This window comes from Mercenaria mercenaria, unplaced genomic scaffold, assembly GCF_021730395.1.
Source record: "Mercenaria mercenaria strain notata unplaced genomic scaffold, MADL_Memer_1 contig_5100, whole genome shotgun sequence".
In the NCBI taxonomy this organism is placed as follows: Eukaryota; Metazoa; Mollusca; class Bivalvia; order Venerida; family Veneridae; genus Mercenaria; species Mercenaria mercenaria.
The window spans coordinates 1-144179 of NW_026463387.1; the positions used below are offsets into that span (position 1 = coordinate 1).

Below are 144179 nucleotides of genomic sequence, written 5' to 3' on the forward strand. Positions count from 1 at the left end.
ATTCTTTGTGCCGCATCTTTATCTACCAGGGACTTTCAGAAGGAAGGCATTCGTTTCCTGATAGATATTTCATGAACGGGAAGGGCTAGATACTTGGGGTTGGTCTCATTTTGTAGCTAAATGTATACTGGAAACAGTGATAGGTAGTTTGTCTAGAGATTTTTTTTTTCACAACGGCCTGGGAAGTGAACCCATTGCTCGCAGGCTCGATTCTCGAGATTCTGGCCTTCAGTAGACATATGTATCTTTTGAAGGGCTCATATTTCACTACATATTTTTCATTTTGAACTCGTTAAGGATGAAAATAATGCCATGTTTTTGTCCCGGGTCCGATACTGGTGCCTGTGCCTGGTCACTAAATTATATATTTTAACACGACCAGTAAATAATTAATCTACATACATGTAGAGCAAAATCTGTTTCTATATAAAGTAACATACGATGAACGAGTTATACGATGAACGATATAATCGAAAATCCGTGTAGAAAGGTCAGAAATCTGCCATATGTTTTATATGAAAAAATATAGACGTACCTGAATTAAGTCCATGAAACAAAACTGCAGAACAGCCTTATCAAGGAAGCTTCCGTTGAAATCACCAGTACTTTTCAGCATTGTGAAAAAATCTATCCAGTACTGAACATTTTCATTTCTAAGTATACCCCACCAACGCTCAATTCTTTGATTATGGTTACTTGATCCTTGTAAAAAACAGCTGTTTGTTAAATGTTCGTCTCTCTGACCCCTAAGAAAAATGACCATCTGTCTGATGTAAACATTCTGGGTGCCATAATCTGACCTAGCACGCGTTGGACAGCCTTGCAAATGTTTCACAGCATTCATAAAATGACCAGCAATTATCTTAGGATAGCTGTTTGTTTTGTGCACCTCAAGCCATATTATGAAACGAGAAAATCCATCGATAGCTCCGTTGATACACAGCCCGTACAGTTTCAATTTATCATACCCGTCGATATGCCATAAATAATTAGGTCCAAGATTCAGGTACATCCGACGTTGAAGACGAGTTCTCCTTCTCTGTTCAATACCTTCTTTGTCACAAATATGCATCATCAGGCAAACTGTTTCCTGTGTAAAACATATTCCTCTCGAAGGAGTTTCTGATGCATCATCTTGTATCCAAGTTGTTTGCTGGATGTCATTACATTTTCCATGACATAGAGAACAACACTAAGTTCATCACTTTTATTTATGCGTCTAAATAACTTCATACGTGACAATATCCGTTTAAGGCTTCGTAAAGAAACTTTAAACCCATTTATTTTTTCAAGACAAAGTAATATTTCACGGTATTTCATACCAGATGCAAAATATGTTTTTATAAAGTCATCCATGCCGTGTAGTTTTAAATTACACACGTTTCCTTACTAAATAATAGTACACACGAGTATATTGTTCCACTGCGCATGCTGGAGAGTCTTTTAGTCAGTGACATACGTACGAGTTACTAAGTCCTACGTAGGAGATACTAACTCCTACGTAGGAGATACTAAGTCCTACGTAGGAGATACTAACTCCTACGTAGTACTTAATATGTCCTACGTAGGAGATACTATGTCCTACGTAGGAGATATTAAGTACTACGTAGGAGATACTAAGTCCTACGTAGGAGATACTATGTCCTACGTAGGAGATACTATGTCCTACGTAGGAGATACTAAGTCCTACGTAGGAGATACTATGTCCTACGTAGGAGATACTATGTCCTACGTAGGAGATAGTAAGTCCTACGTAGGAGATACTAACTCCTACATAGGAGATACTATGTCCTACGTAGGAGATACTAAGTCCTATGTAGGAGATACTAGGTACTACGTAGGAGATACTAACTCCTACGTAGGAGATAGTAAGTCGTACGTAAGACAAATTTAAATCTCTCTGCTGGCACCAGGACGCTTCCATAGAAAAGTATTTTATTTCGTTGGAGTGTGAAATCTGTGGTACATGTAGTTATCAAAAGAATCGATAGCTGAAATTCGTATATTATTGTGATTCTACCGGACGGAATTGCCTTCGACAATCCGTCTAAAAAGTGTTTACATGTCTGGAGCGGAATCTGAAAAGGAATTGTTTTTTTAAACTTTGAATATAGATAGGTGACTACAAAAGTGCAGGAACGATAACTACAGCACTAATGACTCTTGGTTATTTCCTGTTTCATTTTTGTCTTAGTTATTTCCTGTTTTATTTTTGTCTTGTGCCCGCACAGTTCACTATTTCGAATGGCAACGTTAATTAATTGATATCAACAATTATTTTTCATTCACTTTTTAACACTTGATCTAAGTGTTCAGTATACACTTCTAGTTGAAATGTCAATATCATATTTTCTTTTGATAAAATTTGTCATTGCGTGAATATTTACATGAAATCTAAGGGTTACGCCAATGACGTCAGATTATAACTGGGCCATCATTAATATTTTTGGCAGGCACATAGACAATTCCAATTCGTTTGGAATAAAAATAAGGAAAGAGAGAGAGAGAGAGATAGAGAGAGAGAGAGAGAGAGAGAGAGAGAGAGAGAGAGAGAGAGAGAGAAATGCTGAGCTGCGTAATGGTTAGGATAAAAAACATTTTATCAGTGGAACGAGCGTCATCAAGTTCAGGAGAGTACCGCTGACGACTCGTGGCTCAGACGTCAGAAGACAGTAACGCTGAGACACACTAGTTTTGAAAATTACGGAGCTCTTTGATACGGATCGGTTCATCATACTTCAGTGTCCTACTTCGTCAGAATATTATACGAACGTTTTACGCAAGTTAAAAAATGCACTCTAATGCGGGAAACTTCGGATATCAAGAGTTGTGTTGTTAATGTAATGTGATATGACAGCGTCATAATGACTTTTTGGCGTTTTAGTTGTAGTTAGTGGCGTTGCCTAGGAAACGGTGAATAAGGTTAACAAATCTGTAATTTGTATTCGAATTAAATAGGTTCTTATCTATCATATGTTCAAATGTCAGCAAAGTTGGAGAAGAAATAAAGATAGAGCACTTTGTAAACACCTCTTCTCTGCAATCTCTTTTTATTTTGCATTCTGTTAAGCATTTTTATAAATCGGTACTATCACATTTGTATAATTAGTTATGTATGTATAACGATTTTGTTCTTAACCTAAATCTCTGTGATGTTTCCTCCATTTTTACGTTTGGAAAATCTTGAACTTCTAGTTTCTGTTATTAAGCAACAGCAGATAATGAAATTATATCTGTTTATTACGTAACAAAGTGCCTTTAATATTATTGATGACATCCAAACTTACTACTGGCATTTTTTTATGTAGTGTTGCAATTAATTAAATGTATTTTTTTCAGACTGTCCGGATAGGACATTTGGCCCAAATTGTTCTAATATTTGTCATTGTTTTGACAAATCGGCATGTAACCAAATAAGTGGAACCTGTCAAAATGAATATTGTGAAGCCGGCTGGCAAGGTTCTTCCTGTAGTGAAGGTAACATTTGATTGATATTGAGCGTACTTAGAGATTTTAAGGAAGCAATTTAAACGCCATCAAAGTAATAGTACCTTTTGATTGCACAAACATATTCATAACCATTTATAATAAGACTTGTACATTATTATCACCAGAAAATGTGTACTGAACATTAGCATGTCAAACTTATTTCATTTCACTAATACTGTTGATACTTTTTGATAATTACGCAAAATGTTCATATATTGGTACACAAGTAAACTACACAGTGCACATTTACATGATACATTTTCTCGATGTTGTAACATTCACTTATTGTTTAGCAATTGACCCAATGGTATTATATTAATGTATTAAGAGATTGTTTTGTGTTAACGTTTAAATATATTATACTTACCAGTTCATTTTTCCTGTACTTCCGCTGATTGGCTGATTAGCACTTGCATTTATCATTTAATGCATTTTCTGTATCTAATTAAGTCGTTTTATAAATCGGTATACTCAGATTTATAAAAGTTTGCTCCTTGACATTCTAGCATAAACTGATGTTTTTGTCACTTTTCGAGGATGTTTTAACAGGAGAGAAGACATGTGTCAACAGAGATTTTCGCTCTCACGTGTTATTTTAGCACCTTTTAATATATGTGCGTTCCGTGGCTAGGCGTAAACGTATTACGGCACCAACACGGATAATTCAAAAAGAAAGGTCAATTTGAAAACACAACCTTGACATTCCATGGCAATTCATGAAATTTTAATGACGTTGAGGGACAATATATTCATTTGTTTGGTTTTACGCGTTTTATGCTAGAATAGCGTAAGCGCATATTCATTTCGAGTTGTAACATTTTCAAAATCCCTCGGAATTCTGCAGAATGATTTTATTGCATAAAAAAATAAAAATAAAAAGCATGCGTTATCCATTCCTGCAATGTCGCGCATGCTAATATTATGAGACGTTGTTTGCTCTGTTCTGCAAGTGTTGATCGGTGAACTTCTTCTATAAAGCTACAGGGAGAAGATCGAATGATAACCTCCTTATTACATATATAGTTGTCCTTTACGTCATGAAATGATTTTCAAATTTGTCACGTTCGAATTTCATATCTTGACTAAAATTGAACAATTGGAGTTACTGATTAGCATGTATGTAAACAGTATTGTGTAAGGTTAAAATAGTACACATTTTACAAATGTACGATTAACCACAGTATGAACTTGTTCAACAACTGAAATAGAGTTTTTAATTTTTCATTTCTTTTTTTATATATTAAGTGTCGTACTAAACCAACATAATTATAGATCCTATAGTGACTTTCATCCTTGATGCAAGACCTCTATTGCATACCCCTTTGTACCTTATTTCATAGAGGGTTCTCATTTGGGTAGTATCGCCGATCCTCCTTAAGCAAGCTGTGTGGTTTCCTTAACCATTTAAAGCCCTGAGTGGAGCCCGAACAAACAGCGCTGAGGGGCGAGTAATTTGAAGTCAACAACCTTAACAACTTGGCCACGGAGGCTCCAGGAGCTTTTAATAACTTGCTGTTACTGCATAATATTTAATTGTGCATGCGGATCTACATACGTAGGCCAGTTTGAGATAAATAATTATTGTAGATCAGTTTTACATATAGCCAGTCTAAACATTTGATTAGGATTTTCTAACTTTAATGTTAATATCTAAAGATAAGCTACTTAATATAAGATACGCATTGTATATTGTTAGTCTCAAATAATGAATTTTTTCAGAGTGCCAGTACAGGACATTTGGTCCAAATTGTTCTCAAGAATGTCACTGTTTCGACAATTCGACATGCCATCCTATAAGTGGAGTCTGCTATATTGGATATTGTGAAGCCGGCTGGCAAGATCCTGCTTGTAATAAAGGTAACATGATACAGTGATCTTGAACATGATACGAAATACACAATTATGCATATTGTTATAACTATGTAGGGGACAGGACAATGCGTTCGAGTTTGGTAACTGATACAGCAAAACATACCATGGAAAAATTTGCATCTTTTATGCTATAAAAAGATGTTATTATAGAAGAAACAAGATTCCAGATGTCAATCATCGCCTTAATACAAATACATCTCTAGAAAAGAATTTAAAAATAAAACCCATGTATTAACAGCACGTGAATTGCTTTGTTTTTACACGATTCTCTGCAAGACTCCTTCATTATAAAGTTTTGTTTGACTAAACTAATTTAAACACTTGTAAGGAGAACATTTTAATAACTGCTGTTGATGTTAAAACAACAACTGTGTCTTCTTTAAAAAATAGGAGAGGTTCTTCAATTACAATTGGTCTAGAGAAGATTTTGGCCATTTTAAATCTCTCTCACATTAGTCTTTGAAACAATATCAAAAGTGTTCGCAGTTTATGCATTTAAAAGGGTTTTTATGCTCTCTCTCTCATGTTTGCTTTAACCGCAGTTAGGGTAACGATCTGTGCAAGTGTTAATGTTGAACCTTTGTTCCTTAGATAACGCAGTTATTGAAATTTGATTTTATACTCACGTCTCTAAAAGCTGGTATGTTTTTATTTACCTTCCTTTACGGGATACCTCTGTTATATGATTTTGTTACTTGTTCACTAGACACATTCTCTAACTTGATGCTGTGTGGATGTTCTTATGTATAGATATTTCTTTGCTTTTCTGTTAGGATTTCCTTCAATAGATGCATTACTTGGAGACCCGCCGTTTTAAACAAGTGACATTACCATTTGTACATTCTGGAGTGCTCTTGAGTAAATTTGGTCTTTGTGATGTAATATTTGCCGTTCCTTAATGATCATGAAGTATTAGTGTATCGTTAGCGGACAAATCAACTTATGTTGGTGCCAGGGACGTGAGGGGTGTTCAACATTTCATTACCTCTTAGGAACAAGCTCAATCAAACTAAGTCTGCTATTGCTATGCTTGCTTCCAAAACAATTACATTTTATTATTGTCCTATTTGATGCAGAGTGAGAACATCATTTGCCAGTGACATAAACATTTTTGCAGATCAGATACTTGGTGATTTGTGTGTGTTTCTTTTAGACTCGGTTCCGTTTTTCAAGGCCAGCAGTTCCAAAGGAAACCATGTTTGGGAACGTGTTGCTTTCCTTTCACTTGTTCATCATTCCCTGTATTACTAAGATAATTTAGACTTTTTACTAACGGTACGACATACCCCGTTGTTCTGTTTATCTCAATTTATTACAGCAGATTTTGTTTCGGAGACATTTTAAATACAAGGTCAATGCAATTTTCTTCAGTGTATGTCAAGAGGTTGCATTTGGTGACGTGATTCAGCATTTTTCATACGTATGTTAAAATATGTTCATTTTGTCAGATTCTTCTCTAGACAATATTTCATAGGAATGTTTGACCAGGCTCTTTCTGTTCTATTTCATCGTGATGTTTACCCTACTTACGTCCAAAAGTAGAACATATGCCTGCGCTTCTAAAAAATAATCATTTTAGGTAGAGCACAATGCCATGAATAGAGATATCCGGCCGCGGAGAATGATTTCCCTGACAGTTTTAACAGGAGCATCAGCTCGTTGATTAATAAACGAATAAATGGTCATACGTTAGCATGCAATAAAATGTTTGAACAGGAATAGGAAAAATTTTATTTGTTACCGGCCATTTGAGCTAACCGGATATTTCCTGACTTTGTAAACAAATGCGCATAAACAAACAAGTATCGAACAACCAAAACTGTTGTTCGCTCAATCAAACGAAGTTCTAAAGTAAATTGAACACTGCATTATGAATAGTAAATCGCAAAAGATTACCTAATTGATGCTTAAAAGCAACTGTATATTTATTTCCAGTCGGAAATATATTGCTGCAACTGAAAGGTCAAGTTAATACACAGATGTCTTCTGTGGCTCATAACTGGACGGCAAATCGTGCCATTGACGGACGTGTTGGTCCAGATCCTGGTACATGTCACTGCTGCAGTGGAACGGAAAATTCTCAGCTTTCATGGTGGAGGCTTGATTTAAGCCAAAAAATTTCGATCAAGTCGATTATCATTTACAGCAGGGACGAAGGTCTGTATTTAAATTATAATATGACTTTCGAATAAACACCAATGATTGATCGTCATTTATTCTTTTCACACTGACAAATTTATTATCTTCATAACCTCCACCCATTAGCAGTCATCATCATCATCTATCATTTTCAACATTATCATTATAACATATTTATCATCGTTATCATCAGTATAAGTTATCATCAAATATCACCACTCATCATCATTTTTATCTTTTAAGGAACAACATAATTAATTAACATTAAGATAATTCATTATCGTCATCGCCATAACGCATCATCACCACTTCGTTTACATTGTATAGACTTACTGGGGAAAAGGAAACTTATCAGAAAAGATACTTGACAAGAAGATACTAATTGCATTCCAACTTGTAGCATTTTTTTTCCATGTCAATTTCTTAACCACAGAACCTAAACCAGTGACCGCGTGATATAGATTTACTACAATTGACCTTATCGCTTATAGTAACGATCGCACGTCATGTTTTCAAAGTCATTGTACAATTATATTGAATTGAAAACAAATCCAGCAATCAATTAAATTCCTTCAATCATAACACGCGTGTACCCTTTGTTATTGTCAACATGTTTGTCAAAATTGATGTAAAAACTCGGGTATGCAGACTAAAACACAGATTAACCGGTAGAGAAAAAAACCCAGTGAACTCTAGTATTTGAGGCTCAAATACATATCGGTGAACAGCGACGAAAGACAGATATAAGGGTCAATGCAGCACTTCCTGACTCCAGGGATATTTTTCTTACATTTCAAAGACTTATGACAATTACACCGGGCATTCAAAATTTGAAACATCCATTGCTTTCCGCATTACCTTCTTTAGAGGTACAAAAGAAGTAAATTTCCTTGCGTCATTATAATTATGTAGACTTGACGAATTTCTAATATACGATTTAAAAGTTTGCAATCTTAGAGTTTAAAATGTTAAATTTGCATGCATTATACATGTACACAAGAAATCATCTCCATTTAAATAATAAATGAATAAATGCTTTTAACTAACCATTTTAAGAAATGTTGTGATACCATTACTTATACAGTATGTGAAGTAAATTGATATAACATGTATCTACCTGGCTGTTTTGACCTATGTATCACGGATAGGTTCAAACAGTGTTTATTGTTTTTTTTTCATCAGTATGTATTGCCTTCACAAAGCATAGGTATTTTTATAAAGAAACATATACTAAATAATTAATTGTTGACTTATAAAACGCAGAACAACTAGTAACAATAAAATTATTGATAAAATTTAATTTGAATACAAAGATAACAGTGCCGTGCCGTAAAATAAAACACTTCTTGACTAATGAACCATACACTGCGATATGATAATTACAAGAAGAAAGTGATATTGACCTTGGCTTCACCTTGGTCAATTTGACTTTCTGCCTGTAAATTATTCGGTAACCTGACTCTGTCCGTAGCCAATTTTAAAGTAGTTCTGCACGTTTGATAAACCGAAAGTGATGGCGTAACGTCATTTATCCGGATCCGGAAAACGTAGAATAAAGCCTGGATTCGGTCTTCAGAAATGATAATTATTTTATAAAACAATAGCAACCTGTAAATAAAATTGTTACAATGGTACTGTTACTGTTTCTCTAAAGTTAAAATAAGATATTAAAACATCGGACACATTAAAATATTCAAAAATTGTCTTAAAATTAGCGTGAAAAGTGCGGTTCATTTAATCATGGTCAAATATCTCAAAAATAAGCACACGGACATATACATTTTATTTCACCACTTTATAGACCATATGTTTATTAACAGTTTTGGGAAATTTCACTAAATTCTACATTGTAGAAAACTTTCTGTTCGTGAAAATGTAATGAAAGTTATGATTTTCCCATAGAATGTTCTTCATGGTCTAAAAGGACCGGAATGTAACATTATTCAACGCGGAATGTATTTTATCATGTACAGAAATGTACTGGGTGGTCATGTGGTACAAATGCTTATCGTTGAAACGGAGAGAAAACTAGGTGCAATATAACTGTTTCCTGCCTGGTTAATAATAATATAAGAAAAGATCTTCCCTGCATTAATTCCTGCTGGCTAAAGTTCATTATAGATGCATTACAAAACCGTGGTATCAAGACATCACGGACAACAATACGTAAAATAATAATAATAATAATAATAAATCATATTCAAATTAAACAGTCATAATGGTACACATGCATATAAATACCTACAAAACCATAAAGATATATGCTTCACTGTATTTAGATATTTTTATATTTTGTTGGGCTTCTAAACTATTTAGGTCATATTGTGACTTTTCCAGCTCTAGTATGCGCACCTGACAGAATGTTGGTTTACTTTAAACGCAATGATTTAGCGTTTAGACACACAGGTTATTAAAGAAAAACAATTCTAGGAGGCATACAAGTCGCATAGAAATTATATAACTCGTCACTATAGAAAACATATACTTTTAAGTAACAGGGTTGTCGATATTTTGATTAGGTGTTTGTTATACAAACGCAGTGCGTTTATAATATAATGGTAGTGCTTTATGTATGACAACTTACAGCTCAATACTCTTCAAGTAGTTCTACGACTTTTATAAGGAACGGACCTACACAGTCATATGTTATACATTTTCAAAAGTAACAGACTCTCGTAACTAAGAGTTAACATTGTTTTTTGAAATGTTTCTTGCTGACAGTTGATAGTATCATATATCCCAGTAAATATTTGTGATAAGTGTCTGTTGTGTAATGGATCAGAAATACATGAAAAAGGTAATAGGTAAGGGTAGATTTCTCGGAAGCACAGAGCACCAAAACACAGTACCAGATCCATGCATTTACATAGTAGGCCCACAGCAAAAGGAACCTGTAATAGAAAAATATTTCAGACGGGTTGATTCAAATATCCAACAAGTACATATTAATATAAGCTAAATATTGATAAAAGGGGAAGGAACTGGTAAGGGGCGAAATGGGGTCGGGGGTGGGGGAGGAGGAGCTTAGATGAATAGTTTTGTTTTTATTACCTTTTTAAGTCTTACAGGAAATGTAAAAGATAATAGGTAAAGGTAGATTTCTCGGAAGCATAGCGCACCAAACACAGCCTCAGAGCCACGCATTTGCAAAGTAGGTCCACAACAAAAAGAAGCTGTAATGGAAATAATATTACAAACGGGTTGCTTCAAAAAATCTAACAAGTACATATAAATTTATGCCAAATATAGATAGAAGGGGTGGAAGTTGTTAGGGGTATAAAAGGGAGATAAGGGTGGGGGAGGTAGTTGAAGGGGAAAGTAGAACAGGGATGAATATACAAAGGGAATGCTACGTTCTTTAATCACAGTTACACTACAACGTAAACCACAGTAGAGCAGACATTCATGTACCAAAGGTAAACGCACAGCCACATCCAACTAACAAACACAGACAAAACAAAGACAAATATCAAACAGGTAACAATACAGAGACTACCTTTCAATCCAAAGCCAATTCTAAGACGTGCGTGTATAGCACATATACTCAATTTATTCAGCTATAAACAGAATTTTTTGTCTTAATCTAAATGTAGGTATTGACTGTAATACATATGACAAAACCAAAACCATCTTTGATCATGGAATGTAAATTATATCTGTATATACTGTGGAAACGTTTTAAAGTCGCTTCGTTTAGTTTTCTCGTATTTCGAAATATTTGTATGTACATTTTGATATATTTTGACATTGAAAACAATTATATATATATACACCGAAAGCAGTACAACTTTTGGAGGATATATCAACCAACAAAGTATTGTGAAGTTTCTACTTTTCTCTATTTTACTTAATGAAATAAAATGTAGGTAAACAATTATTTAAAACAATGTATTCGGACAATATTTTCTATATCGTTGGCGAAACCTAAAAATCCCAGAGAGTTTCTGTGATAAGATATATTAAGAAGAAAAAACTGACTAATGTACTATTGAAGATAAAGAGAGTGAGACATTTGGATTTTACGGCGAATCGACGAAAGCATATTGCCGTAGAAGATAAGGTATCCATACATTCTTCAATACGCATAGTACTTTTAGGTCGAACTGTAAAATGTGTGATTGAAATGGGATAGTATATTTACGTTATAACCAGGTTTATTATACTTTTATACATATGGGTAGGATACAACATATCAAATTTCACCTTCGGTCTGGTGCCTGTGTGCAGTTAACCTAACCGCTGTTGTGGGATTCTGTTCCAGTACGTACCTGTTCAAGCTAGTAACTTTCAACTTCTCTACACGAATCAGTGAGGTGGGGAACTAATGATATCAGACACAGTATCTTTTATAAAATAAAGTATACGCCATTCCATCGGGGAATTGAAAACACGACCTCACGATCCGTAGATCTGTGCTCTCCCTATTGCGCTGACCTGACGGAATGAACTTCTATGCTGATGGTATTTACACTTTTTGGAAGACTCGAGGTATCGGCAAATTATCGCTTGCATTCCGTGAAATAACTAAACGTTTATTAAAACAGTTTATGAGCCAGCTGTTTTATATAGACCGCATGTTTGCAATGCAGTGCTATTTCAGTTGTTTTTTTAAAAGATTGTATCTGATGGAATGAGCGAAAGCCCCAACGATAGCTAGTTCTTAACAACAAGGAAACATATACAACAGGGAAAGCAACGTTTCAAAAAAAATACAGCCTCCCCAAAGGCACAGACGAACAACACTCGCACCACACACACACACACACACACACACACACACACACACGCACTCATGGACAAAACAATAAAACACAGGAACACAGTGGGGCGCCTAGGAACGGTCAGTGGCAAAACCAACACTTGGGGAGTTTAAACCAGTTTATGGTGCACCTAACCTCACTGTTATCCCCACCATGTTCCAAAGGCACAAGACAGTGTAAATAAAAGTTATCCCCGCCAGGTGAAACTCTAACGTAAAAGCATCAGAAGAAAACTTGCGTTGGCACTAGTCTTCCAACATATTTCTTCGAAGCCTTAGCACTGTTTCTCTTAGAACTCTTTTGTTTACATGCGTATGAGATTCTGTAGGTTTCATTTTGATATATTTAACATACATGTGGTAATTTCTTTACCATTTTGAAACTTTGCAACATGGACCTGTGTTGGTCGGGGATTGGGGTAGGGGACGTGTAAGAGGTTGTGCACAATTGTCCTATTAATAAGTATTAACTCCGCGTTTGTTTGCGTGTCACTTACCTTTCCAAAGCTGTATTTTTCTGCTCTAGTTTTCAATGTGTTACATACCGTTATGCTATTGCGCCAGGTGTAGGCTGCATATTTCTTAGCTCCTGAGTTTTGATTGTTTTCAGGTGTTTCTGCTTTATGTAGAGTATTGACATTTGGAAGTTGTAAGCAGAAAATAACTGGGATTGTGATTTTGTGTTTACTTCTTAGATTCATTGTGTGCTTTTTGAGAAATTTGAATTTTAAAAGCAAAAGTTTATATATTGTGACATTTTGTACATGTTTTTTACCTAAAGCAATGATGAGTGAATACGTATCAAAACGGACTAAATATGAAAAATCAACTTTATACAATATTGGACAATCAGTAACAAAAGGTCAGAAAACACTAAAAGTATGTTCTATAAACCCAAGATCTGTTGAAAACGAAACAATACCTCTTTGTGATTTTATCCTTTCGAACGATTTCGACGTTGTTGCCATTACTGAGACATGGCTTGACAATACCGTGGAAAAACATGCAGTAGTGAGCTTGTTCCTGACGGGTATCACATGAAGCAAGTCCCTCGTCCTCGGAAAATCCTTCGAGGTGGAGTCGCTATTATTTATAAGTCCAATATAGAATTTAAAATGCTGACATCTTCTGGTGATGGACACTTCTCCACATTTGAGCACATTGATTGTAACATTTAATAAAAACTCCTTGCGACAGTCGTATACAGACCATCACCATCACAAAAGAACGGTTTCAGTACTAATGAATTCCTTCAGGATGAATGGCCTCTGTTTCTTTCAAAATATGCAACCATTGACAAGCCAATAGTTATTGTTGGCGACTTAAACTTTCATCTAGGCATACCTATGATTCGTGACACTTCCAAGTTCAGCAGTTGTCTAGAAACATTTGGTATGAAGAGGCAACATGTTCGAGAGCCAACACATGTTGCTGGTGATACTTTGGATGTTCTTATCACAAGAGACACTGAAAATATTATAGCAAATATAGAAGTTACTGACCCAGGTCTATCTGATTCTGATGGGAAAATATCACGTGACCATTTCGCTGTGATATTTCATATTAAAGCAGAAAAACCTGCTCCAATAAGGAAATCTGTGACCTTCCGAAAGTTGAGATCCATCGGCATTAAATCATTTAAAAACGAAATTAAATCTTTGGAGATCCTTGATATCAACACGTTAATTTCTGATGTTGACGAGCACGCAGAATCATTAAACAACAGTTTGATATTACTCTTTGACCAGCATGCCCCTTGGCTTACTAAAACAATAGTGCTAAGACCAACTTGTCCATGGTATAATGAAGAACTACACGAAGCCAAACATTTGAAACAAAATCTTGAACGTAAACGGAGAAAAACAAATATGACAGTAGATCACAAGATATACAGAAATCACTGTGCTTCAGTGAATAAACTGCTGAAACAAACACGTGTTAACTTCTATTCTGAAAAGATAGAGTCATGCGGACGCGATCAGACAACTTTATTCAAAGTGACAAAGAATCTTCTTGGTAGGGACGAGGTGACCATGCTGCCAACATCTTCTTCTTCCAAAGAACTAGCGCAAAATTTCAGCGATTTTTTCATCGATAAAATTGATGGAATAAGAAATAAAATTAGGTCAGAAACAGAATTACAAACTGGTGCGGTTACCATCGAGGAAAGTTCGAACACGCAAATAAATAAACTTGTTAAATTTACTCCAGTCTCACAGGATGAAGTGAAAAAAAGTTATTTCAAAATCTGCAAGTAAGTCGTGTGAGCTAGATCCACTTCCGACATGGCTTTTGAAAGAATGCTTAGAAGAACTGCTGTCATCTCTCACTAAAATAATCAGTTATTCTTTGGAGAAAGCATATGTACCGAAATCCTTCAAAAGTTCGTTGATCAGACCACTCATCAAAAAGTCAGATCTAGATGCAAATGTTCTGAAGAACTATAGACCTGTCTCTAATTTACCGTACGTGTCTAAAATACTTGAAAAGGTAGTCGATGCTCGTTTGGAAAGCCACTTGTCTTTGAACAGTCTCCACGAAGAGCACCAGTCTGCATACAGAAAATTTCATTCCACTGAGACTGCATTACTGAACGTTCAAAATGACATCCTCAACTCCCTTGACTAAAATGATGAAACAATGTTAGTGATGCTTGACTTATCAGCTGCTTTCGATACCATCGACCACAAGACACTATTGCATCGCCTTCATGACCACTTTGGTATCGCTGGGAAACCACTCGACGAATGGATAAATTTATATCTGAGCGACCGCTACCAAACTGTGACCATAGATAGCCAATTGTCAAAACCAGTGCAAATGACATACAGTGTCCCACATGGATCCGTTCTCGGACCAAACTTTTTTACAATGTATACTAAACAAGCTGTATATGACTTGGCAATAGAAACTATTTACTGTTGTATATTATTTTTTATAATGTCTAGTACAATTTAAATGTAGAATAAAATCTGATTCAGGCTAAATACCTTTTATTGTTGATGTATTTTTGTGTTGTATTGTGTGTAGCAGTTTTATGATAACAAGTTCTAACATATCTCTACATGCATTAGAAGCACTGCTTTCCATATATTTTAATTTTCATGTGATTAAAAGCATAATAAAACTCATAATGGTGAAACACCATAAGTTATATGAAACACATTTACGATGCTTGCTTCTTTTGTAGAAAGTTATTACCAAGACTTGAAAGGCTTTCAGTTATATCTTACAAACAACACTGCGCAAGACTCATCCGCCATAAATACCAATACCAATACAAACATTACTGGCAACACCTATGAAATTAATGTACCAAACACTTTGGCAAGATATGTAACTATAAAGAGACTAGGGGTGCTAACAATATGTGAGGTTATGATCTTTGAAGGAGGTAAATTGTTTATGCTGTGTTTCTGTTTTTCTAATGGTCACTTGCTTTTACGTTAGAAAGTAGGAATCAATATACCGTATACGTTGTGTCTCTATTGATTGTAGTACAATGAACCGTAATGGCTTTTATTTACAAAATAAATTGTAACCGTACGCTACTTTCTTTTGTTGCTCCAGAAACTGATTTACATGTAATAAACTTTAAACAGTATTACGTTTTAAGAAATATGAAGTAACAAGCTTGCGAAACATTTTGTTTTCTGGAAAAGATTAATTACTAAACGCTTTAGCATCATTATTACCTGATAGCGGTTCTAATAGTTAAAAGCCTATATTTGTAGAGTGCGGGCTTGGAACATATGGTGAAGAATGTATCAAGGAGTGTCACTGTGCAGACAACAAACCGTGCAATAAAGAAAGCGGACAGTGCCAAACATTAATTTGTAAAACAGGCTGGAATGGAACAGCTTGCAACCAAGGTACTTTCGATAATGTATTACTGTGGAAGATGTTAGTTGCCTTTTACAAATGAATAGTTGTCTATTAGTGTGCAGTTTAAGGGTTTATCTTTATGGACATCTCCATATATGTGCTATTATATACAAAGGAAAAGCGTCATTATCATGTTTTAACAAATCAGAAGATTCTCAATAATGTCTACTCATATTGCTTTTAATTATGGAGCAGGTTACGAATTGAATGTTTCTTGATTTTTCTAACGGGTTGATACCTAACAGTGCATAGGCAAGAAGTCTTTGTGCTTTTGGTGTAAAAAATACATGTTTATGTATACAATACATATTATGCAAAAAATGATAAAGACAAAATATATTTGCAAGAAATTACAAAATAACATGATTTTTATATATTATATTAGGCAAAGTTCTAATACCTTATTAAACTGTATCACTGTCTCAAAATATTACTTCCTCATACTTTAACGGAAATATTATACATTTCTCTAAAGTTAGAACGTTATATCTCTTAAACATGTTCATTCAGAATAAATACCCCATTGTTACTATTTTAAGCTATGCCACTGATTTCTGATTGGTTAAATATGTATGGCAGAGGTTCCGTGTTTTCAATTATATGTCACAGGATGCCCACAAGATAGATTTGGTGACGGATGCAAAGAACGCTGTTTTTGTGCAGAAGATACCTGTACAACTAGCTACGGTGCATGTCCTGGCAACTGCAGGCAAGGGTATCACGGTCCTCATTGCAACATAGGTATAACTATTTTAAAGTCTGTTATAGATGATAAATGTTTTATGATTCAGCTTAAAGCATTCCTTCTTGCACACGATAATGTGGGAAGAAAATACAGTATAAATGGAATCAATATTTAGTAATCATTTGAAATTTGACAGACTCATTACAGAATCACAAAACGTGGAAATAGGGCGTATTGTTAAAATATTGTGTAGCTTGGAATTTTTTAATCTTTTAACAGTATTAGAGGGGAATGGTGTTACTAAACAAAGTGAGAATAATTCAAACAAAGTTGCAACCATAGGAGGATCGGTTGGAGGATCTGTCGCATTTCTTATAATTGTGATTGCTGTTGTATACCTATTCATAAGATATCGAACAAAATTAAGGTAAGCTGAATAGATGTAGAAACAGTAAAATACGTAGCACAGCGTAGCGGAGCTGCTTTACATTTGATGTAATATGTAATAAAGATATTTAAGTCAACTCATACACAATACAGATTTTGAACAAATTGAAAGCAGATTTGTACAAACATACTGTTTAGGTGATTACGGGATAATATAATATGGGATTTAGTTTGGTCCAGGTATGCCGGTCGCGTCGGTCGTCGGGTTGATCCGTCGGACGGTAGAGTGAACTTGTTTACAACACATAGACCAGACCATTCAAACCTGATATCATAATTGGGCTTATAAAGTAGATGATCCCAAATGATTTGTGGGTCAGTTGGTCAGGGTCATGGTGATTATTTGAGTGAAAACTGGACATGGGGAGCATACGTATTTTACAAACAGCTCTTGTTAATGAACGTTTCTTAGTTTTCAGAAAGAACACTAAGAACCCTTTTCGCTTTATATCAATTCGACTAGGATTTAAACCGAAATTTATTCAATGTTGGAGATTGCCTAATAAAGTAAGATAATTGTTTAGCGTTTTGTAACGTTATATTCAAGTAAAATACTTTGGTCAAAATCTATTATATGCAACAGATAGATAATGCACGATAAACGTTTTGTATTTTGAATGACGAGAACATCTTGCCATTTGAATTTAAGATATAAAGATGAACACAAAAATGACTACACAACTCCGTCAGCTTTTACTCAACAGTCAGAGAACTCAGATTACGACACGCTAGAAACTGTACAAGGTAAGTAATTCCCAATTAATGCTATGTTCTTATTGCTAGTGTTATTAATATGCCAGAATATAATGTTGTCTATTGGTTTTGATTAAAAGGCAATCTTTCACCGAATGTCATGCATGTTTCTTGTTTTGTGCTGTAATAGCCAATAATGTGACATGAAGTATCTCTGCTAATGTGAATGGGTCATTCTATTTATATCTCAGAAAGATAGCATAGCTTTTTCCTTAAAAATAATAAAAAACAAACTTTACACAATTTACTTTCTGTAAAAATCAATAACTTGATCCTCTGTATTTTTATACTTGTAGATACACCACGAGCTGACAACATCAGTCCATATGTAAATGAACAAGTGACTGGCTAATGAAGTTTCAACAACAATTGATCGAAAATAGAAATCTCTCTTTTTATGTCTAAGCATTATTAAAGAAAACGACATTCTGCATGATGGACTACGTTGTGTTGCAGGGTTCTGCTTCTTAACATATAAATCATATATATAGTAATAATATAGAATTTACCAAGAGGAACACGTATTTCATCATCAGTTACATACACTAGGTTCTCTAACCGGAAACGTTATGCAACGTCATGAGAGAGATGTTTGGTATTTTTGTGTTTTAAAGGATTATTTGGATGTTATTATAATTCTAGATGCAAAAGATGTCTGTAAAGAGTATATGTTTAAATGCGTATCTGTTAATCAATTTTGGGACTGTATATGTTTAGATAAATTTTGAAACCTTGTGATTATTTTCAGTTTGACTATTAGACTTTTGTTTGGTTCTATAATCAGTGTTAATATACAAAGTTATGGTAAAATATTTTAACAGTGTACATGTATAGATTTAGAACAAAAGACCTCCGCAACATTGTATTCAGTGAAAACAATTACAAATTAAGAGTAGTTATATAAATGGTATGCGTTTGATGACATCGTTCCTCCCTCTTAGATTGTATCACACATCAAGATATTTGTTTGTAATTATGATTCTTTTATTAAATGTTCGTTAAATTCATGGTTGTGCTAAACTGAAAATAATCTTTTTAATCAATCGCTATTATTTTTATGTTTCTACGTTTCTTGTGAGACAAAATTTTCTGCCTTCGCCCCGTTCGTCCTTCTGTCATCCGTGTAGCTTGTCCGTACCCTTATCGGTTTGGTTTCAATAAAATGTCACAGAGTTATAGCCCCTTAATGTCATATATAATAATATATATCCGGACTTCTCTTGTACTATTGTGGGACTTCAGTGAAGCTCTAATGGAAATATCAGTTTGAACCCTAGCTTTGCGAATAATATGGCTCTTTTACGATTGGATATTTTCCATTGTGTTATTGTCCTTTGATTGTATATAGAGAGACGACATGGCCCAATGGAATCTGAAAAGTTAAGGAAAGTTATATCTGTAAAAGTTAGTAATTTAATTTCCACAGTCTATTTCCTAAAAGAACTGTCTTATCAAGATTAAATGCACGGACAGAATATTTCCATCTAGATAATCGTACCTTATACACATTTCTAAAAGCGTTAAATTAGTTTTAATTTCAAACAAAGTAAGTTGTACGATATAATTTGTAAGGCTTCTTCTTGAAAGTTGAATTACATAACGATGCTTTCCTGTAGGTTTGAAAACCAGGTATGATTTAAATATATAAAATATTTTAAAAATCTGCTTTCCGAAAATATAACTTAAAACCTATGTCATAAAATATACGGATGAGTACGAACGTTGTGAAAAGCTTTTAAATGTTTATCGAAATTCTTGCCAAAATAGGTAAAAACATTTCGACTGATACATACAAAAACATTAAAATGATCCATAAAAGCAAGCAATTGCACAAGTTACATGGTATTGTTATTCATTCTCGGTTATCAACAAAAAATAAAACGACACCGACTTCTAAAAGGGTTGTAAATAACGGGTGGATCAAGAACGTACATTTTTGAAGGTACTGTGTTTGGGTTTGGTTATTGATACAGCAAAACATACTATTGATTAGATTGCATCTTTTATGATACAAGGAGAGATTATTATGGAAGAATCAAGACGCAGATACCAGATGTCAACCTGCGCAGAAATACATATTAATTCCTGATAAAGCATTTCAAAAATAAAAATCGTGTATTAACAGCACGTGAATTGCCTTGTTTGCACACGATTTTTCTCCCATTAATACATGGGCAGATCCAGTGAAAAAAAAAGTTTTTATGCAAGAATGGAGATAATTATACCCGAACAAATTTACCAGCATTTTAACGCAACTGTTTAAAACTTAAGGAAATGCCAGTTGCATAACTGTCCTTAACAATCTTCGTGAAACTTACAACAACTGTATGTAGCTACAGGATATCTCCTTAGGTGGTAGGCAAGGTTTCCCTAGGGATACTGTTATTCTGTGAGATTTTTATGTAGAGTCGTGTTACCTTGAATCCGGGCGAGGATTAAGTTATGTACACTCTTACCAATGACAGAAATAAAATATGTATAACATTCAGTGCCAAAAGGTTAAAAGTTCAGGAAATGTTTTACATAGACTGTGCATATACAAGTTCGTACAATTTTGTTTAGCTAATCCAACTTCAGCAATTGCTTTGTCTACTGTTATTTAAAATGTATGTATAAGTAAGTCATTGACTGTCAAATTGACAATATTAATGACCTAAATGTTGCATGCACTCTAAAATCTTCCAAAAACTTGACTACCAAACAACATTGTCCAAAGCCAGTCCGATTACGAACTGGTTTACTGTTATACTATCATATTAATAATTTGACAGTAGTTTTTGATGAAATCATAATAGGCAGTCATACCTTACCGTTTCATTTGTGCTATTGTATTTATTGATAACGAAGACTGGTATGTGCATGATCTTTACTCCAACAGTCAGTTTTTCTAAAATTACTATTACTTAAATTGTAACGTCCACGATCATCACGTATCGCAATGGTTGTTTTTAACGACTTGCCGGCGAACTTTTGAAATTTTACTACTCGTAAGATGTGATCAACAAAACAATTATTTATTTAAACATGATTAAACATGTATCTCGTTTCAACATGTATTAGTTAGTTTGCAGTCCTGTGGTGGACTTTCAGAATTTTGTTCTATTCGACACTAAAATATGTTGTTTAAGAATATAATGAGCCGCGTCATGGGAAAACCAACAGGGTGGGTTTACGACCAGCATGGATCCAGACCAGCCTGTGCATCTGCGCAGACTGGTCAGGATCCATGTTGGTCGCTTTCAAGGCCTATAGCAATTAGAGAAACCGTTAGCGAACATCATGGATCCTGACCAGACTGCGCGGATGCACAGGCTGGTCTGGATCCATGCTGGTCGCAAAGCCACTATGTTGGTTTTCCCATGGCACGACTCAATTATTTGTTTTCTTGTACTTCTTAGAGTAGATCAAAATGATAAAATCAAAGCTGGTACTTGTATGTTTGTTTCTCAGTACTTTACTCTCTATTCCTCTGTCTTCGTCTCTGTCTCTGTTAAACAAAATACGAATAATAATACAGATAAATATCAGATGTTGCATTTTGAAGATATGATGAGTGTATGTACTATGCAATACTGAAATATCATACAAATATTTTCGACTTTTGCAGATGCGTTCAATGCATAACTAATATAAAATATATTGTATCCAACACATGCTCCTGGGATCAAACAGTGGAATCGTAACCGACCATTTAGATTAAACATAGCCTTTAAGGTATCCCATCCACAAATAAGCAAGTTCTATATAACAGTGCTATTAAAATCAGATATTGATGCCTGGTGAGCTTATTTATTTTTGGACATGAAACATTTGAATTAAACGCTGCGATCTATATACCAATAAATAATTTATGAGTGTATATATATATATATATATATATATATATATATATATATATCAGCTTCACGTAAATAGTATTTAAATTCATATTCTAGCATAAAACTGCTGGCTGTTCTTGTCTCTTTTCGGGGGTGTTTTAACTGGAGAGAAAACGTGTGTTAACAGAGAGATTCTCGCGCTCACGTGCTGTTATAACACCTTTTTATATATGCGCGTTCCGTGGCAAAGTGTAAACGTCATTCGGCCCCATAACGGATAATACAAAACAGACATTCCCGCGCATCTCGTGGAAATTTAATGACGTTGCGTGACATTGTATTCATTTATCAGTTTTTATGCGTTTTATGCTAGAATAGCGTTAGCGCATGTTCATTTCGTGTTATAACATCTGCAGAATCCCTCGGGATACGTTGGTACCCTCGCCCTGACGGGCTTGGGTGCCAACCAATCCCTCGGGATTCTGCAGATGTTATCACACGAAAAAACATGCATTATCCTTACACTGACACATATTTTACCTTCGTTATACGATTTGTAATGTTCCCTTTTTAACTCCACTTACTGTTTTATATTATAGAGTTTTCTCAGTGAGATTAAAGTTATAATCCACAGTTCTGAAACAGTAGATTATCATTTTTATTTTTCACTGTTTTTGCTAGTTCCGGTCCTCCCAAATTGTATACCGAACGTTATGAATAATGGGGACCATAATGACGATGACGTCGTTAAAATGACGTCATTTGTGTTATGCTTTCTGTTGACCTTTCCCGCGGTTTTCAACATATTATAAATTGCGCAACAAACGTTTTACACATTAAATAAAAGGAAAATTGGTTTGTGTCAGTGAAATATCAATTCTATTTCACTCATGAGCACCAAAAAAGTCATTTTCCCTCGTGGCTAGCCACCCGTGAAAATATCAGTTTTTGATGCAAACTCGTGAAATAAAATTGATATTTCACTGAAACAAACAAATATCCTCTATATCTTTATGCATTATCATTCTGTTTGTTTTTCTAGTCTTCGGTAATTTTATATGCCCATATATCACGGCTACTAAACGCTAGCGCCAACACCAAATTGTGGTGATAAAGAAAAGAGCTATCGACATTTCCGTGGTGGAGCTATCGCCCGTTTCTACTTGTAAACACGTGAGTAAAATTTATATTTTATCTTATATTTTTATTGATAGAACATTTTTCGAAAATCGGAGAATGTAGTTCCGTGTAACAACACTTTTACTACAGGTTGGCTGTAATTTCATTAAAATATTATGCAAATTGTGGTGTCAGGAGCTTTTCTCCCGAATTTGACAGTGGCACATTTTCATATCGGCCAGTATTCCGATAAATAGACACACTGTAAGAACATACTTCGCCAGCAAATGGTGTAGAAATGATAAATAACTATATACGCACACACCATGAATAATAGAATCTCGGGTTAGAAGAAATATACCAGGATTTTTAAAAGTGGTGGCGCTATAACTCTAGTAATGGCGCTATGCAGTAGTGGTGGAGCTGTTACAGCATTCAGTAATACGAACTGCTGACGCATCCGGAACAAAACAAACACCAACATTCTCTAACTGATAATTTTCCTGTAAGGAATTATGTTATTTAAGAAAGAAAAACACGATCATAGTTTATTTACGTTTATGAAACATTCTCTATCTAAGAAAAAAGGACAAAATACTCACAGACACTTGGGGCTCTTGTAGTCAAAGTAAATATTTTCCTTTGTTTAAAATGTTAATTTAGAATTATCTCTAACCTTTAAATATTCTACTTAAATACAAACGTAAGTGTACTTTAAATTCAGGTCAAGAAAAATAGTAGCAATACTCTTATTTCAAACAAAGATTTGTGTCCAGGAAATAATTTGAAGATAGTGTAGAAATGATAAATAATTATATACGTACACACCATGAATAATAGAATTAGAGTTAGAAGAAATATTCCAGGATTTTTAAAAGTGGTGGCGCTATAACTCTAGTGGTGGCGCTATACAATAGTGGTGGCGCTGTTACGGCATTCAATAATATGAACTGCTGACGCATCCGGACCAAAACAAACACCAATATTCTCTAATTGATAATTTCTTGCAAGTATTTATGTTATTTATGAAAGAAAATCACGATGATAGTTTATTTACCTTTATGAAACATTCTCTATCCAAGAAAAAAAAACAGAACAAAATACCCACAGACTCTTGGGACTCTTGTAGTCAAAGTAAATATTTTTCTTTGTTTAAAGTGTTATGTAGAATTATTTCTAACCTTTAAATATTGTACTTAAATACAAACGTGAGTGTATATTAAATTCAGGTCAAGAAAAATAGTAGCAATACCTTTATTTCAAACAAAGATTTGTGTCCAGAAAATAATTTGAAGATAGTGTAGAATTTATTTGTTATATTAAGATTCTAAATGTTACTTCCCTTTGTTTTTATACGTCGATTGCATGTCATTAGAGAGTTTGAGATTTCAAACTTCGCCTTCCCCTTCAACGTCTCTCATATATATTTTGGGTAAAACGTCACCGACATGCGTGTATTTTATTTAAATCGCACGTTGCAACTAAAGTTTTCCATATAATAATATTACGTAAGCCTAAGACTTCGCTTTATTACTATGCGAAATAAAAAGCTTAGTTTCAGGATTTCTGCTTATTAAGTTATTTGATTATCCATATATATAATTAGACTAAATTTGATGCGAAACACTATCAATAGGTATAAGAATAATGAAGTTTTGCATGGCTAATGATTTTAACTAAATACATTGAATTGAACCTGGAAGTATAAAGTTATCAACTGATTTTGAGAAACTTTGAGATTTTGTTCAAACTTTAACTTCTACGGCATATTTGTGTCCCCAGGCGGTATCGAATATACCAGATGGGCCTTTTTGTTGTATGAAGTGAAGTTTTGAACGTCCGAAGATGTGATTTCACGAAAGTCGAAACTTCATTCTTTTTACATCTACTCTGTCCACATACTCGGCATCAAAGACTGAAATCTGGATGGAGGCACATGGCATGACAGTCATTTTACTTGAAACATAAATAATTACGCGCGATTATCATTTGGTGGAACATTTTATTTTCACATCCAAATAAAATCAATTTGTTTCTGTCGGACACTTAATACGACAATTGCGTTTTAATTATAAACATAAAATGGTACTAGTAAGACAGAAAATTCTTTTGAAGTATCAGACAATTTCAGATTTAAGATATCATGATGAGAGACTTTTCCTGTTAGCCGTATGGGATAACTCCATTTTTTAAATGCACGGAACCAGAGCCTGGCAGAGAGACATTGTGGGTTAATTCCCCCTTTGATTCTTACATTTTTCAAAGAAATTCAGTCTTGAAACTCGGTGTGACCCTACCCTAACCCAACCCTCCTCCCCCCCCCCCCTGAATTGGGTGACCCCCTCTTTAATGTTGGTGTCCCTCTAACAAAAAATTCTGGATCCACAGATGCTTTACTTATAAAATAGTATATTAAAATCATATTGTGCTGTCTGAGAGTTTGGCATTATATAGAGTGTCATTATCACTTTGATATTATCATAATAGGCTATTAACTTTGTATGTGGATATATGCATGAGTTCTGCAGCGGTAATATTGCGCGACTTTAGGAGCGCAATATTGTCCGCGAAAGAACGAGTGCATATATCCACATACAAAATTGATAACATTTTTATTACGTATCTACTATCAAATGATTAATTTATATCCAAATTATCGTTCTGTCACGAAAGACAGGAAAAAATACGGGAAAAAATTCTCCGAAAATGCAATAAACAAATCAAACTGACGCGCATTAATATTTTCCGCGAAAATGACGTCAACTTGTTGTTGCAACGTGCGCGTGGACGCCATGGACGTCACGCGATTCTTTCCATTACAACGTTAAGAAAACATTCCACGTCCTATATTAGTCCAACTCATGACGTAATTATAACTTTCATTTCATTTCAGTCTGATAAATTACTACGTGCCGGTATCTAATAGGTCAGATTAATCAAAGTGTAAACGTAAACAAAATGTTGCATAAATTACAAATTAAACAAATACACAATAGCAAAAAAAATCTAAAGAAACGAGATTCGCAATGGACGGACCGTCAGGGGAGGTAACTAGAGTCACGAATTGGGACTAGTCCGATATGAAAGCGTTCAACGTCATGATATGGAAAAATATTGCACGATCGCGGTCCATTGAAACCCAGTGGAAAATAATTTTAGGTATGTATGTTCCTCTCGTGTATGGTTTACAATCGTGCATTGTATACTGACTATACTGACATAATTTTATATAAAACCTAAATGTTTGGAGCAACACTTACGAGTTTTTACATTGTTCACATTGTTTTATCGTGTTTTATTTTTTTTTTATTTTTTTTTTTTTTTGTTTTGTTGTTGTTGTTTTTTTAGGTAATCGCTCTAATATCCATACGATGATTATATTGAAATGTTTTTTTTTTTCATTTAATTTTCATTTTTTTTTTTTTTTAAAAAAAAACCTCTTGTAAAATTCCTGCCCTTTCGGACAATTGGTATCAAAATGCACGAAATAAACGATCATAATTACGGATAAATTGAATGGGCAGATTAAAAGAAGTAAGGTTCATTCTAATGTTTGAAATCTCAAGGAATTTTAATCGAACTTCAACTTCATACGATAACTTCGCAAGAGACGTTGAAGGGGAAGGCGAAGGTTGAAATCTCAAACTCTCTATTGTAAACAAAATACCTTACTTTCACAATTCTTTCTGAAAAGTGAGTACAGTGCATTTTCAATTCAATCGATTAAATATGATTAATCAATAGAGCTTAGATGTACAATCTGAATCTATATACATGTAGATTATTTTGAGATCATGTAGAGGTTACTGCATGTATTTTGTTGAGTAACGTAATTTGGGTGTATTGTGGGATAGGTCGATTATTGAAGAAATTTCCGTGGCTTGCAGACAGACATTTTCATAAAATTGAATATATCAGCTACTAATCATATACAACAGCGCCACCAATACTGTATAGCGCCACCACTTTAGTGATAACGCCACCACTTTCAAAAATAGTCGTGTTTTAACTTTTTACTGTGTTCTTGTAATTCTTTGGTGTATTGGAATATGTGTAATTCATTTCTACACCATTTGCATGCGCAGGTATGTTCTTACAGTGTGTCTAATGATCGGAATGGTGTTCGAATACTGGCCGATATGAAAATATGCCACTGTCAAATTCGGGAGAAAAGCTCCTGGCACCACAGTTTGGATAATATTTTAATGAAATTACAGCCAACCAGTAGTAAAAGTGTTGTTACACGGAACTACATTCTTCGATTTTCGAAAAAAGTTTTATCAATGAAAATATAAGATAAAATATAAATTTTACTCACGTGTTTACAAGTAGAAATGGGCGATAGCTGCACCACGGAAATGGCGATAACCTTTTTCCTTATCACCACAATTTGGTGTTGGCGCTAGCGTTTAGTAGCCGTGTATATCGAGTTCATCCAAAAATAACTTTTGAACTCCAACGCGAAATCAGCAATCGTTTGACCGGCTTCGCATCTTCACATTATCGTGCTTGAAGTTCAAATGAACAGACAAATTATGTACATATTATTGTACGACATTTATATAATGATTACCTAAGAACATAAACAAAGATACGTATGGTCTTACCTTTTTAGACTGTATATGAACGCAGAAAGTAAATAACACGCAAAATGTGATTAGATATACATTTGTACACCTAGATAACACTTGGATAACAAACTATTTCGAGTACATTTACGAGTATCAAAGCGTATTTGCACAGTGTCACACGTTTATCTTCATTATCAGGGAAGAAACGTACCTACGTTGATAAATCTGTAATATGAATATTTTGATTACAGACTGAATTAGATCCATATGTTGTATTTTTGTATAGCTCTATTAAGTGGCGCCGACGACTGGTATTCTAAAAGTAGCTGACAATTTTCCCACATGAGTCTCAGTTCTAATCTAATGGTTATCTTTTCTAAATAGTCCAATATCATCCTCCGGGATTGTTACACTTTGTAAAACTTAGATATATTTCTAGGTTTCAATGAAACGTTTCAAAGCCATTTCCTACGGTGTTCCGTTAAGGCCAGCGCCTGCCTCCCCCATTCCCTGTGAACACGAAGCGCGAAGGTACGACGGCTCAATGGCGCGACAGTACAATGGTGACAACACGACAGTACGATGGCGAAGTATGACAGTACGATAGAGAAGCGGGACATTTCGATGGTGACATTCCGCGTACTGTCGCGCTTCGCCATCTTACTGTCGTTCTTAGCCACCGTATTGTCGCGCTTCGTCATCGCACTATCGCGTTCACCATCGTTGTGTCACCATCGTAATGTCACGCTTCGCCATCGCACTGTCGCACTTCACCATCGTAGGGACACCATCGTACTGGTGTGTTTCAACATCATAATGTAGCGCATCGCCATCGCACTGTCCTGCTTCGACATCATAGTGTCACCATCGTACTGTCGCACTTCGCCATCGTACTGTCGCACTTCACCATCGTACTGTCGTCCTTCACAAACTTTTCTCTGTTCACTTAAGGGCCGACTTTAATGTATAGAATTGTACGGTCAGACAGAGGGACGTGCTTTGGATTTTCGGACTAATAATCTTGTTTAACATAAAATTACACTTTTATTCAATATGTAATTACATGTAAATGCATTATCATTTATTTTTCCACATAGAGGTTAACTTTGAATACAATGTTATTTTGTTCATAAATATCATTCGGTTGGCGACATTCGTTTCTATCATCCCTCAAGTAAACAATGTAAAATGGCCATAGACCTACGGAGTCTATTTTGGAATAATACATTTCAAACAATATTAAGGTGTGATATTTCTAATACCATCCTGCCAGATGATATTCATTTGAGTAACACTCTAATAGGGTATTTTTGGTGATATTATTTTCAATAATACCCGTGCCGACAAGCGTTCAAATTATTTGATCATTGTAGAGAGTTGACAATACTATATAATACAGGGTTTAATTTAAGTCGGCCCTTATTATGTAAACAGAGAAAAGAGAGTAAAACGCGACAGTACGATAGTGAAGCGCGACAGTGCGATGGTGAAGCGCGACAGTACGATGGTGACACTACGATGGTGAAGCGCGACAGTGCGATGGCGAAGCGCGACAGTACGAAGGTGAAGCGCGACAATACGATGGTGACACTACGATGGTGAAATGCGACAGTGCGATGGCGAAGCAGGACAGTAGGATGGTGAAACGCGACAGTATGATGGTGACACTAATTAGGATGGTAAGGCGCGACAGTGCGATGGCGAAGCACGACAGTAGGATAACAAAGCGCGACAGTTCGATGGCGAATCACCATTGTTGCGTGACCTCCTATATGTTTGCGCCTAATGTTATTAAAATGAGTTTTCGTTGAACAGTTGATACCTTGACGTTTGCGTGGATCAGTCTATGTATATCATGGTATGCATGTAAGGTATATCAGTTGATTATTGGCTGTTGTCCCTTTTTATCAATATCATGGACACAATATACCTAACAACATTATAATAAACAACACAATGAATAGAGCATGGGCGAACTAAATATATCTGTCATCTTAAAAATGTATTCAGCTACGTGTAACCAATGTCAGTGAACCTAGTTGGTCTGCCCATTTTATGTATCTGCACCAACTTCTTATCAACCTTCTCGCAGCACAGGTCAGATGTGTGAAGGATGAATGACCCACAGTGAGCATTTGCTTCTGCTACTGAGCTAATCACCATGATTAATTTCATAAAAAAAGTTATCAAACTAATATTTGCTGTTTTCGCTCTGACGGACTCTTAATAATCATCGTGAGGAAACATTAAGTGTTCACTCAAATTGAAGACGGCAACAGAATTTCAAGAAGTCATAAAAAATCTATCAATTTTCAAGAAGTCATAAAAATATATCAAGCTATCTACTTACCTGTCTACTTACAGGATGCTTAAAAACGTATTGTTGTAGCATAAAATTATAATGATAACAAATTTCGGATACATTGCCATTGGTAATTAGAAACAACCCAATCAATCTTATAATAATACTACTAATAATATAACAGTCGAAACATCATTTGTGGCATGTATAGAAAAGGCAAACAGATCTTTAACTAGCTGCAGACCATTAATTCGTCGATAATTAGCGTTCAGATTGCCAGGCAGATTTGATAAGTCCATAATATAAATATTTATATTCATCAATAAGGAATAAGTATAAGAATCGTATGAAAGAACAAAATGTTAATGCCATCACTTGAAAAAAGCCGGACAAGTAAGAATCTCCCTATACTACATACATTTTAAACTGAAAGAGAGTAAAACACCATTAAAATACAAATATGTATATTCTCCCTATTTGTTCAATTGAAAATCATGGCGTTCCTTTTACTTTAACCGCAAACGGAAATGCGCCAAAGTTATAACGCCGCTATGTTATAACGTGCCGCAGTTTTAACGATGTCTGTATGCAGCAGGGGAGAAGTCGTTCTGTTTGGTGATCTGAATGACCGTGAAGCTGATTTAGATATTAAAAACAACAAAACATGATTAATAAATTAAAGAAAAACACCTCATAAAAGAATCGAAGAAAACATGGAAAATAAATAAATAAAATAAAAGAAATCATGCGTGTGGAGTTCATGCGAAAAGCAAGACAGTATCTGATTGGCAAATTGACCGTGAATCGTATACGCATTTCAAGATTATGTGCTGAAACACACACCCACTTCCCCCTGCTTAAAAGGTAAATTCATTTATGGACTTGATAGTAACATACATAAAAACTTAAAACTGTATTGTTGTATTGCATCATGCATGTTCACGTCAGTTTTAGTATGGATTATTTTTATTTAAACGCAATATTGTTTAAATGGTGAAATTGTACTTTCTAACATTACTAAACGCCATAAATTAGAAAGCTCCAAAGAACATAGGTTCCTATCAGTTTGATGACAGATTTATATTTTAAATATTTTTGTTTGAGATATAATTCCTGTATGGATATAATGGTGTGATTTAGGCAGATTAAATTTTCCCTTTCAAATAAAAGTTTCATTTATGTAATTCTGTCCTCGCAAGTACATTTGGTGTTTGACTGAACTCGAATTCTAGACTTAACGTTTTAATTTATGGTAAATTACTTCACGCGAACTAGATTGCTACTTCACCTTTTAGAGCAACTCGATTATAAAGTTTTTGTTACTTTACCTAAAGTATCACCTTCTTTGTATCTTTTATGCAATAAAAAGGTAATATACGTCTCAGGTTCTGGTTCATTTTTACGATATAAATGGATATGTAATACATTTCACCAATGCCCTTCATAACAGAAAGTTTGACAACCATTTAGTACAATACAGTCCATACAGTGTATTGTAAACGGTGTATGTTACCATAATATGAATTGTGATAACGAGTTCTGAATTTGCAATTTGAGAATGTTAACTGCTTCCTTAACCAAAATTTGCATTCCACAACGGAAAGCCGCACTATGACGTTAAGATACTATTCTTTTTGCCGTTAGAGGAAAACGTGGTCGGTAAACTGAAATATGAAACTGAAACTTCATTATACTGATTAATTAGTTTCCATTTCTACGTTTTCAACATATCTATTTAATTTTTAGAATGATGCTTTTAATTAGGGTTATTTTTTTCCATTTTTACAAGAATCCATGATTCTAATAAGCACTATAATAATATTTGGAAAAGTTCAACACTATTACTGATGGATGGTATCAATGTAAAGCAAAAGAAAATAGTCACTCAAATAGCTACACTCAGGTAACCGGTTTATAAGCAATGTTCGAAGTGATCCGTTGTAATCACCCTGTGTCCACCGTCCGTTGTCTTGAGCCGTCAACAATTGTAAGGTTAAACTCAGGAGGTCACATTATTTGTACAGATTCAAAATTATTTCAGTGGGAATGCCAAACAGAAGGCTTACATATTTTTGTATGTAGTATTTCTAATACTTTTTGGCAATGCTTCCGTTCATGAAACTGTCTTGATTTCCAAATTGGTAAAGATTAATGTTACAAAACAGGTCAAAGAAGATGATAATATATTAAAGTACAATACATTATGCATTTGCATGGAACCGTGTTAACAGAATAAGTCAACAACGTCTTTTTAAATAATAGTCCAAGAGAGCTTATTATTAACAAAAATACCTTAAAGTATAGTTATACTTGTTACACATACAAGTTAAAGTTTCCAACTTTTCACTTTAATAAAAAGTCGGCCAAAGTGAAAAGTGACAAAAGTATTTACATTAGTTGTAAATTAATATAATCTATTAAAGATGTTGATCAAAATCATGTTTTGTTATAGAAAAGATAACATTACGTTTTACGTCAATACGAAGAATGAAAAGCTAGTAAAAGGGAATAATTATAGTGAAAGGGCTGATAGTAACCCTACTTAAATGATAACAAATTATGCGCCACTTTTCACTCGAATGCATAAATTTACTAATTTACTAATACTAATGTTTAGAATTTTTAGGAATCATTGTTACGAAGACTGCTACGGTAGTGAATAAAGCCTGTAAGAAGATCCTATAAAAGTGGCAAATACAATAAAGTAAAATAATAGCACGATCCATTAGACTGAGTCTAAGCATGCCTGCTAATAAGATCTGCAAAAATCTTTCTAACACCATAACCTCCCTAACGATCATTAGGTACAGTAAACTGAATGATTACTTGCAGTTGTGGTATAATATTCGAAGCTCATAGCAAATTTAGTCAGCGTTTCACACTGATGGTTGATCTATTAAACTTTAAATCAGCCGGCCGCGACCAAATTCTGAAAAGCTCATAAGGATAAAATATTTGCATGAAAATCTTTCGTCTTCCTGAACATTATGACTTGCGAATACGCATTTATATGTAACAAAATTAAAAACAAAATACATAAAAAGATAAACACTTTGATCTCATCGTTGTTTAACTCTTTCGTTGCAAAATCAAGATCCATCTTGAATGAATTAGATACTTTTGATGGTCAGAACCATTCCTCTCTAATAGATGGTATAAGAAAAATGACAGAAACCACTGGAATTGCTCTCGTTAGGTTTTATATTTGTTCTGGTTGTTGAGTCCCTAGCGGTGTTCACTGGAGCGGATAAATTGTCACGATGGAGTTTAAAAAATACATTCTGCTAATCTCTCATTTCAATTATTTCTATTGAAAACAGCATTATTACTTTACATTTATTGCATTCATCCTTTAAATTTCTTTCAATCCTCTGCTGTTATATTTGGACAATCAAATCGGGCCTAGTATGTTCGTATCATCTGTAAAATATATTCCTGGTAAACCATGTAACAAAATAAACTCGAACGTCGTCTGATAGATACGCTCACCGTTTTTGCAGCAAAAATGCTTTCGCTGCATGGTATTTGTTACTGCGCATCTGTGTTCACTTTGAACAGAAGGGATAATCATCAAAGAAAGTATTAATCAGATGATTTTAAACACATATTTGTATTTAGAATGATTATTGTTCCCATTCACACACTCACAAAATTCATTAAGAGAGCTGTAAACTCTCCTGTTCTCAGACTGTAACATAAAATATTGATCCTACAATACGGGATGCTGGCTCCTTCGATCAAGTGAACTCAGCTGGAGACTTAATGGTCAATATTACCAGCACTTGCGTTGCGTTTTATGCAAGAATATCGGTAACACAATTGATTTTGTACTGACTCTTGCACCATCTAATCTCTCGAGACTCTGCAGTTGTTGTTATCCGGAAAACGTTCGTTAACACTACAGTCATATATTTTGATGGTTTAATTTACTATTTCCACAAAAAAATGATGCTTTTTTTCTACGTAACGTAAATAAAAGAGTCAAGTAAAGTAAACTTCATTAACAAAGTCGGTGCAAATGTAACAAATAACATAAGCTCTAATGAGCTTTTAAAACCGACATAACATAGCACATAATAAATAGCTGGAATTTTAAAGTATTATGCAGGACATACATTATATACATAAACCAATACGAACAAACTAAACTACAAGAGATCATCGAGTATTATAGGTCCATATCAGTAAAATAAGTGAAATACTGGTTCTTAAAAACTTAGATTAAGAAAGACCTAATTATCATAGTGTTATCTATTCTATATTCAATATCACAAAGAGTACCATCACATTACACATAATGAGTATCAGTTACATATCACATAATTATCACAGTAACATTATTTCCTAGTTGTGATAATCTAGACTCAATTGTTACAGTAGTAATAATATTTATAAAACCGAGAAATCCATGTCCATACGATTTACTGTTAAATATCAAAATAAAACGAAAAGCATTCAAAGATTGGCACAGTATGCAAGTAAGCTTAATTAAATATATATAATATGAACACCTGTACATAAATAAGACAACATGACTGCTCATCTACCACAAGAACTGCACGAACAGTCAGGCCTACCCCAGCTAGTGATTAGGGAGCTGAACCTTGACGTATTTCTAGTAAATTCCATAACTTACTAGCACAAATTCTGAATGATTTTCTACCATGTTATAGGTTTTGGAAGTGGCGTTTTATTCTCTATTTACCCGGGGGTAGGAAAAACTCGAAAGACACAGGCATGCGTTTAAAAGAACCAAGTTTCGTAATGAAGGTTGGTCCACATAACGTACTGAAAGTTTGTAAGCATTAAGGACAGCCGAGGTTCAACATTTTGTTTCTTAATTCTTCATTTCTCCTATAGGCATATTTACAGATACCTTCGTTTGTACCCAATTGTATATCAGTTGTCCTTTTTATCTGGATTTATTATCCGCATTTAGTGTAAGATCACGTTATCAACTTCAATCCGCTATATCTCATTTTCAAAACATCTTGAATGAAAACTGATGATAATTTAGCCGTTCGAGACATTAAATTGACGGTAAACATGCTGAGCAAAAATGAAATATATTCAATAGTTTTTCTTAGTGCGACTTCCTCTTGAGAGTAAGCAGTCATGGATAAATTTGTGAAAATCTGTTCGTACCTTATTGTTACCTGTGGAGTAGTGGCTAACTCGGAAGAGCTTGGTAAGTCTTGTTTCGTATGCATTGTCTTTGACTATGCTTCATTCAAGTAGTTTAATACAATTCATAGCACTAAAACTCTCTTGAAAAAAAATGACAACTGTTCAGATAGAAATTAATCTCACATATGATTACATACACTGACGCTCTTGCTACATGTGTTTAGACCTACTATGACCTATGCAGTTCGGAAAATACCTGAACCCAAAATCATGAATTTGTGAAATTTTTTGTTGAACCAAATATTCCATGTCTTAATAAATAAAGGTCGTATCTGCTACTTACGTCTCAGTAAATCTCATAAATAGTTAGTAATGAAGATGGCCTGCCATTTACGAACATATCAAAGTCCATATTAGATACACACATTACATAGTGAAATTGTCTTTAGTGGCAAATTATACGACATTTCAATATAATGATTGTAAAACACTGGACATGCATAGAATAACTTCAGCTTAATAAAAATGAAATCGGTACTGTAGTAGATGTGATGTTGCCAATGGTTAGAAACATTTGTTAAACGAAATAAACATTGTTTTTCACTTTTCTCAAAAGAAGTTTTTCGTTTTTGATCTTTTCTTTCTGAGACGTTGATATCACCACATCAGATTGATAAAACAGACACATTTGTTACTTAGTATCTCAGGAATAAATAGTTTAGAATCTATTTATTTATTTTGTTGGGTTTAACGTCGCACCGACACTATTATAGGTCATATGGCGACTTTCCAGCTTTGATGGTGGAGGAAGGCCCCAGGTGCCCCTTCGTATTATTTCATCACGAGTGGGCACCTGGGTAGAACCACCGGCCCTTAGTAAGCCAGCTGGATGGCTTCCTAATATGAAGAATGCAACGCCCTGGGTGAAACTCTAACCCACATAGATTAGGGGCAAGTGATTTGAAGTCAGCAATATTAACCACTTGGGCACGGAGACCTCGATTTAGTAAAAGGTTCAATGATAAGGGATTTACAAAGTATAGCTCTAGATATTCTCAGTTTATGCCTCCGGAATTCTATTTCTTTGGAAATGGGATGGATATCCCCTAACTTCAAATGAGAGAGCGGACTATTTGTCTCGAATCCTGAGCTTTTAAATATTTCAGTATCTGATATTATTTCTGACAAGGAGTACATGGGTATTTTCATAGAAACCAGTAAAACTGATAAATACAGAGACGGAGCTTGGATTGTGATATCCCGAACCGGTGCGGCACTGTGCCCTGTTGCAAATGTAGAAAAATTGATAAAATGGGCATGTTTAAAAGAAACGGATTATTTGTTTTGTAATCTATCTAAAGTAAAAGGCGGATATATCAGTAGAGAGTGTAATAAAAAGATGACTGTCCTATTCAAATCTGCGGGATCAGTTTAAACTGGCACTGACCCTCATGTTTCATATACCAAGAAATATTGTCTACACTCATTGAGATCAGGGGGTGGGGGCTACTGCTGTGGCAAAAAATGGCATTAAAGAAAAAATATTTAAATGGCACGGTTGTTGATTGAACGACAGTGCCAATGACGGATATATTAAGGACTCTTTGAAGGAAAGACTGTCAGTGTCTAGAACACTAGTGGGAATGTAAATATATAGTAGGTGTATCAGTTAATATTGCAAGACAGTTCAAATATTTGCATTCTATTTTGTTTACTGTATAATAGAATATTAACGGTTTGCGCATGTGTTAGAATATAATCGATCTTTATTTTATAATCCCGTTCTTTAATCTTCATGTTGCGCGTCGCAAGTGCTTCGTATAGGACGATTATCAAATAATAATCTGAAATGTTGTTTGTAGTTAGAGTTATTATTTTTTGGTAAGGTTCAGGATGTACGCGACGTTATGGTCACGTTAGGGAATTAACTTTGTCTACTGACTATTAATTTTAGCATAGTCAATGTAAGTTTATTTTATATAATTCATTTGGGATAGATATTTGTCTATTCCTTAATTCATTCGCTAGTTGTAAATATATAGTAAATACAAAAAAAATAAACATTCACTTGTAGCATTTGAAGCATGTACACTACTATTTTATTAAATATTTTTATTTCTCTATAGTCATAATACAAGATGTCCACAAAGAAATACTATAATTAATTAACACATACTAACACTCACTTGTATTTAACCATACACACACACAACACACATATTCATATGCATATACATATGGTTATAAAAATAGATTAAATGCATATGTAGATATCAGCAGGTATAATTTTCAAAATGAAAAAAAAACAAAAAAAACAACAACAACAAAAAACAACAACAACAAGCAGCTAACGTCCGACGGCGAGTTTTCCTAATTAGGCGATAACGAATTAAAGTTCTGATAAAGGCATATAATAAATAACCCCCAAATTATTAAGCACTATTGAAGGAAAAGGGAAAACAGAAATGGACAGGTCGAAAATGAAATTAAAGAAGCAAATTGGTGTAAAAAACTAAAGTAAGAAAAACACCATTCTTAATGTCTATATCCCTGTGACTTGACCTTTGACCCCAAAATCAATAGCGGTCGTGTACACATCAAGAGCAACATACGTATGAAATTTCAAGGTCCTAGGTGAAATATTTGTCCAGATATTAAACAGAAACAATTTTCAATGTTCAGGTCCCTGTGACCTTGACCTTTGATCCAGTGACCTCAAAAGCAATAGGGGTCTTGTACACATTAAGACAAACATACCTATGAATTTTCAAATTCTTAGGTGAAATACTTGTCCAGATATTGATCGGAAACGATTTTCAATGTTCAGGTCCCTGTAACCTCGACGTTTGACCCAGTGACCCCGAAATCAATCAATCATCAGGGGTCATGTAAATATAAAATCCAACACACCTGTGAAGTTTCAAGGTCCTGGGTGAAGTAGTTGTTGAGAAAAATGAATGAAGAATAAGGTTAATATGAGACTCATTATCCCATACATCCACCCAGACAACCCTAATCTACAAGCCGGAATTTTCTCTTAAAACCCGGCCAAAAATAACATACGATATTTTATTAGGAACAAGAGCTGTCTCCATAGGATGACACATGCCCCCGATGGCACTTTGGATGAATAGTTATGGCCGATGTTAGAGTTTAGGACCTTTGACCTACGGAGCTGGGTCTTGCGAGTGACACGTCATCTTACTGTGTTACACATTCATGCGTAGTTATTTTAAAATCCATGCATGAATGACACTGATATGGACCGGACACGCCCATCAATGCACTATCATGAAAAATGACCTTTAATGTCTAAGTGTGACCTTGACCTTTGAGCTACGACATGGGTCTTGCGCGCAACACGTCGTCTTACTGTGGTACACATTCATGCCAAGTTATTTGAAAATCCATCCATCGATGACAAAGATATGGACCGGACACGCCCATCAATGAACAATCCTTTAACGTCTAAGTGTGACCTTGACCTTTGAGCTACGAGTAGTTTAGAAACTACCGATTTTAAGCCAGTTTGACCTCACTTGACCCCTTACCCAATTCTATAAATGCACTTTGGTCTTACCCTAAACTTAAAATACTAACTTGGTACCCTTAGTACCCTGAAAATCTTTGGTTAAACCAAACGAAAACCTCCGGTTTAACCAAATGAAAACATTTGATTTGATGGACGTCAATCTGACCTTATTGACCCTTGGTCAGGACTGGTCAATGCCGGACAATTTAAAAATCACAGATTTTACTAAACTTTGTAAAAACCTCTGATTTAACTTCCACAGGTATTAACAAACCAAAAAAAACCATATATTTTATATAAAATATATTTCATTAAAACATCATAAGAAACTTTAAAACCCATACTGAAAAAACATGTAGCCTATTTCATAACCTAATAATACAATATAAACACATCAGTTACTACGCTTAAATCAGGTAGTAAAGACACATGTTAATCCAATCGAGAGAGCTTCCGCATTGCTAGATTGTTCTTTTCAATATGGCCGTTGTGTTATTACGTCGAATATTTATCAACTTAGGAATGCTATTTTAAACAGTTATAACAAAGGATATGTCTTATAAAGTTAAATAATTAAAGAAAGGACTTATAAAACACTACAAAGATATGTTATTCGAGATTTCTACAAAAGATAACTTTAGTTTTAAAACTGTATATTTAGAGAGGACGGATACAACCGTATGATGCAAGAATGGAATTCGTAATACTGTGACAAATATTACGAACTTTCTAAACAACATGGTTGGAATTTGGATGCTAACTGTCTACAAATATGCCAAACTTGAAAAACAGTCGATCAATTAATAAAATCGAATAAAAAGGATATGATTTTAGACTCTAATAACAAGGGATATGTGAAAATATTATTGAGAAATGAAAAGAAAGGGTTTAGTACCGTACACACCCAGGACATCCACCGGCGTTGTAATATTGTATCAGACGACACACTAGGACTTTCTTTGCTAGTATAAAAACCATACAACGACAGATTTGAAGGAATGAAACTTTAAAAACGTTAAACAAATCATTAGGTAGCTACAAACGCAGAACTTTATTTTACAGCTGCAAATTGATAATGTATTTTCAAGCACAACGATGAAAACACACAGATATCAGGAAATAAAAAACAAATGTTGAAAAATCGTACTCAGAAGATAAAAATTTATTGAAGTGTGCTTTAAGTATTGGAACTTAAATCAAAAACAGGAAACTAATCGAAGAAATATGTACAGACTTGAACTGGTAACAAAATCAGCTTTTAACAGTAGAAATTTGTGTATGGATTCCATGTATAATGTTCACGGTTACTTATAGTAACGTTTACATTGTAAACGCACGTCACTTCCGTTCAATTTTATTTCTATATATTTATACTTTTATTTATAGTAACGTTTACACTGTAAACGCACGTCACTTCCGTTCAAGTTTATTTTTAACATTAGTGGAATTTCTATATATCAATACTTTTATTTATAGTAAGTTTACATTGTAAACGCACGTCACTTCCGTTCAAGTTTATTTTTAACATTAGTGGAATTTCTATATATTTATACTTTTATTTATAGTAACGTTTACACTGTAAACGCACGTCACTTCCGTATACGCTTTTGGGAGTAGTATGGAATATAACGTTTATGATACATTTTTGTTAGTAGTAAAGAATATTATGTTCTTGGTACATTTTAACTCATTTTATTAAAATAATTTATAATTGTTTGTTCATTTACTCTTTGATTGTTAACTTTTAGTATTCTATACAATAAATCATAAATGTTTATACCATCTTGTAACATTTTAATGAAAAATAAACAATAGTAACCACAGAGTGTACTTGTTTTGTCTTGATATTGTATGTTGTTATACTTGACTTCAGGTATATAATTAATTACTTCTTTCGGAAGTCCAAATAAATCATAGTACAAAGTACTTTTCCGAAAACCTCTGGTTTGATCGAAGTACAAAGTATTCAAGTAACAAACCCAATGTCTTCCAGGACCAACAGAGTCGTCCAAATTTATAATTCCATATTCTTTATTTAATTTTGTTTTTGGTAAATTATTTCTACTAAATACACCCCTAAAGTTTGTTATACCGAGTTGTTTAACCCATTGTTCAATTTCAAAGTTAGAAATAGGTTTGTTTATAAATTTTGTTTTCTTTTTACTATAGGAATTCGTCTGTAAGGTCTCCTCTGAGAATCAATCTGTAGTCCTTTTCCACTTAACAAAGATGTAATCAAAGGTATCCCTAGACTAGCGGCCGGCATGCCTAAAAACCCACCGTCTTGTTTTTGTGTTAATTTAATCACTCCAGATCCCACTAGTTGCTTTCTTTGATTAGGTGTAAGATATGGCGATATAATATTTTTCTTATCATTAGCTACCGAAATCATACCATTTCCAAGTATTTTACTGACACCAGTACTGGCCAGCCCAGACAAAGCACCGATGCCTAGAGGAGCTAATATTTTTCGAGCTATTTTTGCTACCATTGGAAGAATTGTTTTTCCTAACAAACCAGCCAAAGCTCTAAAAATCCACCATTTGACCTTGACTGGACATTTGTTTTTTTTTGAAATTGTAATTTCTAATCCCTTATTATTTCTAATAGACTTTTCAATTTGATTAATTTGTGTTTTTGTTAAAATAAAGGGAAGTTTCCACGTAATTGTTCATGTTTTAATCTAAACGTATGTGGAATTTTATTATTATAAGCCTGTGCTAAATGTTCTTTTGTCATTGTTAGGTTAACTTTTATTCAATATAATTTGATGTCATTATATATTTAAAATTTATTTTAATTTTTACTTTATTTTAATTTAATTTTATTTAAACAATAACAAGTTCATTTCCAATAGTATTTATTTCAACTGTTTCTTCATACAATACAATTGCGTAAACACGACTATTAGCTGTCGATGGAATATTTAATTTAGCTGTTAATGTAATATGCTTAGGATCTTCTGTTATTACTTCCTTTTTATACTCCAAGTTAAAATGAACAAATCCAAATAAATCATAAAAGTTTGATCTATTTAGCAGACTTCCAGTAGTCTTATTGTTTTGTTCATAATAATAATTAATTACATTATCATATATTCTTGATATACTTGTGTATTCTGTTTCTGGATGAAAAACACCATTACCAACTTCAAGACGACAGGAGCTCAAAGTGCAATTATTATTTGCTGCATTAATTTTAAATGTATCTAATAAATGTGGATTATGTTCTTGTGAATTACTTTTATCAGGTCTTTGTAAATAAACAAATACATGTTGTGGTTTTGTTACACCAGCCGTTATTCTAAAAGTTATGCTAGTCTGATCAGTATCAGTTGATTGTGTTACCATTTCCCGAAGGTATGACCATCTTGCTTTTGTAAATCTTTCAGAAATTAGATTAAGTCCAAATTCATTAAAAATCAAACGTGGAACCCATAGAATTAATTTTGTTACAATTACTCTACCAGCATCAGCAGCATTAGCTCTAAAAATTAATTCATCATCATCCTTCAGTTGCAGTGTTATTTGAATTTGACTTGGAGGTAAAATATTAGTTTCTAAACCCTGAAAAAAATGAATAATTATTTAACGGAATCTTAGCATTTATCTCATTACCACCTTGGATTAATTTTTTTCTAATTTCAAACCCCGAATTATAATTGGCATTATCTTTTCTATTTTCAGCAACAGCAGTAGTATCTAAATAAATAAATTCATTTGTTCCAGTTGAGTCTGCATAATCTTTAGACAATTCAACCAGATTCTTTACATTTACTACCTTATATAAATTATTACAATCATATACAATTTTTCCATTTTGTTTTACCACTAACTGATCAATTAATGAAGCTGCATTATTAATTAAAGCAATTTGATCTTCACCAGCATAATTAGCACCATCAGCAAGCTTATTTACTTTAAAACTTACTTCAAAATAACCATTAAACCAATCAAAATATGAGCTTCTATCATTAATTGTAAAGTGATATCCGTTTTTTTGTTGCTTAACATTATTTCCCAAGACAGATATTAAAGCTGTATCTAATTGAATAGGAGTTAGTTCGTATCTTTGACAATATTGTCATGTATATATTATATATTATTTTATTTTTTATAAATTAATCTGTTAATACGTTTACGCGCCCCCGATCCTGACAATATTCTATTTATTCTCATATTAATATCCTCCTCCTCATTATTTTTACTGTTTTTCTTTTCTTGTAATTCCTTAGCAATTAAATTACCAACTGCCGGAGCAGGTTTCTTTTTAAATTTTTCAACAATTTTATTAGCAGCTAAATTTCCAACTTCCGTTCCAACCTTTTTTGTTCCACTTTCAAGTGATGCTTTTCCTGCTGTTTCCAGAGCTTTTCTTTTTCCAGCTGTACTAATTGAAGATGCAACTCCACTTGAAAACAATTTCGTTAAAGTGTCAAAGATACCTGTACCGTGTATATTTTCTTCTCCCGTGTGATCATCAACATAAATAAATATTCCTTTATTTTTATCATAAACTTTCTTGTACATTATATAAAACTAAAATTTATTAATTATTTAATTAAAGTTTTAAAACTTTAGTTTTAATTAATTTCTTTTAATATTAGTGTAAAACTTGTTTCAACCCCGTTAAAATTAATTATTCTACCAAATATGTCTGTAATATATATTCTTATTGAATTTATAATATTTTTATTAATTCCAGAATATCCAACTCTTCGTGGTTCTTTTGTAAATGGATAAGCTCTTGTTAAATCTGCAATACTTAAAGCATAGATAATATCACTTAAATTACCATCAACAAGTGAATTATCAATAAGATCACAATGAATATAAATTGTATCCACAGAGTTAGTTATATCTGGTGTTGTAGTTCCCCATTCAGTATTTCTCAATGTTTTTTTTTTTCTCAAATTCAAGCAATGTATGAAAATTTGACATTCTTAAATCCAACATTAAATTATCATGAATTGAAATTAAAATCTTAAAACTACTTAAATCAAATTCCAAACTTATAGGAGCAATGTCTGATTTATCATAATCACCATAGGTCATTAAGGTTTCTTTGATATAATTATTAATATCTGTGTAACTGTAAGAACCATTTGTAAATATAATATCTTTCCAATCCTTACCATTATTAGAACGAATTCTTTTATTATCATATTCGTCACTAATATTATGCCAAGTGTAAGTCATAGTGTTAATACTATCCAAACCAACAGCATAAGTTTTATTTTTATCTAAAATTAAAGAGCGACTAAATCTGATTGTAAAATCACTCGGAGTATTTTTATTATCGTTTTTAACTGTTTCAGAACTTAAGACTATTTTTTGTTCCATTTATATTCAAGAAAAATATTTTTTATATAACATTTCATGTTCTTTTGGTAACAATTCATTCATTTTTAATAATTTATCAATTATACTAATACCTTCATTTTTTAGTTCTTCATTATTATTTCCAGAATTAATTGAACCACAAATTAACTCCAAGTCATTAACCAATTCTTCTGGATTACATGGACAAACGTCATAGCCCTGCCCCCTAATTACTTTTGTAAATCTCATAGATCTTTTATTGATAGGTAATCCTGACTTTTCTGTTAATTCTTTGAATAATTTTCTAGAATGAATTGAATGCTTTTTATTATTGTTATATCTTTTATTAATTAGATCAATCAAATCATTATCTACTTTAGTGTTAATTACTTCTTTTCCAGTTCTTTGATCCTTAACAACCAATTTGTTTTGACCATAAAGTTTATTTAAGTTAATAATTAAATTACCATATTGTCCATTTGGTAAAACTTTATATGGGTTATGATATCTTATTCCTTTTCCCATATAATTCCTTGTTTTATAATATCTCTCATGGTTTCTCTATATTTTTTTTAATTATTTGACTTAGCCATAATTGCTTCCTGTTGCTTTAAATCGAGATTTGTGCGATTTTTCTTTTTAGTTATTGCATAACCCAATTTTTTTATATCCTTTGATACTCTTTCTATGACCTTCTGTACTTCTTTTCTACTCATTATTTCATCAGGATTTTCAGATTTGCTGTGAAAAAAAATCATATATTTTTTGGTATCTAAAAGTTCTAAATCAATGTCTTTATTAAGATCAACTGTAAATTCTTTTGGTCTTGCTCCCAATTCTTCTGATTTTTCAGTTGTATCATCAGTTGTTTCAGTTATTCCCATCTTTTCTCTTCCATAATCTTCTAATCTCTTAAGTTCATCTTCAGAAAACTCAACAGGTTCATCTGGTTTATTTCCCCAATCTATTGGTGTATAGGAAGTTGGTTTTATAGCTTGTTTTTTTTCTTATTTCTCTTCCATAATCTTTTAGTACTTCTTTAATTTCTTCTTCGGTAGGTTCTTTGCTTATTTCCCTGTATTTTTATATTCCCTCGCCAGTTCTTCAGGAGACCATGTAATTGGTGGTGGTTCTTGGAATAGCTGTGGTAAACCCTGGTATGTTTGTATGTCTTTCATTTCATCACCTAGTAACGCTAATTGCTCCTTAATTCCAGGTAATGCTTTTAACTGACTTGATAATTTTTCTTTTTGACTTTCTATTCCTTCAGTAATTGGTTTATAAATTTCATTATACATATCCCGATTTGTAGCTTTTTTAATTTTTTCTCTCATTATTTCTTCTCTTAGAGCTCTCATCTTCCGCCCGACTAAGTTGTTTCTTATTCTCATTTCATTAAGTTCTGATTGTATTTATATAATAATGTAAGATAATGTAAGATAATGTAAAATAATGTAAGATAATGTAAGATAATGTAATATTATTATATAATGGAAATTCCAAATTATGATACAAAAACTGATAAATTTAATAACTTTAAACAAATTAAGCAATATCCTTTTATGCCAGATTCATGTTTTAGAATGTTAATATGTGGATCTTCTGGATCTGGCAAAACAAATACATTAATGCATATGATACGAAAACCTCTTATATATTATGATAAATTATACCTATATGCTAAAAACCTAGAACAATCTAAATATCAGGATTTAATAAATGACTTAAGTCAAATTGCAAAAAGAAAATTAAAGTAGATCCAAATGAAATACTCGAATATTCGGCTGATCCAAACCAAATTGAACCCTGTGAGAATCTTGAATCAGAAAAACAAAAAGTTGTAATTTTTGATGATTTTGTATGTGAAGACAAAAACGTTCAAAATGAAATAACAAACACTTCATTCAAGGGACGTCACAAAAACTGTTGTGTTATTTATTAAGTCAGTCTTACTAAAAAAGCACCAAAACTATTCGGATTAACTGTTCACATTATATTTTATTTGAAAGTCCAAGTAAACGGGAAAATGATATGATTTGTAATGAACAAATATTAACCCTAACTCTTTTGCTAATGCAACAAAACAAAATATGATTTCTTATATATTGACAAACCAAGGAAGTTTTTAAGAAAAACTTTACAGGAATTATATAGATGGGAGTTTTTAATGATGTAAAACAAATAAGTGAACTCGACAGCATAAGTAAAGTTAAATTTGATATTGATTTAAGTGATTATGCTACTAAAAAACAATTTAAAAAACTTAAAAAGGAAACGGAATCATATCTTCACAGAAATAAGGAACTTGATAACACAATGAACAGAGCATTAGATATGGGAGGTAATGAAATAATCAACCTAGGAGATCCAGATAAACCCTAAGATGCAGTTTCAAGACGGTTTATGTTTAAAAAAGTTCAAAGTGTAATAGATGACTATAATCTTGAAGATATTAAAAGTATAAAACAAACACTAGAAGAACAAGTAAAGAATATTGAAGATTTAACAAAAGACTTAAAAAACAATGCATTATTAATAGTTCAATTACAAGGTAAACTCGAAGAAGAAATGAAAGCTATTGCTGATTCTATTAAAGAACTTGAAGAGAAATCTGATTTGACAGATGACAACATAAAAGAAGTATTTAGAGTCAATTTAAACATTTTACACAGGCAAGATATGGAATTAAAAGATAGTATGATTAAACATGAAGAACTAAAAGACAAGATTAATGAAGCTGAGAAAAAGTTACAAAATATGTATCAGTTAGAAATCAGAACACAAGTAAATAAACTAAATACTGACTTTACAAAAAAACACCAAGATTTACTCGATACATTTTCAAATAAATTTGCAGAAGATAAATCTGAACTGGAAAAGGCAGCTTCACAAAGAGGTGATGACCATGACACAGCATTAGATAACCTTAAAAAAGAGCTTAATTCTAAAATAGAAAACTTTAAGAAACAACTTCGAATTTGGATTAGTACTGTTGACACACGTCACAATTTAAAGTATGCAGACTTAAGTAAACTTACAAAAATATTACAAGAAGATATGACGCAGCTTAATGCTAAAGTTGAAGAACATAAAAATGAACTGAACTTTGTAGTTGAAAAATCAGTTAAACAAGGAGAATCAATTACCGCTAATGCTAAAGCAATTAACACAATTAATGATCAGCTAGAAAATTTTAAGAAACAACTTCGGATCTTGATTAGTACTGTTGACACACGTCATGATTTAAAGTACGCGGAATTAAGTAAACTTACAGAAATATTACAAAAAGATAACAACGAATTTAATGATAAAATAGAATAAATAATAAATGATCTGGACTCTGTAGTTGAAATATCAGCAAAACAAGGAGAATCAATTACTGCTAATACCCAAGTAATTACCACCAATGCTGAAGAAATTACAAAAGTAAAAAAAAATTTCTTAAAACAAAAAACACAATTAGCCAGAACAAAGGGTGTTGTTGACAATTTGTCTGCTTCTGAAGTTGCTACAACAAAACGAGTTGATGATTTAGCTGAAGTAATTCTCGAACATGAAAATAAATTTGCAGAATATAAATCTGAACTGGAAAAAGTAAGACGCGAAGTGTTTCTTTTTGAATACAAAAGTAAAGATGATTATAAAATATCACGCGACGGTCTTAAAAGATATTCTCGCATATCAATATTAATGAGAAAGTATTATGATAGCCATGGTGTCTGGATATTATCGTTATATACTTTGTTGGATTTGGATTATATTGAAGGGAAAGGCCTGGTTAATGTTAAGATTTTATAAACATAAACCAAGAACATAAACTAGCTGTACCGGATGTACCTTTAAAAAATGTGTTTTCAGTCAAAAAAGCCGGAATTTATATAATATATATCAGGTTTTATTTAAAGTCAACTCAAAGGAGGGAAGTATGTCCAATATCACATTTAGTTTTTAGGTGGTGGCGAGAGGGTTTTATCGGTGAATTTCCCTCCGGGAGTGTAAATATAACACCCGTGGTTAGTGACATCTGTAACATCAGTAACGATTATGAATTAGATATGTTCAATGACAATCCGTCAGTATCTGTGTATGAAAAAAAATTAAAATTTATCTAACAGAAAAGAGAATGTTTGACATTAATCCTTATAACGACGATCCAGCATCCTTCGATACAGGACTTTATCTTTTGCCAGGTAGTTATGTCAAATTCTACATATTGGAGGAATATATAAATTATAAAGAAAGTAAACTTTTGAATTAAAACATTATTTAAAGTTTTAATTAATTATTGTGTTTTAATTTAACTGGAATAATTAATATAATGGGAATATTCAATAATAAAAATGAAAAAGTAAATAAAATAGAAAGACAATTAATAAGGAAACCTCCATTGTTTTTAACATCTGCAACAGAAGATGTTGCTGGATTATTTCAATGGAAAGTTGATAATGCTAGTCCTGGTTTAGTTCAAAATGGTAATAATGTAACAATTAATTTTAATTGTATTTTAATTTTTCTTGTTGATGCAATTAAATTAGATAAAGAAGAAGCTAAATTACAACTAAAAAACAAAGAAAATATAATTCTTCCAAGTTACGATGTAAAAAATAACAGAAAAAATGAATCTATTTCTATTAATTATGCTAATGAATTTAAAATGAATGACGTAATTTATATTAATTCTTTAAACGTGAAGAATGTTCAGTTAACAATTTATGGTTCTATAATTTAAGAATAGGCTAATATATCAATACCATTATCAAGAATATATCTTTTATCATCATAACATGATAAAGATGATTTATTTATAACATAACTGGTAAGATTATGCTTATCAGAACGAATAACTTTAAAGGTGTGATTACTTTGGGTTGAATTAAACAAAGTATCTTTGTAATTTTTATGAAATATTGGTTTCTTTACAACATGTTTTTTAATTCCTTTACATATTTTAACATTAACTTCATTTTCTAATAAATATGAATACATTTTACTACGTAATCCAACAAATTCAACGACTGGAATGCCAGCAGCTTCATCTTTGAATTTTCCCTTTAATTTTTTATTATTGTCGAAATAAAATTTTGAATTACTATCGTAATCACTATTATCAAATAAATCTTTGTCCTTATAAAAATCCTCATATGCATCTTTGGTTTTTATTTCATAACATAATGAATCAGTGTCAGTGAATAAAAGCTTTGCTGAGCTTCCATACTTTTCCTTAATATAATTATAATGAAAATCATACATTAAATATTTTGATAAATCTAGAGTGCACATTCCAACATAACAAGGTCTGTTTAATAACAAGCTTTCTTTTATTCTATGAATACCAAACAAATTCTTGTTAAACATCGTTGAACTAACAAATGAAGGTTTGGCAATATATTTTAATAAAAGGTTTTCATCATGAGTTAATTTAATATTAACCCTCTTGCGTAAATTCTCTATCGTCTTACCGAATACAGAGTTGTTCATTAACTTAAAAAAGTCTTTTTCAAATGAATTGTTTGCTTTAGATCTTTTTTGAGTATTAAAATCAATATATATTTTTAACCAAGGACTTTCGTCAAAAGTTAATATTCTATGTATTTGTGTTAATTTTAACCCTAATTGTGTATATAGTTCAAGATTTTTATAATGAACTACATAATTTTGTTTTTTTATTAAAGTTGGAACTAATTTTTTTACATCACTTTTTCCTATTTCAAATTCTTTTTTAATATTTTTACTATAATTTGAAAGCCATTCGTCTGGTATTTTGATTTTTCAGGAGCTAAAGAATAATCATTGTGTACAGTATGTAACTCTTTTGGATATTCAAGATCACATTCAACAATAAAGTTAGTTTTACCTTTGGCAATTAATTTCTTGAATTGTTTTTTGGATATAAATTTAAAGTTTCCAGAGGGCAAAGGTCGACACATGGCCCAACCATAAAGATTATTGGCGTCGAGGTACATAATTATTTAGATTCTAATTCAGGATCATAATCTTTCATATATTTATTGTTTGCTTCACTGTATCTGTTTGAAATATAACTTTTTCCTCCTCTCAATCCCTTTTCAATAAAAAGATACATATCAATATCAGTTATTAAATCTAATTTAATTTTAGTTATTTTTAACATTGCATCCCAAGCTAAACCAGGACTACTAAAATAATGACAAGGATCTAATGTGTAGTACTCTAAACATAGTTTTCTAAAATTTTCGAATGTATCTGTTAAAAGTAATACGTCAGTTTTTAAATAGAGATCAAAGATTATTCTCCATTGTTTTAATTTGAATTTTATTCCAACATTTTTAGCATGTTTCATATTCTTCATTAGATATGTGTGTTTCATTTTTAAAATTGAATAAAATCTTTTTAGAAGGTAATTTTGTTTCTTTGATTTTTTTTAATGAATCCATGTAATCATATGGATAAACACCTTTTGTTTTTAATAAATTAAGTTTACTTTTGTCAATTTCTTTAGATAAATATTTAAATTCTGGAATATTTTTTACTAAGTTATCCAATGACTGAGACATAAATTGGAATGAATCAATAAAGACCAAGTCGGAAATCATAAATGCCATATATCTTTCAATATTGTTAGGAATAACATTAATTTCTTTTTTGAATTTCCCTATTTGTTGCATAATAAAATGGCCGTCATAACCTTTTGAATTATGAAAAATAACAGGAATTTTGTGTGTTAGTCTAAAATTAATATTACATTCTGAGTGAGCACTTCCTCTGAATTTTCCTGTTATATGACAATGATCACGTACTTTGATTGACTCTTCTATATATTCTTTTTCACAGATATGACACAAATTTTGTTTTTTAAATTCAATTTCGTCTATTTTAGACATTCTTAATTCTTTGTTAAAATGCTCTTTAAATATTTCTTTACAATATTCCTCTTCCTCAAGCATTTTTTCAATAAATTTATAAACTGCATTAGGGCCTCTATAAATCTGGGTTGGTTTAGTATAACTGTTATCCTAAGAACAAACAACTTTATAGCCGTAACCACAATCTATATGATTTTGATATGGTTCCGTAAATGAAGATCCAGGTGACGGTAAAGCAGTTAAAACTTTCTTAGTTATTGATTCAAAATCAGCATAAATTACAAAAGGTACTGCTAAACCTTTAAGATAACTTTTAAATTGCACTTTACTTCCCTCTTTTGGCATTTTTACAGCTTGAACACCATTAATAGCTAAACAATTTAGTATGTGTTCATTTAATATTCTTTCTTGAGTAAAATGTTGCAGGCAACATTTACAAAAATGTTTTTTATATTGATCTTTGGTTTTGTTACACATTAATCTGTTAAAGTCTTTAATCCAAACACAATGTTGTCGCTGTGTTATTTCGTTATTATTAATTAGCAACATGTCACAGTGTTCTTCGTATTGATATTTTGATATGTACAATGGATAAACGTCCATAGGTTCTTCGTAACCGAATATATTAAATGAAATATCATTTAAAACTTCTATTTTAGGTATCTGATTTAATGTAACAGGAAACTTTATTCCTTTATAATTAAGTTTATCTATATGTTTTTTATTATTTGAAACTCTTTCAGAATGTTTCGTTACAGGAAATTTGTAAGCTAAATGACACCATCTAAAACATTCATTATCATCATTCTTTATATTTATTAATCCTTTCATTGGATGTTGTAACGGTTTTGGTAACTCTAAATAACTTGAAGCAGCCAGTGGTGTATATTTATATCTATTTATATAATGAGCATCAACTGCCTCTATTCTCCAACCACTTCCTTCTGAAATCCAATTACCAATTCTATTTATTATTTCATCAAAAGCTTGACGTAAAGTGTTTTTTATTTCGTTTGTGTTAATAATTTCTAAAGCCTTTGATTGAAAATAAGCTGATTTATATATTGTATCTGTTGCACTCATTTTAACAAAAGTTATTTTTAGTACAATATTTATTTTTTATACCTTTTAAAGCTTTAAGTTCAGATTTAAGTATATCAAATGCGTCGTTTATAGTTAAATATAATTGATTTTTTGGATCTTGTCTATATGTAATTTTGATTTTAAATTTCTTATAATATTGCTTTGTAGATCTCTCAATTTCCATATATATATTATATTTAGAAAAAAAAATCACTAAGGAAAAAAGGATTAAAAAAAATAATAAAATAAATAAAGTTTAAGAAGAAATAAAATATTTAAATTTATATCTTTTTCCGCTGGTTTTTGATATTCCACTTTTAACTTGGTTTTTTCCTTTGCAGCACATTGTTATTAACCCAGAATTAATATCGAGGTCTTTGGATGCTGCATAAGTGCTTTTATATGTTTTTTCTTCATTAGTATCACAATCGGTTGCAATAACTTTTTTAAGATTGTTTCGAATATTATTTGGTTTGGGACAGTCACATAATCTTTCGACATTTTCTTCTTCAGTTAATAGACAACCACAGTCCCATTCAAATAAATTCTTTTCTAATAAATAAGGATCTATAACATTTTGTAATTTATCAATCACATGATTTTTATATTCATTGCTAACTATTTGATCAAGTTTTGATTTAATAACGTTTCTTCTTTTGAGTACTTTCTTATATGAATTATTGTCTGGATTCATTATTTCTCCTAAAATGCTAGATAATATTGGCATAATCATTCTATCTACTTTTCTATTAACCATCTATATATAATATACTTATAGAAAAAAATCTCTAAAAACGCACGTAAAATTTAATACTACTCTTCTTCTTTTTTACTTTTACATCCGTTAAGTTTAAATTCCTTCATATACGTTTCAAAAGGCATTGAATAGTTTTTTCTTTCTGCATTTCTAACAGTATTGTAAATATATCTTGAATAACTTTATCTGGATCTTCTTTGCTTATTTTTCCGATCCGTGCTTTTGTTATTAGTTGTTTTATTTTGTGGTGGTGCAATTTTAAAATAGATTTTTTGTTTTCAACTTTTAGTCTATTAATAAATATAGTAATTATTGATGGAACAGCGCCAGCAACTGCTACAAATATAGGAATAGCTGGAACAAGTGCTAATGCAGCTGAGCAACCAAAGATACCTGCTGTAATCTGTAATCCTGTATTTACTCTTCCACAAAACTTTTAACTTTTTCTGTAAGCAGCAGCTAGTTTAGTTAAGTGAATAATTAATTGATCTATTGTTTCTATTCCATTATTAGAAATTAGATTTTTATTACTCATTTATATAATATATTTTCAATTTAAATTTCTTCCAATCCACTAAATGGTACCCAACTATTAAATTTTTCATTGTAACCTTTCCATTTTACTAAAGCTTGTTGTTTCTTATAGTCTCGTCTGATAACTTTTTCTATTCTAAAAACTTCTTGTATAGTAGGTAAAAGTTCTTGTTCATAAAATGAACCTTGAATTATTTCATCATTTAAATCTTTTATAGTGTATGCTCTGGGATTTGTATTATTAATTTTATAAATTATAAATATTTCCTCTGTCCAGTTTGGTGTATATCCTTTTTCAAAATGTCTTTTCAGTTTGCTTAAGCGAACTCGAACACCAATTTTAAATTTGGTTTACTCTTTGGTATCTTTAAATTACCGTATAAATTAAAGTAAACAGTACCTTTATTTAAGTTTTAATGGCTTCGGTTGGTGTCATTTTATACTAGAATGTTTTGTTTTGTTATATTTATCAACCATTTCCTGCAAATTATCTAAATAAGTATAAGTATTATTTGCTGTAAAATATTTCCAGATTATTCTTTTTAAACTTCTATTAAATCTTTCAATAACTACAGCTTTTCCTTCGTTAATGTATGGTACATGTTAATCTTATATTTATTCAAAAATGATTCAAACTTTTTATTATAAAATTCTTTTCCTTCATCTACCCATAAATTTGTTGGTGTTTACCTCTGAAACTATTTTATTAATGCTTCAGTAACAGATTCTCCAGTTTTATTCTTTAATGGAATAACCCAAGCATATTTACTGCATATATCAATAACGGTTAACAAGTACTTTACACCTTTATTATATTTTGAAAAAGCTTGCATGTCAACTAAATCAGCAGATCAAGTATCATCAATATCATTAACAATCACCCGTCGTTTCCTAAATTTTCTTTTAATTGGTTTGTGTAATTCTTCTGCTAATTCATCGCTCCAGCGGGAGCTTGGTGCAGTTATTTCGGGGGTATACTCTACCCCCTTTTCCCGTTTTTTGATTTCGTTTTTGTCCGAGACCAAGTTTGTATTTCGTTTTAATTGCTGGTTTTACAACTAAATGTTTTGCAATCTTTTCTCAAATGTTTTTGATTTAGTGTTATTTAAGTTGGAAAGCATTTGTTTGTCACATGTACTTTTTTTACACCGTTTTTCGTAGCAAAAGTCATGGTCCATACATACTGCGTCTAGTTCGTTAACAGGGGTTCCGTTATCTAAAGGATTTCCTGGCCCACAATAGTTATATCCTGGGAGTGTTAAACCTTTCTTAGGTAAAAAAGGTAACATTGCTTTATGAATATCTAAATTACCTGCTGTGATAGTACTTTTAACAAACTTTGATTTCATTTTTCCGCAAGATGAACAGGAAGCTATTATCATTCTTTTCCCGTTTTTTGCTGTAACATAGTGAGGATTTATATTATCAGTAAATTTTTCTTTCTTTCAAACAATATATTTATTCTGTAAACTCATCTATATCAAATGTATTTAAAACTTTTTATTGGGTTTAAAACCTGTGGGTTTTAAATTGTCCGGCATTGACCAGTCCTGACCAAGGGTCATAGGTTAAATACGGTCAGATTGACGTCCATCAAATCAAATGTTTTCATTTGGTTAAACTGGAGGTTTTCGTTTGGTTTAACCAAAGATTTTCAGGGTACTAAGGGTACCAAGTTAGTATTTTAAGTTTAGGGTAAGACCAAAGTGCATTTATAGAATTGGGTAAGGTGTCAAGTGAGGTCAAACTGGCTTAAAATCGGTAGTTTCTAAACTACGGCTACGGTCCTGGGTCTTGCGCGCGACACGTCATCTTACTGTGGTACACATTCATGCCAAGTTATTTGAAAATCCATCCATACCGGACACGCCCATCAATGCACTATCCTTTAATGTCTAAGTGTGACCTTGACCTTTGAGCTACGGACCTGGGTCTTGCGCGCGACACGTCGTCTTACTGTGGTACATATTCATGCCAAGTTATTTGAAAATCCATCCATCGATGACAAAGATATGGACCGGACACGAAATTTGCGGACAAACCGACAGACTGACAGACTTACAGACCAACAGACGGATAGACGGTTCAAAAACTATATGCCTTCCTTCGGGGGCATAAAAACTTTCCGAAAGTGTTAGTAATGCAGGACAGAAAATATACTACTGTACTTTATATTTAATTTTTAATTATATCCTTATAATTAAGCTGACTCGGACTTCGGCAAACATGTGAAAAAATAATGAACCTTAATACAGTTTGGTCTAAATGTGTACTGACCCACTGAATGTACCTACATTTCTCACAGAAAAGTCAGTTTTCCACAAAATTCAAGTGAATATGGTTTTTTTTGCATGTATGAATATTATTACATAATAAGTTGCGAAATATTCCATAGCCTATCTTTGAGAGGCGGAATATGACATAAATACTTGAGTGTAAATGTAATGAATCGATAGAACGTACACAGGAAGGCTCATTTGTTCTAATAAACAAAACGTAACTTTGTCACAGATACCGCCAGACTTATAATAAAGTAGAAAAAGTGGAAATTTCATAGGTCGTTCAACACGACAAAAATGAAAATGTTGCAGGCTCGGTTTGATTAAGCCTGTTTATGGACGTTCGAGGAAATGTATGCAACCCTCCGCGCCATCTAGACCAAGTTGAGCAGAACTCAACATTACACATGCTACAAGTATAAAATCGATTTTGAGACATTCACAGATGTGTTCATACGGCGGTGCACATGAAACTTTCAATGATACATTTGGGTGTTTCTCGGAAGCAGAGAATCAAAACAGTTGCGGTCATTTTTTTTTTCAAATAAATTGTTGGAGTAGACCTATATAGATGCTATGTTTCTTAAGACTACTTTGAAACTTGATTACTAGTAATGACAGGCTATATGTTACGGAAACACATGAGAATTAGTTGTTTTGATGAAAAGTGAAAAGCGTTTGTAACGCTTTACTCGAGGTAAACTGTCTCTATTATAAATATTTATATTCAACGCGCATTGAACACTTAATCTTCCATAGCGTTATTGGTAACGATAGCAGAAAACTTTTTATTGCTGCGGCGGTCCGGGTTCGATTCCCGACTAGGTAATTTGTTTTCTTGATTTAAGCTTTTTTAAAACTAATTTAGAAACAGAAAAAATATTCTAATGTTCATAATATTTGAAAGAGAGATCAATTTTAGCCAAAATCTGGAGGTCAGTGCCTATAAGGTATTGGACCCGTAATAGATTACCTCCTTTTTGAAGAGTATTCAATTCATACCATAAACCTACTTTGACTGCAATTTTCACGGGGACGTAGGTTCAAGCCCAACTGGGACCAAAAGTTTTTTTTCCATATTTTACTTTTCTTCTTGTAAGTTTTTACTTCTTTCAAGACTTATTATGGATGTATTATACAAAAGTGGAAAATTCTCATTTTATCAGCGAGTTCTTGCTGTTCAAAGTGAATTTACCCCTAAATCAGGAGGGGTAGAGTTAGACATCTTTATAAATACTAAGTTATATGCGGTAAAAGTTCTCTATTTTGCCTTTATTCTGTAGATTACATATTGTAGAAGAAATGCAGGTAGGTTTTACTTCTGCCCCAAAATTATTTTTGAAAGAAGTGAGCAAAATTCAAAACAGACCCACAGGATTCGACTTTAATTTTTCAATGTTGCAGTTAGAATTCTGTCTCATTAATTTAAAATCTGTTTACTTGAGGCACCTTAGAAATAAATGATATTTACAGTTTTATTTTGTGTTTTATAATTGTTTAACAATAGTTTGAAGTTTCTTTTATCAAATTTAATGCTGTAATGAATTCTCTGCAAACGTTTTAGATAGTGGCCATCACATTGAAATTTGTCTCTACTTCAGCTTGAGGAAATACCATAAATTATACAAAATTTACAAAAAAACAGCACGGTAAAAGTTGTTTAGAATTTACAACACAGTGCGAAACATGGTCAACTTTAAGAATATACCAAGCAAATGCCATTATATTATCAAAGACACATGTGCGAACACCATGAAATAGACTAGATTTCAACGACTGAATGTCAGAACACTAGCATAAAATCTTAATAACAAGGCTATCAATATACGGTTCTATTTTTATAACAGACACGTAATTCTATCGTAATGAATGGACTATTTCCTATGTTATTTGTTAGCGTTAAACGGACTTTATTTAATATTTGTCATAACATTTAGAATTCTTATTATTTTTCAGTAAATATAGCGCTTAACAAACCCACATATCAAGATGGTACACTGACCTACCCTGAAGATAACCGCAACGCAATTTGGTCATCAGAACATGCTGTTGAGGGGAAGAAAAATTGTGTAAGACAAGCAACATACATTGACTACAGCGCAACAGCTCTTAAGGCAGAGCCTTGGTGGCAGGTTGATCTAGGCGGTCTTTACAATATAAAGAAAGTCATGGTATACGGACAACCTGAAAAAAACCCAAGTATGTATCAATCTAGTGTCATTAATTGTATTTACTTTTTACAGGTAGTATGGAAATGGCTATTCGTTACATAAGGCAAACCAGTTCTCGCAATGTTTCATAAAGAATCGGTTTCTTTTACTATTTCAAGGGTAGGTTAAAGAGATCAATTTAATTGCAAACGGAGTGATATCGCATTTATTTGTCGTTTAAACGAAGATTATGGTCCGAAAAGTACAGTAATATTATTAGTAGGTAAGTAAGTAAGTAAGTAAGTAAGTAAGCAAAACTAATCTTCCACGGGGGCCCTCTTACGACTACATGTAGAATGACAGTATTATGATCATAGTAACAAATATTTAACAGAAATCAAAGAAGAAATTATATATTCATAAAACAAAATACAAGAAATGTAGTTAGCATTAAAATACAATCATCCATCGATCAATTTATACAGTTAAATTTAAAACATGATAATAATTTCTATTTGCAAACAATTCCATACAGTTGATCCTGAGTATATAAGACTACCTTTAATTATTTCACCATGTGTTTTTGGTAAATAAAAATTTAAGTTTGTGTTAGAAATCAATGTTAAGGATGTGTTATTTGTATATGGCTTTTGCAAAAACATTTCATTTATATAAAAAGGATGTAAGCCAATAGACACTTTATATATAAAACATGCCTTCTGGAAAAAAGAGGCTTATCAAATTTTTGAATATTAAGTTATTTCAAAGCTTGATTAAAATCTTGAAATTCGTTACCTAAAATAGTGCGACAGGCTTACACATTTGTTTTTGTAATATTTTGGTTTTCATGTCTGCTAACCAAACTGAAGATCATTTCTCGAATTTATTTCATTTGCATTTGTCATTTAATATATCTATTCGTATTTTCTTGCCAATAAAATAGAGAAAAGTAGAAACTTCACAGGTCGCTCAACACGACAAAAAAGAAAATGTTGCAGGCTCGGTTTGATTGAGCCTGTTCATGGACGGTAGTGGAAATGCATGCTACCGTCCACACCCTCTAGCCCCGGGTTGAGCAGAACACAACATTTACACATGCTAAAAGTACAAAAAACAATTTAGAGACATCCGCATATGTATTCAAACGGCTATGAACACGGAACCATCAATGATACACGTGTTGAGGCGTGTAACTCCATGAAGAACGGCGTTTGGTCCCTAGATAAAGTAAAGGGTTTGCCCCAAACGAGAAAACAATGGGCAGAACTAAACAAACTGGAATTTAGGAAGGAGATCTGAGGTTATGGAGCCTGCGTATCACAGGAACTGTCAAAAGACAAAATTAAAAAGCAGGCACCATATCCAATGGGTGATTAAACAATACCCAAGGCTATGAAAGCGGGGGTATTGGAACCACCCAGGCCGAAATGGTCGAGTTGAGAAACTAAACAGTATCATTTACACGACATTAAAGTCGTGCTGAACGATTTGAGAAGATCGAAATATAACAGCCCTGATTAAAAACTTAATTGCGAGCACAATCGTACGATGTTTGACAAGAATATACAACAAGTTATAGTTGTATTTGAATAACTATCTTTAAGAAAGGGATTGGGTTTGATATTTATGTACAAGCGAATGCCGTAAAATTATTGTACGGATACTGTTCATTTATCTAGAGGATGATACATAGCATACAATTGCGTTAGATATGATATAGGCCGTAAGATATATATTCGTTATCCAGTCAATAACCATGTTAAATAATGCTTGTAATTTTCTATATTACCAACGAAATATTCTCAATAAAAAGTTGGTTTCCAAAATAGGCTTTCAATTCTCTTACTGTAGCTAGAAAGAATTGAAAGTAGTCTATCAGAAAATAACCGCGCCACGGTATTTTGTATTTTCTATTGTTGATATCAAATGCAATTTTGCCACATATGATATAATATGACTATCACATGCGACCTGTCATATGCTTAACATAAATATGAGTCGGATATGATTAAAAGATGAAATGAATAAATACAAAATGAACAGCTTATGAATTTCTTATGCAAATTGAATGTCCTCGCATATGATGTGGATATGGTACCGAAACGAAAGTCATCTGTTAGATCCAGGCATATGTTACTCATAATTATGTCCTTTTTATAACTTAGCTCTTTTCTTATAATCTACTCATATGATACTCGTTTTGTTTTCTGATCTTATGTAGGCCCCTTTGGTCTGATATCCACACTTTTCAAATATTTTTCATGTGTATGCTCCTTTCACAGCTTATATCATTGAAACATTTTATGGTTCGTCTCTGTTTTTAGCTCGACTATTCATAGAATAGTAGAGCTATTGGACTCGCCCATGCGTCGGCGTCCGCGTCCGCGTCCCGATTTGGTTAAGTTTTTGTATGTAAGCTGGTATCTCAGCAACCACTTGTGGGAATGGTTTGAAACTTCACACACTTATTCACTGTGATAAACTGACCTACATTGCACAGGTTCCATAACTCTATTTTGCTTTTTTACAAAATTATGCCCCTTTTTCTACTTAGAAATTTTTGGTTAAGGTTTTGTATGTAAGCTGGTATCTCAGTAACCACTTGTGGGAATGGATTGAAACTTCACACACTTATTTACTGTGATAAACTGACTTACACTGCACAGGTTCCATAACTCTGTTTTACTTTTTTACAAAATTATGCCCCTTTTTCGACTTAGAATTTTTTGGTTAAGGTTTTGTATGTAAGCTGGTATCTCAGTACTCACTAATTGGAATGAATTGAAACTTCACACACTTGTTCACTGTCATGATATGACTCAACTTCGCATTTTACAAAATTATGCCCCTTTTTCAACTTAGGTGTTTTTGGTTAAATTCCTATATGTAAGCTGGTATCTCAGTACCCACTAATGGGAATGGATTGAAACTTCACACACTTGTCCACTGTCATGAGCTGATAAGCACTATGCAGGTTCCATAACCCTATTTTGCTTTTTTACTAAATTATGTCCCTTTTTCGACTTCCGTATTCATTCAATCGACAAGGCTGATGAATAGTCGAGCGTTGCTGTCCTCCGACAGCTCTTGTTTGTTGATTATGTTATCTTGAAAAGTGGCGAACCTCTTTTATGAAAAACTGTTGGAGCCCTGGAAAATCGTTTTCATAAAATAAAACACAGATTCAAAGATTCAATTTTTACAAAAAAATCGTAGGAATTTGTTAATAACTTTATCTAATCATAAGTAAGTAAAATAATTACATCTTGGTATAGTAAGGACAATTAGAAGCAAACTTTTATCATAGACAATTACCCATTTTAAAATGAATCAAAATAATGATATATTTAAATACAAAAGCTGTTATTTGGACAGCACACTAAACTTTACGAAGAAATTTGTCAAAATGTTATTATTCAAGTGTGTGTGTGCGTGTGCGTGTGCGTGTTTGTGTGCGTGTGTCATAGGGTTAGCGGTATGACGGATGTTAAGAATGCATATAAGATATGATTGTGAAAGGTAAAAGTTAAAAAGATATTGTGGTGACATTGAGAAGTTTGCCGTAAAACTTTAACTTGAATGCACTAAGTTTGGCAACGGCGGGTCGGAGCTGGTAAAACAACCCTCCTTTTTCTTTAAATTGTCAAGCTAAAAATCGGAAAGAGAATTTTATCTACTTTGTCAAATGGGATAGGGGATATTTTGAATGCGGAAAAATTCTCCGGCTTGGATAAAACGATACAGAGCAAACTTGATTTTTAGACAGACAGGCGGATGGACGACCGGAACAAAGCACAACATATCTCCCAACGTTACCCTGTCTAGATCTTTTGATATTGGCACTCTACTAGCAAGTAGAAAAAAAAAACGAAAGGAAGTAACCCATAACTTCTGCATAAAATAGCATACAAAGTGGAGCAAATGAAATATAAACCATAAAAGTTTTATTAACACTTCTTTTTGTAACACGTTAAAAAAAGCCGTAGGACATGGTAAGACTAGAAGTAATCTGTGACTGACATTGTTAACGTTGGCAACGTTACTATCTCTCTTAAGACAAATTACGACATTTTAAAACGTTTGGCACATTAAACAGCACAAAATGATATCTTAATATCGGCGTGTATTGTGTGCATCTCTTTCACTTCATATATCTAAACAAACATGCATATAGAGCCTATACATTTCATTTCACGAAGTTATATACGATACATTTATTTACGACTGTGAGAAGTTTTCTAAAAATCTGAAAAAGAAAATAGACATAATTTTCGCTGATTAACTTGACAATGGCGGACAAAATTCCCCTTTTGACTTTTTTCAATCATATATTTAAAGTATCATTTCATTTCATTGAAACTGTGCAGAGGGGAGGTGGTTATCGCACATTTTTCTTCTTTACTGATATAAAAATGACAGGAAAAGACTGGTTCATTAACCACTGGCCTGAAACCACAGTTATTATTAGTATATGTTCTATAAAGACTCCCGGTCACTATTGCAATTTTGCATGTATTCCATTTACCCACCTAAAATCCCTTAACTTAACAGAAATATTCAAGAGTAAAAATTCCAGCCACAATTGACATAGGGTTGACTGGCTCGTTTTTCCACCATTCTGAATCAAATCACATGCGTATGAAGAACACTCTCTAGACGGCCAGAAACAGGCAAAACTGGCTCTATCAAAATATCATATTATGTATATTCTGACATTCCCATTCTGTCAGATTGTACATGTGCCTACTATTTCATATCTCCTCTATTCAAATATACCAGTTATTGCAGGTCTTTCTCTAAAAAATCACCTATATTCGCCATCAAACAGAGAAATTTTCCGCGTAACCACTTCTTTATTGTCAACCGAGGGCAAATAACTGTGATCTTGTGCCTATTTAGGCATATTTTCTCTTCAAACTAAATATATTTTAACACTTCAGTCTAAGATGTATTACAAATTTTAACTGCAAGTTGAACTATGCATTAAAACTGACAGCTTTCAATGTTACTCATGTAATCGGTCAAATCTGAGCGAAAACAATACCATCGCGTACTTTTCAGATGATAAAAACCCACAAAATTCTATAACCTTTTTGTTTGACGTGATTTTCACCCCAAATAAGAAGCGGCATGTTTCCTTATTATTCCTTCTCTTGAGAAGGAATATTATAGTTCAATAAAATCGGAAAAGTAGATCCCTCGGAAGCACCGAAAACAAGGCAAACAGTGAAAATTGCAAACTCGGTTTGATTGTGTTCATGAGCAGTAATGGAAAATGAACACTGCCCACGCCCCCTAGCACCGGCTTAAGCAGTATTCAATCTTCAAATCTAAATGAGTTGAAATCAATGATCCCGAAGGACCAGAAAATATAACAACACTGAGATGAAGTCGGGGAGACGTTTTACGGCCGCCACACAGCACTTAACACACTTGACTGAGCTACTGATACCGAAAGCTGTTGTCATTACAAGCTGGCCAGTAAAACTCCGTGACCTTAGAAATAACCTCTGACGTTAGACTATTCTTTCCTAATTGAGGCGACTCTCTGACTGAACGCGTTCCGTGGATTACATATTACTAAACCCGAGGATGTTATTTCCTCCATTCTTGAGGAACATAACATACATTCAGTCGACCAGATAGACATATATCAGCAAATTTAAATGTAAACAACTAAATATTATCGTTACCTTGAAATGCATAGTTAATATATGAAAACAAACAATATTGCGACCCTCTAATTATGCGCAACAAATTCACGCATCGAATCGTAAATGATTAACCAGGTCAATGTCTTATTGTCGTGTTTACTCTACTCAAAGTGATAACAGATTTAATTTGTTGTTGGATTTAACAATTTATGTTACATAACTAGCGTAAATATTTGAAATTTTTTGGCAGTATAAAACAGACATTGCAATCAAAATTTTACAAGATGATCATTTTATATTTATATAGATATGCCCTAGAAGGAACTTTTGCTATGCTTTAACTTGTTATATATATATCTATCCAGTTTAAGAGCCACTTTAAATTTGATTACAATATCACTATTCAAATTTTATGAAAATTATTCATATTACAAAAAGCATATCGAAATTCGTCGTCTGCTCATAGGAAGAACTAAAATGTGAACTAATAAAAATCCTGTAGCTTTAACATTTACCCTTTTCAAGCAGCACAGTATGTGGCAAATATGAGAATGAATAGCTTTTTTACATAAAGCCACACCAAATTGAGAAGTTGTTCATCGGATATTTTCTGGAAAGAAATGAGGCTGCGAGCGAAGTGCGAAGAAATATATTGTCTTGATTTGGCTCTCGATTGACTAATGAAAACCTTGAAATAGAATGTACCGCTCTTTTACATTAAAAATAATTCATCTGGGATTGAGAAAATCTGACCAGCAGCTGCACAACAAAGCAAACTCAAAAGGTAATAAAATTGGCATACATCAAATGCATGTTGTTAGATAATATGTAATATACAACAGTGCATAACCTTAGACCATAATCATGAACATAGATATGTGACTTAAATATTTACTGCTATGAACATGTAGCATTTTTTTAAATCAAATATCTCTGTTACTATTAAAGCTTTTGACTTGAAAGTTAAAACAGTTATTTACTCTCAAGGTCTACACCAGGAGAAACAATCCATATAACTCTGAACTTTGACAGAGTTGTGCCCCTTTTTACCTTAGAATAGTTTTGTTTAAGTTTTATATAACGTTCAATAGCTCTGTTACCTTCAAAGCTTTTGACTATTTGCCCCTTTTACTGGCACAGCTCTAATTCAGAGTCAAGCACTTATAAAAGTTGAGTGTGCTGTCTTTACGGACAGCTCTTGAGCTAACGTTAATCTTATTAGAAAATTTGAAAATCTAAACTGGTCGGAACGCAATTTATAATGCCATTCTTTTCCCAACCTACTTTCGAATACAAATGTTGTTCATTTGGACAGGAAAACAAAACAGTAAAGTGGCATGCATCAATACGTATTTACCCTTACCAAAATATTGTAGATTGATGTTATCAAATAAATTAGTATGTTGTTTTTTTTTTCATCTGGTTTACAATAAAATAAATCCGATTTTGTAGCAACATTTAGCGTAACTGCATCGAGGGGAAATAACTCTAATGCAACTAAATATAAACGTTATGTTATATGATAGACGATGTGTGTGTAGTATGTATTTAATGTGATTAAAGTCCATTTTATAACAATCTGGGACAGCAATTGTAAGCATTTGTACACTGTTACGTCCGTAAAACGTAGCGCACCAAAATATTTTGGCTTGATTTTTTTCAATGGGGGCAGCGCATGCCTAAAAAGAGAGAAAAAAGTGTTTTTCTGAAAATATACGAACGGCAAATTCGATGAACTACTTTTTAATTTGGTGAGACCTAAATGTGTTATATACTTTTCTGTTATCATTACTTTTTTCACTCGGGTCCAATTATTTACATTCCAGTGCCAAGATGCAAGATGGATACCCCATTTGTTAACAGATGAACAAAATCTTCTTTATTCGTTTGGCAGTACATGGGCGTCTCGCAGTTTTGGTGGCCCATGATTCGAAATAATAAACCCAGGTCTCATCACCTGTATCTATATTGTCAAAAACCGTTTTGCTGTATTTTGTGTACTACATGTTCAGAAGTTTATTTGCCATTGTTACACGGGTCCTCTTTTGTTCATCTGTTAACAAATGGGGTATCCCTCTTGCATTTATTTTTCTAATAAAATCTGGAAAGTAGATCTCTCTAAGTTTTGGTTGTTTCTTCAAAAAAATAGATGTTTTTGAATATATACATGTGTTAAACTTTGCACACGATGACAAATGTTTGTAAGCCTAAGGTATCTGTATGCTTCATTCTGTTTAGTCTGATTTCGATGTACCTCAAGCTGATTGTAGATGAAAACATGACGATCGTAACTCATAGGTCAAAATATACATTATACAATTTTGTACTATGTAGAATTGTTATTGAGGACCAGGAACTACTTCAGGTGTAGATTTACACCTTTACTAAACAAAACTGTTCAGTAAACCTGGGGTTGACCAACATTTAGTTCTAAATCACATGCGATATAGAATAGTCATACAGGCAAAACTGGCCCTGTCAAAAATTATGTTATGCATATTCTAACATTCTCACTCTCACTGTCAAAATGTACACGAACCTACTACTTTATATCTTGCTATTAAGTTATGCTATTTATTGAACGTCTTTACTCAGATATTCACAATCAAACAGAGGAATTATTTTCCGCGTAGCCAACTTCAAATTGTAGTCAGCCAAGGGCAAATAACTGTGGTCATTTGCATACAGAGCGAATGTGCAAAACAACGATGGTCTAAATAGATCAAAATACTCCTCTGTATAAGAGATATCGATAATGTCGATACATTGACTGCTTTTAAAAGTCTGTTAAAAACATCTTCTTTTTACAGCCTTTTGCAAACTGTCAACAGTCTTTGGTATTGTACGCTATAAGTTTAATGTTCCAGTATTTCATATTCATTTTCGGCAATTTCTAAGATTTACAGTCGCTTGTATTTTGGTTATATATTATTAAAAACGAATTTGCACGCGAAATGAGTGCTATATAAATGGTACAAAAATAATCATTATAGTTATATAAAATGATGATCAATATGATCATGATGATGGTAATTTACATGTAAGAGCTTAGGAGCTGGAGCAGATTTTAGCAAATTTGATATTAATATACACATTAAAGTTCTTTGTATTACAGATATAATGATTGTTTTTACAGGCAAGTAATTGGTATCCCGATTGGAACCAACTGCGCCCCGCTCATTGCTGATTTATTCTTATTCTGTTATGAACTAGAGTTCATGCTTAGTTTATCTACAAAGACACAGTTTGAAATTATTGAAGCTGTTAGTGAAACCGCAAGGTATCTTGATGATATTTTAAACATGGACAACCGATATTTTTTCAGAAATGGTGAAATAGATTTAATCTAAAGAGTTACAGCTTAACAAGGCAAATACTTCAGATTTAGAAGCGTCATTCCTGGATTTAAATTTAAGAATTTTGACTAATAATATAGAATTGAAAATATATGATAAAAGGGACGATTTTAATTTTGAAATTGTGAACTTTCCCCATTTTGATGGAGATGTCCCTCGAGAAACATCATACGGTGTCTATATTTCTAAGCTTTTTCGTTTTGCAAGAGCTTGCTCAAAGATAGATGATTTTAATGACAGAAATCTTCATATCACCAAGAAATTGTTACAACAGGGTTACCGTTATCATAAGCTACGGAAACCTTTTACGTAAAGTTTACTACAGATCGTCGGAACTGTTAGAAAAGTACAAAACGCCCCTTTAAAACACTTTTAAAACTTGGACTTACACACCCGGAATACTATGGAGATTTAGTTTATAAAATTCGGAAAATAACAGAACAAAATACCCCTTATTTTAATCAAATATTTGTAAAATTTGTTAAACAGTTTATCAAAAGAGGATACGATGCGAAAATCGTGAATCACAGTGCATGTTTAGTGATTGACCCCTCTACAGTTAATTTCTACGCTTTCTTATTTGACGGTGCGATGACTAATAACGTGTAAGACTCCATGATGCTTTTCTCCTAAATCCTACATACGACGGACGGAGGGAGTTGATTTTTGTCTTACATTTTTCTAAGTCGTGCCCTTAAAAGTTAGGCTTTTGTTGCTCTGACTTCAGACAAGTTGTTGATTACATTGGTGTAAATATACCTTAAATTTAACTAAATTTTATGTTTTACTTTATTTACCTGTTATTTTTGCACTAATGTTAGAGCCTTTCTCGGCAGGGATTTTATTTACATTGTGTTGCTTTACTTGTTGAAAATAGGGTAAGTGCGAGGTTGGCATGCCCTAAACGCGTTAAAACGCCCAGTTTCCTTTATATTGGTAACTGACCGCTCCAAGGCGGTGCTCCCATTTTCAACTGGTTGTTTTGTCCGTCTTGTATTGTCTGTTGCATATGTTTTCTTGTTTGTTGTAAGCATTTTTCCTCCGTCTCACCCCCTTATTGCCCGCTCCTTTCTCTTAAATTTACGCTACTTTTTGCATCCCCCCTCCTCCTTTACTTTTAGTAAGTTTTCGTGACTCTCCTTTGTTTTGGCAGCCGAATCCTAAGACGTTACTTGATTGCTTTTTCCTACTTGTGTGGGTGCATTTGTATGCTTGTGAGTCTATAACGGTGCCCTATTTATGTGTTGCTTGTTCGTTGTCCTATGTTATTCAGTTGATCGTAGTATGCTTGTCTTTGGTACATGAGTGTCTGCGCTGTGGTTTACGTTGTAGTGCGACTGTTTCTAACGAACATGGCATTCATTTGCATATTCGTACTTGTTCAAGTTTCGTCTTCGGGTTCCTCCCCGACTCGACCCCATTCCACCCTTTACCTATTTCCCTCCCCTCCATCAATATTAAGCATGAATTAATATGTACTTGTTGGATGTTGGAAGCAACCCGTCTGAAATAGTTTTCCATTAGCTTCTTTTTTTGTGGGTTTACTATGTAAATGCGTGGCTCTAGGGCTGTGTTTTGGTGCTCTGTACTTCCGAGAAATCTACCCTTACCTATTATCTTTTGAAATTAAATAGTACGCTCATTAGTATGCAGCAGATATATTTTGTTTATTCCTATATAATATTGTTCACAAAGTCCAGACTGACTTACATTAAAATATAAATTCCGACGACTTTTAATTGTTATCCATGTCTAGAACATTGGACAGTATATTTATCGCTGCATTCCATCGTTAGCAACGAACGTTTTTAGAAAGAGTACATCGACCTAAGTGAGGTACGATAAAAACACATGTAATCCCCATGGCTTTATGGCTTGATATTTAATTCACATCTTTCTGCCATCGTTTCATCGTAGAGCAAGGTAAAATATGTTTGCATGTAGTTACATACCTCGTAGTATCCAAATACGTTAGATACTTTCATTTTAAGGTTAATGTTTTAATTTTCATTTCATATTATATTCTGTTGATTCAGGCATTAAAATAGTTTAGTTAAAAGTTAAAGGTATTTTTTCTGAGTATTTGTAAACTCTTGTTTATGAATAAAGCTTTAGGTCTGAGACAAGTAATATATAACAGGGTTACCACAAAAATATGATATTGACCTTAATATCCTTGAGAAAATTGTCTCAGATCATCATACTTTTATGCACTAATCATGGTCAAACTCATGGATAACAGAGTTAAGGTCAGAAAACGATTATTCATCATTCGGATATTTTAGGGGACATTTAATATCAGTGATATTTATCCTGCATGTGTTCAATAAGTAATAAAAAGAGCATTGAAACCCGAGGGTGAACGATTTGTACGAGGGGGCGTAGCCCCCGAGTATAAATAGTTTACCCGAGAGTTTTTATGTTCTTTCTGTTTTGTATCATAGCCATCCATATATGGTAGTTGTAGGCGTTCCACATTGCCATATTCAGCAGTCCAGTGAGTACTTAAAATCATTGTTTTACTAATGTGTAAAGCCCAGGTGAAATAAACCAGTGCTAGAGCAGAAAATCAATAAAATACACTTTGCTGTCTACTGTTCCAGACACGCTGGCATACTTTCCTATCCAACAGTGCGGTAACTAGCGTGCGGGTATTAAATACCTGCACACTTTTAGTTACCGCACCCTGTACTCAGTGTATAGGAGTTACCTGCACCAAATTTGTTAAGAAAAAAAACCGAGCAATGATACAAATATAAATGTATATCTGTATATAGAATATAATTTATTCTTGTGTTTCAGGTCAGCTGAAGGGATTCCGATTATATCTTTCGGAGGTAAACCAAACTAGCAAGGAGACATTAGTGTATGAAAATAACAGCACTTATCCTGATCATGGAATTTTTACAATAAATCCAGAAAATAGGTTATCAGTGTCATCTCGTTACGTCACAATTTATTTACCAAATACGACAAACAGTAACCGAACCTACCCAGGCCCACTTGTGCTATGCGAAGTGGAAGTTTTTATTTCGGGTAAGTACATGTACTTACATTTTAAACGAAAGTATAACCAATATCGTTCGGGAATTAACTTTCAGACTGAACATTCGTAATTTTGGAACGAAAGAAGAAACTATTTAATAGATAACAGGGGAAATGAATATAAATTATGAGCGAGTTTAGAGCTCACAGACTAGGGCAACTCTGGTAACTGATCACACCTTCCCGATAAAAGAGCTTAACTGTTCTGATGCGGATTTGACTGTTTCCCGGCTTGTAATGATTGTATAAAATGAACAGCGCTAAAGCAGTTATATTAATTGAAAGAGTCAAGAATGTGATTGGTCAGTTATGTTATTAATAACAATTACTATATGTGCATGTACGCTGTATCATTGACCTTTGAACGAACGACATATGAAACAGCTCTGATCAGTAAACACCATTTAACGTTTGGCGTCCGTTGGTCCAAGAATTCTGAATATAAGAAAACGTTTTCGATCTTAATGTATTTGTATTTACAGAAAGGTTAATCTGATGATATTAAACAAAACAACAATTTTTATATCTACATTAATTACTACATACCAGTAATAATAAATTTATAAATGCACAATGGTAGTAATGGGTCGCGATAATTTTATTTCAACGGTACTTGGTAAAATCCAAAAACAGGTACAGCTGGTGTATTATCCGATAAGTGGTGTTAATTTGTGTATTGTAGTATTCTTAAAAGCAAAGAAAATCTCCTCTATAAGTGACCCCCTAAATGCCAGACATTTAATCCCCAATAAACAGGATCCTGTCTGGTCAAGTCTGATAAGGGTCCATAAAACCCATGTAGACTTGACATGTAGTCTATGTCACAGGATCATAAATTTTATTGATATGTAAAGATAACTGGTTATTGCCTGTGTCTTACATTTTATTGACTGTAATGCAGCCGTTTTTCAGAATATAGGCAAAATTATTTTAGATGACAATATACTAATCATAATTGCTCTGACAGTCATGTTGAGTAATGTTCTGACCATTTAAATTATAACTACAGCAAAGCAATTCTCAACGTTTTAGAAAGCTTTCACCGTTATTTAATAAAGAAAAAAATAATTATTTAAAGCTTAATAAGAGAAATAAGTTTTTTATTCAATTATTATGATCTTTTAATCTAAGTAACCAAATAAAACCTGAAAAATTATCATTGCTGGATTTTATTACAAATTGAGGAAACACTCAGTTGCATTTTTGATGAATAAAAAATATATAGAAAGAAGGAATTTATATATTAAAAATGCATTTGAGAGTATATAGCTCCCTGTGTGTTGTGTAAATACATTTTCTTTCATTTATAATAAAATCCAGCAATAATGAAATATCGTTGTTCAAAATACACAATGATTTATAATTTATAGAAGATGTCTGAATGCATTTCCTTTTATTTCTAACAGAAATCTAACAGTAATGAGACATTATTGTAATAAACCAGATTTATCAAAAAATAAAAAAAATACTGTTGTATCTATTACTTTCTTTTTTTGCCCTAATTTAATCAGACTTTCTAAATTCATTATAAAGTTGAGAACTGGTTTTCTATGAAGGTGAAAAAATATCACATGCAATTTATATACTGCAGCGTAGCTATACAGTAGCTTATTGTGTTAAACAGAAGCAAGTCTATCGATAGTCCAGTCTTGTATATTGGCACTTACCGCCAATTCGCAGACCATACGCCACATACCTTGCATACAAGAATCAGTGTCTTTAACTCTAAATACGACGCGTTATTGCATAACAGATTTGTAGTCAAGTGGATAGTGTGTTTGATCTCTATTCTTTTTATATTTGTATGGTGTAGGTTCGGGCCCTTCTTTTTAAAATGATTTTACTTATTCTATATTTTCAGGTCGTTTATTATATCGTTTTTTGTTGTATTTCTTTTTCATTCATGCAAGAGTTTTCTTTATTTATTTTGCAATGCTAATAGATTTAATGTCTATTCTAATATAAGACCCTCTGCATAATATCAATAAGTACTCAGAATAAGTGCACGAGAAAATCATGATACAAAAAGTTTTACCTGTATTCTTCGTATTCGCATTGTATTCGTTTATATGTACCGCAAGTATATGTAAACATATAAATACGGCTTATCACAGATTACATTTTTCATTTTACAGCTTTAAACATTGCTCCCACAGTCTCACTCAGTAGATCTTCCGTACTGTCATATGATAGCCATAATTACAGTGAAGTAAACGTTATAGACGAGAATCATTTATCGGACCCAGATAAATGTGATTGTTGTTGGTCTTCAGCTATTGAATATAATCCATGGCTTGAAGCAGTAATACCCTTCAGGGCACCAGTGTTGACTATCAATGTTATTGGACGAACAGATAAAGCATTGAAAGCAAATAGTGAGTTTTATTATTTCGTCTGACTCCTGCAATATATATCGTCCTTTTGCTACCCCGAAACATTAACATATTTTCTCAGTCATTTTATCTTTAAACATTTTTTTTCTGGAATGTATGTGTTGAATTTTGAAAGTTTTATTCAGATAACGAAAGGAATGTATATATAAACAGATGATCTAACACAGGTAATTATTGTTTTATTAACATTATTTTTTTTAGCATATAAATTTGCTTTATATACCCACTATTTAGCTAAAATAATAATTGTAAACATATCTACGAATTGAAGGTAAAATAAAAGTTAAAGGCATTTTATTCTAAGTCATTCTGACTTCAGTCTTAAACTTTGCGGCAAATTTTGAATATTGTTGGACCGCAAAGAGTTTTTTTTTGTTTTTTGTTTCATAAAAAAGTACAATGTATGACGATTTCAGACAGTTGTTACTGCACAAACATTAACGCAGTAACCGGCCTATCACTTGTTGATTCTTCTTTGTGCTTTTAATATCAAGTTGAATAGTTGCTCAAAGATAGATGATTTTAATGACAGAAATCTTCATATCACCAATATATTATTACAACAGGGTTACCGTTATCATAAGCTACGGAAAGCTTTCAGTAAATATTACTACAGATCGTCGGAACTGTTAGAAAAATATAATACTAACCTTAATACATTTTTTAAAATTTGGGCTTACACACCCGGAATACTATGGAGATGTAGTTAATAAAATTCGGAAAATTAAACATAGTTCTTCTTTAAATCAAATATTTGTAAAATTGGTTAAACAGTTTATCAAAAGAGGATACGATACGAAAATCGTGAATCAAAGGGCATGTTTAGTGATTGACCCCTCTACAGTTAATCGCTACGCATTCCTATTTGATGGTGCGATGACTAATAAAGTGTAAGACTCCATGATGTTTTTTTCCTACATCCTACATACAACAAACGGAGAGAGTTAAATTTTGTCTTGCAGCTTCCTTAGTCGTGCCTTTAAAAGTTGGGCTCTTAGTGCTCTGACTTAAGAAAAGTTGTTGAGTACATTGGTGTAATTATACCTTAGATTTACCTTAATTTTACGTTAACTTTTCCTTAATTAATCTTGTATTTTTGTGCTAATGTTAGAGCCTTTCTCAGCGGGGATTTTAATTACAATATATTGTTTAACTTGTTGACAATAGGATAAGTGTGAGGTCGGCATACCCTAAACGCTTTTACCCCTCCCCCCACTTTCCTTTATACAGGTTAATGACCGTCCCAAGGCGGTGCCCCTATTTTAAACTGGTTTTCTATCTGTCTGGTATTGTCTGTTGCGTATGTTGTCTTATTTGTTGTAGGCGTTTTTTCCTCCTTTTCCTCACTCCCCCTTTTGCCCCCTCCTTTCCCCTTGCATTTGCGCTCCTTTTTGCAGCCCCTCCCGCTTTACTTTGAATTAGTCTTCGTGCCCCACATGCCTCCTTTATTTTGTCTGTCGGAATACTAACGCGGTACATAATTGCCTTTTCCTGCTTGTAGGGCTGCGCTTATGTGCTTGTGAGTCTTAAGCGGTGCCCTACTATGTTCTTGTATCTTACTTGTCTTTTTTTCTATGTTAGATACTTGGGTGTGTTTATCTTTGGTATATGAATGCCTGCGCAATTGTGGTTTACGTTGTAGTAACTGTGATTAAGGAACGTAGCATTCCCTATGTATATTCATCCTTGTTCTACTTTCCCTTTAAATTCCTTCCCCACCCCCTTTTTTACTCCTTACCACTTCCTCCCCCTCTAACTATATTTGGCATAAATTTATATGTATTTGTTAGATTTTTGAAGCAACCTGTCTGTAATATTTTTTTAATTACAGCTTATTTTTGTTGTGGGCCTACTTTGCAAATGCTGTGTTTTTGGTGTTCTGTGCTTCCGAGAAATCTACCCTTACCGATTCTATTTAACAAACACTACCAGGCTAATTTAGGTTAAATTTGAAAAATTGTATAATTATTTGTATCAAGTATATAATGTTCTATAACCTGAAATGAACAATTAAGAAAATCAAATCGTCATAAAATTTGATTATAATTTGCTTCAATGTATTTATACAGATCAATTTACATTAAAGGTGCAGCTCAATAGATGAACTCTCTTAAATTAGTCAAAATCAAGACAAACCGTAGGAAACGAAATTATTCAAATTACATTTAAATTGAATTGGGTATAGCATTAGAGTTACATATGGACTATTTTACAGTTACAAGAAATCTGACTGGGTTGAAAATAGAAGTTGATAGCACCATGGTGCCGGACAACCGGATACTGTATAACACCAGAAACAATTCAGTAACTATATATCCACAGACCGCAACAGTGCAAAAAATAAACTTTACGAGACCTGGTAGTATTGCAGACTGGTTCCTTATCATTTGCGAGATTGAAATCAATGTAATAGGTATGAATAGCAATTTTAACTTTTAAAATCGTTTAGTTTGGCGCACTGCAACAATAAATTTTATTTCTTTGTTTTAAACAGATGCAATATTTCAAGTAGTGCCTCGGAGTATTTTCTAGTTTGAAATATATTTAAACAAATGCGTGTTCTTTTTATTTCATATGTTTTCAATAAAATTAAAAAGAATATCTTTTGGAAGCATAGAACGCAACCAAGGAAAATATTAACACACTCAGTTTGATTAAATCAATTCTTGACAGGTAATGAAATTTGTATTTTTTTATAAACTGTTCTTCATGATTCCAAAGGACAGAATAAATGATGGCACTTAGGCTAAATAGGGGGAATAAAAATGTTCAACAAAATTATCTCGCGTTAACAGCGCTACATCACGCGCAACATACATGTACTACTACCGTATAATATTATATGTTTGTGTTTCTTTCTGTTATTAATTAACAAAGTATTGTCGTCTGTTTCACCAAGTTACTGTTGGTACTATTACCTGTTTCACCATTGTTAAGAGTTAAGATACGCAGGAATTTAACCACTCTGGCCAACGGCTTCGTGACCAAAACCTCCTAGTATTTGAACAATGAATCTTGGTTCATTACGAATGATTAAACGGCACATACACAGGTATAGCATTTTCATAGTGAAAAATATCAAATATATTTTCTAACTCGGTAACAAATATCAAGTTGGTCATACAATATTGACTTTAACCTATAAAAAGACCTATAAAAATTTCAGTGGCGGTAAGCGTTCCATATTATCATGAAATATAACTACACTGAATCCAAGTAAGGCAGAATTTTAACGGCCGCCATATTACACTAAAAGACTGTTGCTGTGAAAGTTTATAAAATATATCAAAAGATCGTTTGGAAGAATAGAACGCAGTACAGCAAATGGTAAAAAATGAAACGGCTGGTGCATTTTATGAGAGGTAAATAAACATGCAACATTCCTCACCGACACACTGATCCCAAAAGACCAGGAAATAAACACTAGAATAAATGTAGACATTCTATCTATTTAGTCAATTGCATATTTATAGTAGATTTTTAGTGTAAGGACCACAATCGAAATAAAAGGAAATTTGTTTCTTTTTTTTTTTTGTGTTATCCCTGGTATTGGTGTGCAATTCATGGTTTAAAATATATGTATGATTGTAATTAGTGATGTAACTTGTTCTTTTGATATTGAAAATATTGTAGTAAATGTTCATTTTAACGCGACGTCACACTTTAAACTGATACCCCACGTATCCGATACGGAATTCACACGCCAATATGGAAACTTATTATTTAATTGTGCAATACTGGACACAGTAACAGACAAACTGAAATTATGCCAATACTAAATTATGAGAAAATTATAGTCAATATGAAAAATCAAGGTCAATACGAAAAAATAGGGTCATTAAGGACTGGTCAAAACGGAGGAGGCAAAGATGAGTTCAGTAATAAGACAAATAAGGCACATATGACATCATTTGATTTATAAAATTATAGGTCCTACTGTAAATACTCGGAGACGGTTAGCTCAGTGGTTTGCACTCTGGCCTTCCAATCCTGAGGTTGGGGGTTCGATCCCCGGCAGCTACTCGGGAATGTTCAGAAAGGCTTTTCAGTGTTTCCCACTCAACTAGAGGTGTACTTGTCAGGAACCCAGGCAATCCTTGCGTGTATCAGTACTATACACTGGGCACGTTAAAGAACCAGGCTTTCTATTCGCAACGAGCTAGGCTAAGTTAGCCGGACAAGCCTTATCTGATTTCTGATCTCTCTGTCGTGGGGGCTTTGTCTCACTCTGTCTCTCTGGTCAGATCGCTCTGTGTCTGTACTAGTAGAGGATGAATTATGCGCCCTGTGTGGCTGCATTTAAACTATGTAAAGCACCTTTGAACGTGAAATTGATTATGAAAGGGCGCTATATAAATCTGGTATGATAATAATAATAATATGATACTAATTAAAAAGGTCAAAAGTACTTTAGACCACCAGTACAGTTAAGTATCTAGGTGCTGCTTTGGATCAGAAGCTTTCCTCAGAATCTTTCCGGTGATACAATTGCACGGTTATAAATCAAATGCCCGGTTGAAATTCTTGCATAGAAAGAGTCAGTTCTTAGATCTTTACACTAAGAAACCTTTGATAATGACCTTAGTACAATGTCACTTTGACTATGTATGTTCTTTCTGGTACCCTAGTTTGACCCAGTATTTAAGAAACAGGCTTCACTACCCAAAATAAATTGGTTCGCTTTGTCTTGAAAATGGATAATAGGTCTCATGTTGGGTTAGATCAGTTCAATCTCTTAACTGGTTACCTGTCTCAAAGAGAGTAGACCAGGTAACTATCTGTCATGGACATAAATAAAGTCAGACACAGTACCAGAATACATTAAGGAGCATTTTATACCCCTTACTCATGTCCATGACCGTTGTATCAGATCCAGAGTGTCTGCATTCACTTTCTTCTTCCAGTTCAATTGATGCTAACTTTACTTTTAGTGACACAAGGCGATTTTCTTTACCAAAGGTAGGATGCTTTGGTAGAAAATATTTTGCTTTTAATGGTATTGTTCAATGAAACAGTCTCTCTCAACATCTTAGGTGTATTGAAACTTTCCACACAAGCGTGCCGTCAAAGCCCACTTAATAGCCAGTTAATCTTATTTTATTCGATCTCAATTGGTATTTGAATCTTTAAATATGTTTGATTATGAGAATCTTAGTTTAAAGATATTTTTCTCAAATTAATTTATCATTTTTTTAAATCTACTGCAGTAATGATTTCATTTTAATAATATCAGTAGATTCATTTTACAATATAAATACCCCCACTCACTATAATATCATATGAGAGAACTATATCATGTTTCAATAATGTGATACAAACTTTGTTTGTATTATATGTGACCTCAAATTCATTTCTGAATTATGTAATTTTGTGCAATAATTCATACTGAATATTTAATTATTACATGACTTCATGTGTTATACCTTCAATATCAGGGACCACAATGGAAATAAAAGGTATCCTTTCCTCTTTTATTTAGTGTTATCCCTGGTATTGGTGAGCATTACATTTTATTTCATATAATTTACTACGTCATGCCATATTTCTAGTCTTATGAAGTTTACCAATGTTATATGCCATTTGTTTTAAATTGCCATGCTATGTACACTTTTGCTACTGCAACTACTACTACTATAAATACCTATGTAATAACTTTTGATATTCACCAAACGTATTTGTGCTTTCGTTATTAAATGTACCATGATATATTTTGAATATATTTGCAAAGATAAATCATGCCTTCAGGTAAGAATTGATTTAAGATGTAATTTGTTTTGTTACAAGATAAAATTATAAACAGGTTATTCCCTATTTAGCTTGTGCATCCGGACAGTACGGTCCACTGTGTGAAAATTGTGGTAAATGTAAACTTGGTACAGTCTGTAGCTCCACAACTGGTATCTGTCCTGATGGTTGTCAGCCGGGTTTCACTGGAGACAAATGCGACTTGAGTAAGTAAATTTTTCTGATTTAGTGGTAATCACACGGGAAGGTGTTTGTCAATGACCTGTAAAAATCAGTATCTGAAATAAAATATCTAATTGGATAGACCGAGAATTATGAGATCAAACATCAAATATTCATAATTGATTAAAGACACAAGTCTTTTAAACGTCATTTTCTAATTCCAATGAGTATTTATCAGATGTCAAGTTGTAACCCACCCGTCACCACGTGCATTCCAGATTTCTTACTTGATTGTGTTCTTTTAAGGACACAAGCATCCTTAGCTTTTTGCCGGATGTATTTCTTTGTCATTCTTCACCACAAATAATTTCGGCGGTGAATACCAATTCATCGAATTTGCTTGTAAATATTAGTGGCTGTCAATGTTTCATCAAAATGTTAGAAGTTGTTAAAGTTTCAATGAAATGTATCTTATTTCTTGTTCGGGTAATAATTTTGTTATAAATCTGATCGCATTGTGATGTGCATTCCACCATTTATTTAGGTGCGCAGTCCACCATTTATTTTCTTATTCACCAACGCCGGAAGGAATCAATAAAGATTTCACAATACTACTTCTTGTCCAGATAAAACCTTTGTTGCCATTAATGGTTTTGTATTTAAAACTGGTAGAAGTATTTAGCACAGCATGGTACTGTGCACTGCACATGATCCGTTGTCTTGTTTAAAGACATAAATACTGCACTTTCTTTTGTCTCATCAATTTTATTATTCTTATCATTCTCTTCTTTATTTGTAACTTAGTACATATGTTAAATCACACTAATGTGGTGTTGGATGCTAAGGATTCTAAAAGTATTTCTTTCTTGAAAGTCAATGTTACATTAGGTCGGAAGGATATAAAAGATGTTGAATTTTCTGTATTTGGTCATATTGTTGTTTTTATCATAATTTTGTATAATAAGTACTTGTTACATTTTGTTTTAGAGTTTTGACTCCATCTACAAGGTCCGTGTCATTCGGGTCAAATATGTTTTTAATGATGAACTCCCATGTTTGATCTATATTTTTCAAATGTCTTAATCTACAATAAGCACTAGACAGTACATTGAACATGTTTTCATTTGTCAGGTTCCTCCGAGTACTAATGTTCTAGTTTGGAACGGAATATTCGAATATTAGTACAAACAAGTGAATGAAGTATTGCCATGCAATACAAAGTCCCCTACTGGAAGGCACCTAATTTTCTCTACTGCAGTATAACTTAATGAACTGATATCTGTCAATGATGTATAAACAATATTGTACTATATATACAATATAATATAACAAAGCACTTGGATTAAAATTTGCATATATAAAGACGTACAGTTGTTTTCATTTGGAATTTTTTTAGCCGATCATACAAATGTTATCATAAAAGATATTTATAGTAACAACAAAGTGAAATTAACCCTAAAAAAATCAAAAAAAATCTATAAAATATAAGTCCACAAGAAACTCTTTACCAGGTAGAGATAGATCAAAATACACCTAAAATTTGGATGTACCGTGCATGTTGTACCACAGAAAAGTGGTCTCAATTTTTCCCTACGGCCAGTAATAAAAAAGTTACAATATAATCTATTTATAGTAACAACAAAGGGACATAATTCTAAAACAAGTGTGCCTCATAGTGGAGAACATTTCTGCCAAGTTACATCAAAATCCCTCCATGCATGAAGAAGAAATGCTCCGGACAAAGTCATTCTTGAATTTGACCTTTAACCTCTGAGTATGACCATGGTTTGACCTGGTTCTGGCGCGCGACAATTCGTCTCATAGTGGTGAACATTTGTGCCAAGTTACATTAAAATCCCCTCAATGCATAAAGAAGAAATGCTCCAGACAAAGTCATTCTTGAATTTGACCTCTAAGTATGACCTTGACCTTAGATCTAGAGCCGGGGCTTTGCGCACAACATGTTGTCTCATCCAGGGAAATGTTTGTGCCAACTGATATTTAAATCCTATTTTGCATGACAAAGTTATAGACCAGAGAGGAAAAAAATCCTATTGACCTTTGATCTCAAAGTGTGACCTTGACCTTAAAGCTAGAGATCTGGGTGTTGCGCATGACACGTCGTCTTATCAAGGGGAACATTTATGCCAAGTAATATTGTAATCCCTTGATGGATGACAAAGTTCTGGACCGGACAGGAAAAAAACCCATTGACATTTGACCTCCGATTGTGACCTTGACCTTTGAGCTAGGGGTCCGGGTTTTGCGCATGACATGTTGCCTCATCATAGGGAACATTTGTGCCAAGTAATATCAAAATCCCTTCATGGATGGCAGAGTTATGGACCAGACAGGAAAAAAGCCCTATTGACATTTGACCCCTAATGGTGACCTTGACCTTTGAGCAAGGGCTCCGGGATTTGCACATGAGATGTTGTCTCATCATGGAGAACACCTGTGCTAAGTAATGTTGAAATCCCTTAATGATTGACACAGTTATGGACCGGACAGGAAACAGACCCTGTTCATGACATGTTAACATATGACTGCTAAGTGTGACCTTGACCTTTGAGCTAGGGGTCTGAAAGTTGTGCATGACACATCGTCTTATTATGAGGTACAATTGTGCCAATTGATATTAAAATCCCTTCATAGATGGGAGAGTTATGGACCGGACAGGAAAAAAGCCCTGTTGACCTTTGACCTCCAATTGTGACCTTGACCTTTAAGCTAGGGGTCCGGGTTATGCGCATGGCACGTCGTCTCATCATGGGGAACATTTATGCCAAGTAATATTAAAATCCCTTCATGGATAAAAGAGTTATGGACCGGACACGAAATTGCGGATGGACAGAATGACGGAATGACGGGAAAGCGCATTCCTATAGTCCCCGAAACTGGTTTTCAACCAGTAGGGGACTAATAAAGCCTTTAAAGTATCAATGTTACAATGGGAATAACGTATATATTACAAATTGCTGCTGCAATCATTTTGTTTAAGTATCAATTACTGAGGGTTTAGAACCAGTCGTGATGCAACTAATAATGTGACAGAAAATATATTTATAACCACAGTAAAAGATAGGATCATACATATATCGATACCAGAAATGTGTTTTGAGTTTTAAAATAGTACAATATTTCGCAAATATGATGTAGATTGTGTATAATTTTCAAAGTTTCAATTGCAACTCCTCTTCTTCCACTACTTCTGGATATCAATATATAATGTTGCCATATTTACAGGTTAAATATAATTATTGGTGCTCGATGCTGTAATTTTTTCCAGGTTTTCTGTATTCGTCTTATTGTAAAATCCTGTACCAAAGGGCAAATTTGATCTTAATAAAACATTGGGCTGCAGTGTTGTCTTTTTTGTATTTTTTGAGCATCAAAATTTACATGAAATTCAATTACACGACAAGTTATTTATGCATATTTTAAATTTAAGTGTACATGCGCTAGCGGTGTGTGTGTGTTTACATTGGAATGTGTGTTTGTGTAAGCGTGTGTGTATGTTTATCGTGCGCACGTGCACGTGCTACGGGTGGCGGTCTGTCTTTCTCTAATATTGTTGTCGTTAATATCCAGATATTCGACAATCGACAAGTTTAAATCCATTTTTAGAAAAAAAGGATGGAATTGATATTGTATTACAGACGTTTTTGTTGTGAATGCTGTGGATAAATTGATTGAACAAATTGTATATAATAACAATTTAATAAATTAAGAAATAAATCAGTCTGGAATCTTCTCTCGCAGATTAACAGTATAATTATACGTTGATGGATATGTGCAACCAATTAACTCGCGGATTTCTGTAGTTTATAAACGGGATTTCAGGTTTTATTCAAAATATGATATTGCCTTGGTTGTGAGAGTAACAAACAAGTGTTATCGTTTCTCGTTATCTCGGCGCCAGGGTCTTTACTTATATAGATGGCAGAAAATTTTGTGCCACGTGACAGCTCCTTTGCAGAGTTTTTCATTTAAAGTGATATATATATTGAAACTACGTTAATTAACTGAGGCATGCACATGACTAGGCGAACAAAGGTAAACCCAGTTTAACAAAGGTAAACCCAGTTTAATCAATATAAAACTGAAGCTGTGTTTTATATTACAAAGCTATATTCAAATGCCATCAAACCAGTAAACGTCTAACATCACAATTTGGATTAACATAAAGTGACGATGGTAGAAGGTACGAACTTATAAATAATATTCCTGCGTCAGCTTTGAAAGTACTAATCTAGAGTTTTATTAAGAACTGTTTCTACAACGTACAACGGACTTCGACTGGAGAAACCACATCAGTGGTGTGTCAATGCGGGAAGATTTGCAAGAATCATCGAAGACTGAAGATCCATCAGACGAAGAGCGGCTGTCGGTCACGTGAAAAACATCAGCAACGCATAGGTTTACCTGGTGAGACGGGGGAGATATCTAGTCTGGTGCCAAACCACAGTATTAGAAGTCTCTCAGCTCCTGTATTTTCAATGGCCAGAAGCGGGTCTACGGCGGAGGTAGCACAGTCGGTAGACTACCTCTTGAGTTTGCAGGGCAGTATACAGGATATTGTCCCTGAGGAGCAAGATAATGATGTACCAGACACAGAAGAGGACTCGCCAATATTCGGGCTGACAAGTAGCAGAGACGACTCTCCCATATTTGGGTCTAGTAACACCCAAACCAGTGACAGAGTTACAGCTGCAGAAGCAAGCGCCGAAGGCCCATTTACCTTCCCAGAATCATGGCGTACATAACCACTTGAAGAAAGCAAAGAGGTGATACACGATCCAGTCGAGGAAAGCAAGCAGCCAACTTCTAGTGAGAGGAAACAAAAGATTGCTTGGCCAAAGATGAATGATCAAGGATGGGTACTGTTTGATGAAGACTTTGACCTAATTCTACAGTCAGCACTCATTGGAGCAGTCGAGAGGAAACTTTATGTACTTACGACACTTGCTTACGCCCTTGGAAAGGAGAGATTTGGCCTAGAAAAGAAACCCAATCTCCGGAAACAGCCGCCAGTTCCCAACAGGAGACTCTGTGAAATTAAGAAGATCCGAGCAGAACTGCGGGCCCTGAGGAAGCTGTACAAGCAATCAAGTAATGTTGAGAAAGAAGGTATCATTCAACTCAGAGAACAGCTATGATCAAGACTTAAGGTGCTGACCAATGCTGAGAGACTGAGACGGAAAAGGCGGGAAAAAGCTAAGAAGAGAACAGCCTTCATATCAAACCCATACAAATTTACGAAAGAGCTATTGAGTGAGTAGAAATATGGGAAGCTTGAGAGTAGCCAGAACGAGGTGGAACAGCACCTTAGGGAAACCCATTCCGACCCACACCGAAGCACAGCCCTGGGAGAATGTGGAAAAATTCAACCAGTTGGGGAACCAGTAACCCCACTAGACATGAAGGAACCCACATGGAAAGAGATTAATGATGTGGTTAAGAAGGCACGCTCTTGCTCAGCACCAGGCCCTAGTGGTATCCCGTACAAGGTGTATAAGAATTGCCCCAGACTTTTACGTACACTCTGGTCACTCTTGAGGGTAGTATGGAGGAAAGGAACTGTTCCAGAATGCTGGCAGATGGCAGAGGGCTGCCTAGTCCCAAAAGAGAAGACCTCAAAGACCATCAAACAGTTCCGAACCATTTCATTTTGAGTGTGGAAGGGAAGATCTTCTTCGCCATCCTAGCCAAGCGAATGGCGACCTACATGATAGGGAATGAGTACATCGACACCTCTGTACAGAAAGGAGGAATTCCTGGATTATCCGGTTGTGTCGAGCATACCAGTGCACTGACACAACTACTACATGAGGCGAGAATCAATCAGAAGGACCTTACAGTAGTATGGCTTGACATAGCTAACGCCTATGGCTCCATACCCCACCAACTAATTAAGGTGGCACTACAGCACTACCATGTCCCAGAGCACGCTGGCAACTTGATCATGAGCTACTTCAGCAACATTTACCTGAGGTTCTCGTGCAATAGGTTCACAACAGATTGGGTACCACTAGAGAAGGGGATTGTCACAGGATGCATCATCTCTGTCATCTTGTTCGTTATGGGTATGAACATGATTATCCGAGAGGCAGAGAGGGAATCAAGAGGCCCAAAGACAAACGCTGGTATTCGTCTCCCATCCAACAGGGGGTTCATGAATGACATGACTGTCACTACAGAAACCCACATCCAGGCAAGATGGATCCTACAAGCACTTGACGAGACCGTGTCATGGGCGCGGATGCTGTTTAAACCAGAAAAGTCGAGGTGTTTGGTAGTGAGAAAGGGGAAAGTAACGAACAAGTTCAAGTTGTTTATACAGAAGGAGGAGATTCCTTCTTTAGTCAACAACCCAGTAAAGTGCTTGGGAAAGTGGTTTGATTCCACACACAAGGACACCAAAAGTCAAGACAGGTTAAAACAACAAGTTGAAGAAGGGCTGTGGAGGGTAGACAAGTCAGAACTTCCAGGGAAGTAAAAAACATGGATTTTTTCAGCACGGTCTCCTGGCTAGGCTCATCTGGCCATTGATGGTCAACGAAATCGCCGTCAGCACAGTCGAGAAGCTGGAGCAGTCGGTTAGCAAGCATCTAAGGAGGTGGCTAGGCCTGCCACCATCATTCACCAATATAGGCTTATATAGCCGGTCAACCAAACTGCAGATGCCATTCAACTGATGAGAAGATCAGAGGTGCAGGTATAGAAGTTAGAACCGGGAGGAAATGGTCAGTGAGCCAAGCAGTGGAACAAGCTGAAAGTAACCTCAAGCACCAGGATATAGTAGGATCAACAAATAGGGGTAGAGAAGAAAGATAGACCCCTAAATCGGACACGACCCCAGTTTATCAACTTTGTCAAAGAAGGAGAGAAGAAATCTTCAAAGTCAACAACTACTGGCATTCTACATGAATCCAAGAATCGGAAAATGTTGGTAGACCTTGGGAAGAAGCTGAAGTTCCCTGAGGAAGTGACCTACACATCTCTCCGGCCAGACATAGTTATGTGGTCACGGTCTCCGAAGTTAGTGGTATTGGTGGAACTTACTGTCCCTTGGGAGGAGAGAGTAGATGAGGCGTATGAGCTCAAGAAGGGAAAATACCAAGATTTAGCTGACACCTGTAGAAATAGAGGTTGGAAGACATGGGTCTTCCCAGTAGAAGTTGGATGCAGAGGCTTTCCATCACAGTCAGTGTGGAGAATGCTGGGAGCAGTGGGCATTAAGGGGAAAGCCCGAAAGACCGCAGCCCACGCTCTTGGGAAAGCTGCAGAGAGAGCATCCAGTTTGCTTTGGCTACGACGCAATGAACCAACTTGGCAGCCAACGTAGACGAGGTAGTGACTGAACAACACTACCTGTCCCGCCATCTAGAGGATGTTCCGAGGTAAGGGGCGAAACATCCAGTGACAGATGGAGACTCGGCTGATGACGTCTACGTTTAGCAGTATAGACTGTATTTACACAACAAGCTATTTCAGCTTATGTCTCTTAGGATAGCAGCACGGAATATGAAATAATTCCATAAGAAAGATTTCGGTATGTGCTGGCAAGAATAATTATTGGTTTAACCAACTTTGTCTCATTTATTAAACTCCTTACTTTTGTAAGATAAATGTTACAATTTACTATGAGAAAACACACACACACACACACACGTTCACTGTTGTTGAACTACACTTGTTTGGACGTACAAGACATTTACTTCACGTTACAACGTTACAAGAAGAAGGCACTAACACATACTTAGAGGCGGTGAACGCATTAAACAAGAACTTCATCACAAAAGTCAGCACACCATACGAAAGATATAAATGCAGAACCACTAAGCAAGAAATGTGAACAGTAAAATACCTTGTGCCTCGATTTAAGACAAACAGCAATGTCAGTTCCAAAATACCGATAAACATATTAGGGACCAGATTATCGAAAAGTGCAAGTCAACAAAATTAAAAACGAAATAATTAGAAAAAATGGTAAGATCTAAAGTTGAATGAATTGTGTAGAATTGCTTCCACCACGGAATTAGCAGGATAACAGTCAAAGCGTATGAATGAAAGCACTACAGCGCAAGAATCAGGAATGGTCAATAAATTAGAAAACTGTGCAAAAGATTAACGTGTCGAAGCCAGAAATATTTGACCATTAAGGAATGTGAATTCAAAACAGCAAGCATTGTGCTATCGTTGTGGTTTATCTGGACATAAAATCTGAGATAGAAATTGTCCTGCGAGGTACAAAGAATGTGATCGATGTTGACTAATAGGTCACTACATAAAATGCTACAAAACAAAAATCTGGAAAATGCAGGCAAGCAAAGCAGCCTGGGTGGGTCTGGACATGTGAATAATGTTGATTATCCAGCAAATCAGGATTATCCAAATGGTTCCGTTTATCAAAATGAATATGAATATTCAAAGGAATATTCATTTGTGCTGGGTTCACGGTCAGAAAAGGTAACACTTTCTCTAAATGGTATAGATGTAGAATTTATCACATGCTAGCAAGTTACTATCAGTTTTGATGTGATCGACAAAGAATAGTGGGAAAAATTAAAATGAAAAGGATAGAATGTAAGACTAAGAAAACAGACAACAAATTGTTCTCAGCTGAAAGCCTCTGAAGCTTCTTGGAAAATTCACGGTTGACGGGACAGTGTAAAATGTGAATGGGAAATACGTCACGTTTGATATCCATGTGATGGATGGTAAAGACCCATCTCTCTTAGGTAAAGAAAATGCAAAAGAATTGGGACTTCTGTAAATGGGAGTAAATCTGCTATAAGACGATCCTTTAAAGAAATACGAAATTGCTTCATAGGAGTCGGACGTATCAAGGAGTTTCAAGTGAAATTTTCAATAGACGATGCAGTGAAACCTGTGACACAAACGATGTATAGAATACCATTCTTATTGCAAGAAACGGTTAGTAAAAGGCTGGATAGATTGGAAGCCATGGACATAATTGAAAAAGTGATGAGCCAAGCCAATGGGTGAGTCATGCGATAATCGTACCAAATACGGATGGCGATATTAGACGTTGCGTTGATATGAGGCAAGCGAATGTGGCTATTCTGCGCTAAAGGCTACCAACAGTAGACGAGATACTGTACGAAATGAATGAAGTTGAAATATATAGTAAGTTGGACTTGAGTATGGCATTCAATCAAGTGGAATCCATGTTCAAGGCACATAACAACATTTTTAACGCACGAAGGCTTATACAGACATCATACGCTAAATTGTGGTGTTAATGTTACACCTGAACAGTACCGGAAAATCAATTTACATGTATTCGCAGACTGTGAAGGCGTCGAAAATGTGGCAGATGATCTGTTTGTTCATGGCAGAGATTGAAAATAACACGATCAACACATGCAGAACGTGTTTGATAGATAAACAGAGGAAAGGTCGACACTCAGTCGTTACAAACACGGAATCGAACCGACTGAAGACCGGGGAAAACCACCAAGACAGCACCAAGACCGACAACAGGAAAACAAACAAGGAGTTTCCTTTACCTTGTCAATTACAGTGCAAAGTTCAAACAAAAGTTCGCCTCAATATCTGATCCGTTACGAAAAGTCACAAGACAGGATAAAATCTTCGTGTGGGAGAAGAACAGGAAAATAGCTTTAGGACATTAAAAACATCATTGGAAAATGCTTAAGCATTATGATATTTCAGACTCGATGCTGAAGAAATACAGGTGATATTGGACATTTCTGATGTAGGATTGTGCGGAATACTGAACAGTGAAAGAAGAGTGATATCACATGCTAGCAGGTTACTATCAGTTACAGAAAAAGAGGCTTTAGCTGCAGTCTGGAATGTTGATAAATTAAAAATACTTACATGGAATTATCTCTGAAATAGTGACATACCATAAACTATTAACTATTTTGTTGGATGAATCGGAATACTATTAGAACTTTGTGTCAAAAGAGAATGTGCCAAATTCATTATCTTTGAATGCAATTTAGGAATGTTCGAAACAGGGCACTGAGTTTCAGCTGGTGACAACTTGTTATCACCGGGCATCATGTGATAAAACCTCTGTAGGTTACTTTCCTTTTCGTAACGTGAAAAGTTGTTTAGTATGATATATTGCGTTTACGAGAAAAAACACATAAAGTAATACCCCGTGAACTGAGACATGGATGTATTCAACTAGCACATGAAGGACATAAAGTTATAGTTGGGACAAAGTAGCGTTTACGAACAGAATGCTGCTGGTAAAAGATGCAAATTGACGTTGAAAATTATAAGTGCATGCACAGGATATCAGCTTTCCAGTCGACCACCGAGGCCCGAACCCTTCAATCCAACTGGGTTACCATCAGGACCCTTGCAGAACATTGCGATAAAAATACTGGGACCACTTGAAAATAGACTGTATGTTGTGATAGTTATCGGTTATTACAGCTGCTACTTTGAACTGGAAGTAACAAAGAATATCACAAGTGAGGAAATGAGGAAATGATTGAATTTTTTTACAGGCTGTTTTTTTTTTCAATACGGTTATATGGAACCACTTCGCACTGACCAAGGGCGAAATATTTTTGAGACACATTCGAAAAGCTTTGTGCATCATAAAACAACATCGTTGCCATCAGCAAATGGCGAATGTGGGAGACAAAAACGATCACTCATGAAATGAATACAAATTGCACGTGCCCAGAAGAAAGACGCGAGGTACAAATTTACCTGATGGCTTATATTTGGTATGCAAACGAAAACAAAATTGCCCCAGATTTAATGACAAAGTCGTACGCGATCGTGACAGAATTTAGAAATACAATAACAAAATATAGATTGACCATAAGCGCAAAACAAGTGAAAGTAACATAAGTTTGAAAAGCATTTTTTTGATCTCAGCTGAGTTTGAGCTTTAAATTTTAATATCAGTCTTACGAAAGCTTTAAGGCTTAATTACAATTGAAAGTGACCATCAGCAGAAAAGGCATTTGAAGAAAATAGTTATTTACTTAAACTTTAGTTTTAAACATGCTATTTAGATATAGAGAACAAATAAGATTTCATTATAAAACTCAGCTGACATTGATGTTTTTTTGTGAACTCGGGTCCTGGAGATAAAGGTCTTTTTGAAAGACGCAAGAAATAGAAATACAAAAATGTGCTCCAACTATGAACCAACACCGTATATTCTTATTAAAAGAACTGGAGTTTAGTGTATTTTAAAATCTCCTGATAATATCATATACAAATGCAATAATGCGAAAACTGGGAATGATTAAAAACTGTCTGGTTTCAACAGTAGGTAAAGTTCTGTTTACATTAATAAGCTGATATTGTATTGCAACATTAACTTGTTTTTTTTCTCATAAATACCAGGAATAGAATGTCACTCCATTAAAACATTATATCTATGTTGATAAGTTTTTCATTTCCTTGGCAATTGTTGTCTCAATTTACTGTAATTGTTCTAAATCTTTCTGTTTCATGCTAATGAATTGCCACAAAAAAATGGTGATTTCTGTAATTAGGAAATTATAGTTCTGATAAAAGGAGAAGAACTTTAGAATATATACGGTATATCACATGATTATGTACTGGCGAGAACATGTATTAATATGTATGCATGCTTGATGCTGATCGTAGTTGTATATTTGACAGGAGTATGACTGGTTTTATTCTTATTATTTCTTATGCAAAATATGAGAACAAATACATATGGCTAATTTGCTTAAAAGTCTTATCTTGGTTCAGCATCAAGGATCATAGCGGAATCTATTAACTATTATTGCGTAAAATTTAAGCATGTATTTAGTGTTCAGTAAATTAAGTGAATGCAGATGACCAGTCTTACAAAATTCAAATATACCAACAGCATAACAAAATAAGGTTGATTAACGTCAAAAAAATCTCCTTTTGAGTACAAAATGTTTGCCTGGAAATAAGTTTACATATCTTCCTTTTACATTTATGTATTTACACATAGTCAGCAAAATAACTTTTCTTCTACCTAATGTATTTAAAGACATTTTACAATGACCACACTAACAATTACTCATTCCTCAATAGGTTTTACTTTATCTATTCTTTTGTAAATATTTTCCTTCTGATTACTTTGGTTTTACTGAATAAGATTTCAAAACTGACAAAATAAACGGACATGGTGAACCATAACGAATTTCACTTTTAACTATAACACATAGCGGACGATATTGCTGTAACAAATGTTATGTTTTCTTGTTTCTATCAAACTATTATATATATATTTACATACATATGCTCTGATTAAACTTAGAGAGAGAGGGAGAGAGAGAGAGAGAGAGAGAGAGAGAGAGAGAGAGGGAGGGCGAGAGAGGGAGATAATATTGCTTCTCTATTCCCAATCAGTTAAAAAGACTTAAATGTCACTACTGATTTGTGAGACATGAAAACAGTGATTTGAGTATATATGCAAATGTTGTAACAATACGAATACAAATGTGTAGTACAATTCGGTTAGGTATATAAATCAGCATTGATACGTATTTGGTTAGTGGACATTTTGTTGTATGTGTGGCCGGGCGCTTTGCCGTAATTGGTTTGGTATATTCTGATTGTGATTTAGTTCGTATTTATAAATTCCCTCTTTCATATATATAGCTTGCGAACTAGGACGATTTGGGTACAATTGTTCATCACACTGCAGTATTCATTGTCTAAATGACATTTCACAATGTGAGAAAGCTACAGGGACATGTATGCAAGGATGTGTGAACGGATATATTGGACATAATTGTACTACAGGTCAGTAGGCCTTAATTCTTTTATGTATATCAAATACTTTATTTAAAAAGTCTCCATATGTCATCAAATGTAGTGAAATTAAGTTGAAATGTAAACTGGACATAGAGTATCTTATCTTTTCTCTACATAGAGGTATTTGTACTTCATAGTCTTATAGTTTTCCACAGAATATAATTGTATGAGGAACAGTACTATAAACGTCAGTTCTTAAAACAGGTTAGTTTACTTGTAATTTATTCATATAAAACGATGCACCGTTGCAATTTGGATACTTCTTACAGTATATTTCACCGCCTTGATAGCCTTGTGGTAGAGCGTCCGCTTCGAGTGCGGGAGGTTGTGGGTTTGATTCCCGGTCGCGTCAAAGCAAAGACGTGAAAAATGGTACCAGTAGCTGACCTGTTTGGCGCTCAGTATTAAAAAGAAAAACTGGCCTCTCCTCTTATATCCTCGTGGTGATGGATTCCATCAGGAATGAGGTGTCGAGAGTGATTAAATTAAGTTGTAGAACTTGTTTCACATTCGGCCTAAAATAAATATGTATAAACTATATTTTTCTTATTAAAAGCATTTTTGTAATTCAGACTATGGGAACGAAATATTTTATATTTAAATCATATTCATTCCTAGTTTGTTAGTAATTTATGTGTATTTGCATTGTTTGTTATTCCATGTTTGAATAGTGGATTTTCTACCATAAACAGAATGTCCCGACGGGAAATTTGGTCCTGGGTGTAACGCAAGTTGTAGCGGACACTGTTATAATGATGAGGCATGCATAAAATCAACAGGGGAATGTTTACACGGCTGTGAGGCGGGATATGTTGATCTAAATTGTTCCGCTGGTAATATGCTGTACTTAGTATAATATTTTAACAATGCAGTCACTCTTTCTTAGGCATATTGCAAGAAGTTACATTATTAAGTATCACTCCATGTTATTTAAAACAATATCACATATTTAAATTAATCATCACAGAATTTTAATCCTACAATGCATTTGGATATGCGATATTAAGTTTTGCCTTTCGCCATTGATATTTATACATTCTCCTGTTGATAAACTGACCGCACGTACTTTATGTTAAGTTTGATTTTGTCTATACTGGTCGTCAAAATTAAGATTTTATTTTCTTTAGTTATCTTTGTTTAGTAAGCAAGACAAAGTAAAATAGAAAATGCATAAATCATCACTAGTTTCAAGATTGTTAAAATATGCGGAAATGTATACACAATTTGTTTTCAATAATAAATGCTTAAGAAATACACCTTGCTTTTTAAAAGATGTTCAAAATATCTGAAAATGACAAAATTGTAGAATTGGTAGACTTGCTTGGTTGCGGTCTAAGTTCAATATGATCTTTTGTTTTATTAACTCTTAAAGCGCCATGTGGGGCCTCAGAGGCCAAGTTTTTAAGGTCACTGACGTCAAAGCACTTGCCCCTCACCGAATGGGTTCGACATGAGTTCTTCATATGAGGAAGGCAATCAGCTAGCTTACGGAAAGTCGGTGGTTTAACCAAGGTGTCACCTGAGATGATATAATTCACGGAGGGACACCTAGGGTCTGCCTATCGTAAAAGCCTGAAAGTCGCCATATCACCTGTAATTGTAGAGATGCAATGTTAATTAAAAATATCAAGCGCCGTGTACATGTAGTAGCGGTAAAAGTCCTAGTACTTGGATGCATTGTTGTTATATATGTGCTGGTCCATTGGATCACAGATTCCATTAACATGTGTTTACAATAAAGTATTGCTTAAACAGATGCTAGGTAATGAGTTTAGTTCATAATGAAGATTACATTATCTCACGTTGTTGCAGTCAATGATCCCAAAGACTTTATTAACTATCACGCTGTCATGTGACGGCCGTGAAAGGTATATAATCGTATAAATAAATGTTTCCGTGTTTGTTTGAAACCTGTGCAATTTATAAAAGCGAATAAACTTAAGAATGATATTCATATTTGTATGTATCAGAATGTCCAGATGACAAATTTGGCGTAAACTGCTTACGATCGTGCCATTGTTTACATGGGACCGCTTGTCGTAAAACGGATGGTTACTGCAAAAATGGATGTGCATTTGGATGGACTGGAACTAACTGTAGTAAAGGTACTTAGTCTTTGCTTTCGTCATATTTGTATAAATACCGATACTTTTAAATTACTTCAACTAAGATACCGGCATTTTATGAAATTATGAGTATATCATAAATAAGTTTTGAAGTGTTAAATCACGAAGGTTATTATTTCATACTATAGAATTTGAAATTTTATTGAAATTGATCGTTGTCGTGAAGTGTGAACTCTCGAAACTCATGATTTCGAACTTTTTTTCGTTTTAAGTTGTGAACTGTTAAATCATGAAGACACAACCAGGCTTTCGTACGATAGTCATCATTAAAACTTATTCAATGATATCTGACACAACAAAAGACGGTTCATTATGTTGAATGATTACGCATATAATGTGGAATTTGGTCAGAAGAACATAAAAAAAGCCAAATCGTTTAAACGAAAACTGTATATTTCCTCGTAGACATGAATATCTTAAGAACTATGACAGAACAGGCCAATACAAGCATGTCATCAACTGCTCATAACTGGACATCAGATCTTGCTATTGATGGTGATATAGGGCCTGTCCCTGATGTATGTCACTGCTGCAGCGGTACACAAAACTCTCATACATCCTGGTGGATGGTAGATATTGGTAAAAGAGTCTCGGTAAACCACATTACAGTTTACAGCAGACATAATGGTGTGTATAGTAATTTACATTTTGAAAGGCATAGAAATAAGTATGCGATGTTGAAAAGACATAGAGACAAACAGATAAAAAGGAATTTTTATTGGTATTAAGTATATTAGTACTATTTTTTGTCATTTAATACAAACATATTTAAGTACAGGTTATAGTGTGATCTTATACAAACAACGGTCTTCAAAAGCACTTACTAATACAGAGATATTAAGTAGACAAAAGTATTGCCAAACATGGAATGCGTTTAACTACATGATATGAGACGTTAACATTCATATTTTTATTTGTTAATCTTTTGAATATTTAACATATTAGCCAATTGTTCATATGTTGAATATAGACCGGAAATATCTTGCAAATATGGACTTGCGATTTATATTAAGGAATATGCGATTATTGCTTATATTCCGCGAGTGTTTCGACAGTATATATAGAAATGCTCTCTGGTTAAAGCTGTATAAGAGTGAAATTATAGACATTGCTCCGCATTGTAAACAATATGTATGAAAAAGTCAAGTCTTTTGTTACATTGTTTATATGTTTGATTTCTTCGAAGTTGTTTTGAGACAAGGGGAGGTAATTCACCCGTTATTTTCCCTCTTGTAGAAGACCATGAATTATTTCTTCAACAGAATATAAGTTCTGGTCTCATTACAGAATATATTTTATTTATTTTACTTCTATTTGCAGATAATGTGATTATTTTAGGTAATTCTCATGAAGCAATGCATCAAACTTTAGATTTGGTAGATAATTCTTGTAAAATTGGAGTTTTGAAGTAAATACCCATCAAACAAAAGATGTGGTATTTAGAAAACGTGGTGGTTTATTGCCAAACAGGAAACTGTATTACGACGGAAGTAAACTTGAAAGTTTGAATGATTTTAATTATTTGGGTACTATTTGTAACTATTTGTATTTAAACCATGAGCACCTTGTTGAAAAAGCATTTAAAGCTTTAAATTCATTGCTGGTTATTTGTAACAAATACCAGTTAAAATAAACTATGTGTTTGTTTTTTGATACACTCATTAGATCCATTTCATATTACACATAAAAAATTTAGGGAGGTATAGAAAATAAAAGAAAACTGAAAGGAAAAATTGTTAACATACGTAAAAGTTTAAGACAACTTCATATACATCTGCTATATGCGGGGAACTTGCAAGATATCCCTTTTATGTTATGTGATACATAAAAATTTGAATTAGTAAAAACTGAGAACATCATATTGTGGCAAACATATAGAATTGCATTTGATGACTGTTTAGTTGGTAAGGTTAACTGGTTGTCAAAGGTTAAAAGCTATTTTTCCGATTGTTACTTCATGTATGTTTGGGAATCATCCGATGTTGTAGGTGATGTAAATTATTAGTTTTATATTTCAAACAATGTGTGATTGATTGCTTTTCTGGTATGTTGATAAGCGAAATAGTTATGTTTTGGAATTACCATATAATGTAAAAGGTATGAAAAATACCTTGACATCTTGCCCGTTAATCTAAGAAAATATTTAAACAAAATAAGACTGTTCTCATACTTTCTGAGAACTCAAACAGACTGGTATGGTACAATAAGAATTGAGAGAAATCCGCGTTAGTGTATATATTGTGATAAGCATGACAGTTCATTTTGATTTGCCAATGTTACTCTGATTTGAGAAAATTGTGCATTAAGAAGTATTACTATGTTAGTCCCAGCAGTTATCGAATTATTAAGAAGTGATAAGAAAGCAATTCTATTCAATTGAGCAAACGATGTTAAACACGCTATGTCTTCAAGAACATAAGTTACACACATATAACAGCCTTAGACGTTTAGAGGAATATACTATATAAGGATCTACACTTGTTGAATATGTGACTATATGATATGTATATATTTTATGACGATGTGCCTATGGTACAGGTAAAAAAATCTGTTCATTCGCGTATGTTAATGTGAACATATGCGTAGTCACTGTGTACGTGTAGTAGCTAAAGTTTACAGTACCCAGATTTCCATTTAGAGTGCTGCTGTACTGGCGGCTATGTTTTTGAATGCAAGTTATCCCGTTGATCTTTTGTACTTTTTTCAAAATATTGTTAACGACTACATTTCAAATTTGTGACAAAAAATAAGCATTCATTAGTAGGCACTTGTTTTTGTTTAATCAAGTATTTTGCAGAAACATAACTTTAGAACTCTAGAACTTGTCATGATGATTCTCAATAATGTAAATGTTTTACATTTCGAGAATAGCATATCACTTTCAAGACCATTTTTGTTTTGAAGGGTATTAAATCATAAAAAGCATAGCCATATACAGTGAGTTGACTGATAGTTGTATAATTATTAACATATCGGTGCTGGACGCTGTTTGAAATACAATAATATTTGTTTCTAATTGTAGTTTGATATAAATTTATAGACAAACGTACTTTAAAATACCTAAATTTGAAATGATTTTATAAGTATTAGACATGTAGACTTAATTTCTTTTGATCATTAGACCTTGTCTAATACTTTCCTTCAGCAGTTTTCCTTTTTTTCTTTATGCAGAGAAAGATTACCAACAGCTGACTGGTTTTCAACTTTACCTTTCTAACGATACCGAGACAGATTCATTTGTATTACTTGGAAATAATACAAGAAGGAATTCTGGTACCAAGTATGAACTAACATTTCCGAGTATTGTAACCAGATACATCAGAATACAGAGGCCTGGCGTATTGACTTTGTGCGAGGTTTTAGCTTACAAAGGAGGTATACTATGTTATATATTGCAATCTTTCTTTGAAGTTTATGTAAAATATATCTGAAAAATATTGTCTAACTTAAAGGCAGTTTGCATTTACTTTAACGTGAAAATGTGTTTTATTTGTAACTAGAAGAAATGAAACGTAAAAACATTATATTCTCAAGGATTGTCACAATGGTTCGGTTTTTACCAAAGATAGGGTTCCGGGCAACCTGTAACTGATACTTGGCATTTGTGTGCATGTCTGTTTTTAAAAGTTAAAGAAACTGTATTGAATCTTACGCAAACAACATAAATAGAACGTTATATGTATTATATAGAGAATATTACATGTGTGTATTTTCATATTGAATTTACAGTGGCGCTCGCGATAAATTTCCGTGCAATCTCGTTTATTCACGCGCGTGACACGGCCGTGACACTAACGGTTTCACTAACGGTTAATTTTGTAATCATCCAATCACATAATGCCTAAACGAGAAACGCGAATCGAGAATCGTTCAGCCAATCAGGAGCTTAGTGGGCGTGTCAGTGGATCGATTATCGCAAATAGAATTACCCATGCCCTCTTCTAATTCCTTACATTTGTAACAGATAACTGCTTTAAAAGTGTGAAAATGAAATATTGATTCGCCTAAAGTGCGAAAATAAGATAGTATTACGAAAATAAGCTACATCACTTTTTTGTTTTACATTCAATTTGAATACGTATTTCGTCACTATGTAAGAAGGTATTGAGAAAAAACGAAAATGCAGCAGTGACAATACAAATAGCGGGCTATTAAAAAATCCTAGACATGGCCGCTCGCCCCAGGGCAATGTGGAGAATTATAACGATACTAGTGTTATAGAATCGATACACCAAGCCAATTCAGTCTTATTCAATGATACGATATCACTAGAGGACTCTGTGTTCGAAACTTGTGTCAGTGTCAGTGATAACGCTATGCCAGCAAAATCAACCAAAGAGGCAACTACTGCCAGTACCCCCGGATCACCGAGCATCCGACCTCTACCCATTCCTGAGGATGGCCCCAAAGGGGACGGATCGCCAACGGACGCAATAATTGACTATTTACGGCGCATTGAATCAAAGTTGAACCATGTTGATCAGCGTTTGAATACTTTAGACGCTCTAGAAAGTAAGGTCAGTAATTTTGAACTTGATCTAAAAAAACTTTGGACATTTGTGCACGATCAAAATAGACGGCTTGATGAGAAGGTATCCGCCATTGATCAACGTGTGGACAATCTAGAATTTGCCCTAGGCCAAGCACAAAGCGAAATTACCGGTATTTGGGAATATAACGGAACTTAAGAATGAAACTCATGAGCAAACCGAGACATTATTACGAGAATTCTTTGTTGACATATTAAAGATTGCCAAAGATTTGGTCACTAGCATGAAAATTGAACGTGCACATCGCATGGGCAATTATGACTATAAAAGTAAAAATCCACCCCGCGTAGAATAGTGGCCAAATTTGCATTTTTTAAAGATAGGGAAATGGTACGTCGTCAGCGCGTTGAGCTAGATAAAACTGACTTATCCAGAAATATCTGCGCGCAGAAGAGCTCTCATTCCCTCATTAAAGGCTGATAAGAAGCAGGGCCGGAAGTCGTGGCTAGCCTACGACACCCTGTATGTTGACGGAGTTCCGGTTCGTGATAGCAAGCTTCCAGACGGACCATCAGCCGGCGCTAAGGGGTAGCGATGCGACGAGGCTGGACTTTCTATCTTGTCATGGAATGTTCATAGGCTTAACAAGTCTAAATTAGAAGACATTGATTTTATTAATAACATTTCAAAATATGACATTATATTTTTGTATGAATCGTGGGGAAGTAAAAATTCTGACTTTTCAATTGATGGTTATAATTGCTATAATTTTTATCGCAAATTTCAAAACCGTAGAGCCAAACGATGCAGCGGCGGTGTGGTAGTATATATTAAAAATAGTATCAGCAAGGGTGTTAAAATTGTTAGGAATCATTTTGACACGATTATCTGGCTACAGTTGGACAAATCATTTTTTTGTATCTCTGATGATATATACATTGCAGGTGTTTATATGTGGGTCGATAGATCACCGGCTTATAACAGTATTAATGATGACCTTTTTGATATCTTACAAAATGATGTACATTTGTATGAATCACGTGGTAGTTATTTTTGACAGGTGATTGGAATGCGAGGGTTGGAAATGGGGACCGAAAGGATTATGTCGTGTGTGACCGACCCGTTAGTTTCATTGATAATGATGAATACTGTCCAGACGAGCCTATCGATCGTATTTCAATGGACTCTGTACATAATAGTTTTGGTATTAAACTGCTTGACCTATGTAAATCGAATTCTTTACGTATTGCTAATGGTAGACTTGGAAATGATTTTAATAAAGGTTGTTATACATATGCTTGTAGTACTGGTTCGAGCGTTATTGGCTATCTGCTGTTGCATGAGCATAACTTTAGTAAAGTTAAATCTTTTTCGGTCGAATCATTTAATGAGTGGTCGGATCATGCTCCTATCAGTTTTCACTTATCATGCAGGGCTTTCCGTGACAGTAGCGATGGTCAGTGCGAGCGAACTAGCATAAAATGGAACACTGAACTGCGTGATGATTTTAAACGAGGTCTTATTTCCATGTTACCTACACTGAATAATGTAACTAGCAATGTTGATTTCGGTAGTAAATCAGAAATGAATAACTGTATAGAAAATTTCACAAAAGTTATAAAAAATGTTGCAGAATGGTTGTTTTGCAAATATGATATTGTATATGATAAACCATGTGTTAAAAATATATTCAGTAAAAAAGCAGAATGGTTTGACGACTAATGTTCGAATGCTAAAAATAGATATATAAACTCTGTAAATAAATTTAATTTGTGTAAAAATGATGAAAATAGAGTTGAAATGTGTAATAGTAAATCTGTTTATAAACGTATTGTCAAAATAAAGAAAAGGAGGTACAAAGTTAATAAAACGAAAGAAGTAGAGCGCCTGCGCCATTGTAAACCTAAAGATTTCTGGAAATATTTTTCTAAAAAGAAGAATATGTCTGGTAATAGCGGCATCAGTACTGAGGATTTTTACGATTATTTTTCAAAACTGGATGATGATTTTCCAAATGTATCAAATGATGATGTTGAACATTTTTGCAGCAATCATAATTTTGACAGCGAAGATTGAATTTTTGAGGAATTAGATTCCCCAATTACTGTGCAAGAAATTGAATATGTTATACGTAATCTGAAGAAAAATAAGTCATTTGCTGGTGATCAGCTGTTGAATGAATATTTTATTGAAGCTTCTGATATATTACTGTCACATCTAGTTGATATTTTTAACGGTATTTTAAATAACGGATTTTTTTCCGGATCAGTGGATGAACGGTATTATTGTGCCTTTATTCAAGAAAAATGACCCTAGTGATGTTAAGAATTATAGAGGCATTACACTAGTAAGCTGCTTCTCAAAAATATTTACCGGTGTTCTAAATAAAAGGATTACAGATTGGGTTGAATGTAATAACGTTGTTAGTGATGCCCAATTTGGCTTTCGAAAAGGTCGTTCGACCATTGATGCAATATTTGTATTAAATGCAATTGTTAGCAAAATTTTAAATATAAATGGAAGGTTAGCATGTGATTTTATTGAATTGAAAAAGGCTTTTGACAGTGTATATCGCAATGGCCTCTGGTTTAAGCTTTTTAATCTTGGTGTTCGAGGAAAAACACTGAGGATTATACGTGATATGTATTCTAAAGTTAAAGTTCGTGTGAGAGGTTGTAAAACATATTCAGATTATTTTGAATGCTCTATTGGATTGAAACAAGGGGAGGTAATGTCCCCTTTACTTTTTTTGTCATTATTCTTAGAAGATTTAGAGTTATTTCTCCTTGACGATGTTAACTCTGGTATAAGTTTAGATGAAATTTCGTTTATACTTATGTTATTTGCAGACGACATGGTGATTGTTAGTAAAAAACCCTCCGACTTGCAGAATAGCCTGGATCTTCTTTATGATAATTGTAATACTTGGGGGTTAGAAGTAAATCCAGATAAGAGTAAAATTGTTGTATTCAGAAAACGTGGCCCTCTTAAAAATGACGAAACATGGACTTATAATAATGTTCAATTAGAAACTGTAGATAATTTCAATTATCTTGGCACTGTGTTCAATTATACTGAAAGTTTTATTCTAAATCAGGAAACATTAGCTGGAAAAAGGTTTAAAAGCACTAAATACATTGCTTGTTAATACACGTGGTATGCCATTAAAACCTAGTACATTATGTTTTGTTCTGTATTGAATTATGCAAGTGAAATTTGGGGTTTCAGTAAAAGTAAAGAAATCGAGAGAATTCATTTGAAATTCTGTAAGTCTTTACTCTATGTTAAACAGACAACTAGCAGTATGGCTCTCTACGGTGAGTTATGCCGATACCCATTGTATATTGGTAGATACGTAAGGATAATAAAATACTGGTTGAAGATTGTTAACTGTGATAATGTTATTGTAAGCAAATTGTATGAATCCATGTTGAATGATTGCCAAAGAGGCAAAAATAATTGGGCAACTAAAGTAAAATCGTTGTTAGACAACAGTGGTTTTTCAAATGTATGGATAAATCCTGACATTGTTAATGCTAATACATTTCCAGCGTTATTTAAGCAAAGACTTATTGATCAGTTTGTGCAGGCATGGTTTACCACAGTATCTGGCAGTCCAAGTTTATGCATTTATAAATTGTTTAAAACATCTTTTAACCGTGAATATTATTTGGATAAAATACCACTTCAGCTACGAATACCATTTACAAAGTTAAGACTACCATCGCACCAACTACGTATTGAAACTGGTCGTTATGGTAATGATAGAATTGAACATAATCATCGATATTGTATGATATGCAACTCTGGTGATCTTGAAGACGAGTACCATTTTATTTGTATATGTTCAGCGTATGACCAAATCCGTAGACGTTATATCAGTAGACATTACGTTTGTAGACCAAGTGTTGTAAAATTTCTAGAACTAATGCAATCTGTAAATTACGAAGTTGTATTTAAACTATGTAAGTTTGTAAATAAAGCATTTGCAATTAGACAAGGTATTATAAATAGTCATAACTAGACATGTATTTACTGCCAATTTTCCCTAACCATCATTTACATGCCCCACTTTTATAAGCTTTTATAAGCTATTATAAGCCATACTATCATGTAACCTTAGGGTTATATTGTACTGTTGTTCCTTTTCATATGATAATATATGTTGATGTCCGTAGTCCATCCTCATGTACATGTTTATATCTAGAACTAATATAAATGTTGTTGTATGTAGTTATCCACGTCCTTGTACATATTTGTCACGTTTGTATGTTACTATATTACGTTTAGCAAATTATTGTATCATGTAACAAGAAACGTTTATATGTTTACGTTACTTAATAAAGAATCTTGAATCTTGAATCTCTTGTAAATCCTATAAGTACAAACTTTCAAACGAAAGATGAAAGATCTTTCACCAGCAATAAACAATTAACCAGCACATTAATTTACCTGCGTCAAACTCGACTACGCAAGTTACTTTGAGAATGCGAAAATAATCTTTAACTCTACATTTTTCTCCTATTTTGACCCTAATTTATCTCACTCATAATGCTCATTTATGAACATTCCTATATAAGAAACTCTTTTAATAACAAAACATAGCTCTTATTTGTCATTTCTGAATATGTTTTTTATCAATTTAATTGGCACATATACTTTATATTTCCTATACATAACTTTTCTTAAAGTGCCAAAATCAAACAACGAAACTTTACATATCATGCATTCTGTTAACCATAAGGTGCCAATATAACTATACGTTCCCTAACTTAAAATAAACTGTAATAATACTGACAAAATAACTAATTATTACTAGGTACAAAATCGGACATATACTAATGAATATAAATGGACTATTATGCCCGATCTGGAGAGTTTATTAATGACAATTATCATTTAAAAATCAAATACCATTTTCTAGCATAACTAATAAAAAATACATACATGTGCAATATGTTACTGTTAAATAGTACCCATTCTGTACTAATATCCCTTTTTATCGCTTCTTTCGAACAAGTTATCACCTTTGATTGGATTATCACGCCAATATGAATTGCATGGTGGTGTACAGGCACGTGTAGGTTAATCGAATAAGCAATCAATTAAGCAACTATGGTGACAACTTGTCTACTGACTCCGGTGATGGTATTCTATATAAGTGGATTTTAAAGAAATATTTCATTCATATTTTGTAAAAGTGCAATTAATATGGTCCTTTTTATTATTGCTAGTATGTGATTTTTATTTGAGATAATAATCAAAAAATATATAATTGAACTTGGACTTAACGATAACAGAGCATAGCAAGAGTTCTTAGTTATTAAGCGGTCGAAATTCTACAACTGTGCGTAATTACTATTGTTTCGGTAATGAGTGCTATCTATAATATTGCCCAAATAAATGAATGATATTCGTTCGAGTTGTAAAATTTCCTACGCATGAAATTTTCGGTATTTACATGTAGCGCCGATCGATTCTTCTAACATATTTATAATAAAAACCCATTTCGTTATTTAAACTAGATAGTATAAATATTTTTTTTTCAAAACTGTTCTGTGTTTAAAATGTTTCCTTTTTATTGCGTTTCTATTATTATTGATAATACAGTTCATTATAATGTATGAACAACTTCTCGCAATGAAGTACTTTAATGTAGATGAGTACCATGCACGCTTTTGCATTGCCGCTAATCCATCTTGGATATTAAATCTTTCTGTCAAAAAGTAAACTAAAAGGTTATCTGTTTTTGGTTTTCCTTAGCGTCTAATAGTAAATGTACCCTGATTACTGTATGTTTATTTTACTCAACCTTGAAATTCTTGTTACATGCTGTGTCACAACTGTAACATTTGTCTTTTTTCCTGTACCGGAATTATTCAAATTTTGTGCTAAATCAACATTTTGTTATACATGTATTACCCTTGTTGCATTGAAAAATGTCTGGGTGAAATAAAATATATGTTCTGTTCTGTTCAGATATACTTTCGCACTTGATTCATTGTACGATTTTGACGCTATATTTGATACTTATTTCATCAGTTTAAAAGCGAAATCATAGTAAACAAATTACAGAAAATATGCCAACAGTGATGTTAAATCTGTGATAAAAATAACAAAGATAGATAATTTTTTGGTTTCATCGCCGTCTTCAAAGCAGTATTTTACTTATGTAACGGATGACAGCTAACTTGACAAGTGTTCCTGTATTCTGTACAAGTACAAGTACATTTTTTTCTCCAAAAGTAAATGACAACTTTCACTCATGAATCAGATATCATGACGATGTTGAAACATTGCGGAGATCATACGCCTCGTACAAGGATCAAACTCCCGACGCTGGGACCTGTAGATCTGCGCTCTAACTGTTGAGCTAAGTAGGCAGGTCAAAGATAGATAAATAAAAGTAAAGAATATTAAACATACCCATCAATGTTTAATCATTCCCTCTATAAAAGTTTGTACACCATTTATATATATATAATCCTTGAATTGGGTATTATTAAGATAATTTTATGTCGTTTTATTTCATTTAGCAATTAATTACATCAGGTCATTTTTAGCCAAATTTTGTATGTCAGTGCCTTAAAAATACGTTCTTTATACTGAAATTGAAAAAAAATATAGATTTGAATCGCTAAAAAGTAAGATAAATGTCTAACTTACAGGTAGATTTAAGGGAGGGATGTGTCCGCTTCATCCGTCATGTTATATATGAGGGTGTCATTTTTAACCGACATCCCGATATAAATGAGTTCCGATTTCTACATAGAATTAATTTGAGTTAGAGATGTCCCACTCTCTCCCGCAATAAATCCTTATTTTAAATAATACCGTTAATTAAAATTATTTTCAAAAATAATTTGGACATATTCAAAGTCTTAAAGTCGAACGCTGACAAAAAAAAAAAAGAAAGGAAAAAAAGAAGAAAAAGAAAACATAAATAAGAGGGCCAAGATTGCCCTAGGTCGCTCACCTGATAAACACACCATAACAGTGTAAACATGTTTGACCTAGTGATTTCATGGAAAAAATATTCTGACCAATTATCATTAAAATTGGAGCAAAAATCTTGAGTATAAATAAGTATTATCTTTTGATTCGACCAGTGACCTAATTTTTGACCCCAGAGTACGAGACCCATATTCGAACTTGACCTAGATTTCATCAAGACTATCATTCTGACCAAATTTTACGAAGATCAATTGAAAAATACATCCTCTATCGCATACACAAGGGTTTTCTTTGATTTGACCTAGTGACCTACTTTTTGATCCAAGATGACCCATTTTCAAACTCGGCCTAGATTTCATTAAGGTTATCATTTTGACTTAATTTCAGGAAGATCAATTGAAAAATACAGCCTCTATCGCATATACAAGCTTTCCCTTTGATTTGACCTAGTGACCTACTTTTTTGACCCCAGATGACCCATATTCGATCTTGACCTGTATTTCATCAAGGCAATCATTCTGACCAAAATTCATGAAGATCAATTGAAAAATACAGCCTCTATTGCATACACAAGTTTTTCTTTGATTTGATCTAGTGACCTAGTTTTTGACCCCAGATGACCCGTTTTCGTACTCGGCCTAGATGTCATCAAGGTAATCATTCTGACCAAAATTCATGAAGATTAATTGAAAAATACAGCCTGTATCGCATACACAAGGTTTTTCTTTGATTTGACCTAGTGACCTAGTTTTTGACCCCAGATGACCCACTTTCAAACTCGGCCTAGACTTTATCAAGGTAATCATTCTGACCAAATTTCATGAAGATCAGTTGAAAAAAACAGTCTCTATTGCATACACAAGGTTTTTCTTTGATTTGACCTAGTGACCTAGTTTTTGACCCCAGATGACCCATTTTCAAATTCGGCCTAGATTTCATCAAGGTAATCATTCTGACCAATTTTCATGAAGATCAGTTGAAAAATACAGCCTCTATCGCATACACAAGCTAAATGTTGACAGACAGACAGACGACGGACGCCGGACATCGAGCGGTCAGAAAAACTCACCTGAGCATTGCTCAGGTGAGCTGAAAAACACACACATCAACATAGTTATCATTTTCACATTTACGCATTAAAGTTATCAACTGAAATCGCAATTTAAAATACAAAAGTCATATAGCATAAATGAATACCTTCTTACAACACTGATACCGGTAAGGAAGATTACATCAAGTCTGTCCTAATTAGAGGACCCTCAATTCTGATTTCAAGTATATCACAAACACCGCAAAGGCGGCATTGCACTTTGATCTTTTTGGGACCGGATATTGGTCACATGTCAATCAGTGTATTGCAATGACGCCTGTTCGGAATTGAACAGTTTTGTGCAATGCGAAAGAAGGCTATGTTCTTTTATATGGGTATTTACTTATTGCTGTTTTCACTACTTTTTATTTCAGTTTTCTTTTTTCATAACTTATTTCTTTGACTTTATTTTGTCTTTTGCAGTTAGCTGTAAGAAATTTAGAAAATATAAACGAAGTTATGAAATAATAATTTTTCGGAGAGGCAATTTTCATTTTTTAGACAGGCTGAATGTAAAATTATTTGAATAAAATGAAAAGGAAAACGGTAATAAATGGCAGGGAGGGGGATGGGGGAGAGAAATTTAACGTTAAAGAGCAGATAAAGGGGTGGGGAGATGTGTGTTGTGGGGGAGATGGGGAAAGAAATCCATCGGCGTCAACATTGTTTTCAGAAGTATAATATGTTTTAATTTTTCTACAGAAAACTGCGATTTTACATTTAAGGAAAGTATAAGGTAAATGAATCGAACGGATGCAAATTTGGTTGAAGTGTAACTTCAATCCTGTTGTCAGATTGTTAAAGAAAATATTATAATCACTGTTACATAATAAAAAAAATTATATGCATCATTTAAAAAGAAAAAAAAAAAAACATCTAGCATATACGAAATTAATTTCATTCTCGCAATCGCAAGTTGTCTTTTTTTTTAAATGATTTATTACCTCATTCGGATCCGTTAACAATTTTATGACTTTAATCCTTTTCATGCCCATGATAGATAGTTAAACTACTGTTTGAATCAACATGTGAGGCACAACTGTCTTCCAATACTACGGTGCCCCTAAAGTGACATGTTACACACATTGAATATACGGTGTTCAACGGATTCGAAAATAAATAATAGTATAATGTTCAAGCGTTCATAATGACATAAACTGGTCAATAATCTGTATTGTACGGTGCCCCTAAAGTGACATGTTACACACTTTTTTCCAACTAGGTAATGTGAGACTTTTTTTTATTTCGTTTAAAAGAAATAACTTATTTCGTTTAAACGAAATCATTTCGTTTAAACGAAATCATTTCGTTTAAACGAAATAATCATTTCGTTTAAACGAAATAACTTATTTCGTTTAAACGAAATGATTTCGTTTAAACGAAATAAGTTATTTCGTTTAAACGAAATGATTTCGTTTAAACGAAATGATTTCGTTTAAACGAAATAACTATTTTGTTTAAACGAAATGATAAACTATAAAAATTTCGTTTAAACGAAATGATTATTTCATTTAAACGAAATGATTTCGTTTAAACGAAATGATTTCGTTTAAACGAAATAACTATTTCGTTTAAACAAAATGATTTCGTTTAAACGAAATAACTTATTTCGTTTAAACGAAATCATTTCGTTTAAACGAAATAAAAAAAGTCTCACATTACCTAATTGGAAAAAAAAGTGTGTAACATGTCACTTTAGGGGCACCGTACAATACAGATTATTGACCAGTTTATGTCATTATGAAAGCTTGAACATTATACTATTATTTATTTTCGAATCCGTTGAACACCGTATATTCAATTCACGCGCCACTGTGACATTTTATGCTATTGGCAAAAAATATCTTTTATGTATGTGTGAGCAGATCATTTGATTAAAATCTACTTCTCCGTAATTGTCAGCAAAAGCAATTCACAAATTTAAATCTTATTTTCTTAGGCGTTAATTAATTGATTTGGCGAATTATGCCGCTGATAATAAGTAAGTTATTAACGTGACAAGTGCATCTTTAAGTATTAAAATACATATATACAAAATAATACAGCAACCGGCGAAATGTGCCTAAAAGTCACCTAAAATCATATAAGTATCTTAAGATTATATATAGCGAACATGCTATACCCTAATAGTATATTCTTTGGTTCATATTCATATGCAAATTTATTATCAGTGGAGAAATATATATCACTGACATATGCAGACAATAATAAATTAAAACGTCTTTTATTAACTAATGAATAAAACCAATGTATGTAAACGATGAAACAAAATAATTTGAAGGATTACATGTTCAGAAAAAAAAACGTTTGATTATATTGTTAAAAGTATATTCTTTACGTTTCTGTGGTTAATTTGCTTCCTTGATAGCTATCGATCACATTTTAAGTGAACTGGAGGGAATTCAAAGTTTCGCTGAGATTTCCTTAATTCACGAGATCACTTAAATCTGATTCTATTGACTTATTACAAAAATTCAACCTTGACACAAACCGTCTATGGTAATAGATGATAATGTCTCTATTGAAAGAAACGATTCAGATTTTTCACGGTTATCGTTTCTTTTCTCGCTGCGCAGGCGCATAAAAAATATAGGAATTCCCTTTATTTTCACTTAAATTGTACCAGTAACCTAAATGCATGGAAAAAATACCAGTTTCAGTTTGATACAATGAATTTTCAAGGTTTTATGGCTTTTTCAGTAACGTATGCTAGCGCCCCAAATTTCCTGGAAAAAAGCTGTCGCGACATCATTTTTGACCACTTTTCCTTGCTTGGATTTATTTTTGCCATATTTTATCAAGTTTTACCATAAACTGCACTCAAATCACACACTGTTACTGTAAAATATACCCAAACTCACCCCTGACACCTAAAATTTACCAATATTTAGTCAATAAATATGCATTTTTTGAAAAAAATACACCCAAAACAGTGATATTGAAATATTTTTAGTTTTTCTTCTTTTTCTCTGCTAAATTGCACTGAAATTGTCATTTTCTATCATAATCTACAAACTAGCCTATTTACAGCCACATCTAAACAAGTTTCAATGTTTACCCCTGCACAACACTTACCTAACAGATACCGTCTCTTTTCCCGAAAGCACGGAAACTTTTCGGGAGCGCCACTGTATTAAACGAGTTGAATACAATAATAAAATAGCAGGCTCTGTCGAGCATTTTATCAATTTTATTCAACGAGTTTAATAAATCCAATGTGGAAAAGCACAAATGTAATATTCTTTTATCATATATACCTGCCGAAACATAAAAAATTCTACTTCATTTTACTGTATAAATAAGTCAATTTGACCAACGTCTTCTATACTATAAACGACGTCAACGTCAAATCTTTATTACACTAGTGTATTATCATTTTTATGTAATGGGTTTATTACACTCCCGCGACGTCAAACATATAGAGAATATTAGGTTACTGTCTTATAAATTTAAATTTATTAAGTGAGTCGGAGAAAATATAAAAGTCGAGGCTCTGCCGAGACTTTTATTTTTTCGTAGACGAACTTAAAAAATTTAAATTTATAAGACAGTAACCTAATGTTCTATTTATCCTACCTTCTGATCTAAAATCATTCTTTAATTAAAATTCAAAATTTACCACCAACTAGATCTGAGTCTGTCTTGCACAGAAATTAATATGCCCCACCATTACACAAACATGTCTTTAAAATAAAAATATTATAAAATAAGCGCCGAAAAACAAAGGCTAACCTTGTTTTGCTTTGTGTCCGACTTCTCTGTTCTGCTGAACATTAAAGAATAATTTTAATTTGCTGCCAAGTGAAGTTTTGTCCTAAGTTCAGTTGAATGCCGGATTACACATCTTCACCAAGCAAACGATTGACGAGACTTATATACACGCCATATCGCCGCTTGACAGAACAAATAGGCAAACCGTTTCCTCGATGATTTTATTCAATAACACTCCATTCCAGATGCAATATATTCCTAGATTGAAGTGTAGAAAGGTAAAATTCTGAACAAACTCTATACATGAGTCACTTTCCGTTTCCCCGAGCGTTTCCGTTATAAAAAAACTTTTTGTAGTAATTGCAAATACGGTATGCATACACTATACATTTGTGACATGATCTCACGTACCTAATAAAAGCGCGTTTATGAAAATAATAGTATAAATATGTCTTTTAGCAGTTATTCTCAAAAACAAGATGGCGTCGTTTTAAAAAAAAATCCAAAAAGTAGTCCGCCAAGCTTTATCTAGTCACTGACCAGATAAAGCAAAATTTATCTGACCCCTTGACTTTTGCCTTTATTTTGCATGAAGGTAGGATAAAAATATTTATCAACACTTCTTCAGAATGTCGAGTTGGAACGTTCGGGGACGAATGCTCACAAAGTTGTCACTGTGCAGATGACCGATCATGTGATGCAATAACAGGTCATTGCCAGTCACCTATATGCAAAACGGGATGGATTGGATTAGCATGCAACCAACGTGAGAAAATAAAATTGTTAAAGCATTATATTTGCAAAACATTCGCCATCAAATTAGCATGAAAATGATGTTAAGAATGATTGTGTCAGGTACTTCTAGTAGGAGCGTTTATCACAACTTCTTCATATATGTACAGAGAAAGTCTTGATTCATTTAAACAGAAATGCTATGTCCTGTCCGCTAACCATTTGAAAAAAAAAATACGTCAACGTAATATGCACCAACAGAAAAGTTGTAACAAACATATGTTATTTTCAGTCAATTAGTGATAATCTTCTTTTCTTGACATTAAATCTATATCATTGTCTGTAAACACATGACAGAGTATCAGTAAACCTGGCGGAAGAAAAACACAAAGTGTCGAATTTTCAAATGCACAGTAAGCGTATAACTACGATAAGTCGTGTTTTTTTCTGTGTACAAAATTATGCCGGCAATATCATAGCAGTTAACTTTAAGAATATACCCAGCAAATAAAATTTTTAAACAATACTTTTAGGGGTCCAATACCTTAATTATAAGAATTTAATCATGTAATTCTGTATTAAGTAGTGTTGAAATGTTGTGCATTTTTATTCGGCTATTTTGTTCTTTGCGAATATACTAGTATAATGTAACTTTCTGGAATTTTTCTTATTCTAATCCATCAGTACATTGGCCTTCCTGTAAAGGATGCTTTAATTTCTTATTTATTAAATTACATTTGTCATTAAATTTCTGTTTTGCTTATATCAAATGTTATTTGTTTTAAATTTTCCATTTTGTTTATAAAGTTTTAAGCAAAATCACTTTGATTTTCCAGAATGTCCACAAGATACCTTTGGAGACGAATGCACTCAGACGTGTTTATGTGCGGAGGGTACATGTACCAATGACTATGGTATATGTCATGGTGAATGTCGATCCGGATACACTGGTTCTCATTGTAATGAAGGTAGAGGTCTTATACTCTAATGTATTGTTACTTCATACACAGAATTTTATCTTATTCATCATTATAGACCCTTCTGTATAGCAGGCTTATTTTTATACAATTTTAAGCAAAACTTATTTGATTTTCAAGAATGTCCACAAGATACCTTTGGAGATAAATGCACTGAGAAATGTTTCTGTGCGGAGGGTACATGTACCAAAAACTATGGAATATGCCATGGTGAATGCCGATCCGGATACAGTGGTTCACACTGTAATGAAGGTAGAGTTTATTATTATTTATACATTAGTAATCAACAATGGTATGTAGTCATTAAAGCTTTTGCTAAACATCGAATTAGTTCAAGTTTTGTAAATAATCAGTGTTTATAAAAGGCACCTTAGTTATTGGTATGCTTCTGACGTATATTCAGTTACAACGTAGCCCTGTAGTTTGTTAGTACCATTTTCGTCAAACGACGAATATGATAAATAAAATCAACATTTACGAAACTGTTATACTTCTTTTTTTCTGTTTCTCATTGTAAGGTATTCCGGTTCGGATAATACCATCTTTTCTCTTTCCGAAACTTTAAATAATGACTGATAAGCTGGTGCTTGTTAATATCAACGCATAATAAACTTGAATTAAATTATTGTCATTACTTTTGAGCTAACCATTTCCATTTATGCGCACGCGATAGGAAGTTATTTTTGAATACAGTATGGTAGATAAAACCTAATAAAAACAAGCTACATTATCCTTCTTGGTCAGAATTGTCAAAAACATCATAAAATGCAAAAAAAAAACAGGAAAGAAACATGCTGTGGTTTAATAGTTTACACTAATATATCACTATAAGCATTTTGATAGTTTGTTTTTCTTTTATCCTTCGCGATATGTTTACATTGTACACAAAGTAATTCCTATATTCCAGTTCACGATGCACTTACAATTGATTTAAAGTAAAACTTGACTTATTCGACTTTATAAAGAAACGAAACAGATTGCAATGATCTTCAAAACACATTTTATTTGATAAAAGATCAAATCTTTCTTAACTGTCATTTCGCTAGAAACCTCTTATTGCACAGGTCCTTGAAGACGAAATAATAACTGTTTGCATTTTAATCATACATTTTATCAGATGGTTATCAAGTAGTAATATACCGTAAACCAAACACAAAGCAAATGTAGTAAGTACACTGAATAAGTAGCAATTTTTAAAGTTGTAAAGTGAATAACATATTTCTCTATACATGCATTTGCTTTACAGTCGACGTCATGAAATCACAAAACCAGACAAATGTACGCACCAGTAGCGAGTATAGTAATACAAAAGTTATAGGTGGGGCAGTAGGTGGCACTTTAGCAGTTCTTGTTGTGATTGTTACAATTAGTATCGTGGTATTTAGGTCTAGAAAAAGAAACAGGTAATTTAAATATAATCGATCATATTTATCACAACTATTTACATAACCTTGAAATATCATTATTCTATCTAAATGTCATACATAGTTTTGATTCCACTCATATAAGTGACGTTTTTGGGCAAATGAATCATTTTAACATTAATCGTATTGTTCTCTACTTTTTATAGCATCAATTTACCAGATTTGTAATTTTACAGTAATGGTAGCGAACCTAATTACGAAACACCAGAAATCACTCCTGCACGGACCAAAACAGAATACGATACAATAGACAAGATAAATGGTATGTGCTAATTTGTAAGGCATGAGTTTACCAGCGTAGATATTGTGCGACTCTAAGCGTACTGTATTGTTCCCTGACAGAACGAGTCATACTTTTCGATGTAAAGCTCGTGATCATTTATTTGCATACTGATTTTAACTTGTAGCATGTAGTTCAACGTTAATTTTGTTCTTTAGACTGATCAGAATTTCAAGCATTGACATTTTTACGCTTACCAACGGCCCGGTTTACAATAAAATGACTTCGAAAATGACATCGCAGCCCGATATGAAATCTACAAGTCAGTTTGTTAAGTATTGGCTTTTAAAGCGACTACTCCACACATCGTGGTTTGTGATTTTATAAACTCAAACGTTTCCTATATTCACATTTATGCTGCATATTTGATGCGCTAACAATGTATTTTTCATCAAACGAATTCTGTTGAAAATAGTTGTTTTCCTAATAAATTAAAAACAAAAACATTCGTCTACTCTTTCTGATATTGGTTTCTCGGTTTATAAGAAACGGACTTCCTTCCAGCGAGCACTTTGCAAAAATCACTTTTGGGTATCGCGCCGTATTCTGGCATTTCAAAATGTAACCAAACAAAACAATAACATAAAAATGAAGTCAGTACACTACGTTTACGATGCGGTTAGTGATTCCTCGTTGGCCGAGCGGTTACGGTATTCGCAGTATACTTTTCGTTGTGAGTTCGATTCACAGACCCGTTAAAACTGTATTTAATTTATTTTTCTTCAATACGATTCAACTAAAACAAAAACATTTAGTTAATCTAGTTCTGACTTGTTCTCTAATTTTTAGATACATCACTATTGACACGTAATTATGTTTAAATACAATCAGCCTTAAATATGATCTTATGTTTTTCAAGCTTTTCTTGTGATACTTTTAAGCTGAACGGGTTAATTTAATTTTTTTATAAATTATCTTACACTTCACATTAAGGACGCTTGCTACAGTTCCGTTTTTTTTTCTCAATAATAGATTTTGATGAAATGTTTTGTATAAAAAGATCATGTTATGATGTATTGGAAAATGAAATAAAAATACTAGGTCACCAGCTTTGTTTCAATTTAATTTGCCCCTAGATATGGTGCTATTTCAAACATTTTTCAAATTTCTGAAATCCTAAAATATATTTCAGTACAGTACAATAATCAGAATAAATTTGATTATCTAAGCATTTTTATAACGGAAATCAATATATCTATTTGAAACATGCTCAGAGAAATCAAAATAACATGATTTTGTAAAGAAAGGAATACTTGTTCAGCAGACCCAAGCGCTATTTTTGCATATTTTTTGTCAGTTTTAAGTTGGTACTTCTGCTATTTTATCGAGTTTCACATAATAGAATTTAATCACACTCTGCACATACCTTTGGTTAATTCTACCTAATCTCAAACAAAAAGAAAATTGATAGGTCACCATATTAGATTTCACTTAAGGTGGAATGCGCCTAATTTGAAATTATCGGATTTCGTTTCATCAAAAATGGACGTCATTGGTCGTTTTTTGAAGGTTTGCAGAGGAAAAAGTTACAGAAATAAGTAAAATCCTTAGTCTATGAGGAATATGCTGAATTTTATATTAATCAAAATTTCGAAACAAAACCCGATAAATTCAAATTAGGCGCATTCAACCTTAAATTAAATTACAACGAGGTGGGGTGTGGCGGGCATTTATACGACGCAGGTTAGTACGAAATACTCTCTCAGTGTTTGAGCAAATGACTTAGAAATATAAATATATATATATAAATTATCAAACGGCAGATTTCTTAATAAGCGGATTTTAATATGTTTCTGAAGCATTTTGATGGCATAGAACGATGAAAGTTTCCGCCCTTTTTTAACAAAACCTATAGTTTACGAATGTACGGTACGGGATTAGAAACAGCTGTGACTCAATGCAGAGTTTGAGCGCTGGTATAAATAACAGACTCCAGTATATGTCGGATTGAAGCAATTTGAACTAAAAATATATTAAATTTATATATTTTGTAACCATGGTGATACTTACCCTAACCTTTGGTCAGTATATTATACATTTTGTACATTAAATGCATGCGAACATACAATAATTTGCGAATTTTTGCCGTACGCGACATTAGATAATCACTTCCGGGCATGCTCAAAAGACCGCATCATCTCTGCAGTGAGCTAAATCGATTAGAAACACAACCAAATTGATACGGTGTTGGGGTAAATGTCGACCCGTCCGGAAAACTGTAGCGAATGCCTTTAATAAAAGCATTGCCCAGTTATAATTTCAGTATCGATTGAGTTAAAGATACTACCGATTTTATACGAAAGGAAGAAACAAAACAATTAGAAACCAGAGAAAAACAAACTTACAGAAAGTATGTAATGTAAAAAGAAAATGTGGGTCAAATGCAAGGTTCGTAACGTCAAAACTATTACTACAAAATGATTATTTATCCATCCACTCAATTTACTTCGCGGTCAAGCCAACTATTGGTTTGGTTTCTATCGTATATTTTTACTTTAACCGAGAGTGTTACTGATAGTTTATTTATGCACATTTATTGCTTGAATGAAAAACGATAAAATACTGTGAGATACCTATAGATACGTGTGCGCACTGTTATTAGTGACGGAAGCAAAATATACTCTTGTGTAGTTTTGGTCTGCTGCCGACGTAATGAAAGTGTATAACGAAAAATACTGTCGCGTCTCGTTCTATATTTATATCAATGTTTACAAAATAAACCGTTGGAACGGTTTATTAAAGTGCAGGAGAAAAACTGCGTAATTCTGAAAACTAGAAACTAATCAACCATTAAGTGTCATAAAAATATATATAAAAGTGGCGGCATTTTGCCTTTTGGTGATAAATTATTTTTAAAATCACAAATCCACAATGTTTGGGTTAGTCGCTTTAAGACTGATTATACAGATTGGGGTTATCAAAATAAGTATGGCAATAATGCTTAAGTATCTACACTGACCAACTGTAAATGATATGAGTTTAAGAGTTTAGAAACAGTGCGTATATTGCAATGAGAACAGACGGCATGTATATGTACCTGTATAATTACAGAACAATCAATTTAGTCTGATTCACCTTGGTTCAGAGTTTAGATGCTAAGTAATATCGAAGTGTCTAAACGACAAACCGTACTAAGTAAGGTGACAAACCACATAAAGCACTTGTTTACTTTCATTCAACTTTGAAAGAATTCTATAATAATGACAATTAATATGATTGATTAATGGTAGTTGATTTCTGCCATTTCGTTATGCCGCAGCGGAGTAAAGCCAAACGTATTTATGGAATCCCGCCGAACGTCGCCTCGTCCCATGTCGTCCTGCCAAACGTCGATCGGATGAACATTGCCCGAAATTTAGCGGGTTGATATTCAGCTAGTCGTTGTTAGCCGAGCCAAAGTTGGTAAGGTAACGTTCGGCGAGGCAACATTCGGTGGGACAACGTTTGTCGGGGAGCCGTTCACGGGGAGACATTTGTCGGGGCGACGTTCAGCGGAGCGACATTTGGCGGGGCGCTGTAACGACATTTGGCGGTGGTACGTTTCGCGGGTTGATATTAAGAGGAGCGAAGTTGGTCGTGGCAACATTTGCCATGCTGATAAACCGTTTCAAATAACAATTTGTGTATACAGTTTATCAAAAAATAAACAAAAAACAAAAAAAAAAAAACGTATACATGATGCTTAGGTTTCCAGAACATTCGGTTTTACTTTTCAGACAATCAAGACCAAAGCAGCGACAGTTATGGAGACGTGAGATTCAGCGCCCTTTGACTTCACAATATTTCATTTTAAAGCCTATCACAACCATTTTATTAATTTTATATTTTCAACATTGTATATATGTACCTTCGGATAATAGTTTAGTTTATTTCAACAAGCATGAAGGTCTCCGGCCCATATACACGCTATTTACATAGCTAAGCTAATACAATACATGCATACAGTTTGTACTTGTGTGATACCCAGCTGACATTTTATTAAATATAATACACAAATAATACAGTAATTATTCAGTTCGTCTCATATTATACAAATTTCATATTACCTATTGTCACTATATTCCGCTCTTAACTTAAATGCATAATATATGTACATTGCCAAGTTTCTTATAATATTAACATTGGTACTTGACATCAAAATACAAAATTTATTAACATTTGGGTATCTAAAATATTTTTCTTGCAGATATTTTTGTCGTATATTTCTATATATTGGACAAATAAGTATAAAATGGTACTCGTCTTTGACACAATTTTTACAATAAAAACATAATCTATCATTTTTCGGTATACCCAAATGTCTTCCTTTTTCTATTAACAGTTGGTGAGATGATGATCTTAGAGAGACGAGACTTGATCTAAACTTAACTATATCTATAGCATCTGCATATGCTTCGACATCAAAATTTGTCTTAAATACATGGTAATATGTAAGTTTTCTATTCTCAGCACATTTTGTGTTCCACATTTACAGATACTGGTCTTTTAGACGTTGCAAATAAGTATATATGAAAACATTTTGATTGTTTACTTTTTGACTTTCCCAAATATATCCAAATCCATTACTGTACAAATTACGTTTAATAACACTGGCCCAGTTACTGTATCCAAAGGAATCTAATTTTAATAACATGTTATAGCATTTTTTCACATATCGACAGTCAGGCATTTCTAAAATCTTGATCCAGTACTTAATACATCTTTTTTGTGCTACAATATACATAGGATATCGACCACAGTCTCCCATAATAGCTTCATTACATGCTTTAAGGGAAGCATTTAAGAACCGTTTGCATGCATATATATGTACTCTTTCAGTATTTTCCATCATATGGATTCCCCATAACTCAGACCCATAAAGTAGTACAGGTACAACTTTAGTATCAAATATCTTAAAATATGTTTTGTGTGACATAGGTAATACATTATTCAAACTCTGCAAGAGGGAAACAATAACCCTTTTAGCTCCTGAAGCCATACAATCAGCCATTTTAAACAATGACATACGGCATGTGAATTGTAAATCTACATACATAAAAGAATTTTGTGTTTCAATACGAGTACCGTCATAAAACCATTTTTCATTTTTTGACAACTGACCACCATTTATAAATACAACTACTTTTGTCTTGCTAATATTAACAGACAGATGCCAATCTATACAATATTGATGCACAGCATTTAATTGTTTCTGTAATCCTACCACTGTGTCGGAAACAAGGGCAACATCATCTGCAAACATTAATGTAAATACTTCAACCACATCTGGACTCAACTGAACACCATGTGACCCACAATTTTCTACTACTGATGCTAATTCATTGATAAATAAACAAAATAAGATTGGACTCAGCTTACATCCTTGTCTTAGTCCAATAGGGCAGTCAAATATATTTGAACAGACAGATCCGTTTCTTACACAAGCCTTACCTGTATTGTATACTGCTTGTATAGATTTGAATAAATGACCTTTTATACCACTTTGATTTAAGGCTTGGTAAAGTTTTGTTATGTGTACAGAATCAAATGCCTTTTTAAAGTCGATAAAGGCTACATAAAGACTTTTACCTTTTTTACACAAGTATTTGCTTATCATAGAATATAGAATAAAACCATTATCGACTGTGGAATAACCAGAACGGAAACCGGCCTGGCTCTCCGTAATTTTATCATATGCATTTACATAGAAGGTTATACGTTTATTCAAAATACTTACATATATTTTACTAAATAAATCGACCAGTGATATGCCCCTATAATTGTCAGGTTCATTTAAACTACCCTTTTTATGTACAGGTATTAAAATACAGTGTGTCCAAGCACTAGGGAATTCTCCTGATTGAAATATTCTGTTGAACAATTTTCTCAGATATGGCAAAATGACATCAATTCCATATATAAAATGTTCAGCTATCAAATTACCAGAGGAGGCTTTCCTTGGATTTATATCATGTATGGCATCTTTAATTTCTTCATCAGTTATATCGCTGTTAAATAGAATATCTTCGACACTATCGTATATATTGGTATCATACTCAACTTCTTGTACATAAACACCATCTTCAGAACTAAATACATTTTTAAAATGATTGAACCATTCGTTTATGGAAATATTAGGTTCCGCCACATTTTTATTCGTCAGACGTTTTAATGTTTTCCAAAATAATTTCAGATCATTCACTGATGAGTCCAGACTTTGTAAACTACGTTTGAAATATGCTTTCTTTTTCTCTCTACAGACAGCTCTATACTCATTTCTACATGAAATGTAAACATTTAATTCACGTACATTCTTACTGACTCTGAAGCTTCGTAGTAACTTGTTATATCTGGTTTTTAACTTTGAACATTTTGAATCAAATTATTTCTGTCTGTCCTTATTGATGTAAACATTTTTCTGCTCTCTAAACTTCTCTGTACAATTGATTATTACATTTTCAAAACTTGAAATTATAGCATCTATACTAACTGCTATATCATCGATGTTTGAATCAATAATATCAAATATACCATTTAATACACCCTCTAACACTGATTTATAATCAGCAGCATTTTCACTATTAATATTGAATTTGTTTGTTTTGATTGCATCTGTTTTGACTTTATTTAGACACATTTTAGAAGCTTTGTATACTAAGGCATATTGGTAAATGATCACTGTCAGTCCTAGTTTCAATGTTAAAATTTAATATAGCATCAAATATGCCGCTTGTGCCTATGAAATAATCTACTGTACTACATCCATTTGATCCTAAATATGTATAATCTCCAATATCCTTATCTGTCCCAAGTCTACCATTTACTATCAACAACCTATAACTTTTGCAAAAATCTAGTAAGTCTCTGTCATATGAATTTAGTTTACTGTCTCTGTTAGCTCTAAATGTAGGTATGTTATCATCAATAATATCAAGAAATTGTTGTAATACAGGAATATTGTCATTAGTACTTAAATAGTCATTCTCATTCCCTGTTCTTGCATTTAGATCTCCGCAAATCAAAATTTCTCTGTTAACAAACAAATGCATATTTTCAATGATAGTACCCTCCAGTAAATTAATACCAGATTTGGAACTCTCATAGAAGTTTGAATTTTGTGGCGGAAAGTATAAACATGCAAATATGACATCTTTATTCATATGAAATAAGGATTTGTCTAGCTTTAAAAATATCCCAAAATTGCAATTATTCATAACTCGTACAACAAATTTGGCAATATTACGCTTAATATAAACTAAAATTCCACCCATATTTCTACCACCTAATACAGATTTCTTTGCTAAACAACTGTAACACATATATTCAGGTAAAACATTTGTTAAACACTCAGTGTCACTTAGCCAAGTTTCCTGTAAGCAAACAATGTCAAATTTCCCTATAAAATTCAAAAAGTCAGTATCATGTAATTTGTCGCATAGGCCATGTATATTCCAAGATATAAAGTTAACATCATGTGAGGGGCCTTGGCCGGCATCCTATTTACTACATGTACTAGTTTCTTGGTTTATCTGGGTGTCTTCTATTATCTCTGTCTCCTCGGTAAAGGGATTAGCCTTATCAAGCCGTCTTACACCTCTCCTAAATGATCGGGATTTAATAACACTATTTTCAGAATCTGTGTTAGATAAAGTACACAAGACACCATTTTTGAAATATCCTCGTTTACCGTGGATCTTTAGTTCCCTTAAATGTTGCAAAGTCGTCAGGTCATTAGCAATACGTATACCTTTAGCCCTCAATGTATCACGAATACCAAATAAACGCAGTTTATCATTTAAGTTTTGGAACTGTACTACAACCATTCTGGACTGATCCGTATCATCATTCGGTGACCCAATACGTTTTGCAAACGATAATTCGATTTTTTTGGCCCCTCAGGTTCGATAACGGCAAATATTTCATTTTTCATTTTTGTTTTTAACATTTCATTTGATTCGTCATTACTTTCTGCTAATCCAAATATTCGCATGTTATTTTTACAGTTTAATTTTTCCAAGCGATCAATCTGTCTTTCTAGTTTATCAATTCTATCACGTGACTGTTCATATTCAAGGCTTAATGACGCTATATCAGAAGTATTCATATCGTTCGTATAGACCAAATTTTCAGTTTTACCTTCCAAGTTTCGCACCTGATCCTCCTTGCTTTCTTTCAAAATGTGTGAACTTCATTTTAATTTCACATACTTCTGTCTTTACTGCGGCCACTGACCCGTGGAGGGACATAACTTCACTCCTTACTTGCTCAATTTGATTACTCATATTTTTATTTGATTCTGCTATCGCGTCTAAAATTTGCTGCGTTTCTGATGGACCAGGATTCATCTCGATGTCTGACGATAATAATAACATCCTCTGGTAAAACGACAAATATACATTTCCAAACAGAAAACCCTGGTGGTAACTGACCGGTGATTTTGTTTTCGTGAACAGACGTATATACCACTTTAAAACAATTTTCGGCTACATTAGCTGTGGCAAATTCATCGTAGATCCAGCTGATACCAAACAGCGTGTATTTAGTACCAATGAGTACTATAAGCAAGACGATGCTGCAAGCAAACGCCCTATAATGCATGTCAGATCCATTACTATAAGGACAATATCTATTCTTTGACTTATAACAATGTTTCTTCAAACATCCACCACAAAAGAGACCAATCCTTGCTCTGTAAATACATATATCGATTCCCATTTTTGCAAAGTTCCTCCTACACCTCCATAGATTTTACAACACTCTTCAACAATAATCCACAATAATCCTCTTTCAGCTATATACAGGTTCATACAGTTATGCAACAATACATAAATGATGACTGATAACTGACCAGATGTGACCAGGTAACAGGTGTATAGGTGTTTACATGTAGTTTATTAGTTTTAAAGTTTATCAATTAATAACTCGCAAATTCAACTTTCAATCCAAAAGTTATAAATACCAATTTATAGTACACATCCTCCGGTATATGTCCATATAAAATTTAATATATTCACTTTATCCAGTATTTTAAAATCAGTCATATCGCAGAGCACAAAAAAAATGCAGCTTTTGTATCACACAGGTACATTACATACATTACATAATTATAAAGATTTACTTGTATACTGGATTGAGCTGAAAGATATGTTTGCTGCATCATTCACTTTCATCCACGACGATTACTTGTTTTCAAACTGTAACAACAGACACATTAGTAAGGAACAGCTCCAATTCCCCGTCCTAGGATGCTAAGAACTAATATATTTAACATTTTATAATGAACAGACCAATTGACTAAATTTATGTTTTGTTACAATTTTGATGTTTTTTATTTTATTGCTGTCATAGTCTTTTAGTTTCACAGTTTGATGTAAATAGTGATATAAAATATGAAATTAATCTGCACATCAGAAAACAAATTTCTACCTTATGCAAAATAGTGATTTAAGGGCGCCTCAGTTCAAATACTGACAAAAGGTTATAAAACATGAAGGTATCTTGTTGATTCGGTGATCTTTAGAAATAGACATATGGTGTAAACAATCTTTCGGTTTGACCACTATACCTATTCTCAAATAACTGGCCAATCGGATTACTGCACACCAATCGAATATTGCACAACGCAAAACGGTTACTTAGTAATAGAACTTTTTGGTGAAAACGAAGACGTTTACGGACATAACTTTTACACGACAATAATGATGACAATAATATTATTTGTTGTACGTTTAATTTGGAAGGTTTATTTATGTTTTTACGGTGCATTAACACAATCAATCAATACCAACCATTATGAGACTATTAATGAAGACTTGTCATTATCGTACACTCCGAAAAAAACGATGTTGTAAAAGTGTGGGGGTGTATACTGGTTTAAGGTTGTCTCTCTGTCTGTCCGTCCGTTCGTAAGTCTGCAAACACAATCTTGTGCGCACCATCTCTTCTCATCCCCTTGACACAATTTAATGAATCTTCACACATGTGATCAGTTACAACAGCAGTTATGCATTGTACATGTCATGTTTTTTTCAGAGAAATATCCTGCAGAGTTATGGGACTTTGATTTTTGTTACTATACTATATGCGTAGAGCCTGCATATCCAAACTTGTACATGGAGTCTATATACATACAGTCCACATATTTATGCAATCGTGCGTGCGTCATATTGCAATGTACAGTGTCAGTGCGTGCGGGGGATGGAGGCGGGGGTGTATATTCATCACCTTAAGTGATAGCTCTAGTCACATAAGAAAAAACTATTTGTGGTATCAAAGCAATAATACTGAAAATAGTAAAATTATTTGCTGTTGAAAAAATCTTGTTTGTCTTTTCCTAATATAAAAATCTATGATATAAACGATATACAGAAACATGGCAGTGTGACTCGATTTGACAAGAACGTATGTAATATGAAACGTCTATGGTATAATATGAAAATAACGGTGACAATGTATCCTTCGTATTTTTATTGAAATGTTTTACTTATTAGTCACTTGTTTGACAACTTGTTTTGCTCGTTACAACAGATATTTTCGCTTTCACTAGCACAAAACTTATGCACGACAATCAAGCAATGTTACATCGACCAATCTGATTGGATATTTACCATACTTAGGAATAGTATTGACTGCACACTTTGCTATGAAATGGTAACAAGCCACAGTGTCACATCCAGATAAGATCTCTGGTAGATCGTGTATTATGTCCTTACTAGCATCAGTCGTCGCATTTATGTCCATAACGGCTCTATTTTGCACAGGTAATCCTTTTATAACCTGAACAGGCACGCTGTGTACCAAGACATGGTAGAGTGCAAACAGAAATGCATTCATATCGGCTATGATAGACCCGCCCTGGTAGTCTCATTCGCAGCAAGACCATTTGTTAAACTAGGATGTTGTCCGCATCTTCATGCGTTGTCCTCATATCCACATTCTAATTCTGACACCTTCCATAAATTCAAGGGAAACTTATCTTCACCTGTGTGGCCCAAGTGTTTTTGGTATACCTGTTTGGAAATGATGTATTCCTTTACAATTCATCACATATGAGAGCTATCAGTTTCTTATTTCTGGTACTGATAGGATAGCTTTCCATTCTGGCAGTTATATCACTGTTGACAGGATTTTGCACTCCGTACTTATTTTGTGCTGAAAGGCAGACACAGGTCTGTCGAATACAAGCTACACACTGATATGGACAGTTTTCTTTCGAGACATTTTCTGAATTCCCTAGTTGTGATCTATGAAGGTCCATTCATTAGCCGATGAATTATGAAAGAGATTTCCGAACCATCAATAGCAACATTTTCTATCAGTCTGAAGGACTGCCTGGCAGAAAACCGCCTGAAATATGTTTAGTCAACCGTAGCTTATAGTTAGCAATTCTAAGTCTCCTCTGTTTAGTATACATAAACGTAGGGGCATATGACAATAAATAAGATAAAACCTTTTTTAAGTCAACGTCTCTAGAATTAGTTTGCAAACCAATTTCCCTAGTTTAGATCTAGATTGGTTCTGTGTGAAATGATCTTGTGACACATATCCCCCCCAAAAATAATGGAAGCGGTCTGCGTTGTTAAGTTGACTCAAATGAGGTTCTTGTTTGTAGAATCGGTGCTACTTAGAATAGCCAAGTCGAGGTCACAATGAAATAAAATCTTACAGACGGAAACTTCCGCCATAAGATATCTGTTCAGATCATGAACGATTTGCTTATTCAAAACGGAGTCGTTATTGATATTAATGCGGTTGATACCAACAAGGACATAATACACAATCTGTGAGCAGCTCACACATTATCTGGATATGCCAATGTGGCATGTTGCCATTCGATAGTAAAGTGCTCAGCCATCAAAGTTTCTAAGTATGGTAAAGTTTCTAAGTATGGTAACGTTTCTAAGTACGGTAACGTTTCTAAGTATGGTAAAGTTTCCATCAAAACAGTTACAGACGATTCAGCAAATCAGACAGATGTTGCTAGAGAATTGACGACATCTGTTACCTCTTGTCATGTAATTAATAGGAAGAACACGATTTCAGAAGCTTATGTTGCAGCCTGGGCCAAAAAGGATGGCAAATTGCTCGCATCTGTCCCAAAGATACACTCCCACCAATGACAGAATCGTAACCGAGTGCGTTTCCAAGCTTGAGAGTGGAGACACGCTGTGGACCCGCATCTGCCAGAACATGACCAAGTCGTTGTCTTCGGTCATTTTGCCTGCAAGGAAATCCTCATAATGATAAATCCTGATAATGTGTTCATTCCCCTTTCCAAAATACAATATCGAAGTAACAGTGTTCTATTGTCGTGCACAGTTTTATGACTTTATGACTTTTGGAAGCGAGGATATTGTTACGAAAACAAAATCGTTTAAACTGTGACTGACTAGTTGAAGTGTAAATGCGTGGGATATCTAGTCATCGATATTTTCATGGCATACTATAGATGTTTTGTTATACATACGTTCTACTATCGGTGTCACCACCATGTATTTTATATATCGTTTAAACAAAATGAATATTATTCAAGTCATTGCATGTTTTACTTGTATTTGAAGTGTATAAGAAATGTATAGATGTGTTTTTAGATAACAGATAAACCGTAAGTACAAAAAGATGTTTCACATTAAAAATGATATACATCATTTTGGTAACGTATAAATGATGTTACTTATTACTAGTATACAGACACTTAAGTTGTCTTGAATTGTGTGTGTTCGTTGAAATAGTTTGATTGTCGAAAATGACTATCAATGACATTGTTATTATTATAAAATCCTATTATCATTTCTCAAACAGTATGTTACATAAATATAAAGCTAATTTTCATCATATGTGGTAACGGAACACTACTATTTTCAAATTGAATAGATAGAAGCCACAAAACATTAATACTCATACATCTCATATTGATTTAATTGTGTTCAAGTCAAATGTACAGAACACAGTGATGCTATAAATAAAATCTTTAACAATATATTGGCCGCCATCTTGTTTCTAGCTAAATGCTTAATGGTGCCATTTCCGCATTAGGAATTATGTATAGGGACCTTTGCACGCGTATGCTGATATATGACATTCCACGATCAGATTAAGATATTTCACTACATGCGCCGGCATAAATCGATTATCTTAAATCTTCATCAAAGAATCATCTATTCATATTTCATGTTCATTTATAAAAGATTTCCAAAATTATGTTTTGTCTACATTACATTCTGTTAACAAATGCACTTCATGATCAAAATGTGTACGTTTCTGTACCAAATTTACCATTACCTAGATTTGTAAAATAAGCATTCAATCAGATTTCAGACAAGATGTCATAGCAGCAAGCTTTTCCAGGTCTATGTCTTGTATCTTGAAGTCAGATTTAATCGATTTATAATGCAAAGATTTATACATATGTTTCTTCTACACTACAATACACTAATCATCATAAACTGTATCAACCACTGCTTTGTAAAATCATAATTTGTATTAACGTATTAACTTTTTTATCTGAGACAACATTTTCTTTTAGATAAAATCAATCCAGGATGTTACTAGAATCAAATTAATATTTAATTTCACGATGTACAGTTATATTTGTTTGAATTCATTATGCACTTGATACATGTTAGAGGTTCACTTGAGGTATACTTAAAATTTGATTTTACGAACCTGACTAACCGTTGAAACTACAATGTTTTAGCAAAGTACAGATTTGATAAATATGTTTTGCACAAGGATTGATAAAAACATACATGTAAGACAAGATGTGTATGTCAGAAATTTGTATTTACTATAATATTATAATTTATATGCCACTTCATTAGAAATGACTGTTAGTAAGATTACTATTACCTCCCTTTTGCTCTGCCTTGACGGCGCAACAATTTAAAGTGAACTCACTTTAAGCGGTTTTAAAAATTGAGTTTTGGTTAAGATTCTTTACATATTCACATATTTGTTGTACAAGTCAAAGATGAGCCTGGAGTATATTTTCTTTTGTCTCGGTGATATTCTGTAGAATTCCGTTATGTGGAACCTTTATATTGTAGGTATGATGCATAATTCAGCAGTTGACCATTTCATACATGTACATGCATACTTATATTATTAACTGTTTGACATGTTAGCTATTTCTCTATCTTAGTAAATACACAATATGTTACATCTAATCTAACCCTTAGTGTTGTATGTGGAGGGAACTGGGTAAAACGTTTTTATTTATGTATTCTTCTTGAAGAAAGCTATGTTATATGATAATTAGAAATGATGATTACTTTTAATGCGAAGATTGATTTCATTTTACGAAATCTATGAAAAATATACATAATTAGAAATTTACGTTATATTTATCTGTATAGTAAAGGTGAAAATGTGCAACATTACGGAAATCTGTTAGGGGTTTGATAGTTTCTAGTACGATAAGTAACGCGGTACAGAGCCACAAGAGAACATTAAAAAACTAATGCGGTATTTATCCTACCACTATGCATTTATCAGGCCGATATCTGCCTGCCGTGTAAACTTGAGGTTTATTCAGTCAATGCAGGTTTATACCGTCAATGCAACCGACGGACTACTTTTTCAAGTATATGTGCTATAGGCAATGTAAACTGGGCCAAGAGTTCGAAGCTCAAACATTTCATCATTTTATGAGGACAGCCACGGTAAAAAATAAAAAAAATGGTTCACTCTGTCCTTGTAAACGTCCATACGGAATGGTACAGTGACGGTTTTTAAAGTCTGTGTGAATCGACCTTGACTTTGTTTATCTGGCGTTCACTCATTTTTAGTTAGAAATTTACACAAATAACCAGATTTAAGCAGTCGTTTATTGTAATTATTGGATCTAAACTATTCATGGTGGAAGGAATTTCATTATTTCACATTGTCTTGTACGGAAATGGAGTAAATTTAAGACTGCGGGCATTTGAATTCATCTCAAGCGTGGTTTTCGGCTGTATTTTATCCGAGTCAAAACCATTCTGCTTGTTTTGTACGCGAATGCCCTGTTAGCACCGATGATTTATAATACACAGAACATCAGAAGGTAAAGCATGAGGCATGAAATAATGTTTTATTGTAAGGAATCGTGTGTAACTGGATCAAGCAGACAAGGGGGTTGAACAGGCTGGTCACACTTCCCGATCAGGCTATATAGCTCGATCGAGCTATTATAGCCCGTTCGGGCTTAGATTTAATGAATAGAAGTGTAAAATATTCGCCTGATCCTATAGTTAAAATTATTTGCGGATTCTCAAAGTCTGCCGATAGTTTCAGTTTGATGGCCCGTATCAATATATGATAACATATTTATACAAAGTTAGCTTGCAGCATCCGCAGCTCTAACTAAAAACTTACGGTGTAACTCATAGAACACTTTCAAAATGACGAAATCTAAGAAAATACTGCACCGATCTCATTAAAACTTGCAACACGCAGCCATCTTGGTTCGTGGATCACACTAAGATGCAAACGAATATACAGAAATGTCAATATCGCCAGCATCCTATTGTTTTCAATAATTAATACAGACAGTGCGAAAATTATTAATCCGTTATTATTTTTTTGTTTCCGCTTTTATAGTGTTGTTATGTATTTTGTTTCTTTACGCCTATGACGTATTTCAGACTAACCCGACTAGTATAGGTTTTTTACAATGCAGTATATACGATTGTTTTTGATGATTTTCTCATGTTCTGAACATTCTGAACTGAAGTATACTGTTTAAATTAACATTAGACACTCATTATAAAGTGAACATAAAATCGACACTATAGAGAGATTTACAGCCAACATGTCAATAAGTTACCAATTAATCTTCTTTACGTTGTTTCTCATTATTATTGTCCATCTTATGACTCCTCAGAGTCACTGCTGTCGTATTCATCACTGTTGTCTGTAAGAAAATGAATAAAACATTATTGTTTTTCATAATAAGGTTGAAAAAAAGCATCTTAGTTGGAACTGATGTAAAAAATGACTTATTGTACATATTGACTAAACATGGTAAGATCTTGAAAGGACAAGAGAGCAGTGCTACACAGCAAACATATTGAAAACAATATTTTAGAGAATATATTCTAAAAGAAAAAAAGACACTGACAGAATGAAAAATGTGAAAGAATATGTAAGTTTGTATGATTTACCACTCTCAAATTGTTTGGCATTAGAGGCGTCTTCAACTGCTACAACTACCTCTCTATAGAATTGCAGAATTGCGTCCTTTGTTCCAACTTGTATGAAATACAAAAACCATACTTTAAAAAAAGAAAAAAAAAAAAATGTTTATTTAATAAGTTTTAATTCCATTGTTTTTAATCGCATTTTACTATTTTATAAAGTCAGCTAAATAATCTCACATTATAATTTTTAAAAATATGCTTACAGTTGAAGACTATGAGTAAATTAACAGTGATATAGAGTCATTTAAGCATTGAAAATGCGATCATGATAACATAGAGACTTAACAATAGTCGTTTTGTTGATAAAAGTATGCATATTTGGGCTAACTGTATTGAAAGGAAATGCAAGTATTTGACCAAAAAAATATTAGGGGGTCGTACTGAATGATGAAGAAGTACAGGCAATCATGCAGGTATTTGTATCCTAATCACACCTGTAATATGTTGTCAAAACAAAAAAGCCACAGACATAAAGAAAAAAGATAATCATATTTGGTTAACCTTTGATTTTTTCCCATTGTCTTTCTAGTACAACATATTCCAATTCATTTCCCATCCTTCTTATATCATCTATAAGCTCTTTTATAATAATGTTTATGTCCGCTTTAGTTTTTTTTTCGTATGTCATGGAAGTTTTCTCTGTCATTCAATGTTATAAATACTGGTGTCAATTTGATAGTTTTCCCTGGTGCAATACCCTTGCCAATTGAGTCTATATAAAATTTGAAATTTTCATTACACTGTTTCTCATACGTCAACAATTCCCGGTCTAAAATCGTTCCATTTAAAGATGTATTAGTGCTGAAATGCAAACACCTTCTGTTATGTTTATAATAATTAATGCATGTTTTATCATTATTTACGCTGTATTAAATGCTAATGTATAAATATAAATTTTCAATTAGTATATTCCATTTGCAAGCATTGGAGTCATTATTATAATACATTCTTTTCATTATTTTCAGTAAATTAATATACAAACTTGTTATTGGGATCTTCATTCAGAAGGTATTTAGACTGCCTTAATTTCAGTCTCCAGTGGAAAACTTCACTTGATAGATCTCGTTGGTATAACGTTGGAACATTTTTCTTTATTCCAAGCTCATGGTATAAATTATCTTTGATCTACAATTATTTTTTTTTTATAGAATTCATTATTTAGCATATCTGTAATCATTTTAGAAATTGCTTAATCATTAACATTTTCGTTTTCTTCATTTGTTCTAAATTAGTTATTTCAGACTGTAAAAATGAGCGACACAATCTTATTATTTCTCAAGATAATTTAATGCTATTGTAATCCATATAAATGCAGTACAGGAAGTTATTAATTTGATTTTGTTTCAATTTATATATACATGTATATGTTTTATATATAATATATATATTAAGATAAAATATGAATTATAAGTTATATTTGTTTTTTATCCATATGAACATCATAATTAAAGCTCATTTAACAGTTCAGTCTGGTTTGCCATTTTACTTGCCTGCTCCCTTCTATCTATATTTCGGCACACTTGTTTCCAATGTCTTTCTGTAGGAATGCCTGGCGGTAACCATCGTTTGGTTTTACCGTTTACCGCCTGTAATACAAATTCTCCTCCTTCCCCTTTACTATGGTTCCCAGAACAGGAGAATGATTCTGTCACTTTTAGAAAGGATTTTACACTATCTAGAGCTAAAACTCGAGTTTTCAAATCACAAAAAGTAAGAAATTGATAGGTCGTCATATTCATGCCAAAGTAAAGTTTCATCATTTTATTTCTTCCACAGTTTATGAAATCAAAATTTCCTCGCCGAACACCACACCGAAATATAAATAGCGCTAGAACGTTGTTAAAAACGACGTCGCACATAAATCTGTAGTTTGTATTTGATTGACCTATATATCTATAAAATTCAGTCACACTTGGTTGTTTGGCGGTTACTGCACAGTGTAAAATGAATGTTCTAATCAATTCATCCATAGTACCAAATAAAAAAAATCATAAGCAGCTCCCAAGATTTATGGTGGGAAGAACAGTTTTTGGCTGACAAAAGAGCCCTTGGAGTTCGAAAACCGTTAAGTTTGGCCAGGTCCTCCAAGACGACATCCCATAACAACTTAAAGATAGACCTTGTGGCATTCATCTCTATGTGGCCATTTCCTGGTACCAGCAACACATTATCAAAATCATTTGTTTTAGAAAAAAGCTTCTGTCCAAGAGTGTATGGTAACCCATCAACCCCTACAACTGTCTATTTTTTATCATTCCCGACATCAGACTGCTGTTGTATGTGCTTCAACAGATAAATCAATACATTTTTTATGTTTTGTAAGTCTTGTTTAGTACAATAGTAAAATTTAATGAAATAGTGTGTAAATTGAAAAAAAAAATGGTTATTTCACGGTTTGTATTTGCTTCTTCCAAATTTGAAAAATATAAAAATTTCTAATCTTTATACACAAATCAATATATATCACATGTTAAATACAATATCTCACCGTTAGAACTTTCTTAACAGATTCGTAGGAACATGGGTTTGTCATGCAAGGCTCTCCAACAGTTACCACAGGTGGCACAAGTGGATGTTCGCTTTTAACCCAGTTGTATGGATCAGACGGTGAACGATCTAGATTAGGTTCCGACAACTCTTTACAAAATCATAAAAATAAATCAGTTATGGACGGATATGACATAATATTTAATGCTTAATGTAGTTATGCACGTTTGATAAACCGGAAGTGATGGTGTAACGTCATTTACTCAGGAAACCTATAATAAAACATGGAATCGGCGTACGAAAAATGAAATAATTTTGTAAATTTATCTCAGTCCGGAAGTAAATTAATAGCAATGGCACTAGTTATTAATATTTATCATAAGTTAAAAACATGACAATAAAACATGCAATACCTTAAATGATTCATATAAAATTAGCTTTAAATGTTCAATGTATTTTCTGATGTTTTTAAAAATTCTAGGTTTAATCAAAATCTTCACTGCAGGCAATGTTTCGATCCAAACGTCCATAAATACCTTAAATGCATTTACATTAATCACCTTATACTCAGTCACACATACGGCGCGGATAAGTACGTGTAGCCGTGTATAGAAACGTAGTAATTCGTATCTATCCGTACTACTTTAAGGTACGGTTCAGGTACGGATCGATACGGATTACTACGTTTCTATCCTTGGCAAGACATAGCTATCCGTGCCGTATGTGTGACTGGGGTATTACTCCAATAATACTATAAAACATTTATGTTTTATGCTGTATGATAGATATTTAAATATATAAAAAGATCCTTTGGAAACAAAATATGCAACCAAGCAGAACAATAGTAGATTTGGCTTGACTGAGTTTGTTCATGAGAGTTAATGAAATGTGCAATATGTCTTATGCACGTATCACTGGCTAAAGCGGAACTCTATTACACATCTGTTGAATGAAATTAAAGATCCCAAAGGAGAAGAAAAAGTTGTTGTATAATAAAAATGGAATGTTTTTAATTACATAAATTTATCTCAAATATATTTTATAAAATTATTATATATTCACCTGCTATTTTGCGATCCACGTCATCTATTAACTGTCCATGGGTTAACGTTTGCTCTGTCTGTACTTGCTTTATTCTATTAGCTACGAACTGGTCCCTTATTTTATTGACAACTTTGTCAGATTCGCTGACATACTTTTCTATCAGTGGAATGACCTGACTATTGTCAGTTACATTACGTAGCCAAAATTCAGGACTTAGTTCCTGAACCTTCTGTAAGTTAGTGACAATTTGGGGCTTTATATGTACCAGTGTTGTAATGGCTGTGGTTTTGTGGTTGTACGTGATTCGCCAGTTTCTCGCTACAACCTGATTGTTGTCAAAGTATGTTACTATATCATCAGTTGCTGGTAACTCCATTGGAACGGAGGACAAATCATTCAGCCATGACTTCAGGCAGTTATAACTGCCTGCTGGGGAACAAGTGTTACTTATTTTAGCTAAAGTGCTGCTTCCACTGATGTAGTATGACACTAGATTTTTATAGAATTGTACAGGCGTAACCAGATTTAACTTTCTTGCTTTATATATACTATCAACACAACCAGCCAAGCACTGTGCTTTTTTCTTATTTTGTAAATTGTCCATGTCAGACGCGCTTTGAAGAAATTTGACTAAAAAATCATTTCTACTTTCCAACCAGTTAATAGTTTTGAAATCCTCAACAAAACCTTCATTTTTGTATGCTTGTGAAATGTTTTGTGCATCTTGTAAAATTTCACTAGATATACTTTTTCCTATTGCCTGTGCTACTTTTACCATATCTGGCTTTGAAATTTCACCGTTGTTAATTTGCTTTATAAAAGTCTCACACAAGTCTAACTTAGCTTTTTTAGGGTTGTTTTCATTAATGAGTTTTTCAGAGTGGCATTTACATGCTTCACATATTGCTATAGCATGTACTGGTATAAGACCTTCTTCTTTAAGGTACTTAATTGTTCCAACCTTAATCTTATTACTCGAAAATCTAATCACCTTTGTCTGTGTCCCATTAGAAAAAGTATCATGTTCTAAACAAGAACAGGATGGAGTTTTCTGCAACATAATAAAAAAGATTACTCTAGACGGACGAAAAATATATATGACATTTTCTAAACGCTTTTAAATTTATTTTATAAATAAAATATATGATTTTTAGGAAATATGCTGTTATTCAAACGTATTTTCATACTAATGTATATTTCAAAAATATGTAAAATGACATCAAGAATAATTTATTAATACGAAGAAAATGATTTTATTTTTGCAGAAAGTTATAAAGAAGGAACACATTATATCCATTTATTGTAGTATTTATTTGAAATGTCAAAACATGTTTCTTCCTTTCATGTTAATTTTAAATAGGTGTGAACAAAATATAATGAAAGCCGGGAACATGTTTCGACAGGTCAAATAAATAGTACTGTATAATTGTTAATAATATTAAGCAAGTGGTGTGACAACAAGAGCTTTATGGTGTCAGCAAGGTCGTTTATTCAACACCTTTGTGATTTGAATGAATATTAAAGTTGATAAAGGGGAATTTTATAGATTTTTTCTTAAAAATAAGCAGGGTTATGGAACCTGTGCAGTGCATATCAGCTCATGACAATGGACAATTGTGTGAAGTTTCAATCCATTCCCATTACTGCATGAGTTTTGAGATATTACCTTACATGCATAAACTTAACCAAAAATGCATTTGTAAATAGGAGGTAATATTTTGTTGAAATGCAAAGTATTGAAAAAGTATGCATTGCATGCCACATCATGAAAGTGAACAAGTGTGCGAATTTTCAATCAATTCCAAAAGTAGTTACTGACATACCAGATTGAATATGAAAACTTAACCAAATGAGAACGCCGATGCAGGGGTGAGTCCAATAGCTCTACCTATTCTGTAAATAGTCGAGCTAAAAACGATATTGAAAAAGGGGCCCTTAAATACAGAACAACAGAAAATAGAGGAAGGTAAGTCAAACACAATTTCCTTCCTATGAATAATACATAATGCATATAAGTTTCAAATTGAGAATACATCGTTAAATGGTAAAGGGAAACTTACTCTGGCTAAACTAGAAGCCATATCTGTATAATTTAGTAATACCTCTTCACACAACTAGATATACGTCTTCTTTGGATGTCTTTTTCTCGATGATAAACGCACGGGTTACCTACAACTAATGCTGGTTCATTAAAAAAGAAGAAAACACGCTTTTCACGATTATATCGTTTATTTCACTATAGATATATCTATATATAGACAAGTACACATGTATCCAGTATTATAAATAGTCAAGTAATTGATATGTAGATATGTAGATATAGAGAGAGATATATATTTATATATTCAAGTCCGCTGATTGTGTGATTTTCAGAGCAACATGATCATATTGCTTCTTTTCACAACTGTCACAGTTTTAACACCGAGTGCAAAATAAATAACAGATTGATACTTTTCGTACTGTCTGTACTAATTATGAAAAACAATAGGATGCTGGCGATATTAACATTTCTGTACATTCGTTTGTATCTTAGTGTGACCCAAGAACCAAGATGGCGGCGTGTTGCAAGTTTTAATGAGATCGGTGCAGTATTTTCTTAGATTTCGTCATTTTGATAGTGTTCTATGAGTTACATAGTAAGTTTTTAGTTAGAGCTGCGGATGCTGCAAGCTAACTTTGTATAAATATGTTATCATATATTGATACGAGCCATCAAACTGAAACTATCGGCAGACTTTGAGAATCCGCAAATAATTTTAACTATAGGATCAGGCAAATATTTTACATTTCTATTCATTAAATCTAAGCCCGAACGGGCTATAATAGCTCGATCGAGCTATATAGCCCGATCGGGAAGTGTGACCAGCCTGTTGAAGGGCGTAGGAATTCACAAGTGAGTGAAATTCTGGATTATTTTTGTAGAGAAAAACATTTTGAAAGTAAATATGTGTTTTATCCTACCACTATGCATTTATCAGGCCGATATCTGCCTGCCGTGTAAACTTGAGGTTTATTCAGTCAATGCAGGTTTATACCGTCAATGCAACTGACGGACTACTTTTTCAAGTATATGTGCTGTAGGCAATGTAAACTGGGCCAAGAGTTCGAAGTTCGAACATTTCATCATTTTACGAGGACAGCCACGGTAAAAAAATAAAAAATTGGTTCACTCTGTCCTTGTAAACCTCCATACGGAATGGTACGGTTACGGTTTTTAAAGTCTGTGTTAATCGACCTTGACTTTGTTTATCTGGCGTTCACTCATTTTTAGGTAGAAATTTACACAAATAACCAGATTTAAGCAGTCGTTTATTGTAATTATTGGATCTAAACTATTCATGGTGGAAGGAATTTCATTATCTCACATCGTCTTGTACGGAAATGGAGTAAATTTAAGACTACGGGCATTTGAATTCATCTCAAACGTGGTTTTCGGCTGTATTTTATCCGAGTCAAAACCATTCTGCTTGTTTTGTACGCGAATGCCCTGTTAGCACCGATGATTTATAATACACAGAACTTCAGAAGGCAAAGTATGAGGCATGAAATAATGTTTTATTGTAAGGAATCGTGTGTAACTGGATCAAGCAGACAAGGGTTGAAGGGCGTAGGAATTCATAAGTGAGTGAAATTCTGGATTATTTTTGTAGAGAAAAACATTTTGAAAGTAAATATATGTTATACACAGATTGTATTGACTGCAGGATAAATAGAATATTAGGTTACTGTCTTTCTTAACTTAAGTTTATCCACCTCGTCTCCGAAAGATTTATCCCCTCGGCAAGCCTCGGGTGGATAAACCTTTCTCCAGCTCGGTGGATAAACTTAAGTTAAGAAAGACAGTAACCTAATATTCTCTTTATAGTGGAAGTAAAAAAAAAGTTGTAAATTTCCAACACCTTATCTGTTTGTCAATTTACGTGTATACGCATACACTTTTCTCCAATTTCAATAGTATGAAAACATGAAAGTAGTAAACGGAATTTTTCCTCATACTTATCAAAAAAAAATAACAAAAATAAACAAGTTTGATTTTTGTAAACGTGTATGTTTGTACGTTGCTTGCAAAACATGAGCGCAGGTGATATATTCAAATACTAGCATACTAGTCAGGTTATTATCTGGTTACCAACCTTCGCTCGTTAGCTTTTCAGGCTGTAACGCTCAATACTAACCCTTTAAAATCACAGAGATCATGCGGCAAATAATAAAATGTTATCAGCTGGTTGTGGTGTACCTGTTGTTGTCACAGTTTCCAGAAATGGCGAGAAGGTACATGTACATCCAATCCGTATATCAACTTTTAATTAATCTAGAGATTCAGGTCCATATGCCTCTCCATTTGATATGAAATCAAAACAGAGATCTCTTATTTCATACTTCGTTAGTAGTAAGTTCTTACTTCTAGGTTAAGAGCCAAACACTTAGGTTGTTCTATAACAAATACCTGGTACATTTATTTTTTTTAAAACCATTTTTCTACAGAAGACATAATTGTTATCGAAAATCAACTTTTGAAGGTATTTGGTTTCAAACTGGTCAAATTTTAGAAAATTGCAAAACTCAAAAATTGCGTAATATGCGCAGTATGTATAACTTTACGAAACTTGCATGATATGAATATTATACTCCATCTATAAGCTTGTTTGACTGATTTTCCTTCACAATGGGTTATGATTAAATATTTCCTTTTATCATCGTCTTTGACATTGTCTTAGATGTATGCGAGTTACGTTGTGTGGTACCTATTATACGGTACAGGAAACTACCTTATTGTATACTAAGAATAAATTCATTTTACAAGTCAATACACCAAAATGACATCAATCACATATATCTGAAATATGTTTACATTACTTTATACATGTTTATATATGTATAGAAGATTGTCAGCCTTGTTCCCGGATATTTATGTTTCTGAAGATATTCTGTAAATACTAAATTTTGTCACGCATACTGTATATTTTCTGCAAGTGAAAATAACCATAGTTTTATAGATTTTATTGCAATATTTTATGCTTTCTACTTTTGTTATATACTTATATATCCAGGAAAACTGTGTAATGTGAACTGGTCATTCAGTTTATCAGTAAAGTATCATATTCACACACTCTACAAATTTGTTTTAATTATGACTCCTAAACATAATATATCGATTTCCATATATTAAGTATTTAAAGAATTCCTATAGTGTTTTTATTTCATAGATTTTTTTTTTTCAAATTCAGATATCTGATAGGACATTTTGTGCTGAAAACAATACAAGTAAATATAATGGGTCGCCAGGGTTATTTTTGTTAAAAATTGTTTTGAATGCACCTATGTTGCTGAAACGTCACGTTATACTGACACCGGGCTGACCAGTCCTAGCACTATCCTCTTAATGCTGAGCGCCAAGCGAGGAAGCTACTAGTACCATTTTTACGTCTTTGGTATGACGCGACCGAGGATCGAAAGCCGTAAAAAATGGTACTAGTGGTCACCAGGCTAGTATGGTAAGACCGCTTGAATTCAACACCTGTTCAGACGAAAAAATGTCATTCATTCCGTTCTGTTTATGTGACCTTTTTCTTTTTATGTGACTGTTAGAACAATAGAGAGAACAATGGGGGTGTCACATAAATACCGTTTTGTTAGAACGTACGTCTGTCCGTCCGTCTGTCCGTAGACACAATCTTGTGCGCACCAACTCTCCTCATCCCCTTGACACAATTTAATGAAACTTAACACAAGTGTTCAGTAACAACTGTAGTTGTGCATGGTGCATGTTAGTTTCTTTCAGAAAAAAAGATTGCAGAGTTACGGGACTTTGATTTTTGTTACTCTACTATATACATACAGTCTGCATAATATGCAATCTTGTGTGCACCAACTCTCCTCATCCCCTTGACACAATTTAATGTAACTTCACAAAAGTGATCAGTAACAACAGTAGTTGTGCATGATGCATGTAAGGTTCTTTCAGAAAAATTTTGCAGAGTTATAGGACTTTGTTTTTTGCATGATGCACGTTAGGTTCTTTCAGAAAACAAATTTGCAGAGTTACGGGACTTTGATTTTTGTTACTATACTATATACATACAGTCTACATATGCAATCTTGTGCGCGCATAATCTCCTGAACCCATGCACACAATTAAATGAAACTTAACACAAGTGATCAGTAGTAACCCTAGTTGTGCACGGTGCATGTTAGGTTATTTCAGAAAAAAATCTGCACAGTTATGGGACTTTGTTTTTTGTTAATATACTATAAACATACAGTCTGCATATGCAATCTTGTGCGCGCCTAATCTCCCGAACCCTTGCACACAATTAAATGAAACTTCACACAAGTGATCAGTACTAACCCTACTTGTGCATGGTGCATGTTACGTTCTTTTAGATAAATATTCTGCAGAGTTATGGGACTTTGTTTTTTGTTACTATACTATATATTACATAGTCTTTATACTTACAGTCCACATAATTATGCAGTCTTCTGTGCGTCAAATTGCAATGTACTGTGTCAGTCCGTGCGGGGTGGGTGTGTGGGGGGGGGGGGGTGTACATTCATCACCTTCAGTGATAGCGTTATAGGTCTAGTTGAATGTTAAATTACGCAGTGTTGTTGCATACGTTTTGACGCCGTTGTTATGGCGTCGTGCTCTGCATGACGTCATCAACGTTATCAATTGTAAACGTTATACCCCTGAAGAAGGCATTGAAAGCCAAAAGTAGTTGGAAATAAATTTGATAACAGTTTGAAGTTGTTCTTCCTTTTTCTATTATAATGTATATATAGTCAAACATATGCAAAGGATTACCCTTTGATGAAGGCCACATGCCTGCCTGTATAAGACCGGTTTTTCCCTGTAAACCGAGCTGTCCCGAGGGTCAGGAAAATAGCTGTCTTACACAGGCAGACATGTTGGATCATTTTTCTTGCCTATCGCGTTCAAAATAGATTGTGATGACGAAAAGATTTGGGTATTTCCAGGCATTAATTTTATAGTTTATGACGTCATAATAGTGCTGCAGTACTATGTGACGTCATCTGACGCTATTTTAGACAAGGTTTTTCCCTAGGGAAAGACAGGAATATCTATCCCTGGCGCATGCTCGGACAAATGTATACTTTCCCCGCTAGGTAAGCAAGAATGTTTTATCTTCTCGTTTAACCATATATGCTTAGATTTAATATTGCATAGAGATTACTTGTCAAACAAGTACAGACAACGTTCTTAATTTCCAGAAGGTGGTCTTTGCAGACAGATTTGACTTTGAAATCATATTAGGAACTTAGCTTATAAATTTATGCGTATTAAAAATCGGATGGTAAATTATTGATATATTTTGTCCAGTACTAAATATCATAGTACGAGTATATGAATAATGATAATAATGATAAAATTTTTATTTAATGAACGTAACATACAAAGTGTACATAACATGAAATGAAACGTAAACTTATTTTTAGTATCGCCTTCAGTTCAAAACAACAACAATACACATGTATACAAACATTTACAATTTCACAAAATCATATTTAAAAAATATATCAATGATCAATGTATTAAATACGAGTAAAAGCTTCCCGTTCATCCTTCCGACAGACACTGGCATAATTGTAAGAATATTAAAGAGAATTAATAAACAACAGCAAAAATAAAATAATAATAAAATAACTGACATCATTATATGTAAAACTGGAATAATATAATTATTTTAAGCACTGGGCTGTAACATGAACAAATGTCGTTTGAAATTACTTTTGAATGTTTGTAATGTAGTCGAGTCCTTAATTTCAGTAGGTATTTTATTCTAGATGTTAACGCTGAAGTACGAGAACGAATCTTTAAGATAATTTGTGTAATACGCAAAACAAGATCTTTGTGGGATGTTGATCGTAGATAATGCAATTTATTATTTAAGACACTTAATATTTCAGTCATGTAGATAGGTACATGTAATGAGCACATATAGTGTAAATTTAGTCTTAAAAACAATATCAAAATTTAACTTGATTAATACATAATATGGAATTCGATAAAAAACCTAGCACAGTTTATTAATTTATAGGAAGAAATACATTTATTCATATTACAATTAAAACGATGCTGAAAATAGAATATAGATGAAGAAACCCCCTTTTCGCTGCCGAACACCCTATTACGTTATATACACTGTATTTGCCATGGAACTTTCCTGGAAATCACGTTAGTTATGACAGAATAGTATAAAGGCTTTATTTTTACCAGGTCACGTAGGTGATATGGGCTTTCCTGTGTAAAGTATTCTAAAAATAGAACAGCACACACTGATGGAAAACATTCTTTTGATATGACTGGTTGCTCTGGGATAAATTCATGTGACGTCATTTTTATTGACTATAGGTTGGAATGTCTGGAAATCCCAAGTCTTGTAGGCAAATACGCTGACGTAGGAATGGGACGGGTATATCCTTCTTGTATGCAGCGAACGGGTTACACATCTTAATTAAGTCGATCAATATTCGAAATATATTAATTCAGATATAATTTGCCAATATGCATCACATTTTTCTTATATAATTTTGGTATAATTGTTCTAACGTATTTAATTTCCATCAGGAAACTGTTGAGACCCTTGTACATGTTTAACTTGCTACAAATAACTGAATTACGTAAATGAAAAAAAATTGTTTAATCTAACTGCAAGTTTACAAATCAATACTCAATTCATGTAGTACTTGACGATATGAGCTAGAACATATACATATTAAAATATGTAAAGCATATAAATAAACATGAACATGTCTCGTTATGTACAAAGGAGGGAGATACGTTTATAATATTAGTAAACATACATTCATAAACTACAATGTGTGTATATTTGTATCATTTACCTATACTAGTATCGTTTTCCCTCTTTCTTTAAAAATGCCAGTTTGTGTGTCACATGTTTTGTTTTTTTATTTGATAAACAGCTGCATTAATTTATCAATATCCTTTTTTTGAATTAAGTTGCATAACACGACGATTTTTGAAGTAGGATGACACCACAGCGACAAAAAGTTAATGTTTAGAACGAAATATTCATACAATAGTCTTGCAATAAAATGTATTATATACATAGTAATGAAATACTGAAAAAATATTGATGAAATACAATTCATATTTTCATGTATTTATTTTTCACTGCAGTGAAATATATATTTTCTATATTTTCGCAGCGGTAAAACATATTTTCTATATTTTCACTGGGTTTTCGTAACTAATTTTGTATCATTGGGTAGTGAATTTAGTACCATTTGAAATAGTGTATATAGATACTGGAGCAAACAATTTCAAGTCAAATACAGAATTTACAATGATTCAAGGGGACATTATTTCGGAGACCAAAAACCAGAAAAGAAAACCGCAATAATATGTTGAACTCGTACAGCTACACTTCTATATTCAATAACTTCGCGAATGCTGTTTATGTAACGTTACACCACTCGTGAAATATTTATTTTCATACCATTTGAAGAACATGAAAACCATATTCATGCAAAAAAAAAAAACACTTGAATATCCATCCTCTATGTATTTGAATCTGTTCTCTTTGCCTTTTTTATTGTAATATTAAGCGATTAGCACGTTCTTTTAAAGCATTCCACAATTGTATTACTTGATTGCTGATTAATAAAGGCTTCACAAACATAGTGTATCTTTATCAGACTTTGTGACTTTCGAACTTATCATTTCAGCAGCATATGGATTCCATCTACATACATTTTCTTATTTCGTACTGAAATTGTTACACGGAGCCGGTTGATGGACTTCCAGTTCAGATCATTTGAATATAGGACAACCCAGTATTTGGAACTGTATACCAGGAGTAGTACTTAAGGTATTTCTGCATGTTTGATAAACCGGAAGCGATGGCGTAACGTCATTTATCCGGAAAACGTTGAATAAAGCCTGGATTCGGCGTACGGAAATGAAAATCATTTTACGAGTTAATCGCAACCTGTGAGTACAATGGCATTGTTGCTATATTTCTAAAGCCAAAATATGGTATTGAAACATATGGATCGTTAATAATTTAAAATGATGTTTTAAAACTAGCGTGAAATGCCCAGTTCACTTTAATAATGGTCAAATATTCAAAAAATAATCACACGGACCTATAAATTTTATTTTATCAAATTATAGGCCATGTTTTATTCACAACTGTGAGAAGTTTCAAAATCTACATTGAAGAAAAATTTCAATTCGCGAAAACTTTATGATAGTTATGATTTTCCCATAGCACCACAGTCACCACAAAACAAAGACAGTCAAACAAATCAGAAAAAACGCGCAAATATGGCATCAGGGTCGCAGACTGTGGTTGGAAGTACTCTAAATGGACAGATGCAGCAAACTGGTATGAGCTATAATTATAATCAGGCAGGTCAGTGTTTTACACCTGTGCAGATTTTGAATACAATGTTTTCTTCACCTGTTTTTCATACACCTGTCGGAAATCAGGGGTCACCAAATATGGCATAGCCTTACTTTCCGCAAACGGTAAATACAAACAGTGATCAGCTCTCAGTGATTATTCAACGTTTAGAGAATATTGACAGTAAGCTGTCCCAGTTAGACACTATACAAAATACCGTTAACAAAATAACAGGCCGTCCTGACAAAATAGATCAAAGGGTGATCAAAATGGAGACGAAAATACAGGACATTGAAAAAAGCAGAGAATTTGATTCTAAAAGTTTGGAAGAAATTAAATCAAAACAAAAAGAAATTGCTTTAACGCAGAAAAAAAGAACGACAGGACATTAATTCTATGAAAACAAAAGTGCAAGAATTTCAGAACGATCAGGTCGTAAATAGCTTAAAAAGGAAGGTAATAGACTTGAAAAGTCGAAGTATGAGGGATAATTTATTATTCTTTGGAATATCAGAAGAAAGAGAAGATAAAGTTTTAGATTTGATAGAAACCAAGCTTGAAATAGACAATGCAAAACAAGACATCAAAATACATCGCGCACATAGAATCGGAAAATACGATCCGCGGAAAACACGTCCGATCGTAGCAAAAATCGTGTTTTACCCCGATCGGGAAAAAGTGCGGCTTAATGCCAACACACTTTCAAGGCCCGATGGAATAAGTCAACAGTAAACCGCTGAAATCATGGAAACCAGGAAGAGACTCGTTCCAATTATGCTAAAAGCTAGGAACCAACACAAGGAGGCATACCTGGTGGGAGATAAACTCTACATTGACGGACAGTTGTACCGGGATACAGAACCACGAAGCGCAGCCACCGGAAGTCATTAGGACGGGAGCGGGAGTGTCGTAAAATGTTTGACTTGGAATGTTGAAGGTCTTTCGAAACAAAAAGCAGAAAATTGTGATTTTGCTGATTTTATAAGTGGATATGATTTAATTTTTCTGAGTGAAACATGGACAAATAAAAATTCGAAAGTTAATTTAAACGGATATAAACTTTTCCATTCATATCGTAGGTTCCAAAACAGGCGCGCGAAAAGGAACAGTGGTGGTATTTTAGTATAATATTAGAAATACACTCACAAAAGGTGTTAAGATGGTAAAAAATGATACAGATTGTATCATGTGGTTGAAGTTAGACGGGCACTATTTTCAGACAGTAGAAGATATTTATCTGTGTTTTACTTACATTGCTCCAGAAAATTAACCTATCTATGACATATACAATATTGACATATTTAATGAACTGGAAACAGATATAAATTATTTCCACAATAAAGGTATTGTATACTGCTTTGGAGATCTGAATTCTAGAACAGCCGTAAAACCTGACTATGTTAAATATGATGATCATTTGTTGGGTCATGAAAATTTTGACGTTGATATTCCTCTCCCAAGGACATCGTGTGATCGCGGAACGAACCGTTTTGGCGATAACTTGTTAGATTTATGTAAATCCGTCGGTTTAAGAATATGCAATGGTCGCTTAGGCACGAACAAAAACGTTGGAAAGTCAACCTGTTTCACACATAACGGCGAAAGCGTGGTGGATTATTTATTAACCAAGTCGTATAATTTTGACAACATCGCGAATTTCAACGTACACGAGTTCAGTGTTCATTCAAACCATGCACCGGTAACGTTCGAT

General features: G+C 33.5%; 1 protein-coding gene across 1 annotated transcript; it reads left to right on the top strand.

Moving 5' to 3' along the window:
- Positions 1–7314: 7314 nt before the first annotated feature.
- Positions 7315–82585, top strand: LOC128554536 (uncharacterized; the record flags this gene model as incomplete). The annotated part of the gene is given in 12 exon segments (XM_053535810.1): positions 7315–7518; positions 15450–15653; positions 15994–16131; positions 16754–16885; positions 17109–17256; positions 17926–18020; positions 57271–57513; positions 69277–69510; positions 71655–71894; positions 74128–74325; positions 77729–77863; positions 82137–82585. Coding segments are annotated over 12 exon segments (2420 nt in total), but the record flags the coding sequence as incomplete, so codon positions are not given.
- Positions 82586–144179: the final 61594 nt, after the last annotated feature.